This window comes from Phycodurus eques, chromosome 8 (genome assembly GCF_024500275.1).
Source record: "Phycodurus eques isolate BA_2022a chromosome 8, UOR_Pequ_1.1, whole genome shotgun sequence".
Lineage (NCBI taxonomy): Eukaryota > Metazoa > Chordata > Actinopteri > Syngnathiformes > Syngnathidae > Phycodurus > Phycodurus eques.
The window spans coordinates 3,423,716-3,533,154 of NC_084532.1; the positions used below are offsets into that span (position 1 = coordinate 3,423,716).

A 109,439-nucleotide genomic window follows, 5' to 3' on the forward strand; every position below is an offset into this window, starting at 1 on the left:
TTGAAAACTTGATAGCATACAATGAATTTATTTGTGCAGAAAAATCGCACCGATAAAATATAAATGGCGGACAATTTGCACCTTACCTGCCGTAATACGGTCTTCAATGCTGTAAATATGACGGTCACGATTACAGAACGTCAATGTCGACAGAGTACTACATTAACCCCCCCACCCCAAAGATTTACATAAATTATTTCTCTGCGAGGAAACTCTGCAGAATTCCGTGGATCCGCACTTTTCACAGTCCTGAATACTACTACTGTAGATAGTAGTGTATGAAAGCACTATGAAAATGATAGTAGCTGATGCATTGTAAAAACAAATTAGGACGCTCACCTTGGAGATTGAATCGTTACGGTGGACTATAGTCATAGAAAAACTTGCCAACTTGCACTCATTGGTGGGGACTTAATTTTACTGCTAACCGTTATTATTAATAATAATAACTTTATTTTTATAGCACCTTTAAAAACCCATGCAGACAGATTGGGAGGATGAAGCCTAGGGAAGAAGACAGTTGGCTCTGCCTCACTCACTAGTAGCAGCTTAACCATGAAGCCCTGTTGTCTCCAGTGAAAGTTTACAGAACTACAGTATCCGCACACTGAGAGGCCAAACCCGACTCAACTCTTGCGCAGTGTGCTGGACTCCGCAAATATGTTCATGAGTGGCCAATCATTCGACCACTGGTTTTACAGTAATTCAACACTTGAATCGCAGTTGCACGGCGTCGCAGTGTTGCAGATTGCAGCCAATCAAAATGCACGTTCACACACGCTAAAAATACATTTCCGGGTTTTAAGCGAGCTAGAAAAAAAAAGACGCTGCGCTGCCCCCAATCCATATACAGTACATTATAAAGTATACATTTGTTTTACAGCAATACAGTTATATTTATGATTTATAATGTACTTGTACCTGTGGATGAAAAAGTGAAGCTTTTGGCCAAAATGTATGGGGGCGGTACGTACCACATGGCTACATTCAAATGAATGGGAGCGAGCAAGACTCTTTCAAAATAGCCACAGTCTCACTTTTATTCTCCCGCACGTTCTCTTTCTGTACGGTCTGGTGACCTCAGTATTACGTCTCTGGTTTTTGCAGATGTTGTAGTTCTGTTGGCGTCATCAAGCCGTGACTTTCAGCTCTCACTGGAGCGGTTCAAGAGTGAAGCGGTGAAGTGAAAATCAACACCTTCAAATCCGACCCTGTGGTCCTCAGTCGGAAAAGGGAGGAGTGGCCTTTCCAGGTCGGGAATGAGATACTGCCCCTGCCTTTTCAAAACTGAGGGGAGAATAAAGCAGGAGATTGACAGGCAGATCAGTGCAACGTCAGCAGTGATGCGGACTCTGCATCGGTCAGTCTTGTTAAAGGAGCTGAACCAAAAGGCGAAGCTCTCGATTTACAGGTCGATCTACATTCCCACCCTCACCTATATGGTCATGACCAAATGAACAAGATCATACCAGTGGCCGAAATAAGTTCCCCCAGAATTGTGTACAAATTCTCCTTTAGAGATAGGGTGAGAAGCTCAGTCATCCGAGGGGCTCAGAGTAGAGCCGCTGCTGCTCCACATCAAGCGGAGCCAGATGAGGTGACTTGGGCATATGGTTAAGATGATACGTGCCTGATTTCAGGCACGTCCCACTGGGAGGAGTCCCAGGGGATGACCCAGGACACACCGGAGAGACCATGTCTCCCGGCTGGCATGGGAATCCCTCGGGGTCTCCCCGGAAGAGCTGGATGAAGTGGCTGGGGAGAGGGAAGTCTGCGCTTCCCTGCTTCAACTGGTGCTCCTTCGACCTGAGCTCTGATAAGAAGCAGTAAATGGATGCATGGAGAATAGGACACCTCAAGGGAGCATTGTTATTTTCTATTATGATTAATGATGTGCGGCACGGTGGCCGACTGGTTAGAACATCAGCCTCACAGTTCTGAGGACCCGGGTTCAATCCCCGGCCCCGCCTGTGTGGAGTTTGCATGTTCTCCCCGTGCCTGCGTAGGTTTTCTCCGGGCACTCCGGTTTCCTCCCACATAACAAAAACATGCATTAATTGGAGACTCTAAATTGCCCGTAGGCATGACTGTGAGTGCGAATGATTGTTTGTTTGTATGTGCCCTGCGATTGGCTGGCAACCAGTTCAGGGTGTACCCCGCCTACAAAAAATAATAATAATAATAATAAAATAAATCCAGGATTAAAGCATTAAGATTGTGTTCAGGGGCATTCAAAACAACAACAAGTGGAAATGGGAGAAATGCTGTTCAGAATGAGAAGGACACAGTCATCAGTCATATAGGGGTTAGGTTACAGGGTCATACTCACGATCATCCAACAAAGGACATCTTAAAGCCATGCTGGGAAAAGGAGAAAAATAAAATAAAAAGTTATGGGTGTACAACAACACACAGAAGAGTACAACTTAAAATAGATCAATTGGATGTCACACTAACAACAATACAGCCTTGGATAAGGGCTGATGCCAATGTACAACTCACACTCCTAGAAAAGAAAAATAAGAAAATAATACTTCAATTTGTTGATGTACAGGAATACATAGACGGTTATTACAGTTACAGTCTGTCAAAATATGCACAGATGCTTGAAAGAACATAAGTAACAAAGTAGGAGTGTCATTTATTATTCCAGAGTTTCAGATCAAAGCGGGGAAACAAATCAGCGAGGGGTTATCAGTACAGACAGGAGAAATGGTAGCCATTTTATTAGCAACACAGTGGGTAGAAGAGACAAGACCGTTGAGAACAGTAATTCATTCAGATTCCAGTGCTTACTAGTTTAAAACACAACCACTCAGACAACAGGCGAGATATTTACCATCCATCCATTTTTCGTACTGTTTATCCTCGTTAGGGTCGCGGGCGTGCTGGAGCCTAACCCAGCTGACTCTGGGCGAGAGGCGGGGTACACCCTGGACTGATAGAAACATAGAAACAAACAACCATTCGCACTCACAATCACGAGCAATTTACAGTTCTCAATTAACCTACCATGCATGTTTTTGGGAGATGGGAGGAAACTGGAGTATCTAGAGAAAACCCACGCAGGCATGGGGAAGAACATGCAAACTCCACACAGGCGAGGCCGGCTTTGGACCTCGGTCCTCAGAACTGTGAGGCAGATGCGTTAACCAGTTAAGCACTGTGCCTCCCTGCCAGTTATTTTAACGGAAATTAAACAAACATTGTACAGAATTCACATGATGGGAAATATAGTTTCATTTTCATGGGTATCTCTGCACATATGGGCATTGAGGAAATGAGCAGGCATACAAGGAGGCAAAGAAGGCTCCAAATTACATTAAAATTGACATGGGGGTACTGTATAGTGGAATGCAGGTGAAGGCAATGATGAAAATGTGATTAAAGAAAAGTGGGAGGAATGAGGAAAACGAGTGCAAATCGGAGATATGAACAAAATTACATCAATGTTATGATTGGGACATTCTAGGTTGAACAACACGTTCAGTTAAAATGGCTGAGCACAAAAGTGGTATATATGACTATTGTAAAGAAGAGGAAACGGTAGAGCATATTATTATGCATTGCCTGAGATATTAGAGAGAAAGCAGACAGTTCAGGGTGTACCCCGCTGCTCGCCCGAAGATAGCTGGGATAGGCTCCAAGACGTCCGCGACCCTTGTGAGGATAAGTCCTACAGAAAATGGATGGATGGATGGTACACACTCCTTACCAGTAGGTGGCGGAAACAACCATTTTGTTGTTTGCTATCCACCATTAATATGAAGAAGAAGCTGTACCCGGAAGTGAGTGGAAGTAGGCGTTTGACAGGCATGTAAGCGCTACAATTTTATGGCATTTTTAGTCATAAATGCGTCTCTAAGATAAATATTATACACACACATATATATATATATATATATATATATATATTGTTTTTTTTGTAGCCTTGACAAGAGTAGAGCAATCAAGAAGGTTTAAAGTGTAGGCGACGAAGCACCCCAGAAACGTCGCAAAACGTGCAAGAGCTTTGCAAATATTTTCATACCGTAATGCTAAATATAGCGCCAGTAAATGTGATTCAAAATGTACACACGCTGTCAGTGTGTGCACGTGGACGGTTTGGGTTCTCAACATAATCACCAGTGAGGTGTTTGGCTATTGATTTCGAGATTCACGTTTTGTCTCGTGTGTGACTGGTTTGGTCAAGTGAAATTATGGCTGACGATCCACAGAGAAACTTTCGCTCAACTTATTATGAGAAAGTTGGCTTTAGGGGGGTGGAGGAGAAAAAGTCCCTTGAAATACTGCTGAAGGATAATCCTCTGGGTAAGTGTCAATTTATGTCATGCAATTAAACACTGAGTGACTGACTGATCCACTAGAAGATTTAAAGACAGTTTTATGGCAGAATGATACAACTATTCCATGTCAAGTGAATCAGTCACAGTTTCGAGAATATCGGGATGTCTTTGTCTATGTTCTATCCCTACAGATTTATACAATCCAGTTAGTTTACTGAAACTTGTTTTTTTACTCTGGCAGATCTTGAAAAGCTGAGTACCTTCAGTCAACGGTTCCCCCTCCCATCTATGTATAGGGTTCATGTGTGGAAAGTGTTGCTAGGTAAGACATTGATTATTTGCTTTTCATTGAACAGATAAACGTATCAGGAGATCTGTATAATAGAAAGTAAAAAAAACATTTAAAAGAAAACATCAAACCATGTAATCGTTCAACAGGAGTACGAAGAAGTAAAAAAAACTTGTTTATATACACAAACACACACACACAAGCAGTGTTTGATGACCTTGTTCGATTTCATGAAACAAGTCCTTGATTGTTGTTGCTTTTATGTAGTTTATTTATTTTTTTTTATTTGTCACCGTGATTGGTGGTTGAAGTCCCGCATGGCTTTCAAAACTGTCCAAATACTGTATGTTTCATCCATTCCAAATAATGAAACAAACAATGTTTTAGTGTCTTCTTGGTCAAAAAACTGTATGTGCTCCCTCTGTCTACACACCTCTAAACTAATGCGCAGTCCTACTTAGCCATGTGAACAGATACCATGGTCACACCTAGTGGTCAACTTGTTGACTAACATGAAAAGAAATACTTAAAATGTGAATTTCATCATGTACAGTTTACATAATTATATTTATTTATGGAAATGAGTTCATACACAAATGTTGAGATAAAACATTTTGCAATTGGGATGAGGTTTTGGCAGTTGATTGCATTTGAGACAAATAGGTTTCATCATTGATGACTAGTGTTGATCAGGTAGGCATTCTGTTAACAATTCATTATAGTTTAGCCATGATTTCAAATACAAATTCACCTATATAAAATAATTGATATGTTGTCAGCCACTGCTTGTTGCAGACAAACTTCTTGTAAAATATTTTCGCAAGTATCATATCTCGAGTCACTGTCAATCTTTACTTCCTAAAACTATGGTATGCCAATAAAGACAAGTATTCATCAGCATGCATAGTCATGCTGAACCTCCCCAAAAAAGGGTGCAACCAAATCATGTGCTACCAGTGCAAAAGTTGGTGTATAGCCCTGATTATTAATCATAGTAGTAGTAGTCATCGTCGTCAGGGGCGTCACACCCATGGAAAATGTGGGTATCGTAACCCCCGCTTTTTCAACATCTATACATTTTACACTGTTGCCCCCATACCCCTTTTGCAGGCTGTGTCAAAGGCTAATTTTAGTATATGCCGCTGGCTGCTAAAAAATACACACTGGGCTGCAAATGGCCTCCAGGCTGTAGTTTGGACACCCCTATAACACGTATAATACAGTATATCAGTATATATATTTATATATCTATATACTATCACTATACACTTGAGACTATGTGAGTCCCAGGTTGCACGTCTGGAAACGATCTCTCTTGGAACAATGAGTCCCTGCAACATATGATCACCGAGTACAGATACAGTTAGGCATGTCACGATACTAGACTTATCGTTTGATAAATAAAATGGACACAATAGTTTTCGGCGGCACGGTGAACGACTGGTTAGAGCGTCAGCCTCACAGTTCTGAGGACCCGGTTTCAATCCCCGGCCCCGCCTGTGTGGAGTTTGCATTGCATGTTCTCCCCGTGCCTGCGTGGGTTTTCTCCGGGCACTCCGGTTTCCTCCCACATCCCAAAAACATGCATTAATTGAAGACTCTAAATTGCCCGTAGGTGTGACTGTGCGTGCGAATGGTTGTTTGTTTGTATGTGCCCTGCGATTGGCTGGCAACCAGTTCAGGGTGTACCCCACCTCCTGCACGATAGCTGGGATAGGCTCCAGCATGCCCGCGACCCTAGTGAGGAGAAGCGGCTCAGAAAATGGATGGATGGATGGACAATAGTTTTCCCGGAATCGATAAATTGTCAGTGCGACATGGCGCGCGACTGGTTAGGACATCTGCCTCACAGTTCGTAGGACCCAGGTTCATATCCGGCCATGCCTCTGTGGAGTTTGCATGTTCTCCCTGTGCGGGTTTTCTCCGGGTACTCCGGTTTTCTCCCACATACCAAAAACATGCATGGTAATTTAATTGAAAATACAATTGCCTGTCACTGTGAATGTGAGTGCGAATGGTTGTTTGTTTATGTGTGCCCTGTGATTGGTTGGCGACCAGTTCAGAGTGTTCCCTGCTTCTCACCCAGAGTTAGCTGGCGGGCCTACCCCAGCACGCCTGCGACCCTGGTGAGGGTAAGCAGTACGGAAAATGGATGGATAGATAAATTGTCATTATTGTGCTAAGCCAGCGTGCGAATCACAGTGAACTGACAGAGTTGGACAGGCTGTGTCATTAGCCGCTAGTGGGCTCATGGAACGGCGGTGGACCGGTACACTCTTGCTGGTGTTGGCTCCGTACAGCACTCCACACTCCACAGCCTTGCTGCAAATGCAGCAACGTAGATTCACACAACAGAGAGACTTAATGGAAAGTTAACTGTTTGTTGTCGCAAGCTAGCTCGCGAGCTAACAAGCTAGTCTGCAAGCTAGCTAACGAGCTAGCGAATTGAGCTACACAGAGAGAGGAAAAAAAAGTTGTGCTAAACAGATGTCGTTTAAAACAGAACTTCACTCGTTGTTGTGTGTGTTAGTCCCCAATTAACAAACACAGGAACGTTTATTAAGCATCACCTCAGTGGCACACGTTATTCAGCCATTAGTTGACGACTAGACTTTACACCGATTTTATCGGGCTGATCGGTATCGGACGATAATTAGCATTTTATGCTGATCGGCTTTAATGTCATAATTCGCCGAGCTCCGCAAAAGACATTTACTTCGCGTCGCCATCGTGCACAGTATATTTGAATCCAAAAGCTGGTTTATTTTTAGCCTTGTCGCGCGTCTTTTGACGTTGTATTGGAAATATCTGACGGCCAATAAAGTTATTAACAAATAAAAATTAAAAAAAACATGTTGGCGGTGTGGAACAGGCAACACGTCTGAGACAGACAACACGTAATGCCCGGATCAGACTACAAGACACATTTTGCTCTTTCTCAATTGCACTGTCAGACTACTGCAATAAAATCTTGTATTCCGATACCACCGCATCCCGTTTTTTACAATCGTTGGGCTTTATCTTGTCAACTCATATGTGACCGGTTACACGCGTTACAGTGGCGAGGAGAACACGAGTGGATCGCGCCGACTATATTATAAGAACAAAATGGGGAAAAACGTGTGTTGGTGGTCACCGGCGCTTGGGAGAGGACGTTCGTTTAAGGCTTGCTTGGGGTATGTTCCCGTACTTTGAATACGATACGGCTCGCAAGCAGGCAACAAAAACGCCTACTCTAGCAAGCAAGTTGTAGCATGAACGGTTGTACGTAAACATGGCGCCGTTCTGTCGAATCATGCTCTAAAGTTTTGGTGTGGGGAAAGTCATTTAATAAAAAATAAAGTAAGTTAATTACAGTAAGTTAGCACCCATTATTTCTGTCATATAATGTTGGTTTGACCTGACTGATTAGAATACACGATCTGACTGGAGCAGTGATTTACACCCTTTATGGAGCCAAGGAACATATTTTACAATTGAAAAATCTCACGGCACACCGACAAACAAAAGTCACAAAAAGTGGATACATTAATTACTGTATTCACTTCCTGCCATCTAATAGAAGACCATTCATTAGTTCTGTCTGTCACTATGCCTCACTGGCATAAATAGAGGAACAAAGATACATTATTTATTATAAATATATTTTTTTGAGCAATTGAGTACACAAGTAATTTCAGTAAATGAATAGGTCATTTAAATAGACCCATTCCTCCATCTTCTGATCGGTGATCGGTTATCGTTTTTTAAACTCGCTGATCAGCCCCAACAATCCTGATCGTGTAAAGCCTATTGACGACAGCGAATGTCAACATATATTTGATTGACAGGTGAAGGGCTCTCCTTCAGCGGACTGAGCACACATTAGCCAGGTTTACATGGAGACTTTTTTTGTCATTCCGATTGAAATAATTTCGAGTCAAGCTCTCTGGTCAACTGTTCACATGTGACGTGATACATTCTGATCGGGTGTATACATGTGTTGTATTTATCTTACCCAACATTATAATGAATAGACACAAAAGGAATGAAGACGCTGGTATCTTTTTCTCATGAGGAGGGCGCATGGGATATTGTTCAGGTTACAGCCTCTCAACACGCTCTAAACAATCTCCCCCGTCGCTCCGACATTTACTTGAAAATAGGAGGGTTTTACAAGACATAATGTTCTAAGCACTAAGACACAACATAAATCATGGGAAACTTACGGTCGAGGGTCCAAATGGGACACTCGTTATTGGTTCGCCGATTATCATGTTGTTTTGTTAGCCCCTTTCGCAACAGTATCGTTGGGATTTATCGTCTTGTGCCTTTTCGCACGGACACAACACAAAACATGGGACCAGACCAACACCTGTCACGTCCCCGACCACATCCGATCACGTCCTTGGTCAAGGCGCCCTTCCATCGGATGATGCTGAGTCATCTTCTTGAAGGCGAGACATCTTTCTTTCTAAACATTGTCCATAATACTAATGCAAGCTACAATGCAAAATACTAATGCAAGCTAAGCAAATAAATGATAACTTCTAAAATATATCTAACAACATGACATGCGCACTTTGTCGTGAACGTCACGTCATTTATCAAGATGGAGGTCCGTCATCTATTCAGCACGGTAGTTGGTTTGCTTTTAGATGTTTATTTAAAAAAAATGCTTGATAAAAACAACTTAGAAGTAGTTAAAAGCAAGATCTCCGTTGAGCTCCGTCGGGAGCTGCTATATTTATGCTGTGCGTAAACAGTGATGTCACCGCCCATTTACGTCGAGATGAAGCATGCCCAGAGCTTTTCCGGGCTTGAGTTGGGAATCAAGAACCGGGACTAATGTTCAGGTTTTCCCGGAATTGTTCAAATTAAAAAATTTCGGTTCCCAGTTTCGATGCCTATGATCCGCCCACCCTGAAGAAGTGGTGAAAACCAACAAAGAATTGGCGAAAACCAACGAAGAAGAACACACATGAAGACGTGCTTGGTATAAGATTATATTGTGCGAAGGAGGCTTTCACGACATGTAGCGTCTGACGCGCTCCAATCTTCAGCCGACACCGCGCGGCGGTTCAGTGAAGTCAACTCTCAGTCAACTGGGTGAGTGAGACGATAAAATACGTCTCACTCACGTACAATTGCAGCAAATATAGATATTTCATCATCTACGGTCCATAATATCATCAAAATCATCAGAGAATCTGGAGAAATCACTGCATGTAAGCGGCAAGGCTGAAAACCAACATTGAATGCCCGTGACCTTCGATCCCTCAGACGGCACTACATCAAAAACCGACATCACTGTGTAAAGGATATCACAACATGGGCTCAGGAACACTTCAGAAAACCAATGTCAGTAAATACAGTTCGGCGCTACATCCGTAAGTGCAACTTGAAACTCTACTATGCAAAGCAAAAGCCATTTATCAACAATACCCAGAAACGCTGCCGGCTTCTCTGGGCCCGAGCTCATCTAAGATGGACTGATGCAAAGTGGAAAAGTGTTCTGTGGTCTGATGAGTCCACATTTCAAATTGTTTTTGTAAATTGTGGACGTTGTGTCCTCCGGGTCAAAGAGGAAAAGAACCATCCGGACTGTTATGGATGCAAAGTTCAAAAGCCAGCATCTCTGATGGTATGGGGCTGTATTAGTACCAATGGCATGGGTAATTTACACATCTGTGAAGGTACCATTAATGCTGAAAGGTACATACAGGTTTTGGAGAAACATATGTATGTATATATACATATATATACATGCATATATACATGTATGTCGAGAGAGAGAGTAAAATGACTGATGCAACCCCCAGCAAATACTGTAAAACCTTACACTGTGTAAATAATGAAACAGCTTGTGATCAATCTTTATGTACATCACTATACTGACTGTTTTTATTCATGACACATCAGGATTCTTTCTAAAGCCTACTCATATGTTCTTCAGGCATCCTCCCACCCCACAGTGACTCTCATACTCTGGTTGGAAGCTACAGAAAGGATCAGTACCAAGACATCATGGAGGCTCTGGAGGTGATGAGATTCATCAACTCTTCCACACCCTCCACCCATGTGTACTTGCGTATGTTCCAGCTGGAGAGCCAGGTGCTACCGCGCTGCTCTGAAATCTCACCACCAGTAAGTAAATATAAGTAAATATTCACTCGATAAAAGTGACATCTTCACTTTAATCGAGTGAATATTTACTTATCATGTCGATTTCAAGAGCCATAAAGGATGTCAAGTACAGCAGCCACCCTGTATGAACTAAATATGTTTAATTGTCAACAATTAAATTTAATGTCATTAATAATCTTTCAGTATACACATATGCCCATATTCTCCCATGTGTGTAAGAAGGATTGCACTTTTCTGGCTTCGCAGATTCTCCTGGCCACCTAAGTGTCATTTATGTACCTTCTTGCCAGATATGCACTCTGGAGAATGAAGAGAAAACTAATCATCTACTAAACTCAAAGCACCTGCACAGGTTTCCCCAGGAGTCATTAAATTGCTTCAGTTTGGTTCAATTGTCTCAGTTGGGTTCTGATTCACAACTGGCCAGAAGACTGTCATTGATACCCTCCATAGGATGCGTAATCAGAATCAGAATCATCTTCATTTGCCAAGTATGTTCAAAAAACACACAAGGAATTTGTCTCCGGTCATAGGAGCCGCTCGAGTACGACAACAGACAGTCAATTGACAGAGAACACTTTTGAGGCATAAATACATTGACAAAGAAAACAGTCACTGAGCAATAAAGGTTTGCTTGTTATCTGTTAATGCCGGTACAATTTATTATTTTTTTTTTTGACAATTGTGCCAAAAGCTAGCACTTAGAGGAGTTCGAATGACTAATATTGCAATAGTCCAGTGGAATGACCATTAAAAACTGTGTTCTGGCAGAAAAATGATACAGATCCTCCATTCTACTTAGCCGAACAGGACCAAAAATTTTGGTGGAATGTGGGCATTCCATGTCAAATCTTGCCTTGCCTTAATTAACTTTCCTTGCCTTAATTAACATCAGTACTGGCATTAGATATTACATTGTAATATGAACCAGTGGGACTAAAATGTATTCATGTAATATTGATTGAAGGAGCGATGGGAGTCACTGAAGCTACCGCTAACATAGCACTAGTTATTGGCAAGTTAATACTAGTCTGATTTCCTTCTCTCTGATCCTCCGTGAGCTTCTAGTGTCGAAGCGAGGCGGTTTCAAAGTGGTCTATGAGGGTAACCACTCACCAGTGGCTTTCTTACAAAGCAATTGACTCTGAAGTGGCCGTCCTTCATCTGTCGCACTCCAACGCTAGCGCACTCCTCTCAACACTGCGGTCACGTGGGCAAGTCAGCCAATCAGTGTATTTCTTTAGACATCACACATGGTCACATGGGTTATGCGTCCAATCGGGTCTCATGTGGAAGTGAATTGCTGTATCAGCCTGGCTAAGTGACTTGGCTCTGTATAAATGTATTGACACGCCATCAACCAGATGTCCCCAGCGACCCCCAACCTCTGATAGTTCCGCTGGCGGTGGTGCGTTACTGCCAGCCGTGAGCTGTGCCACAGATTTCTCAGAATTTGAATGGCTGTTTGATATTTTACAAACTTTGCATGGAAGCTCTGTGTATATCGCCACACCAATGTTACCAGTGATTGTTTTTGCCAAATTTCAATGTCTACTGGTTAAATCTGTCAACTGAATATGCTTGTTCAACTCAGAACAAACACAGAAATGTTACACAAACAGTAAGTGTTATTAGCCAAAAAATAAGGTTGAAATACCATTGCATAGATTAAACAGGGTGTGTGCGTGACAATGCAAAGGTGTGAACCGATTTCTTTTTCTTAGATCCAACCATTAATCATTTATTTCCACTGGTTTAAAACCACAAATAATCCTAAAATGAAAAGCAATACAAAGAAGCGCTGTCTGCCCTCCGTTTGATCTCGTGGCTAGCCTCACTCTCCCCTGTGCATAAAAGGCTGAAGCCCCTTTGTTCTGGGATCGCTCCTGTTTTTCAACTTGCCGAGGAAACTGGCGGCCAGCCAGGGAGCCCAACCTCTCACCACGAGGTGGCGGAGATGCCACCAAACCTTCGCGCGGACCCCAGGAAGCACCAACTAGCTCTGCAAAAGTAAACTTTCGGGTGTGTGTGGGGCAGTTTATGGACAAAGATCCGTTGGGAAGGAATTGTGGTGCAAGTATTTCCCTGACCGCCTGGCGAACAACGCCACTGCACACGCACTGGCTACTCTGCACTTGAATTCCTTTTTTTTCTTTTCCTTTTTCTTCCAACCACCCTTTTCGGCGTCCTTGTCCAACCATCGGGAAGGTTTACCAGCCTGCCGAAATTGTGTTCTATGCAATGTGAGTTCGTGCTGTCTTACTAAGGTCAAATTGGTGCATATTTGAGTTTAAATTAACACTAACAGAAATTTGCAACTCTTGCATTGTCGCGGCGCATGCTCCTTCCACCCTCGCAACACGAGTTCAGTCATTCACCCTACAATTTGTTCTTTACGTAGGTTATGCTTTTAATCATTGTAGTCCAGTCCCTCTGGATTGTTTCCCTGTAGTTTTCCCTTTTCGATTTTAATTTTCTATAAAATCCCACTTCCTGTCCTGCTTTGTATACTTGAGTTTAAGAATAAAGCCGCTCAAATCGCGGACTCGTAGTTCATTCCTGTTTTTTGTCCCCTTTCTTAGATTTTACACATCTAAAAACAGACGTGGTTCCCCTTTACGAGACAGAAATAGTATGATTATAACGTTAAACGTAAAAATCGAGCTAAACCGGAAGCAATGCAGGCGTTGCTTCCAGCGTATTCTTTTCCTAAATTAATTACTTTTAATCCAAAACCAATATACACCACATATTGATGCTGCCCGTGTGAGGCCGATATCAAGTCACGTTAAACTCAAACATACAAAATTCACAATATCTTACAATAAATCTAGGCAGGGTGTCCGCCATCTTGGTGGGGGCCTGTCAAGGCGTAGTCTGTGTGAGTGGCATGTTCAAATTTAGTCTGTGTGTGAGCATCACTTTGTTACCGTGGCGACACAGAGTTCCGAGCACTTGTGAAGTTGAGAAACTAAGATTAGCCCTCATAGTAAAACTGAAGTGAGTTTGTTACATTGTTACATGTTATTTGGATATCCGTGTTTTGTGCGCTGCAGGCTTTGAACTGTGGGGAGATTTCCTCCATAAATCCTTTATTAAAAAGCCCTTCAAGGACCGCAAAAGGGGCTACAAATTTTGGGCGTAAATGTGATACCTTGTCCCCTCCCTGTATAGCTTCTGGAGTAGCTGACCAGACTTGTTATATAACTGATGTGGAGTTGGGGAATTTTATTTTGAGCTTCGCTGCGTATATAGGAGATTTGGGAAGTCACTGGTCGCAGGTAAATGCGCTCCATACCGGGAATTCCTATTGTTTGTAAGTTGAGCTCCGAGCTAAAGTGTGGCGTCCGTGTCTGTCGTCATTTTTGCTTTATGCGTTTGAAACCACGTGCCTCCTTTAAGGACACCGTTTTGTCGTTTCCTTCTTCGTGGCGTGGAAACATTGTGTATGCTTGGGATTGTCCTCGAGTCCCCCCTCATGGACATTCAGGCCATTATGCAGCTTGTTGGGGGAGATTCCACAAGACGTCATTGTGACATCGGCACTTTGGTTCCCTTCTTCGTGGCATTGAACCGTTGTATACGCTTTGGGTTGTCCTCAAGGGCACCCTTTGTGGACGTTCGTGCCATTACGCAACTTCCGGCAGACTGACTGACTGGAAGCTGCTAGCTGACTAGCCAGCTATTACCGAACGAGTGCGAAGACGTTGCGTTCATCCGTGGTCGTTGCTTTTCAAATACAACCCCAATTCCATTGAAGTTGGAACGTTGTGTTAAACATAAATAAAAACAGACTACAATGATTTGCAAATCATGTTCGACCTATATTTAATTGAATACACTACAAAGACAAGATATTTCATGTTCAAACTGATAAACTTTATTGTTTTTACCAAATAATCATTAACTTGGAGTTTTATGGCTGCAACACGTTCCAAAAACCTGGGACAGGGTCATGTTTACCACTGTGTAACATCACCTTTTCTTTTGACAACATTCAATAAACGTTTGGGAACTGAGGACACTAATTGTTGAAGCTTTGTAGGTGGAATTCTTGACCATTCTATCGTGATGTACAGCTTCAGCTCCTTCTTCAGCTTGACGGCATCCCTCACCGTTGGTGTCCACCAACGGGTGCGGGGATTGCCGCCACGACAGGCAATCCCCTTACGGCCACAGCTCCGGTCGCGCGCCTCGGCAATGGAGGCGCGGAACATGGTCCACTCGGACTCGATGTCCCCCGCTTCCCCCGGAACATGAGCAAAGTTCTATCGGAGGTGGGAGTTGAAACGCCTTCTGACAGAGGATTCTGGTAGACATTCCCAGCAGAGCCTCACAATACGTTTGGGCCTGGCACGTCGGACCGGCATCTTCCCCCACCATGGGAGCCAACTCACCACCAGGTGGTGATCATTTGACAGCTCCGCCCCTCTCTTCACCCGAGTGTCCAAGACATGCGGCCGCAAGTCCGATGACACGACCACAAAGTCGATCATCGAACTGCGACCTACGGTGTCCTGGTGCCAAGTGCACGTCTGGACACCCTTATGCTTGAACATGGTGTTCGTTACGGACAATCCGTGATGAGCACAGAAGTCCAATAACAGAACTCTGATCGGGGGGGCCGTTCCTCCCAATCACGCCCTTCCAGGTCTCACTGTCATTGCTCACGTGAGCATTGAAGTGCCCCAGCAGAACGATGGAGTCCCCAGCGGAGGACTCCAAAAAGGGTGGGTACTCTGAACTGCTGTTTGGTGCATAGGCACAAGCAACAGTCAGGGCCCACCCCCCCCACCCGAAAGCGGAGGGAGGCTACCCTCTCGTCCAAAGGGGTGAACCCCAACGTACAGGCGCCGAGCCGGGGAGCAATAAGTATACCCGCACCTGCTCGGCGCCTCTCACCGTGGACAACTTCAGAGTGGAAGAGAGTCCAACTCCTCTTGAGAGGACTGGTACCACAGCCCAAGCTGTGCGTGGAGGCGACTCCAACTATATCTAGTCGGAACTTCTGGACCTCACACACCAGCTTGGGCTCCTTCCCTGCCAGAGTGGTGACATTCCACGTCCCGAGAGCCAGCTTCTGTAGTCGGGGATAGGATCGCCAAGGTCCCCGCCTTCGGCCACCTCGCACTGCACCCGACCCCTATGGCCCCTCCCACAGGTGGTGAGCCCATGGGAAGAGGGACCCACATTACCCTTTCGGGCAGTGCCCGGCCGGGCCCCATGGGTGCAGGCCCGGCCACCAGGCGCTCGCCTTCGAGCCCCACCTCCAGGCCTGGCTCCAGAGGGGGGCCCCGGTGACCCGCGTCCGGGCAAGGGGACCCTGAGTCCATTTTATGTCATCATCATAAGGGGTCTTTGAGCCGTGGTTTGTCTGGTCCCTCACCTAGGACCTGTTTGCCATGGGGGACCCTGCCATGGGCGTGAAGCCCCAGACAACTTAGCTCCTAGGATCAATGGGACACACAAACCCCTCCGCCACGATATGGTGACGGCTCAAGGTTTTTTTTTTTGGAAATCTAATCAAAGCAAATATGGAAGAGGACAGAAATTTCAAAACACTCTTGAAAAGCTACATCCAAACACCAGCCAGCAGTTTGGTGTGGCAGCGTGCCCGTGCACAATGTCCAGTGCCCAACTGTGTGAACTAGCCGCCAAATGTTTTGCTAAACAAAAACACCCTCCCTCTAAAGCACAAGACTCAGGCGTCGTCTTCACAAATGAACCGCCGCAGATGGAATTAGAAGGAGCTACGTGCTATACGCGTACGACCGACACACAACGTTCTGGCAACCTGACAACCAAAAGAACTTGTTTAATCCAAACAAACAATTTCGGCTCACATTTATCAATGGTCCTCGTAACCAACAACACTAATCCAATGATAAATCGAAATCGTATAATAACCGTAACTTTAATTCATGCCAAAACCACACGTCAAAACAGGGTACACACAACCAGCCTAATTCTGACTCGTCTCAACGAGACCCTAAAATGACTAGTGAAACCGGGAAAAGGGCCCCAGAGTTAACAGCTCCCAAAGGGAACTTAGTGCCGTGGCAGAAGAATGCTCTGCAGCCTGTCCAAAGACAAAAAGCGGGACCCATCATTATACACTAGGCCTGACTGGTTTGGATGGATCCATAGAGGACCTCCGTTGTTCCCCTAACAACCTGTCCAATCCCTCTGTGACCCCACGATGACCTCACCTCGCCATAACCTTAGGGGACCACTTTGTGACGACCAATCCCTAGACCCCTCTCGTGCCGTCTTAATCAGTCGACTAGACCCAGGCGAGGCCCCTGACTCACGTAACATTACGCTACTGAATAACATTCTCCCATTCCGTCAGCTTTTGGGCCAACTAACCGCTAAAGGTACTTCCTGAAAGTTCTATTTAACCTTTACACTTGAGCACGAACTTGTCCGCGTGCTCTGATTGACCCCACGGCAGACATCACCATTATGTCCCATGCAGTGTTCAACCAGCTTCTAACATTGTAACTAGCTTGTGGACCTCCAGCTACAACGCTACACACTATCCACACATTCTCAGTGACTAACGCCTAACCAAACCCTTTAACTATGCTCCACCTGACAATTGGCCCCATGACGTTAGTCCATCCGGTCTATGTGTCTCCAATTTAATCCGTCCCCCTGCTCATCGGGCGGCAGAGCAGGTCAGAACAGGCTTTACCACCGCCAACTCATGAGTCTGCCTCAGACCGGTGACTGCGCCCTGTCGGACCACACTCCTTCCAGTGACAACACCCCAATTGACGGCATTGTCGACTCCCCTGTAGCGGCCTCAACCCCGCTGAACCGACTTAAGCAACTCGACACGTTCCTCTGCCATCTTGTCCATCCACCGCATGAAGAGCGCTACTGCCCTATTGTTGCTGGTGGGATTAATTTGCATGACTGCCCGACAGACGATGTCATCCTGGCCTTGTGGGCGGACAAATTGGCAATTTCGCAGGCACTGTTTGGCATCCTGCGACTGAAGCATCCTGACCTTCAATTAACGCCATAAACCTTTCGCTTTCCCCTTAATACCACGCTGCTGTCGACTGTCACTGCAGCGGGATTGTGTGCCCTGAAGCTACAGTGGATCCAATGCTCGTTAACTCACTGCTTCCTTGTGCTCCCCAATTTGCCGCATAAAACTTACTTTGGCGCAGATGTACTTGTCCGACTGGCGGTTCAGGTCGACACCGTTAACAATGTCCTGTGGTCGCGTGCTTACACAGGCCCCTCAAACTGTGTTTTGCAACCATTAAACAAAATTGGGACAGACCATTCCCGATGCGTGCGAAGTTTTGAGCGAAGACGAAGTCATAGCAAAAGCGTCGACTGTGAATGTTCCAATTCGACTGGTCGTGCGCGCGAACCGATAATTGACCTGTTGCTGCAGCCAGGGGCAACGTCATCTACGTTGTTGACATCATGATGAGAAGCCCCTCGCTGAATGCCCACCTGGTGGAAATTGTCCTATCCCAATTTGCTGCCGCCGCAGCCAAGATCTCCCTTCTAAAAGGACAATGGTGCCACAAAAAAGTCAATTATGTTGGTCTCCTGGTTGGCCCGATGGCATTGAACCCCAATCCAGCCGTATTCTGGGCCTCCAAACATAAGCAGTAATGTGTCCAAACTTTGCCGTTTTCTAGGCGTGTGAAATTATTCTTGGCAGTTCATTGAACACTTCACAGATATTGCGCACCCTCTTACCGAATTCCTGTAAAAGGACACTCCTTTCGTCTGGGGTGACGAGCAAGAAGCCGCGATTAAGTCCCGAAAAGAACGGTTATACTCCGACCCATGTCTTGCATACCTTGACAGTGAAAAATAAATCTTCCTCGAAGCAGGGTTTTCGGACCATTTTCTTTGTGCCGGTCTTTACCAAATATACGCCCAAGACAAGCACGTTGTCGCCTATGTGAGCAGAACTTTAAACGGTCCCGAATTTAAGTAATCTAAATGTGAAAAAGCCCTGCTGTCCATAGTCCGGCGCATCAAGCATTTCTCCAACTACATTGGAGGCCAAAAAGTGACCATCGACACGAACCACCCGGTTACCTTCCTAAACAACCAACGCATTATAATGGGAAGGGACCGTCACCAATGCTCGTATCGCGGCGTGGCTCATGGCGTTGCAAAGCTACAATGTTCAAGTCTGCTATGCTAAAAACGCCAGACTCCCCGTGGCATCAGGCTTGGCCACCTGCCCGAATTGTCTATCTACCGACCCGCCCACGGAACCTCCCACCCCTGCATTGTCGCTACCTGTTTTCACGCGTCGTTATTTCGATGAGAATGCATGGCGTGACATGATAACGGATTTTGGGGACGGTTGTTTCTTCCTCCACCAGGCGCAGCTGCGAGCTGGCATTGCCATTGCATGGGTTGGCGACATGCTGTGCGAACGACAACAATTCCAATTGGGCCCGCACTCCTCACAATATGCTGAAATTGCAGGCATCCTAATAACTTTAACCATAGCAGTGGAACACAAAATTACCATCTTGGTTATCTGCAATGACTCAAACTATGCACGTCTCTCCCTCACCTCACATTAACAACGTGGCAATGCAATGGGTTCCTTACATCGGGGCGAAAACTGGTCAAACACCGCCATCTAATCGCTACATGCGACCATCTAGTTAATTCAAACAACATGCATGTCTCGTGGAAGAAAGTCTGAGGTCACTCTCACGTTCCGGGACCCGATAAAGTGTTTAATGACTTAACTGACTCTTTGACAAAGCAAGATGTCCTTCATGGTAGTTTGACGCCTCATGGCTTCCCCTCCCACCCGACCCCTCGGTAACTGTAGTCACGCGCCGTCGGGCCACCGCCGTCGCACCTGCCGTCACTCGGTCGCGTAGTGATATTTCCGATGACTCTGCCGACCCAATACCTTGCACCCTTGCTTCTCATGACCAACAATCCAGGCACTCACCAAATTGTCCAACTGGCTCTCCAACTCTGACGCAAAACCAGTCTCTCCTGACGACCTGAATGCCAACCAAGACCTTGCGGACTTGTGGCTAAAAACGGACAAGCTGCATTTGATCAAAAGCCTACAAGTTGATGTCCTCGAGGACCACTCCCTACCTAGAGCAAAACGGGGATGATGCTGACATACGCCCACGACAAAACTTGTTCAGGACACCGCCGTTAAAGCAACAACTGCCGCCCTCCGCCAAGTAGTATACTGGCCACACATGTACAAAGATGTAGCAGCCTACATCAAAGGCTGCCTGGTATGCTGTCAATTTCAACCAACCAACCCCAACCACAGAGCACCGCTCCAACAAAGAGGAGTGGCATTCCCTTGGTCTGATCTCCAGGTTGACTGGGTGGGACCAATGGTTAAGTCGACACAAGGAAATAAATACTTCCTCACAGTCACATGCGCATTCACCAAATGGATAGAGTGCTTGCCTGTACCAAACGACACGGCACAAACTACCGCCTACTTGCTGATGAACCATGTGTTCTCCAGATATGGGTTACCCTCTCAGGTCAACTCAGATAGGGGAACCCACTTCACCAGTGAGGTGGTACAAGAGCTGTGGCGGCTCCTTGGGATCAATCCCAGTTGCACATCAGCCACCACCCGATGTCGTTAGGGCAGGTCGAGCGTGCTAACCGCACAGTGTTGGGTCTCTGGAAAAAAAAATGTGTGACCTCAAACCACAAAGACTGGGATATAAAACTCACATTGATACTGATGGCCATCGGAGCCACCCCACACGAGTCCACAGGAGTGTCTCCTTTCAAAATGACCGGAAGACACGTGACACTACCTCTGCACTTGTTGTGCCAACATAACCACCCCCTATACGACTCACCAATACATGACCTACACGCCCATTTAAAGGCTACCTTCGCCTTTGCCCAGCAACATTTGGGGAAAAGTGCGGAAGGCCAGGCGTATTATGACCAGAAAACCTCACAGGACGAATTCCAAATAGGGGACAAGGTCTTTGGCCCATCGCTTACCAAATTGAAATGAACCAAGTCTGTAAGGGCACACTTTTAAAGTGGGTTCATTGCAATCAAATAAAGAGCCATCCCATGGTCCCTGGTGAGGAACCACCAAGTACCTCACCAGAACCCTGACCGGAGGTCGATTCCAACGACAAGGGACCAGTCTATCCGGTCCCACAGGGATGCTAAATTGACATAACCTATGTTTGCAACACCAAATGTGATCACGACATGGACTCAGAATCTGACTTAAAACTGGTTGTCCTCAGAGGTCCAACCTCAAGTTTTGGAACCTTTGAATCGCGACACCAGACCGACCCAAGTCAGTAAAGTCACCTACCTGTTCTCCTTTCGTTGCCAGGAAATATGCTGCTGCTGAAGCTCGTGCTCTAACTGCTCCCCATGACTGCACAACCTGAAATTATTTGCCCGAGACCCACCTCCAGAATCGCCTTGAAAGACCAACCGGGGCTGCTTATCACCAACTGTTGAACCCACACCCAAAAAGTGTTCGTCCCCGCAAACCGTGAGACGTGTACTTGAAACACGTCGGGACGGCCACCAAAACCAGTTTCCCCGGAGCTACTTGGTCCCGCCACGCTATCAACCATGCTGCCTCCTCCACTACCACACATGCTCCAACAATTAGAGAAATTAGTCGTCGCTGAGTCCGACCTCAGCGGAATCCTCAGATGTTCAAAACCTTTTATAGGTGGCTTACTCATGTCTGCCACGTCCCTCGGCACATTGTTTAGCAAAGGAACTTCCACGGTTAATGCCATTAGCTTAAATACTGTTAAGAAACAAATTGGGGAGCTCCAAACCAAAATTTCTACCATCTGATGCAGCATAGATAGACAAACCACTAACCTCCAGTCCTGAGGCGAGACACTAAAGGGCACTATCCTGGTCCTCAACACTCAGTGTCATCCTGAACCAAACTAGACAGAGCATAAGTAAACTGCTGTTGGTGGTCCAAACAAATTACGCTCACACACAGATTGTTACCACACTGATGAATGACATGCTATGCGAAATTTCTTCATCCATAGACAATTTAACAATGGGTAAAATTCCTCCATACCTGAGCTTAGTCAAAAGTGTCCTTTCTAAAGCTCTAGCAAGCCCCATTACCCCTGTCCAAGCCCACTTTGCTTTTTTTCTCGGGAGTTCCACCACCTTGTATGTCAACCCTGAATTCCGAGAAATAGCCTTCCCTGTTACTCTCCCAATTATCGACTCTCGCAACATTGTTTAAAAGACGTAATTAACGTCGGCATCTGTCAAGGAGACCCGTCCAAATCACTACTCCCGCGGTAATCACCTATCATGATAGTAATCCTGATCTGTATCTGGTGCCAAATTTGTACATGTGCATCCTCACCAAAGATATACATTACTTATGTCCCAGTAAGCCGTGCATCTGAGATGTAGCGGATGGGATTTGTGGCCTGAAGCCCATGAAGGATGGGTCGCGGTGGAGAGCAGAATCTACACCTCGCTACCAGCTCACTACTACTCACGTGGAAATTGTTGGTACCAAATGGCTAGGCAACACACAAGCCGTAAGCACGACTGAGTTACAACCACCACGATACCACAAGGAGCCTCGCCCTGCCCAATCAAACCCTGTGGCTCAACGTCCCCAAAGATGGCATTTTGCATATTGAGGACGTCACCCTCTACCACCTGCCAGCCGACAATTATGAGAGCAAAATCGAGATTTCTAACTTTTTCGGACAAAACAAATTCGAGGCTGATCCTGAGACACAGTGATCTTTGGGTTCTTCTTTACCTCTCTCACCAAAGCACCCCCCCCATTCTGGTCGTCCCAAACGTCTTCCATTTAAGAATTATGGAGGCCACTGTGCTCTTAGGAACCTTAAGTGCAGCAAAATATTTACTGTAACCTTGGCCAGATCTGTGCATTGCCACAATCCTGTCTTTGAGCTCTTCAGGCAGTTCCTTTGACCTCATGATTCTCATTTAGCTGACATGCACTGTGAGGTGTAAGGTCTTATCAGAATCAGAATCATCTTTATTTGCCAAGTATGTCCAAAACACACAAGGAATTTGTCTCCGGTAGCTGGAGCCGCTCTAGTACAACAGACAGTCAGGTGTCATGTAGACAGGTGTGTGGTTTTCCTAATCAAGGGCAATCAGTATAATCAAACACAGCAAGACTCCATTGGTGTAGAACCATCTCAAGTATTATAAGAAGAAATGGACAGTCCCCGAGTTAAATATGAGTGCCACAGCAAAGGGTCTGAATAGTTATGGCTGTGTGATATTTCAGTTTTTCTTTTTCAATAAATCTGCAAAAATTTCCACAATTCCATTTTTTTCTGTCAATATGGGGTGCTGTTTGTAGTAGGCCTTACAAGATCAGGATTTTTGGGGCCGATCATTCATCAGCAAGTTTAAAAAAAACGATAACCTCTCACCGATCTGATCACAAGATTGAGCACTGCGTCTATTTAAATGATTTGTTCATTTACTGTATATACTTGTGCAATTAATTGCTCCAAAAAAAATATTTACAATAATGTATCTTTGTTCATCTATTTATGCCAGTGAGGCATAGTGACAGAGAGAACAAATGATCGGTCTTCTATTAGATATCAGGAAGTGCATACAGTAATAAATGTTTCCACTTTTTGTGACATTTTTGTTTGTTGGTGTGCCGTGGGATTTTTCAATTGTAAAATATGTGCCTTTGCTCCATAACTGTTGGAAATCACTGCTCTTGTAATGTTGGTTTGAACTTACTATTTAGAATACATGATCTGACAACATGACGGAAATAATGGGTGCTAACTTACTGTAATTAAACGACTTTATTGTAATTCAATTACTTCACACACACCAAAACTTTAGCGCATGATTCGGCAGAACGCCTGCATGTTCGCTTACAACCGCTTGCTCGGCTACATAATGTTTTGTTGGCTGCTTGCGAGCGGTATCGTATTAAAAGTATGTGAACATAGCTCACGCAAGCCTTAAATGAACGACCTCTCCCGAGCACCGATGACTACCAACACACGTTTTCCCCCATTTTGTTGTTCTAAACACACAGCGCGATCCTCTATTGTTGTCGTCGCCATGGTAACGAGTGTAAACAATCGCATTTGACTTGACAAGATGAAGCTCAGTGATCATAAAAAATGGGATGCAGTGGTATCGGAATACAAGATTGTATTGCAGTAGTCTGACATAGTGCTGTCGTGAAAGACCAAATTTCTCTTGTAGTCTGATCCGCCGGGCATTACGTGTCTGTCCCACACCGCCGACATGTTTGTTTTGAAAATAACTTTATTGGTGGTCAGATATTTACAGTACTATGTCAAAAGACATGTGACAAGACTAAACGTAAACTAGCTTTTTGACTCGAAACTGTTGTACACGACAGCGATGTGGAGTAAATGTCTTTTGCGGAGCCGATCAATGTCACTGATCAGGTCGGCAAATTATGACATTAAAGCCGATCAGTATATAATGCTAATTGCCGGCCGATACAGATCAGGCCGATCAGATCGGTGTAAAATGTAGTTTGTACATTAATGAGGAAAAAAAAATACGTTAAATTATTATAGCAAGGCGGCACGGTGGACGACTGGTTAGAGCGTCAGCCTCACAGTTCTGAGGACCCGGGTTCAATCCCCGGCCCCGCCTGTGTGGAGTTTGCATGTTCTCCCCGTGCCTGCGTGGGTTTTCTCCGGGCACTCCGGTTTCCTCCCACATCCCAAAAACATGCATTCATTGGAGACTCTAAATTGCCCGTAGGTGTGACTGTGAGTGCGAATGGTTGTTTGTTTGTATGTGCCCTGCGATTGGCTGGCAACCAGTTCAGGGTGTACCCCGCCTCCTGCCCGATGACAGCTGGGATAGGCTCCAGCATGCCCGCGACCCTAGTGAAGAAAAGCGGCTCAGAAAATGGATGGATGGATGATTATAGAAAATTGCTGCAATATAACGAAGAGTGAAATATTTAAAGGCGTCTGAATACTTTCTGAACCCACTGTACATATGTCTCTCCACACACATCTATACCTGCAATGACATCTATATTCACATATAGACACACCTTGAGTAACGAGTTGTCATAGACACAACTGTTATGGCTGAAAGGGGGGCATATTATGTGTCAATGTTGTACTTTGGTAACTGCATTGTTGTGTGTACCTGCCAACCCGTGCCACCTTCCGAGACGTTGCCTAGACCCAACATTGAGCTGTATCAAGCCAACGAAGGAGGGATATGTAACGGACATGCCATCAACCAGATGTTCCCAGCAACCCCCAACCTCTGATAGTTCTGCATTCTCGCCTTCTGCCCCACTGAGACAGACGGTCACAAGAAGCCTGGTTTATGTCACCCGGACCCTAAACTAATTAACAGCTCCCCTCGAAACCTGGGCTTCCAGTCATCAAAGACCCCCCGAGTGCCCACGAACAATATACCGACCAAAAATCCGCTGGTCAAAGCATCAAAGCTTGCATGCCAAAATAAAGTTTCAAAAAAACATTTGCGCCTTTGAAATGCATGCAAGACACTATGGGACAATTGATGGAACACAAGCGACACCCGCTGGCAGTGGAGAGTTACTGCCAGCCGCGAGCTGTGCCACAAATGTCTCAGAGTTTGAATGGCTGTTTGATATTTTACGAACTTTGCATGAAAGCTCTGTGTATATCACCACACCAATGTCACTAGTGATTGTTTTTTGCCAAGTTTAAATGTTTGCGGGTTAAATCTGTTTGTCAACTGAATATCCTTGTTTACCCCAGAACAAAGAGAAATGTTACACAAACTGACAGTAAGTGTTATTAGCCACAAAATAAGGTTGAAACACCATTGCATAGATTGAAAAGGGTGTGTGCGTGACAATGCAAAGCTGGGAACCAATTTCTTTATCTTAGATCCATAATTAATCTTTTATTTCCTTGTCCAACCATCGGGAAGATCGACCAGCCTGCCGAAATTGTGTTCTACGCAACATTAGTTCAATGTGCTGTCTTACTAAGTACAAATTGGTGAATATTTGCGTTTAAATTATGGGGCTCGCATTGTCACCGCGCATGCTCATTCCACCCTCACATCACAAGTTCAGTCATTCACCCTACAATTTGTTCTTTATGTACATTTGCTTGTAATCTTTGTTAGTCCAGTCCCTCTGGATTGTTTCCCTGTAGTTTTCTATTTTAGATTGAATAAAATTTTCTATAACATCCCACTTCCTATCATGCTTTGTGTGTGCTTGAGTTTAAGAGTAAAGCCGCTGAAATCAAGGACTCTTATTTCATTCCTGTAGCAACCTTCAGACTATGAGACTTTTCCTAAATTTTACACATAAAAAGAGATGTGGTATCTCTGTACGAGACAGAAATAGTTTGATTATAATGTTAAACGTAAAAAGTGAGCTAAACCGGAAGCAACACAGGCATCCCTTCCGGCATATTCTTTTCCTAAATTAAGTTTTTATCCAAAACCAATATACGCTACAGTATGAAACTATATTATGCGCACAATGGCTCATATGCCGAGACAAGGACACGACGATATTGAGGCACTTCTAATTTCACAATATCGTGAATATTGTGAAATATGACAATTTTGTATGTTTTCCTAGCTTGCCCGTGACTCTTTTTGAGTTGCCTCTGGCAATCGGGAACCGGTAAACCTTGCATTGTCAACAGATTAAAAGATGGACAAGAAAACGTACTGCTGGTTACGAAGGTTCCAGTGCTGGACATACACACTGTGTTTGTGGTTTTCAGGATGAAGAGAACGAGGACTTCCTGTCCATCAGTCAAGCAATGGAGGAGATAGTAGAGGATCCCGTTGACTGCTACTGGCTCATTAAAAGTTTTATCAGTCAGTTCCACACCAAGTTTGGAGATTCAATTCCTCATCTTGTAAGTGTTACGCCATTGACAAAGAGTGCATTTACACTGCTGGTCCAAGTACCCTATTCCAATTTATTTCCTTAATGCAATTCTAATTACATGAACAGTTGAAGTAACACACAAGTGTAGCTCAATTCATATCATAGTTTTATTTTTTATAATTTGATCATAGTTTATACCTTCCAAAATCCCTAAATTCGTCTCATGAAATGAGATAATATAAACAATCAAAATGATTTTTGATATGAATTAGGTAGAAATAGTCCTTCTGAAAAGTATTTGTGTTAAGAGAATGTATATACAAACGAGGGGCAGTGTGGTGCATACAATGAGATTTACAGTAACAAAGATCGTACAAGTTCGCTTGAATATTATTATAACTAGTTTTTCACTGAGTTTGAATAATATATGCCAGACAGTATTGTTATATTGCCTGTTTGTATGTATCCGATCCAATCCTTGTCTTTCTCCTGGCATCGGACAGATTTTTTTTTTCTTTCTCAAAAGTAAAACGAGCCTTTTTTGGGGGGGGAAGTCTCTTCCTGATTGGTCTGTCGTGAACACTGACCTTAACTGAGGCAAGGGAGGCCAGCAGTTCTTTTGAAGTTGTTGTGAGTTCCTTTGTGTCCTCCTGGATGTGTCATTGCTGTTTTCTTGGGGTCATCTTTGTAGGCCGGCCACTCCTGGGAAGGTTCACCACTGTTCCATGTTTTTTCCATGTGAGGAAAAAACATGGAACAGTGGTGAACCGGCTCTCCCTATGATTCGCTGGAATCCAATGGCTCTCCCTATGGTTCGCTGGAATCCTAAAGCTTTAAAAATGGCTTTTGTAACCCTTTCTAGACTGATAGATGTCAATTACTTTATATCTTGACTGGTCTGGAATTTCTTCGGATAGTGTCATTTTGTTGCAGCTTTTTTGTATCATTTGGTTGACTTGATTTTGTCAGGACAGATTCTATTTGTGATTTCTTCATTGAACAGGTCTGGAGATAATCAGGCCTGGGTGTGATCAGTGAAAATTAATCAATTGAAATAATCAATGTATTAGCCACAATTCATGATTTAACAAGGGCGATAATTACCTTTTCTTTCTTTTCTTTCAGGCCAGGTAACTGAATGTTTTTTTTCCGTTCATAAATGTAATCACAATTTAAAAACAGCCCTTTTAAGTTCACTTGGGTAACATCTTTCTGATCTTGACGTGTTTAATCTTAAAGTGGGGAAACTGTGCAAAAGTAAAGCAATTTGAGAAGGACGCCAATACTTTTTCATGGCACTGTACATACGTACTCGGAAATATTTTTACCGTATTTGTCTATTTACTGCGGGTGTTTTTAAATGTTTAGTTGTGTTGTTTGGGCAGAAGCGGGTCTGTATGGGTCGCCATTGGATGTATTTCGATGACGTCAAGCTCGCGTTGCTGGGATATATCTATCGATGCATTTATGCTACGTATGTATCAGTATCCAGTATGTATCAGTATCCAGTATGTACTGGAGTTTTAGCCACATTTCGAAGAAGCCTGCTTCCGAGCTAAGGGGATCCTATTTAATAGGTTGTTTTCGCTTTAAGCTTCCATGACTCCTATTGCCTCTTGACAGCATCCATCCATCCATCCATTTTCTACCGCTTATCCGGATCGGGTCGCGGGGGCAGTAGCTTTAGCATCCGAATCAGATGCCCCAGCCACCACATCTGGCTCCTCTCAATGCGGAGGAGCAGCGGTTCTACTCTGAGATCCTCCCGGATGACCGAGCTTCTCACCCTATCTCTAAGGGAGAGCTCGGACACCCTGCGGAGGAAACTCATTTCGGCCACTTGTATCCGGGATCTCGTTCTTTCGGTCACGACCCACAGCTCGTGACCATAGGTGAGGGTAGGAACGAAGATCGACCGGTAAATTGAGACCTTCGCCTTTCGGCTTAGCTCCTTCTTTACCACAACGGACCGATACAAAGTCCGCATCACTGCAGACGCTGCACCGATCCGTCTGTCAATCTCCCGTTCCATTCTTCCCTCACTCGTGAACAAGACCCCAAGATACTTGAACTCCTCCACTTGGGGCAGGATCTCATCCCCGACCTGGAGAGGGCATGCCACCCTTTTCCGACTGAGGACCATGGTCTCAGATTTGGAGGTGCTGATTCTCATCCCAGCCGCTTCACACTCGGCTGCGAACTGCTCCAGTGAGAGTTGGAGCTCACGGCTTGATGAAGCCAACAGAACCACATCATCAGCAAAAAGCAGAGATGCAATACTGAGACCACCAAACCGGACACCCTCTACACCTTGGCTGCGCCTAGAAATTCTGTCCATAAAGGTTATGAACAGAATCGGCGACAAAGGGCAGCCTTGGCGGAGTCCAACCCTCACCGGGAACGAGTCCGACTTACTGCCGGATATGCGGACCAAACTCTTGACTCCGGTCATACAGGGACCGAACAGCCCGTATCAGGGGGTTCGGTACCCCATACTCCTGAAGCACCCTCCACAGGACTCCCCGAGGGACACGGTCAAACGCCTTCTCCAAGTCCACAAAACACATGTAGACTGGTTGGGCGAACTCCCATGCACCCTCGAGGACCCTGCCGAGGGTGTAGAGCTGGTCCACTGTTCCACGGCCAGGACGAAAACCACACTGCTCCTCCTGAATCTGAGATTGGACTTCCCGACGGACCCTCCTCTCCAGCACCCCTGAATAGACCTTACCAGGGAGGCTGAGCAGTGTGATCCCCCTGTAGTTGGAACACACCCTCCGGTCCCCCTTCTTAAAAAGGGGGACCACCACCCCAGTCTGCCAATCCAGAGGCACTGTCCCTGATGTCCACGCTATGTTGCAGAGGCGTGTCAACCAGGACAGCCCCACAATATCCAGAGCCTTTAGGAACTTCGGGCGAATCTCATCCACCCCTGGGGCCCTGCCACCGAGGTGCTTTTTAACTACCGTGGTGACCTCAAACCCAGAGATAGGAGAGCCCGCCTCAGAGAACCCACACTCTGCTTCCTCATGGGAAGGCGTGTCGGTGGAATTGAGGAGGTCTTCGAAGTATTCTCCCCACCGACTCACAACGTCCCGAGTCGAGGTCAGCAGCGCCCCATCCCCACTATACACAGTGTTGGTGGTGCACAGCTTTCCTCTCCTGAGACGTCGGATGGTGGACCAGAATTTCCTCGAAGCCGTCCGGAAGTCTTTCTCCATGGCCTCACCGAACTCCTCCCATACCCAAGTTTTTGCCTCAGCGACCACCAGAGCTGCATTCCGCTTGGCCAGCCGGTACCTATCAGCTGCCTCAGTAGTCCCACAGGCCAAAAAGGCCCAATAGGACTCCTTCTTCAGCTTGACGGCATCCCTCACCGTTGGTGTCCACCAACGGGTTCGGGGATTGCCGCCACAACAGGCACCGACCACCTTATGGCCACAACTCCGGTCGGCCGCCTCAGCAATGGAGGCGTGGAACATGGTCCACTCGGACTCGATGTCCCCAGCCTCCCCCGGAACATGAGCAAAGTTCTGTCGGAGGTGGGAGTTGAAACTCCTTCTGACAGGGGGTTCTGCCAGACGTTCCCAGCAGACCATCACAATACGTTTGGGCCTGCCACGTAGGACCGGCATCTTCCCCCACCATCGGAGCCAACTCACCACCAGGTGGTGATCAGTTGACAGCTCCGCCCCTCTCTTCACCCGAGTGTCCAAGACATGTGGCCGCAAGTCCGATGACACGACCACAAAGTCGATCATCGAACTGCGACCTAGGGTGTCCTGGTGCCAAGTGTGCACGTGTGGACACCCTTATGCTTGAACATGGTGTTCGTTATGGACAATCCATGACGAGCACAGAAGTCCAATAACAGAACACCGCTCGGGTTCTGATCGGGGGGCCGTTCCTCCCAATCACGCCCTTCCAGGTCTCACTGTCATTGCCCAGGTGAGCATTGAATTCCCCCAACAAAACAAGAGAGTCCCCAGCGGGAGCGTTCTCCAGCACCCCCTCCAAGGACTCCAAAAAGGGTGGGTACTCTGTACTGCTGTTTGGCGCATAGGCACAAACAACAGTCAGGACCCGTCCCCCCACCCGAAGGCGGAGGGAGGCTACCCTCTCGTCCACCGGGGTGAACACCAACGTACAGGTGCCGAGCCGGGGGGCAATAAGTATACCCACACCTGCTCGGCGCCTCTCACCGTGGGCAACTCCAGAGTGGAAGAGAGTCTAGTCGGAACGTCTCGACCTCACACACCAGCTTGGGCTCCTTCCCTGCCAGAGAGGTGACATTCCACGTCCCTAGAGCCAGCTTCTGTAGCCGGGGATCGGATCGCCAAGGTCGCCGCCTTCGGCCACCGCCCAGCTCACACTGCACCCGACCCCTATGGCCCCTCCCACAGGTGGTGAACCCATAGGAAGGGGGACCTACGTTACCCTTTCGGGCTGTGCCCGGCCGTTACCCTTTCGGGCTCTGCCCGACCCATGGGGCCCGGCCACCAGGCGCTCGCCTTCGAGCCCCACCACCAGGCCTGGCTCCAGTGGGGGGCCCCGGTGACCCGCGTCCGGGCAAGGGAAAACGAAGTCCATTGTTTGTCGTCATCATTTGGGGTCTTTGAGCCGTGCTTTGTCTGGTCCCTCACCTAGGACCTGTTTGTCATGGGTGACCCTGCCAGGGGCATAAAGCCCCAGACAACTTAGCTCCTAGGATCACTGGGACACACAAACCCTTCCACCATGACAAGGTGACGGCTCAAGGAGGGGTCTTGACAGCATAAAGTCTGAATTGTGTCACATACACATGCAGTGTAAATCCAGCCTAAGTTCCGGTTTGTAGCTTTTTATGTCCACGCATGAATCAGGGAAGCAGAGTCTGTGGTGTGCCTGTGGATTGTCTTAATAATTGGCTGCCATTCTGTCCCATCTTTGCTGGTGTAGCCAAAGAGCCTCGAGCATTACTTGAGTCAGGAGGAGCCTGGGCTGCTGAGCCATTTGAAGAACAGCGGTGCGTTGGCACAACTTCCATACAGCCTCTGGTTCAGGCGCTGCTTTGCTGGCTGCCTGCCTGAATCGAGTTTGCAGAGGTGAGTACATGGTCCGATGCTTGATCTGCCCTTTCTGGCAGTGATTCATTTGTACATTCATCAATCAATCCATTTCCTACTGCTTGTTCAGGGATATGGGTGAGCAGTAGCATATCCCAGCTGACTTTGGGCCAAAGGTAGGATACGCCCTGGACTAGTCACTAATCAATTGTAGGGCTTCATTTGTACAATTAAGCACCAAACTGTTCATTACCTGTCAATGTTATGTAAATGTTTATACAGTGATTAGGTATCTTCTGGCTGGAAATGGCTCAAGAAAGCAACAAAAGACTTACGAATTGTCCTAAAGAATATTTTTAACTAGTCCTGGTTATGTTCTGCCTGTCACCTAAAGTCAGCTGGGATAGGCTCTCGCTGACCTACAACCCTAGTAAGGGCAAGCAGCATAGAAAATGGATGAATGGATATTCGCAATTTAAAATGTTTTTTTTTGTACAGTTTAAAAGTTATTCCTATCCCTGATAATTTTGAGGAAATTACCATTCTGAAGAATCCTGGTTTGTTTCACCATTATAAGGATATTCTAGAGCAGTGGTTCTTAACCTGGGTTCGGTGAGGCAGTCGCAGGGGTTCAACGGAGGACTCTACACACACCGTGTGTGCGTGCTTGCATGAATCCGTAAAAGCCTTTTTACAATGCATTTTGAATGCTGTGTTCATGCCGTTCAAAATGCAACGCTGCGTCAAGGTGGGCGTTTACCATTGCGGCGCTGCGCCTCGAGTTGAAATTCTTTGTTCTTTTTTAAACTATCTTTATTTAACAACATTTCAATGACACACTTGAGTTAATAGCATTGCTGTGGCGTCAGACAGCGTATCCAATAATAAAAAAAGCCCAAAAAATTTACTCTTACCTATGAACCCTTTTCCAGGATTGTAGAAATAACAAAGAAAAGGAACAGATTTTGTTGTGAATTTTCACTTACCAAGGGGAATGGCAACAGCAAACTTCACATTCACTTACCGTTAATTTTCATTGAACTTAATTATTATTATTTTTTTTTTTAATTGAAATTCAAGTTTTGTTGGTTTTGTTCTTTTAACACAATGATTTTGTGTGTAACTGATGTGTGGTTCATCTTGTGGATGACCTGGATGACTGAGAATCTACAATACAGACAATAAAATATATACCTGTGTATATATATACCACGGCTAAGAGACTCCTATGATGAAAAATATAAGTGGATCGAGGTTTCCCTTGCCCGGACGCGGGTCACTGGGGCCCCCCTCTGGAGCTAGGTCTGGAGGTGGGGCCCGAAGGCGAGTGCCTGGTGGCCGGGCCTGCACTCATGGGGCCCGGCCAGGCACAGCAACTTACGTGGGTCCCCCTTCCCATGGGCTCACCACCTGTGGGAGGGGCCATAGGGGTCGGGTGCAGTGCGAGCTGGGCGGTGGCCGAAGGCAGGGACCTTGGCGAGTCGACACACCTCTGCAACATCGCATGGACATCGGGGACAGTGCCTCTGGATTGGCAGACTGGGGAGGTGGTCCCCCTTTTTAAGAAGGGGGACTGGAGGGTATGTTCCAACTACAGGGGGATCACACTCCTTAGCCTCCCTGGTAAGGTCTATTCAGTGGTGCTGGAGAGGAGGGTCCGTCGGGAAGTCGAATATCAGATTCAGGAGGAGCAGTGTGGTTTTCGTCCTGGCCGTGGAACAGTGGACCAGCTCTACACCCTCGGCAGGGTCCTTGAGGGTGCATGGGAGTTCGCCCAACCAGTCTACGTGTGTTTTGTGGACTTGGAGAAGGCGTTCGACTGTGTCTCTCGGGAAGTCCTGTGGGTGGTGCTTTGGGTACCGAAACCCCTGATACTTTTATGGACAGAATTTCAAGGCGCAGCCGAGGCGTAGAGGAGTGATCTCCAACTCTCACTGGAGCAGTTTGCAGCCGAGTGTGAAGCAGCTGGGATGAGAATCAGCACCTCCAAATCTGAGACCATGGTCCTCAGTCAGAAAAGGGTGGCGTGCCCTCTCCAGGTCTGGGATGAGATTCTGCCCCAATTGGAGGAGTTCAAGTATCTTGGGGTCTTGTTCACGAGTGAGGGAAGAATGGAACGGGAGATCGACAGGCGGATCGGTGCAGTGTCTGCTGTGATGCAAACTTTGTATCAGTCCGTTGTGGTAAAGAAGGAGCTAAGCCGAAAGGCGAAGCTCTCAATTTACCGGTCGATCTATGTTCCTACACTCACCTATGGTCACGAGCTGTGGGACGCTGCTCCTCCACATCGAGAGGAGCCAGATCAGGTGGCTGGGGCATCTGATTCGGATACCTCCCGGACGCCTCCCTGGTGAGGTGTTCCGGCACGTCTGACCGGGAGGGGACCCCGGGGACGACCCAGGACACGCTGGAGAGACTAGGTCTTTCGGCTGACCTGGGAACGCTACGGGATCCCCCCGGAAATGCTGGATGAAATGGCTGGGGAGAGGGAAGTCTGCGCGTCCCTGCTAAAGCTATTGCCCCCGCGACCCGACCTCGGATAAGCGGAAGAAAATGGATGGATGGAGTTTGAAATAAACGATATTTTATTTTTCAGATTAGGAAAGGTTTCTTGAACTCCAGATGAAACTGTATCGCCAACAAGGTTGAAACCGTATCGCCAACAAGGTTAAGAACCACTGCTCTAGAGCATTTTAAACAATTATTAATAGTTTTCAAACTTTTCCCATTTAAACACTGTACAACTACCTAAGCTCTGGTTGAGTAACTCTGGCTTACTCTCCATTCCAAACACCAAACTGCAAAGGTTTGGTGTGGTTTCAGGAAACTTGACTTGTTTTACAATAATAAAAATGGTTAAGGGCACTTGCACTGATGATTTTCTTAATGAGGAAACTGCAGAGATGTGTTACAGTAAATAATTTTGTTAATTTTTAAAATTCTAAATATGTGTCAGCGTTTGTTTCTATACGAAGAGTTGTTTGTCCTCTTATTTGGGGTTTTCAAGACATTTCATAATGAAAGAGGCCCCATAATGACCAATGTATGAACCCATATCTAATTTGATTTCATTCCACGGCCAAAGTTGAACCAAGGCAATTGAACCATTCTTGATTTTTGAAGATAGTTCACGTTTCATCCAAAAGGCTTCTTCATTTAAAATTTTTGGGTGAGGAGATTCCTTATTTCTGCCTGTGTAGGTGTGTTCCTTGGGGGTGGTCAACAATAAAGTAGTGTTGTTGCCCAGTGTGAATAGTGAAAATGACCATCCTGCATACCAGTCAGTCGTTCACTCGTCTTGTGGCAAAACAACCCGTTACAGCCACTCTTCGCGTTGAATAAGGCGATCTTTGGGGGAAGAGATGTCAGGACATTGTTATATGCAAACGATAGGTGATGTCTCAAACCTCCTCCTCTGTTTTGAGAGGGCATTTGTAGTTTGACATAGATGGCTTCTTTTACACCTCTTTCAAACCAGCGGTCCTCTCGATCCAGAATGTGGACGTTGTTGTCTTCGGAGGAATCCCTTGTTTAGTGGTCAAGAACATGTCAGCGTTGTTAGTGTTCAGTAAAACACATTACAGTATAATTTCCACACTACGTTGACTAAACTTTTGTGTTGGGGACTCGGAGCTCTAATTTCATAGACAGGTCATCTGCAGCTTGGCGCAAATGCTGGTGAATCCTGATTTTTGTGCAAGCACAAGGCTCACTGTGCGTTTGCCAATTTTGCAGACCGATGTGTGATAAGCTGTGACTTCCAGTGCAACGAGGGTGTGTCCTTGGTGCTGCGATCGGCGAGGTGAGAATTTGGTGGCAGGAAGTCTGCGTAAACGTAAGCCTAGTCAGACAATGTCAAAATCTTGGCGTAGCTGGTTTAATGCAATTTTAGTGACTTTGATTAGTGCATAGGCAGACATATTTTCACGCAAAATCTCACGATACATGGCGCCATTCATTCTATCCTTTTACCGACTCAGACTTCCTGGTCCCTTTTCAGAAAAGCAGCCCCAAAGTATGATGTTTTCACCACCATGCTTCACAGTAGATATGGTGTTCTTTGGATGCAACTCAGCATCCTTTCTCCTCCAAACACAACAAGTTGAGTTTTTACCAAATGTTCTATTTTGGTTTCATCTGACCATATGACATTCTGCCAATCCTCTTCTGGATCATCCAAATGCTCTCTAGAAAACTTCAGACAGGCCTAGAAATGTACTGGCTTAAGCAGGGGGACACGTCTGGCACTGCAGGATTTGAGTCCCTGGCGGTGTAGTGTGTTACTGATGGTAGCCTTTGTTACTTTGGTCCCAGCTCTCTGCAGGTCTTTCACTAGGTCCCTCGTGTGGTTCTGGGATTTTTGCTCACCGTTCTTGTGATCATTTTGACCCCACGGGGTGAGATCTTGCGTGGAGCACCAGATCGAGGAAGATTATCAGTGGTCTTGTATGTCTTCCATTTTCTAATAATTGCTCCCACAGTTAGATTTCTTCACACCAAGCTGCTTACCTATTACAGATTCCTTTTTCCCAGCCTGGCGCAGGTCTACAATTTTGTTTCTGGTGTCATTTGACAGCTCTTTGTTCTTGGCCATAGTGGAGTTTGGAGTGTGAGTGTTTGAGGTTGTGGACAGGTGTCTTTTATACTGATAAGGAGTTCAAACGGGTGCCATTAATACTGGTAATGAGTTGAGGATAGAGGAGCCTCTTAAAGAAGAAGTTACAGGTCTGTGAGAGCCAGAAATCTTGCTTGTATTCTTGGTGACCAAATACTTACTTTCCACCATAATTTGCTAATAAATTCTTTAAAAACCAGACAGTGATTTTATGGATTTTCTTTTCTCTCATTTTGTCTCTCATTGGTGAGGTATACCTATGATGAACATTATAGGCCTCTCTCATCTTTTTAAGTGGGAGAACTTGAATTGGTGGCCGACTCAATACATTATTTTCAAATCATGCCAATGGTCTGCACAGCTATGGAGAGACATACAAAAGATTGGGGGGTGGAGCTAGCTACATAAGGCCCACGGACATTTAAATCGCCATCACCAGCTAATTCACATTGTCTGTTGCCACATCGGGCAAGAGCAGTGACAACGCACGTATTGCTGCAATTATGGATCATCCTCTTCTGCACAGATGTCTCCATGAGAGACTGTCATTGCGCCACATTTAAAGGGAATGAGAGGAGCTGCTTTAATTGGTGCCGAATTAAGTCTGCTATAGACATACCCATAATGGCACAGCCCGCCCACTCTCGGATCCCCCGGGTTGCGCTGGTCCTACGAAATTACTAACCTAACCTGCCCCTGGCGCAGAGTTGTGCTGTCCGCTGCACTGGATTTACACTGGTCACGAAAACCGGGCCCTTGGGACTTTGGTGTGGAATAGTTACATTTTCTTCCAGGTTCAGTTAAGTACTGTTGTAGGCTACTTTGTCCATTATGTATGTCCTCAGTCTGAATACCTGTTCTATATGTATACGCTACTAAAGTACAATATGGATTTAACTCAACGTTCACCGTTTTCTATTTTCTCATAAGCAACTGACATACTATATGTATGAATGTGTTTTAAAGAGTGTGGGACAAGGTGATCAGTGGCTCCTGTAAGATCCTGGTGTTTGTTGCCCTGGAGATCCTGCTCAGCTACAAGATTATGTTGCTGGGTATCAGCCGACCAGAGGGTGTAGTCAAGTTTCTTTGCAATGTGAGTGAACTATGCTGTGCGCCAAAATGAACATTTCACTCCCTAGCAAGCCCACGACTTTCTTGCCTCACCGTGTGTTTCCCTTGCAGATACCGCAGGAGAACACAGATGTCATCGTGACTAAAGCTATTGATCTATGGCACAAATATTGTGGCACCCCCATACATGCCATGTAAACTGTGAGGGAAATCTGTTTTATCCAGAGAGACTCCCAAACTGGACTGTAAATGACTTATCCATCATCAGTGTCTTGTTGCTGATAAAATGAGAAATAACTTCAAAGGACACTGTAAGCAGCTAGAGGAGCAGGTGAGAATATTAGCGTTTAAGAAAAGAAGCTGCCAAAATCCAATTTCTTTCTTTAAGAAACGCCATACATCATAGAAGACAATAAATACATGCAGTTGTTCTGCTTAACAAATAGTCACTTTCTTTGTTATTTACAAGTCTTATAATTCTGCACATGCAAACAAGTAGCTTGCATATGCACGCACCCACACACACACACACACACAAAATCACACAGATGCTCTTACATACAAACATACCGAGCAGTTGTCCAAGTGATCAAAAATTCAGATATCACTGCAAACAATATGCTCGACACAAATACAATTGCAACAGTTCTGTTTTTGCTCATATTTCCCACAAATTGAAGTAGAGGAAATAGTGTAAGATTTTATACTTGCAAACCAAAGGCTTATTTCTGTCAAATTTGATTCACAAATGACAAATTGTGTCTGTCCTTGTTAAAGTCTGTATTGGGAGACCTTTAAGTTTTCTAAAATTGGGGAGATGGTAAATGGCATATTGCACAGGTTGTCCTGACTGCTAACAATGAAAGACAACTCTGGTCTTTTTATTGTGATGATTTTTAGGCACTTTCCTGTGCAATAACCACATACATTACATCATTTTGAATTGTCTTACCTGCCAGTTATATGAAGTGCTCTTTAATAGGTATATTAAATGAATCCAAGAGCTATAGCATAAGCTTTTGTTTGGCATATACTGTAGTTAGACAAAACAAAGACAAAAGTGTTGCACGGATATTTTCAGTAAGTGTAAAATCATTGTAAGGTGTTCATATTGGCATGTTTAACGTTTTTTTTTTCCTGTGCATACAAATGCTGTATTAACTAAAATATGTATAAATAAGGTGTTGTAAACACAGCTGTAGGCACAGTGAATCAGAGGGTAACTGAACTGTCAACATGAGACATTGTGGGATGCATTCAAACTCGACTGCTCCAGTCAAGTTGCTTTGGTTAAAAGTAGGGAACTAGAATCCGGAAGGTGTACAAGCTTCTGAATGCATCCCATAAACAAATAAAGATGAATCTGAGAGTATTGAGCTGTTGATTGATGAATTTGAAGACGTTCGATTTTCAGAGTGTTGGGTGAAAGTTGAACTCAGCTGGAAGCTATGAAAATGTTCCCACAAATACAGATATAATAGATGTCTTCCCCCCCCAATTGTATACAGTATTAAAGGTCACCATAGTCCACTCTAGTCTGTGTGTAACACCCCTAGTCCATTGCACATAATCAATAGTTTCATTCTGCTTGAATATAGAACATGATCAATGTACCCTGTCACAATTCTCAACATAGTGCAATTTTAACATCAGAATAGAATTGTTGCTAGCTGCAAAGAGCCATGTGACCTGAAAAATATAAGACATTAATGGAGCTATACATAAATCTGTTATTCAATAGGAATAAAAAAAAAATGTCAGTCAAATAAGTCTGAGACTGAATTAGAATTTACAAATGCGTAATAGTTAGTTTTTAAGACCAGTCTTCCTCAAATACATCAAAATTGGCACATATTTGACTTGACAAACATGTCACGTTTGTTGATACAAAATTCATTTTTAAGTCTGAGTAAGTCTAAAAACTGTACTGTAACGAGATTCACAGAGAAAGAGTTGCCAGGTGTGTGGTCTGTGGGAAGTGATCACAAAAGAAGAGTTCTGCAGCAGAGAGCGTTCTGACCACTGGTCGTTTGTGCGGGACTATCAACCTGGCCAGCATTCCTTTATGGCCTATGAAACCTGCAGAAGAAATTCGATAGTTAAAGTACATTTACATGTGTTAAAATGGGGAAACAAGTCTTTTTCAACTGACACTTTCTCTTCCTAAGTGGCACAATTCAGATGCTGTAAATTAGCAAAAGAAGAAGAAGAAGGGAAAAAATGCAATCAGATATATCTAGGCCTACAAATCAGGCTTTGATAATACTGTTGAAACCACATATTTACATACAATATATAAAAAGACATCCACTTATTCTTCTCAGTGTCTGAGATGATTTCAGATTAAACTTTTCCTGTTTTAGGTCAATGAGGATTACCATTATTTCTATTTGCTAAATGTCAGAGATGTTTTTTTTTTTTTTTTTTTTATACAACTTTTCGCTTAAATGTAATTAGTATTTGGTTCCATTGGCTTTCAAATGTATCATTTTGGCATTTATGGTATGGTAGCATAGTCAGTACTCAATACATGTGGAAAATTCAGCGGGCCGAAATTACTTTTCCAAGAGTCAACAATACAAAAACAAAAGAAAAACATAAAACGACGACATTGACCCGCCATGGCCTTTGTTGTATGAAATGGTTATACAGACCTTTTCTTAAAAAAAAAAAAGAAAATAGAATATCATGTAAAGGTTTATTTTTATGATTCAAAAAGTTAAACTTTCATAGGTTATAGATTCAGGGCCCACAATTTAAACAATTTCAAGTATGTATTTGTTTATTTTTACATAATTTGGGCTTCCAGCTCATAAAACCCACAAAACCGGGAATTAAAAAAAATTAGAATACTGTGAAGAAATCACCATTTATGTCTCAGTTTTTGTAGAAAAGAGAAATAAATTAGGGTCACATTAAATCAATCAAAATATGGTACTTTCAAAACAATATGTTCATCTTGAATATCCCTTTGCTTTAATCACTGCCTCGATGCACCGTGGCGTTGAGGCGATCAGCATTGCCTGGGAGTTATGGAAGCCCAGATTTCCTTGATGCTTGCTGTCAGTTGTTCTTTGTTTTTGTGTTCGGTGCTCCTCATTTTCTTCTTGATAATACCCCATAGATTCTCAATGGAGTTTAGATCCGGCAAGTTGGCTGGCCAGTCAAGCCCTGTGATGGCATGGGCATCAAACCAGGTTTAGGTGCTTCTGGTGGTATGGTTAGGGGCCAGGTCCTGCTGGAAGATGAAATCTGCATCTCCTTACAGATCCTCAGCAGAAGGAATCATGACGTCCTCTAAAATATTTTGGTAGACTGTTGCACTTACTTAGATTTAAGAAAGCAGAGTTTACCAACACCTGCACTGGACATTACACCCCAAATCATGACTGACTGTGGATATTTCACACAGGACCTTAAGCAGCTTGGGTTCTGTTCTTCACCCATCTTCCTCCAAACCCCTGGACCTTGATTCCCGAATGAAAAGCACAATTTACATTCATCGGAAAAGAGGAACTCGGACCACTGGCCAACAGTCCAGTCCTTCTTCTCCTTGGCCCAGTTGAGACGCTTCCTATGTTGGCTCAAGCTCAGACGTGGCTTGACCCGAGGAACCCGACAGTTGTAACCGATCTCCCAGATGCGTCTGAATGTGGTGGTTTTTGAAGCTGTGACTCTCGCCTCATTCCAGTCTTTCTGGATCTCTGCTAGATTCTTGAATCTTCTCTGTTTGATAATCTGTTGAAGCCCACGGTAATCTCTTTTGCTGTTGCATCTTCTCCTGCCACATTTTGTCCTTCCACTAGACTTTCCATTGATATGCTTGGAAACCACTCTGTGACCCCCCCAGCCTCCTTAGTTATGAACGTTTGTGGCTTACCCATCCTATGGAGGGTATCAATGATGGTCTTCCTAATAAACTTTTCCTTGATATTCAAATTTTAATTTTTTTTTTGAAAGGGTCTGTAGATGAAAGCAAATAGAAATAATTTTGGTAATCCTAATTGACATCAAACAGGCAAGGTTTAGTCTGATTTCAATGTCAGACAGTGAGGATAAAAAATGCAAATGTCTTTATATAGTGTATGTAACATCTGGTTTCAACCCTGTGGATAAAAAGTGTGTAAGTGATTGAAGACAGCCCCCTTATTATATCAGGTGACTATCTGTTTCACGACACTGTGAGGAGCCACAGCAGTAACACATGAATAACAGCCTGTAGCAAAATAATTTAAATAAGTTCATTAAATGATTATTTTATTTTTTAGGAAAAAATTTAGCCTGGGGCCAAACTTCGTTGCAGACCCCTGCAATAGTCCATTAAATAGGAGAAACAAAGGCTGAGGGCGGCAAGTCGCCTGCCTTTTGAAACTGCCGTGTGGAGGAGTTAGTCCATGCCAACTAAATGTGTACAAGCTGTCTGTTATGTTTACTTTCATGTTGTCACTGCCTATTCTTTATTGGCATGTACAGACCCTTTCCAAAAACAGAGACGTAAATGGTGTTTTTTTTCCCACGGTATTCAAATTTTTGGAATTCCTGATATCGTGGGTTTTATGAGCGGGAAGCCCAAATTATGTAAAAATAAACAAATACTTGAAATGTTTTAAATTCTGGGCCCTGAATCTATATTCTATACAGGTTTAACATTTTGAATGGAATTATGGAAATAAATAAACTTTTCCATGATATTAACATTTTTTGGAAAGGGTCTGTAGTGCATCCATCCATTTTTACATACCGCTTATCCTCACTAGGGTCGCGGGCATGCTGGAGCCTATCCCAGCTGACTCTGGGCGAGAGGCGGTATATACCCTGAACTGGTCGCCAGCCAATCACAGTGGCATGTATTTGATTACCCAATTTTGGCCAAGTGCATGAGAAGTGCATGTCTTTGACCTTGAAGTCATTGCTCAAGTCAAGTACAAAACAGAATTATATTTACTTAAACGTCCAACAAGCCAAGGTCTTTGGGTGATACAAATGTGTCCTACTACACTAATACAACTAATACAACTAGTAATCTGGCGATAAATCTCTCTTGTCTTACTTCTGAATATTAAAACAAAAATATACTACTCTATATGGACAAGTTTTATTCCACACATGTTAATTTATTAACCCGACAGAGGCTGGACTAGACAAATTAATTATTTTTGGACACTTCTACTGTATGATTACATCTTTGTGGGAATGGGAAGCCCTTGGGAAAGGCTTCGATTTGTCCTACGCTGAGCAAACAGGGTTTGTGACCTAGGCACTCACCCAACATCAATGAACTAACTTTACAAAAAAGTAATGTCATCTTCTCTTCAATAGTCATGCACGCTTAATACTCATATTTTCTCCAGGTGCAAATGGATGTGGCAGACAAAATGTCAGTCGAATCCTTCAGATGTTTTCTCTAAAAAGGTGCCAACATTCCTACCAGTTCCGTGTCAGATTTGATAACAATTTCTAAAAATAAACCATCTGATGTTTTTAGTACCTCAATCTACAAAATAGTGCTGATAACCTCCTACCATTCACCTACTTGCATGTTTCATATTTGATGAGACTGTCGGCTAACTTCAGCCTTGTTTTTGTATGAAAAAGGCAAAGAGAGAGTGAGGTGGCCTTTTTTATTTTACCTGGTCAGGTGACGACTCGACTCGTGCACATCCATTTCTGTGCTTTTAAACTCATTCAGCTCTTTTCTTATTGCAGCCTGAACGACATTCAAAAGACAGATGAATAAACTGTAGTTATTGAGTGATTAATCCAGACTGAATTGGAGTAGTTTTAATTTTGCAGGAACCTTATCAGCAGCTGTTAGTCTTGTCCAGGGCTTATCTGCTCTCCTGTCATAGTCCTGAGCCTCGGCAACTTCCACGTAGTCACTAAAACGAATGAGGATCTTTGCTTCTCTCAGCTCTTCCACCGTGGGCCTCTGGCTGAGCTAGAGAAGGGAGGGAGGGCAAGTGTGAGCCACAAACAAACTAGCTCAACTGGATTTTTATTTTTAATTTTTTTAATTTTTTATTTTTTAAAAGAAGTCATTCAACAGTAGATGCAGTCGACCGTCCAAAGTTGAGCATCTTAGAAGTTACAGAATTTTGTGTTGATCCAAATTTTCTAGAAAAATACACCTCAAAAGTCAAAATAACTTTTAAATGATTTAAAGTCATCATGGGTTAAGCTTGGCATCTTGTTGAAATAATTTTTTTTTTCTTTTCATTTGTCGTCTTTGTGATTTTTATAATGCCGCCAAGAAGGGTAACAGACATTGCAAAGAGCAAAAGTGTGAAGATCCACATGGAAACAGAAATTTTACTTTCTGTGGCTACTAAAATAAATAATAAAATAAAAAGTTTAAAATCAAGGTATTTAAAAGTTTTACTTTATTTTAACGGCATGTAGTTTTTTTATACAGTGTTTAGTATCTTTTTACTTATATGGCGGTTGATAAAATTGTTCTAAAAACATGGCGTGTGCATTTTAGGTCTTATGATGGCAACATTTTAACCTGAAAGATATTAATTCACCTTACATTATTTCCTACGGTAAATTTGGTCAAATGTTTGGGGGAGCGGAGACATCTTTACAAGACAGAGGGTTCTGTCTCAATAAGCAAGTTATTGGCTGCCAACATTTTTTACTGTGTACGTCGTCCAGTGGCACAAAAAGAAAACACTGGTCTTGTTGAGATTGCTGGAGGACAAAAGGCGCAGGAGTCTCCAGCTCTACCTAAATAATCGGAGGAACAAGAGATAAGATGACACGAGGTGCTTATGGACTCACCAGCGTTACCCAAACAATCAGAGGAACGAATGAGGCAGGACTTGTAATCTCCCACACCCCTCCTTTCCCCATTGGAACAAATCCCAATGCAACAATCCCTATCATCTAGCCTAATTGCTTTATCAGATGTGACGGACAAAATGAAGGCCATTGTCGATGTTGGAATCCAATGCACCCCATTCCAATATCTTCCTCCCATCCCCCCCTCGCCTGAAACCGACATCGACTAAAATACGAAGGGCCCCTCCTCCCCCCATGAAGAATCTTATCTCCAAATCTGACTATGTGTGAGGTCACAGCTACAAATCAGATATAAACATTCTTCTCCAGAATAAGTGACACTCCTATGAAGATCAGGCATCTTTCATCAGTTGGTCAAAGAAATATGGCAGAAAGTAGAGCTGCAAGCATTGTGAGGATAAAATGTGAACCTAACGAACCGTTGTCTCCAGGGAAAGGTGTCAAGGGAAAGGTATCTCTAGGGAAAGGTGTCAATTCTGGTCTTGTTAGATCTCAGTGCTTTACGGTAGATCATAATATACTGCTGAACAGGTTGGAAATGTGGGTAGGACTAAATGGAACAGTCCTTAAATGGTTCAGGTCCTACATGGAGGAAAGGTTATTTTGTAACCATGGAAGTGTTCAATCTCATCGAATGGCAATGACCTATGGGGTCCCTCAAGTGTGAGTTCTTGGACCCCTCCTTTTCAGCCTGTATATGCTACCCTTGGGTCAAATTCTTCAGAACTTTAATTTTGACTATCATAGCTATGCAGATGACGCACAGTTATATCTAGCAGTGTCTCCAGATGACTACAATTCAATTGAGGTGTTGTGTCACTGTCTAAAACAGATATCTGGATGAGCCAAATTTTTCTTCAATTAAACCACAGCAAAACTGAGATAATTGTTTTTGGCAATAAAGAAAAGAGTTAGTTAGTAAATACCTGGAGTCACTCTCTCTAAAAACCAACGACCGAGTCCAAAACCTTGGTATTCTGATAGATTCCGACCTGACTTTCAACAGTCATATCAAATTAATTACTAAAACTGCCTTCTACCATCTGAAGAACATATCCAAAGTGAAGGCTTGCATGTGTCAAGCAGACCAGGAGAAGCTCATTCATGCTTTTATCTCAAGTAGACTTGACTATTTTAATGGTCTACTGACTGGACTCCCTAAAAAGATTCAGAATGTTGCAGCTCGGGTTCTGACCAGAAATTCTAAAGTCGTTACACTGCCTTCCAGTCAGCTTTAGAATACATTTTAAAGTTCTGCTACTGGTCTATAAATCACTAAACTGTTTAGGTCCTCAATTACATGAACAAAAAGCTAATGGCATATAAACCCAGTAGGGCTCTGAGATCGACAGAGTCAGGTCAAATAGTGGAGCACAGAGTCCAAAGCAAACATGGTGAAGCAGCATTTAGCTATTATGCTGCACACAAATTGAGTAAGTTGCCAACAGAAGTGTGCATGTTTTAAATTCCAGGTTAAAAACTCTTCTTTTTTTCCCATGCTTTTTCGAGCATTTCCACTTTTAAATTATATTTCTTGCACTGTACGCTGTTTTACTTGTATATTTTCCCCTCTTTGTTTTAAATGTTATAAGCTGTTTTTTCTTTTTTATTATTTTAATCATGTAAAGCACATTGAGTTAGTTACCTTGTGTATGAAATGCGCTATATAAATAAATTTGCTTTGCTCAAGAACTCTCTGCTATACTGGGCACATTTGACCTCTATCAACATATAGAGAGTCTAACCGACATTCAAGGTCACATCTTAGACCTGATCATCTCTAAGGATTTTGGAATTGTATCAGTTGACATTGATATTGGCTATTTCTGACCATTTTTGTGTGTTCTTTGAATTACAGATTTTCGGAAAAGTCCAGACAACCTTTATGTGTATTAAGGTACATAAATGAGAGCACCACCACTATGTTTATGAACAATACTCACACTCTGTTTACTGTGGTTGACAAACTCACTAATCCCCCTAATCAGATAGCGCCAAAACTCCTCACAGCCGATAAATGCAATGACTTGGCTTGTTATACAAAAATGTAAAAATGCAATCCATCAGGTTAAATATCAGCACAAATCAGCAAATGATAAAATGATACTACATCTGAAGCCACCCAGGAGAAACGCTATTAGCATATCAGAATTTGATACAGTTGACCAAAAAACTGTAGAGAAAACGGTGCAGCAGCTGAAACCATCAAGGAGCTGTCTTGACTCAACACTATCTGACTTTTTCAAAACTATTGCTAGCTGATTTGCAGCAAGTAATTTATTGCTCACTTCAGTTCAGCGAGTTTCCTAAAGCTCTTAAAGTAGCTGCCATTAAACCTATTCTAAAAAATCGAACACTGGACGCTTCCATGTGAGTAAGCTATAGACCCATCTCAAACCTCCCCTTCATAGCCGAGATTGTCGAGAAGTTATTTTTAATCAGCTCAGGAATTTCTTGAAGTGAAATGGACTTTTTGACAAATTTCAATCAGGTTTCCGAACTCTTATCAAAGTGCTAAATGGTATAAGGTTGAATACCTGATTTGGGAAAGCTGTCAATTCTGGTCTTGTTCAGCCTGTATATTCTACCCTTGGGTCAAACTTGTGAGTTTTTCGTTTGTTCCTATTGTATTGCTTCTGGAAAAAAAGTTATGATTAAAAAGTCCGTTCTATTTTGCAATAAACTTAATTATTTCCCATGTTTTAAATATTTAATAATAATAAAAATGAAACATCACAATAACACTTTCACGTCATGAACATTAGTTGATATTTAGCAAATTATGCATCTTTTAATTTTTTAAGAGTATCAGGTGATATTGCCTCCCCCCCGTTATTACTTGGTATCGGATTAATACCAAAATGTGCAGTAACGCACACCACAACTGCACACAAATGGAAGATGTTGTCAACAGAAGTGATGTCAGCCTCAAGTGTGCTCTTAAGTCCAGGATAAGTCCAGGTTTTTTTCTCATGCTTTTTAGAGTGTTTCCACTTTTAAATGGTCTTTCTTGCATTGTACGATGTTTTTATTTTATTTGTATTGTTCTCTTTATTCTAAATGTTTTTAAATGCTTTTAATCATGTGAAGCACATTGACTTACCTTGTGTATGAAATGCGCTGTATAAATAAATTACATTTGCTTTGCTCATAGGGTGATTTCCACACCTACTACCATGGTGAAGGAATTATACTTTTAAACTAAAAACTAAACTCATCCTCATTTGGTTTGTTTCATTCACTTGCTGTCATTAGTAAGACATTCATATTGACTTAAGCCAAAAGAGATCTCGATTTTGTATTTTTGTTCTGAGAAAATGGCTCAGTTACAATACCTCAAATCATAGCTTTACAAAGCAGTGCCATTTGAATAGTGATAGTACACATAAACATAGTGACTGTTTATCTTTCCGTTTGAATTAAAAGTACAGTGAGTTAAAAGTCAGTCTTACTTTTTTGGATAAATGTCTTTTGATCTCCCTCTTCTCCTCCTGCTCCTCCAGATCGTTTCGAGCTTAAGGACAAAAGAAAGACTGATTTCATAGGTGCGTTTTTTTGTCTTTTGTCTTCTATTTTTAGCATAAAAAAATAACTTACGTTTCAGGATATTCCTCTGTTCCAGTTCCTCAGCGGTTGGGCGTTGACTCAACCGTCTGGGGGGGAGAAAGGATTCATATACAGAGGGAAAAATAATGTTTATGGTCAGCAATACAGTATTCCAATATTGACGTTATTGACCACAATGCAGGTCACCTACACCAGTTTAGCTTAGTGTTTTAAAATAAATGTATATTTAAAAATTCTGCTGGGAACAATTTAATTACATAGTGTATGGGTTCAAATTACATAGTACTGCAATATGTAAACTAGATTACAAATGGGAGGTGCTCCTATACATTATGGTGCAAGTCTTAAGATGTCATTAATTGTATTTCTTTGCACCGCTTTCATGACCATAAACAATTAGTTTCTGTCAGATTGCTTCTCAGGCTACATTGTGCTGTACTGCATATATTTAGATATTTCCATTATCCAATTTATTTATAGAGGGTGTTGACTCCTGATAGTATCCCCACCGTGTGAGTTTGGTTGCTGTTTGCTGTCGGGACTCGAGTCTCTCCTGGTTGGACTGCAGTGGCAGAATGTTCTTCTCCTCCAGCTCCCTCTTCGATGGACGGTTACTGATTTTAATGGCTAAAGAGTCCTTCCGTAAAACCTTCATGGCGAGTGTGCCTATAATGACAATATAATTAATCAATTATCACATCAACGTTCATATATCACATGCTGACCTATCACAAGGTGTGTGACTAGTCTTTATACAGTGAGTGAAATAAGTATTTAACACGTCACCATTTTCCTCACTAAATATACTTCCAAAAGTGCTATTGACCTGAATATTTCACCAGACGTTGGGTACAACCCAAGTAATCCATACATACAAAGAAAGTAGAACAAATAACATCAGAAATTAAGTTGTGTGTAAAAATGTTAAATGACACAGGGAAAAAGTATTGAACACGGAAACTGGTATATATTTAATACTTTGTACAAAGGCCTTTGTTTGTAATGACAGCTTCAAGGCGCCTCCAGTATGAAGAAACTAGTCGCATGCAATTTTTCCATCTTTTTTTACATTGAAATTTATGGAATTCAATTTCTCAATTTATTCTAAAATAAAAGCACAGAACTATTCAAGTTACAAAAGAAATCACGGAATCAACTTACAAACAAAAATGCATTTTAAAACTTGGACTCATTTAAGTAGCCACTTGGGCGGCTATAACAGCTGAACACATTTGTGGCATTATCTTTAAAATGGAAATCAAATATTCGTCAGAAACTTCTTCCCAACTCTGTGGCTATTCATTGGACTTGAACTATTTGACTTTAAATGAAAAAAAAAAATGTTTTTAAATGTAAAAAAAAAAAAAAAAAAAACCAAGATGGGGTGTGCAGAATGGCTTGTTCTAAAACGTTTGACCGGTAGCACAACTGGTCAGAAGTTTTAAAACATGCTTTTTTTTTTTTTTTTTTTTCAACCTCTGGGCATACATCACTTATCTTAGTTTCTTTTCAAGCTACTCATTGGACTTCGACTACTTGACTCTGAATTGTTTAAAAAATAAAATAATTTTATTTATTTATTTATTTATTTATTTTTTAAAACAGCACATCCACATTGAGCAGTCGCCCACTAGGAGTAATTAACAGGAGAAAGACGTGGAACACCACGCTAATTGCTTGGCTATCTTGACATGAAGTTGCAAAACACCAAAATAAGTGATTGGGTGATACAGTACACTTGTCACATACTGCAGGTCTGGCTGGAACCGTGTTATACTGTAGCATAGTGTAACCAACTTTGAAGAGCAAAATATCAGGCAAACTAATAAGTGTCTAGAAAGAAAATAATGTAACACACCATAATGTTAGATAGCCACTCAAGGACCAGCACCAGAAATGAATTAGTACATCACTGGTAGTCCGCTACGTCACTTTAGAAAATGGGCCTATAAATTTAGAAGTGTATTAACAATAGCTATTTATAAGTTAACCTTTGATAGCCCCACATTGGGGAAATTAGCATTGTTTTCTTTAACAATAGAGGACACAGGAAATACAAAAAGAGCATGCAAGAGAAGACTTGGCTGCAAATGCGTCCACCATTAAAAGGTTAAAATAAATATTGAAGCCATAATTTTCTTAACGATTATGATAATAGAGTGTTGATTATGTTATGCAATTGAACAGTATGCGGAATTATATTTATCCTATTACATAATATACTGCAATAACTTCCCCGTGGTAATGTTCTTGACCTAATTTTAAAATATGGAAATTCAGACAAATTTTTCTTGATGTGAATTTCTATAGGCTGGCAGCTCTGCAGTCATAGCCATGAATAAAATTTTACTCATAATTGGCAGAGTAATTTGTTTTGGTTTTCGGCCTTGGGTCTTCATTTTCGGCTTCCTTTTTTGGTTGAGAATTTTCATTTTGGTGCGTTACTAGTGGACACCTAACAACCCATAGAAAAAACACCTACTTGTAAACAATTCTTCATCATCATCATCTTCCTCCTCCTCGTCCACTTCTTCCTCTTCCTCCACGAATTCCTCCTCGTCTTCATCTTCATTATCATCGCCATACATAACAGGTAGATCCTCGTAGTCAGCCTCGTTCGGGAGATTTTCTTTGTCGTCACATTCCATCATCACCGTGGGAACAGCGCGCATCATAGAACTAAAGTTGGTGGGAAGGGGCAAAAGTCAGGAGTGCTTTCTTATGGCTGCATTAAGTTGTGAGATAACAGTAAACCTTATGTAAGCATTTAATGCAGTGTTGGTTTTATGACTCATTGGTCTCAAAATGTCAATATAGTGATAAAAGATCACTATTATTGAGAAACAATTAATTTCCACATACATACATAAAAAAAAAAAAGAACTACCTTCATAAATTCTCAGGGCATTAAAGCGATCGCAATTGTTCTGGTTGTCTTAGAAGATGTTTCGCCTCTCATCTTGTTCGACAACCAGAACAGTTTAGATTGATTAAATGCCCTGAGAATGAAATGACCTGGATGAATGCGAATATTCACAGGCATCTACCTTCATCAACTGCAACAGATGCCGAGGTCTGAGAATGCTACAACCATCCTCAGACAGGCAACTGGAATCATATTGATGGATTTGAAGTTGCAAGATTGATGAGAGAGGGTGTAACGTGTTTAGTTCCATTAATAAGAGGCAAGGCTGGATTTGAACCCGGGTCCTCAGAGCAGTGAGACACTGCACCGCGAATTGCTGCCAGTGGGCCTGGCAATGCCTTGCATGGCATCAGCCGCCCATTGGTGTATTAATGTATGCTTGAATGGGTGAATGTGAGGCTTTGTAAAGCGCTTGGAGCGCCACTATATACTGTTAAGTGCAGTCCATTTACCAGTACCATTCAGAGATAAATGTGCTGCTCAGTGTCAGAAAGCCTGGTCTCAGTCACAGGTCATGAGCTTTTAAGAGCATAATAATGACCCAAAACACACAGCTAAAAATACCCAAGAATGGCTAAGAGCAAAACATTGGACGATTCTGAAGCTGCCTTCTATGAGCCCTGATCTAAATCCTATTGAACATCTGTGGAAGGAGCTGAAACATGCCATCTGGAGGAAGCACCTGTCAAGCCTAAGACAAGTGAAGCAGTTTTCTCATGAAGAGTGGCCCAAAATACCTGCTGAGAAATGCAGAAGTCTCATTGAAAGTTACGAAAATCATTTGATTGCAGTGATAGCCTCAAACGGTTGTGCAAAAAAATATCAAGGGTACCATCATTTTGTCCAGGCCGAGTTAATGGGTTTGTTTTTTAAAATAATTCTGTTGAAGCACAATTCAAAAGCAATGTCTGAGGTTCATTGGTTAATTTTAAAAAGAAATTTAATTGGAGATGGAATAGCAGAAACCCCTTCTCTTCTGATAGCTGTACCCCAATGGTTTCTCAGCCCTTTATCTTTTGGAAGCCTACAGTGGGTACGGAAAGTATTGAGAACCCCTTAAATTTTTCACTCTTTGTTATATTGCCCCCATTTGCTAAAATCATTTTAGTTAATTTTTCCCCCTCATTAATGTACACACAGCACCTCATATTGACAGAAAAAATGACTTAAATATACGAGTGTCCCAGCAAAGGGTCTGAATACTTATGGCTGTGTGATATTTCTGTTTTTCTTTTTCTTTTTTAATAAATCTGCAAACATTTCAACAATTCCGTTTTTTTTTTTCTTACAATATGGGGTGGTATGTGTACATTAATGAGGGGGAAAAAAATGAAAAAATATTTTAACAAATGGCTGCAATATAACAGAGTTAAAGTGAAAAATCTAAGGAGGGTCTGAATAATTTCCGTACCCACTGTGTATAGTATGAGAAACGTTAACTAAGCAACTGACAATTTTGCACTTTTATTATAGCAACAGCTTGATAAAAACAAGTTCCAAGCAGTTAAAAACATCTCTGTTGCTGACCAGCTCTAGTAGGAAGCCGCCGTGTTTTCAAGTGCGTAAATGATAACGTCAAGACAGGGCATGTGAGGACAGAGCGCAGCCCAACATAATTCCAATTCACGGTTTACATGACGAAAATGTACTTTTGATTGGTTTGGCAAAAGGAATATTCCACCCCTGTGAAACAGAATGAAATTCTGTTGCTTATTCCCATTGTGGTGTTTATACATTGGATAAATTTAAATTGTTCACTCTTTGTTATATTGCAGCCATTTGCTAAAATCATTTAAGTTCATTTTTCCTCAATGTACACACAGCAGCCCATATTGACAGAAAAAAACGGAATTGTTGAAGTTTTTGCGGATTTATTAAAGAAAAACTGAAATATCACACAGCCATAAGTATTCAGACCCTTTTCTGTGACACTCATCTATTTAACTCTGGTGCTGTCCAATTCTTCTGATCATCCTTTATTGGAGTCCAGCTGTGTTTGATTATACTGATTGGACTTGATTAGGAAAGCCACACACCTGTCTATATAAGACCTTGCAGCTAACAGTGCATGTCAGAGAAAATGAGAATCATGAGGTCAAAGGAAGTGCTTGAAGAGCTCAGAGACAGAATTGTGGCAAGGCACAGATCTGAGTACTAAAGGTTACTAAAAAAATGTCTGCTGCAGTTAAGGTTCCTAAGAGCAAAGTGGCCTCCATAATCCTTAAATGGAAGATGTTTGGGATGACCAGAATCCTTCCTCGACCTGGCCGTCCGGCCAAATTGAGTAATTGGGGAGAAGAGCCTTGGTGAGAGAGGTAAAGAAGAACCCAAAGATCACTGTGGCTGAGCTCCAGAGATGCAGTCGGGAGATGGGAGAAAGTTCTAGAAAGTCAACCATCACTGCAGCCCTCCACCAGTCGGGGCTTTATGGCAGAGTGGCCCGACGGAAGCCACTCCTCAGTGCAAGAAACATGAAAGCCTGCATGGAGTTTGCTAAAACACACCAGAAGGACTTTAATATGGTGAGAAATAAGATTCTCTGGTCTGATGAGACAGAATTTTTGGGCTTAATTCTAAGCGGTATGTGTGGAGAAAACCATGCTCTGCTCATCACCTGTCCAATACAGTCCCAACAGTGAAGCATGGTTGTGGCAGCATCATGCTGTGGGGGTGTTTTTCACCAGCAGGGACAGGATGGCTGGTTGCAATCGAAGGAAAGATGAATGTGGGAAAGTACAGGGATATTCTGGACCAAAAAGTTTTCCAGAGTGCTCAGAACCTCAGACTGGGCCCAAGGTTCAACAAGACAATGTACCTTAGCACACATCTAAAATAACAAAGGAGTGGCTTCAGAACCACTCCGTGACTGGTCTTGAATGGCCCAGCCAGAGCCCTGACTTAAACCCAATTGAGCATCTCTGGAGAGACCTGAAAATGGCTGTCTACCAACTTCACCATCCAACCTGACAGAACATGAGAGGATGGAGGAATGGCAGAGGATCCCCAAAATCCAGGTGTGTTGCATCATTCCCAAAAAGACTCATGGCTGTATTAGCTCAAAAGGGTGCTTCTACTAAATACTGAGGGTCTGAATACTTATTGCTGTGTGATATTTCAGGTTTCTTTTTTAATAAATCTGCAAAAAATTTCAACAATTCTGTTTTTTTCTGTCAATATGGGGTGCTGTGTGTCCATTAATGAGGAAAGAAATGAACTTAAATGATTTTAGCAAATGGCTGCAATATCACAAAGAGTGAAAATTTTAAAGTGGTCTGAATACTTGCCAAACCCACTTTATGGACCATCTTCATTCAGTTTGGGCTTCTAAACTGATTATAATCGGAATACAAGGTTCCATGTAAACCCAGCTCATAATAACTAAGCTGAATTGTCATCATGAATGAAAGCAGCATCTACAATCTCTTTGGATCCCCACCTCTCAAACCTTTGCATGGTCAGGGCGAGGGTCTTGTTGAGTTCCTCAATGATTCGGCTGGACGGGTGAAGAGGAACAGGAAGTGTTCCGTACTGCAGTGAGTGCCCGCCCACAGGAGCATGGCTGGGAGGTGCGGAGCACTTCTGGAAGGTGAGCAAAGGCGGAAAGGGTTCCATGCTCCCTGCAGGTACGGAGATCATGAGCTTCTTTGGAGGTAGAGGAGGCGATAACTTCACCGACATGCACGGCAACTTTACCGGGGTGCCGTCTGTAAATTGACAAAGGTAGTTACTAGCTTTTAAATGACTAAACTCAATTAGGAATATTATCACACGGACGAATGTACCTGTACTGTGATTTGGTATTCTGGTGAAGGGCTTGGGTGGTAGTGCAGGAGGTTGCTTGTGTAACGTAGGAGGTCTGTGCAGTGTAGATTCAGTATCATCCCCTGGATACACTGGAGGCTTTTTTGTGGGGGGAGTGTGGTTTAATTTTTGGGTGTGGTCCTGTTGACTTGTACTATCAGCAGCGATCTCAAACTCGAGTGAACCTGAGGATAAAGCAAGAGAATTAAAACGCTCTACTAGTTAGCACTGTTCCCTTTCAGTAACAGGGTCTTGGGTTTGAACTTGGACTCATAAGTACTTTTACCCCATTACTGTAAGTAGATTTATCTGTACTTGAATATTTGTTTTTCTGGCAACTTTTTACTTTCACTCCTTACTGTTTAAATACAGATTAATGTACTTTCTGCTCCTTACATTTTAAGAATGAGCTTGTTACTTTTAAAACGACACAAAAACTAGACAAAACTGAGTTTTGTTATTTAGCTTACGTACATTTATAAGATTACTGTTACCAGTATATTATTAAAGCGTGGGTATGCCACGTTAGCTTTTTTAGAAAGCTATCTTATTTAACCCTTTTAGCACCATAAATATAGATATATTTATTAGTTTCACAGCTTTCAGCGGCAGTTTGAATGATTAAAATTGCACGAAGTCACGAGGAGTTCCGGTAATTTGAAATACACATGCGCCGCGGTGTCACCGGTGATCCCCATCGTTTTACAAGGGTTAAATCTGGCTAGCTGGTAGTAAATTATGTCAAGTTTGAGAATTCAAATTAGTTGGTCCACACTATGCCCTGCCTCTCCCCGTAAGTCTGCTCCAGCTTCCGTGTAAAGGGCTATTGGTATAAAAAATAAATATATATAAATGGACGGGTGGACAGAGAGCACATGACGCCTCAATGCTACAGATGTTCTATTACCTACCTCCAGTTGCAGCCGCTCCTTCCATTGGCTCAGTACCTTCCGATTGTGACAAGCTGCATCTGTGCAATGGAGAACGGCCATTTTGCAGCTTCTCCTCCTCCCGTACAGATGAGGATGAACAGTCTGCACAAGCATGGCACAAGAGCATGACATGATGACTAAGTGAGACAGAGATTCAGATTAATACTAGAGACAGAAAAAGGTAAAATGCCTTACCGTATCTCATTAAGGGAATACTCGCTAATTAATGTGTTCTGATGTATATTCACTTGTTAGAAATAAAAGGTTATTAAAACTGATCATAAATCCTCTTTTAATTAAAGAAACTGCACATACAGTTAAACACCTCACTGCTTTTCAGATACTTGAATATGTAGTTTCTGCAACATATTCGAGTGTCAGACCTTGATGGACAGGTATGTTATTTTCTGTCTTTTCTTTATTTTATTTATTTTTTTTACTTCTGTGTCTTACTGTCTCGAGTGCTGGACGTTGATTGATGCAGGAGCCCACACTAAAGGGACCACCATATCAGAGTGTCCGACAATGGACAGCTATGTCATTTTTTTGTCAATTTCTCTCACATTGCTGCGACCTACTGTTACAAGTTTAATGCACTGCATTGTACCTCGCGGTGATTCGTTGGTCATTATCCTCATTGTGCGGTTAATAGTTGAACAGCTAAACAGTTGCAGGACTGCATGTTCTCTTTGTTCTGATCTCCCTATAACACTAACCTTTTTCTTCCCCCTCCCAGTAAGAGGTGCTTCTAGAGGTCTGGCTGGCTGCCTGCCTGCCTCTCTGTAGCTCTCTCACTGTCTGTCACTCTTCTTTTCGTCTAACCCAACCGGTTGAGGCAGACGTCCACTCCACTGTGAGTCTTTGGTCTGCTCGAGGTTTCTTCCCAAGAGGGAGTTCTTCCTCCTCCACTGCCTAGTGCTTACTCGTGTGAGTCTTTTAACAAGTGTGGAGTGTGGTTTTAGACCTGCTCCACGTGTTAATTGACCTGAGACAACTTCTGTTGTACTTTTGGACTCCTGTAACATTATGGGAAGCTAATATGTAATGAATCCATCCAAATAACTAAAATTATTATTAGATTACAGACATTAGTCAGTCTGGTCGTGTAGTGGTACATCCATCCATTTTCAACACCGCTCATCCTGGTTAGGGTCGCGGGGTGCTGGAGCCTATCCCAGCAAAAGGCGCACTACACCCTGAATTGGTCACCAGTCAATCGCAGGGCACATATAGAGACGGACAACCATTCGCACTCACATTCACACCGTCACTGAGTGGGAACTGAACCCACGCTGCGCGCACCAAAGTCAGGCAAGTGGTGTAGCGGTACAGTACATGTTTTATGTAGATATTGACTTGAACAGACGACAGGAGTTTAGCCCCAATATTGTCCCGAATGGTTGTCTGTTTTTGTCTGCCCTGCGATTGGCTGGCAACCAGTTCAGGGTGTACCCTGCCTCTCGCCCTAAGATTACTAGGATAGGCTCCAGCATGCCCGCGACCCTCGTGAGGATAAGCGGTACAGAAAATGGATGGATGGCTAGCTATTGTAGCCGATTTCCCAGCTCGGGCCCGACATAACAACAGACCGTCTTGTTGTGTGACATAATCCACGACCAACAATTTGTTCCCTACGATGCCAAATGAAAAGTCTCGTGCCTGGATCACACAACAAGACAAATTTGGTCTTTCCCGATTCCCGATGTCAGACTACTGCCGTAAAATCTTGCCATATCTCGGCCAGACAGTGGCAACACTACACGACATGTATTCTGATACCACTGTATCCCGTCTTTTACGATCACTGGGCTTTATCTTGTCAAATCAAACACTGTCGCAGAAGCAGTACCATGAACCAAATGTGTCACTGGTCAAGTCGACTGCCTACACTCGTTACCATGGCGAGGACAACAACGCGCCGCGCCAATGTATTGTGTTGGGGGGGGGACAAAACCTACAAAATGAGGAAAAATCTGTGGTGGTCGTCACCAGTGCTCGGGAGAGAACGCTTGAGGTATGTTCACGTATTTATAATACGATACAGCTCGCAAGCAGGCAACAAAAGGTTATGGAGCATAGAAAGTTAGTGCTAGCAATAACGGTCGTACGTAAACATGCCGGCGTTCTGTAGAATCATACTCTAAACCTTCGGTAAACATTGGTAAGTGTGCGTGAATAAATGTCGGTAAACACGGGGGCGAAGTGCCGGTCACAATACGCAGTCGCATTGGTCGACTGTCAAGGTGCGCTGTCGGAGAGTTGTCGTTGATATGTCACACTACATGGAAGATATCCCAAAAAATCAAACATACTGGACTTCATTTTGGCATCGTAGGGCCAAATCTTTGGTCGTGGATTATGTCACATTACAAGACGTTTTGTGGTTCCTGACAAAATATGTCTGACCCAATCTCGGAAATCGGCTGCCATAGTTAATCGTGTCAATATCGGCAGTAAAATCCTGTAGTCTGATCTAGGCATAATGTTAGATTTTTTTGGGATATCTATATAGTGTGATATAGTGTGACTTTATCAACGGCAACTCTCCGACAGCGCACCTTGACATTGACCAATGGGACCGCGTATTGTGACCGGCGCATCACCTCCCGTACTTGCTGTTGTCAACATACGTGCAAACCTTTGTCAACATTTATTCACGCGCACAAACAAATGTTTAGCGAAGCTTTAGAGCATGATTCGACAGAACGCCAGCCTCTTTACAATTAGTGCTAACACTAGCGTGCTAGGCTACATAACATTTTGTTGCCTGCTTGCGCTCTGTATCGTATTAAAATACGTGAACATATCTCAAGCAATCCTTGAATGAACGTCCTCTCCCGAGCACTTGGCACGGTGAATTGTTGTCGTCGTCACCTTGGTAACAAATTTATTCGGTCGCATTGAGCAGTGACATGTTTTCTGGTTCCACCTCTCCGGCAGTGTTTGATTTGACAAGATTTCTTGTAGTCTGATCTATGCATATCATGGGGTCAATTCCCAGCCGGTGCCCCATTAAATCGACAGCTGTGTCAGAAATGGAATCTGGCGTAAAAACTGCGGCAAAAAAAAAAAAATCATACGAGTGAATTGCTGTGGTGACCCCTGATGGGATGAGCCCAAAGTCAACTTCAATAACATTATAGTCCGATTTAATGAGTAATTGAATGCCTTGAAAGAAAACAAAGAATAAATGGATCAATCAATTACGCACCTTTTGGTTTAAATTAATAGATGTTAATCGATAAAGTAGCAGGTTATCACTTCTCCAGCAACAGAAAAGAATATACAATGATGCTCAAGAATGTTATGGTTTGTACAAGGATCATGATTAAGACTCACCTTTCTCATAAACTTCCTTCAGCACTCCTTTCTTGATAAGCTCCTCTCTGCTCTGTCGTGTAGACATTTTTCTCTCCAGCACTGAGAGATAAGGTTGCAGAAACAACACTGCTAACACATCATGTTGTGTGTTGGACATGTGACTTAAATGCGTCATTAGGTTAGCAATAATAACAATATTTCAGGCTGAAAAGACAGGACATAAAAAAATTTATGCAGTGAACCCCTGTTCATCATGGTGGATACATTCCAGACCCACCCTCACAAGGTGAAGCTCTGCGCCACAGATTTTAAAAAAGTTATCCTTTTACCACTTCAACATGGGTGGTATGGTGAACAACTGGTTAGCACATCTGCCTCACAGTTCTGAGGACCCGGGTTCAAATCTGGCCTTGCCTTCGTGGAGTTTGCATGTTCTCGTCGCGCCTGTGTGGGTTTTCTCTGGGTACTCTGGTTTCCTCCCGCATCCCAAAAACATGCATGGTAGTTTAATTGAAGACTCTAAATTGCCCGTAGGTGTGAATGTAAGTGCGAATGGTTGTTTGTTTATATGTGCCCTGCAATTGAGTGGCAAACAGTTCAGGGTGTACCCTGTCTCTCGCCCGACGATAGCTGGGATAGGCTCCAGCACGCCCGAGACCCTTGTGAGGATAAGCGGTGTCGAAAATGGATGAAAGGATGGCACTTCAACATGATGTTTAAGTTAAAACACATTTAAATTTATTAGAACATGGTTTTTGAACATATTGTAAACATATGTGTATAGAACACAAAATTGCAAGCATAACATATAGAAACTCCTGTACGTATTGGAGTGTCTGTGTTAGAGATCTCTTTGATGTCTTTAAGAGGCAGGGCGTGGTGGGGATGGCGTGTGTTGTGGTGAGCTGGAGGGGAAGTTGGCAGGTTGGATCAAACTATGGTGAGTCTGCGTGTTTGTATCTTGGTGTGAGGTGTGGCTGACAGCAGCTTCTGCATGAGTGTGCTCATTGTGTTGGTGTTTTACTGTACATACTGTATAAGTAAATAAAGGAAAATTACATGGGAGACTATGGCTCTCCCTTGCCACAGGTGAGGGCATTACAGTAAGTATACTGTAAAAACTCATAAAAATGATCCCTATAAACAGCAGATTTCCACAATATAGCTGGGATTTCCGCAATACACAAGTAGATACTTTGCACCCAGAAATCCGAGCTGTCGCGGGGCTGTGGTAGGTCGGTGAATCGCCATACAGTGTTCCCCCACGATATCGTAGTTCATCATTGACGCCTCTGTTATTTTGTGTTTTAATAAGTTTCAGTGTGTGAAGCATGTGGGAGGGTCAAAACTATATATATATATACATATATATATAAAAGGTTATATGGCTGGGAGAGGGAAGTCTGGGCGTCCCTGCTAAAGCTACTGCCCCCGCGACCCGACCTCGGATAAGCGGTAGAAAATGGATGGTTGGATGGATGGATGGAGGTTATATGGGATCTAATTATTGTGGATCTTCACCTCTTGCAGGTGAGTCTGGAACATATCCCCCATGATAAACGGGGATTCACTGTATAGCGGGGAAACAATGTATACGTGTTTGTTTTGGTATTATACATGTATTATAAAGCATTTAAGTATCTATTGTCCTGCTGTCTTGTTTATACTACTTGACACATTTAGTATTTGCTGTTAAAATGCATTCTGTACCTGTCCTGTAAAGGTTGTGTCTGTGTAAATTACAAACCCCAATTCCAATGTAGTTGGAATGTTGTTGAAAATGTAAATAAAAATAGAATACAATTATTTGTATATCCATTTCAATCTATATTTAGTTGAGTACCCAACAAAGACAAGATACTCAATGTGCAAAGTGAGAAACTTTTTGTTGTTGTTGTTGTTGTAAATATTCACTCATTTTGAATATCTGTAACATGTTCCAAAACAGCTTGGTCAGGAGCATGTTTACCACTGTGTTACATCACTTTTCATTTTAAGAGCACTCAATAAGCGTTTGTGAACTGAGGAGGCTAATTGTTGAAGCTTTTTTAGTCGAATTCTTTCTCATTCTTGCTTGATGTCCAAGTTAAGTTGTTCAACTGTCCGGGGTCTCCATTGTCGTATTTTGCGCTTCATAATGCACCACAAATTTCCAATGGAAGACATGTCTGTATTGCTGGCAGGCCAGTCTAATACTCGTATTCTTCTACTATGAAGCGACTCTGTTGTCACAAGTGCAGAATGTGGCTTGGCATTGTCTTGCTGGAATAAGCATGAATGTCCTTGAAAAAGAGGTTTCTTGGATAGCAGCATATCTTGCTCCAAAACCTGTATGTACCTTCCAGCATTAATAGTGCCTTCACATATGTGTTACCCATGCCACGGACACTAAGTCACCCCCATACAATCACAGATATTGGCATTTGAACTTTGCACTGATAATTATCCGGATGGTCCTTTTCCTCTTTGGCCTGGAGGACACGACGTCCATGAGTTCCAAAAACAATTTGAAATGTGGACTTGTCATACCACAGCCCACTTTTCCATTTTGCATCACTCCATCTCAGATGAGCAGAGGCCCAGAGAAGCTGGCGGAGTTTATGAGTGTAGCTGATTTATTGCTTATGGTTTGCATGGTAGAGTTTTAACTTGCATTTGCAGATGTAGCGAAAAACTTTAACTGTCAATGGTTTTCTGAAGTGTTCCTGAGCCCACGTGGCAATATTCTTCACACAACAATGCCGGTTTTAATGCAGAGTCGCCTGAGGGATCAAAGGTCATGGGCATTCAAGTTTGGTTTTCAGCCTTGCCATTTACATGCAGCGATTTCCCCAGATTCTCTGAATCTTTTAATGATACTATGGAGCATAGATCTTCTTCTTGTCCTTTTGGCTTGTCCCGTTAGGGGTCGCTACAGCGTGTCATCCTTTTCCATGGAAGCCTATCTCTTGCATCCTCCTTTCTAACACCAACTGCTCATTGGTCTTCCTCTAGCTCTCTTGCCTGGCAGCTCCATCCTCATCAGCCTTCTACCAATATACTCAATCTCTCTCCTCTGGACGTGTACAAACCATCGAAGTCTGCGCTCTTTAACTTTGTCTCCAAAACACCGAACCCTGGCTGTCCCTCTGATGAGCTAATTTCAAATTTTATCCAACCTGGTCAACATCTTCATTTCCGCCACCACGAGCTCTGCTTCCTGTTGTCTCTTCAGTGCCACTGTCTCTAATCCGTAAACCAGGGCCGGCCTCACCACTGTCTTGTAAACTTTGCCCTTCATCCAAGCAGAGACTCTTCTGTCACATAACACACCTGCCAGCCGTGGCCCGTGGTTAGGATCATCGCCTGCCACCGTGGGGGACCTAAGTTCAAGACCCCGACTGGACCATCTGCCAACATCCCCGGGACTCACGGCTGTGGTTTCCTTGAACAAGACACTGATACCCCGAAATGCTCCTCGGGCGCTTCAGCTGCCCCCTGCTCCAGTGTGTTCCACTAACGTGTATGTGTTCACTGTGATGGGTAAAATGCAGAGAACAAATTTCGTGTGCATGCATGTATGTTCATGACAATAAAAGGTGATTCTTCTTCTTCTTTTTCTGGCACCTTCCTCCACCCGTTCCAACCTACTTGGACACGTTACTTCACTTCCTGACCACACTCACCATTGCTCTGGACTGTTGACTCCAAGTATTTGAAGTCCTCCAACCTCGCCATCTATTCTCCCTGTATCCTCACTCTTCTCCCTCCACCCCTCTCATTCATGCACATGTACTGTCTTACTTTGGCTAATCTTCATTCCTCTGCTTTCCAGTGCATGCCTCCATCTTTCTAACTGTTGCTCCACCTCCTCCCTACTTTCACTGCAGATCACAATGTCATCTGCAAACATCATGGTCCACGGGGATTCCAGTCTAATGTCATCTGTCAGTCTATCCATCACCACAGGAAGCGCCTCAGGGCTGATCCCTGATACAGTCCCACCTTCACATGTACATGTCCTGTATTATTCTAACATACTTCTCTGCCACTCCAGACTTCCGCATGCAGTACAACAGTTCCTCTCTGGGTAATCTGTCCTTGGCTTTCTCTAGATCCACAAAGACACAATGAAGCTCCTTCTGACCTTCTCTGTACTTTTGCATCATCATCATCAAGGCAAAAAATGCATCTGTGGCACTCTTTCTAGGCATGAAACCATACTATTGCTCACAAATACTCACTTCTGTCCTGAGTCTAGCCTCCACTACTCTTTCCCATAACTTCATTGTGTGCCTAATCAACTTTATTCCTCTATAGTTCCCCCATCTCTGCACATCACCCTTGTTCTTAAAAATGGGCACCAGCACACTTTTCCTCCATTCTTCAGGCATCTTCTCACCCGTTAGAATTCTATTGAACAAGCTGGTCAAAAACTCCATAGCCACCTCTCCTAGATGCTTCCAAACTTCCACAGGAATGTCATCAGGACCAACTGTCTTTCCATTTTTCATCCTCTTTAATGCCTTTCTAACTTCCCCCTTACTAATCATTGCCACTTCCTGGTCCACCATACTTATGCTATTCCTTCTCTCTCACTTTCCCCATTCATTAGCTCCTCAAAGTATTTTTTCCATCTATCTAGCACACTACTGGCACCAGTCAACATATTTCCTTCTCTATCCTTAATCACCCTCACCTGCTGCACATCCTTCCCATCTCTATCCCTCTGTCTGGCCAACCTGTAGAGATCTTTTTCTCCTTCTTTAGTGTCCAACCTGGCATACATGTCGTCATATGCCTCTTGTTTGGCCTTTGCCACCTCTACCTTGGCCCTATGTTGCATCTCAATGTGTTCCTTTCGCCTCTCCTTGGTCCTCTCAGTGTCCCACTTCTTCTTAGCTAACCTTTTTCCTTGTATGATTTCCTCTACTGTGAGGTTCCACCACCAAGTGTCCTCCTCTCATTTCCTGCACGAAGATACACCAAGTACTCTCCTGCCTGTCTCTTTGATCACCTTGGCTCTAGTGGTCCAGTCTTCTGGAAGCTGCTCCTGTCCACCGAGAGCCTGTCTCACCTCTTCCTGAAAAGCTGCGCAACACATTCTCAGCTTCCACCACATGGTTCTCTGCTCTGCCTTTGTTTTCCTAATCTTCCTCCCCACCACCAGAGTCATCTTACACACCACCATCCTATGCTGTCTAGCCACACTCTCCCTACCACTACCTTAGAGTCAGTAACCTCCTTCAGATTACAGGAGGTCTGCACAAGATGTAATCTACCTGCGTGCTTCTACCTCTGCTCTTGTAGGTCACCCTATGTTCCTGCCTCTACAGTCTGACTGTATTGGTAGGAGACCCCATTATAGAAGAAGAAGAAGAATCCTCCTTTATTGTCATGAACATGCATGCATGCGCACAAAATTTGTTCTCTGCATTTAACCCATCACAGTGAACACACTGGATACAATATCAGCCAGGAATCCTGAGATTAATCGGTTGAAGGGCTGTAGACGGGATATCCACAGGCTTCTACCGCCGCTCTTGTAGGTCACCCTATGTTCCTGCCTGTTCTGGAAGAACTTGTTCACTACAGCCATTTCCATCCTTGTTGCAAAGTCTACCACCATCTGTCCCTCCAAGTTCATTTCCTGGATGCCGTACTTACCCATCACTTCTTCATCACTCCTATTTCCTTCACCAACATGTCCATTACAATCTGCATCAATCATGACTCTCTCTCTCTGTCTGCGATGCTCAGAACTACTTCATCTAGCTCCTTCCAGAATTTCTCTTTTGCCTCTAGGTCACGTCCTACCTGTGGGGCATAGCCGCTAACCACATTATACATAACACCCTCAAGTTCAAATTTCAGTCTAATCACTCGATCCGATACTCTTTTCACCTCCAAGACATTATTAGCTAACTCTTCCTTAAAAATAACTCATACTCCATTTCTCTTCCCATCTACACCATGGTCAAATAATTTAAACCCAGCCCCTAAACTTCTAGCCTTACTGCCTTTCCACCTGGTCTCCTGGACACAAAATATATCAACCTTTCTCCTAATCATCACGTCAACCAACTCCCAAGATTTCATAGTCACTGTCATAGTCCCAACATTCAAAGTCCCCACACTCAATTATAGGCTCTGTGCTTTCCTGCCTTCCCACTGGCGCCCTGCAGGTTGACGGCGCTGGTGGAGGACGTTGTTACCCGGTCCACGCCCGGTCCGGTTTGGAATTCTTTGGATGAACGCTCATATTTGTTTTAAATTTTAAGCTGGATGACCTTTCTGACGCAACCCTCTGACATTTATCCGGGCTTGGGACCGGCGTACAGTTTGCACTGGCTTGTGCCCCCCATAGGGGTGCATTATGGACCGTAGATGTTGAAATCCCTAGATTATTTGCAATTTTATGTTGAGAAACGTTGTTCTTAAACTATTACACTATTTTCTCACGCAGTTCATAAAGTGGGTGACCTTTCCCCAGCCTTGCTTTTGAACAACTGAGCCTTTTGGGGATGCTCCCTTGATAGCCAATGATGACACTCGTCTGTTTCCTATTAAACTGTTTACCTTTGGAATTTTCCAAACAGGTGTTTTTTTATAGCATTCTTTAATTTTCCCAGTCATTTGTCGCACCTATCCCATCTTGTTTGGAGTGTGCTGCAGGCATCAAATTCAAAATAAGAGAATATTTGTAAAAAAAAAAAAAAAAAATCAATTGGAACATTAAAATCTTTGGAGTGTATTTAATTGTAAACTAATTGTAAATGTATTTAAAAGCATTTGCAAATTATTGTATTCTGTTTTCATTTACGTTTTACACAACACCCCAACTTAATTTGAATTGGGGTTTGTAATACATTGTACTAATCTATGAGCTTTGATAGGCAAGTGATGATAACCACAGCGATATAGAGAAAAATAAAGTGAAAAAGTGTTTTAGTCCTCACCAGCAGAGGTCTGCTTAAACTTTTCACTCTTCTTCTTTCTCCATTTCCAGGGTTTAAAGAGACGCCCCAGGGTGGCAAATTTACTTCGTCGCCTAATTGGAGGTGTGTGTGTGCCAGGTACCAGTGAATCAGAGCGCATTGCTGCCAGCCTTTCAACTTCTTCAGCTGCAACACAAAATGATAACTTTATGGTATTCAACGAGAAAACGACCTTCACAAAAATGTTTTCCACTTAAGCAACGTTTATTTTCCAATGCAGAAAGAACACATTGTGGTTTGTCAAGTGCCGTGGCAGCCCTAGGTGGGGGCCAGGGGGTGGCCCCTAACACTGTGCTTGTCCCCTCCCCTTCCCCACAAAGGGAGACAACTAATCTGGTGTAGAGATGTTGTCTTATACATTGTCCTTTAAGGTCAGTTCCAGCACTATGGTGGGAAGTGTGAAGTTCTGGCAAGTGCTGCAAGTCAACCCTCCCGGAAAACCACAAAATTGCATAATCAGACAAATGTGAACAAACATGCTGAGACTCAATGTGTCAAGTAGCAGCTGATTTTTGCTTGTATATCATTGGTCTGTCAGTCACCCCACAAAAGTTATTTTAATGGTATACTCACCGTGCAACCTGCCCACTCAGGAGCTTAGGTCCATTTTTGATACAATGGGCTAAATTTGTATCAAAAGCACAACTGCGGTGAAGCGCAAAAACTGGCCTATCTTGACTTTCGTGCAAGCGCAAGGCTCGCTGCGCCTTTGCCAATTTGGCAGACCAATAAGTGCCAAGATGGGGATACCACCGCACCGACGGTGTGGGCTTTGATATACGCCCGGCACTTGTGACAATTTAGTGGTTAAACTGATGCCTGCTCAGACCACGTCTAAGTCCGGTTTAGTAGGTAGACTGCTGGTCTCATGTAATTTTGGTGAATTTGATGGGGGCATAGGCAGACAGATACGCGAGCTCCGCAAACGTGTGGTGGATGACAGACATTTCATTCCTAAATATGTGAACAGCGGGCATCGCCCCATCTGAATAATTGTAGAAATCTCAGAATTGAATGCATTATTATTATCGCCGGCCAAGAGCGGTGACAATGCTCCAGTCATGCACAGATCGCTGCGTCCTCTTCTGCACAGAAAAGTCTCCATGCGAGACTGTCAGTGCATCGCATTTAAAAAGAATGAGCGGAGCCGCTTTGATTAGGAGCGAATAAAGTCGGTTGTGTTCACGCCCACAGTGGCGCAGATCGCCCATTTGTGCGGCTTGCACACATCTGCTAAATTACAAAAACCTGGTACCATCCGCCTCCACGCAGATTTATGCTGCCCGCCATGCTGGATTTATGCCGGTCATGAAAATAGAGCCCATTGTGGTTTATCCAGTAATGGAGTTGCAGTCGGTTGCATTCAAACTTGTTGAATTGAATCCTGACTTTAGAATTGACACCAATCTGTTCTCACCATTGTTGGAATACTGCATGCTAGCAGTTCCTTTTTATGGAAGGACGTAGGCTACTTGAATCCAAGAGTGCATAAACACTGCTAAAATCAAATTTACACTTTACCTTATTAATATGCATGGATTAGCATGACCAAACCTTACCATATATTCTTATTGAACAGATATAAGACGGTCTTCTAGTTAAACCAAAAGACACACACACTGAGCCACTTTCACACCGCATTCCCAATAAATTGACGGATCATAAGCATAACAGTACTGCCGGGATTTATTCGCCTGTGCCTTTCAGATAGATCTTACCGAAGCGGTACATTGCCATTCAAAGTGTGCATCTACACAACGGGTTGCTCAATTAACATAACATTTGATGGATGACGACATCAGTGCCACAGCAGCAATTGCTTTCAACACAAAGGGGTGTGGACATTGGGTCTTGGGTTTAAAATTGTGTGAAGCTGGCAAATTCGCAGGTCGACTTCAACCTGTCATCCAGCATTGCTTTCTAACTGGACTGATATCCAATGAGTATGACATGGAGTTATATTGTAATGATTATGTATTCCCTTTATCTTTTACCAGTATATCTTAGTCATATTGCTTTGTGATATGTGTTCAAAATGACTGTAATCTCTCAACATAAACAGCTGTGTTCAGTGGTGTCCATGCTGCCAGTGGTTAATGTAGAAAAATAGCTCTCGAAATTTTTACACCAAGTGCCACTTAGCTCTCCAAGTACCACCATCATGACATTAGAATACTGTAGCCCAGTAGGCCTAAAGATTCATCAAGACGTTGTAACATTATGCAGTTTGAACAATAACACTGTGCTAAAATATAAGAAAGTAAAACCCACTTAATGATTCAATTAAAAGGTATTGCACATAGGGTTTATGTCAACATATGTTTAAAGCAGTTCTTAAAGGTTACAAGCAAATGTAATGACTTAAACATTAAAGACCCTGTAAAGTGAATTCAGATTTTTGTTCTCTAAATAAACGATACATGTTTGAATTGTAATTGCTCAAAACATGCCAAGACAAACAACTATGTAGTACTGAATTGTGGAGATGTAGCATTAACCTGTTTTTCACCATTTTAATTTCTCCGGATTTTTGGGGCATAGCTAAAACAGCGTCCAGTGACGCACTTGGGCGACCGGCATATGTCGCCCCTACAACATTTTATAATTTGTCACTCCAGCATGCATTTAGCTAGCTAACTCTGCCTATACCCCAAAAATGCATCATCCCTAAATGCCACGATTTACAGGAACAGGTTGTTGTCATGATTTAAATAAAGTATTATGTAGTTTGTGTTATGCAAAGCATTGTGGGTATGGAACAAGCAGGAACTATGTGCTCAAAGTGTCTTTCATTTCATGTGAGCCACAGACTGAATGATGTGTACCCGTGTTACTAAACGATGACTTTCCATGGTGTCTTTATGTGGACCTACACAATGGTACAACATCAAGCAAAGAGGTGACAAAGTGGACTAGCCCGCCACCGGTCTGCAGCATCAACTCTGTGGAGCCAACAGTAGCCGGTTAACTTGTGAGCTAGCAGGCGGCTAGCACTTCTCGTTGGGATATATTACAGCCACCGGAGGCTTTAAGCAGATATATTTTTTTGCATCTCAAACCTGTAGGGATGTGTAGTTATAAGGATTTCACACAGAGTGGTATGTGATTGACAGCTGACGACATAACAGTGCACGGTTTTAGCACATCCAGCAGGAACACACAGCATTCCAGAGCTGAGAGAATGGTTTGAGTTTTCATGATTTAAGGGCCTTATTTTATGTAAACAATTTTTTTCATCATTCACATTTTACAGGGTTTTTACAGACATTTTTTTTGGTCTGTTTGGTTCGTAGTGTATATGAGGGTTAACTAAAAATGTAATTAATTTGGGAGAAAATAATGCATTACTTCCGGTTTAATGTAATGTTAAGTTTAATCGTTGAAATCAAACTAATATGTATCGTAAAGGGGCACCACGTCACTTTTTACATGGATAAAATTTAGGGAAAGTGACGAGAAACCTTTCTATCAGTCTCGTAATCTGAAGGTTGCTACACTTTATGAAATTTGGAGTTCTAGATGACAGTGGCTTACTTAAACTCAGAACACACACAAAATACAACCGAGAGTAGAATTTTATAGAATATTTAATGACATCTACAAGGGATCTAGCGGAAAACAAACAAAGGGGTCAAACTAAAGAAAGAAAATAACACTAATAATGGTAAAAAGAAGGAAAATAGGCGTACGAGAAGGGAAATAGAACATCGTGTGTTGGACTAAAGTGGAAAACACGAGCGTTTAACGCGTCCGTTCCGGACGAGAGAGAGAGCGAGAGAGAGGACAAAGTTGAGATTTTGTCTGAAGATAGTAATTTCCCCAAAATTATTAGGTACTAATATTGTAAGTCTGGCAATCACTTGCCGTGTCTACTCACAAATGTAAATGAACTGGCCTCTGGGAGTTGTCTCTCTCAGGGCGCGTCTCAGAAGCACAGAGACAGGGTTGGTTGCAGAAGAAAAAGATGCACGAAAATGAAACCAAACAAAAGAGGCAGAAGAAGAAAACATTTTGTTCGTCATGCCTTGTTGGGAGAGTATGACCGTTTCTCTTCCTGCCTTTTCAGGGGCTCGTGAGCACGTTCAGCGCGATCACGCTTGGCTGGAAGCGTACCTGGTACTTTAGTAGCAGTAGCCCTGATCGCCGAATAGGGTTGGAAGCTGAGTCTGTTCTCATCCCGGCCTTCGCGGTTACATAGCCGTGTTCCCGAACAAAGAAAGGGCAGGGGGGAGGGGTGGCCGAGGCCAGCCGGTGGCTGGCTAGATGCCACCAAGACAAGAGCTAAGAAGCCAGAGGAGAGAATAAACACAAGAAGCCTCCAGAAGGCGGGAGTTAAGAATTAAATGTGGGGTTGCAAGAGGGACGGAGAAGACCGGTCAGCAGGTAAACAATTATTGGTCCAGATGTGATGTGTTGGAAGTTGAGATGTGATGTGAAGCTGTTATGTCGACTGATATTACTAAGTGATGAAGTGATGCAAGCACTGAATTGAAAAGTGAACCTGTTGTTCATATACTGTAATTACCACAGAAACACCACATTTAACCTTTTATGTGATTGCTGAAAGAAAATGTGGAATTTGATTGACAGACAGAACAACTGCCATGATACATAGAATGAAAGATCCAATTCATACTGTTTATACAGCGGGTACGGAAAGTATTCAGACCCCCTTAAAGTTTTCACTCTGTTTTTTTTTTTTGCAGCCATTTGCTAAAATCATTGAAGTACATTTTTCCCTCATGAATGTACACACAGCACCCCATATTGAAAAAAAAAGAATTGTTGACATTTTTGCAGATTTATTTAAAAAAAGAAAAACTGAAATATCACACAGACATAAGTATTCGGGTGTTCTCAATTTCTTCTGATCATCCTTGAGATGGTTCAACACCTTCATTTGAGATGAGCTGTGTTTGATTATACTGATTGGACTTGATTAGGAAGCCACACACCTGTCCATATAAGACCTTACAGCTAACAGTGCATGTCAGAGCAAATGAGAATTACGAGGTCAAGGGAACTGCCTGAAGAGCCAGAGACAGAATTGTGGCAAGGCACATATCTGGCCAAGGTTACAAAACAATTTCTGCTGCACTTAAGGTTCCTAAGAGCACAGTGACCTCCATAATCCTGAAATGGAAGACGTTTGGGATGACCAGAACCCTTCCTTAGAGCTGGCTGTCTGGCCAAATTGAGCAATCGGGGAGAAGAGCCTTGGTGAGAGAGGTAAAGAAGAACCCAAAGATCACTTTGGCTGAGCTCCAGAGATGCAGTCGGGAGATGGGAGAAAGTTCTAGAAAGTCAACCATGATTGCAGCCCTCCACCAGTTGGCGCTTTATGGCAGAGTGGCTCGACAGAAGCCTCTCCTCGATGCAAGACACATGAAAGCCTGCATGGAGTTTACCAAAAAACACCCAAAGGACTCCTAAAATGGTGAGAAATAAGATTATCTGGTGTGATGAGACTTTTTGGCCTTAATTCTAAGTGGTGTATGTGGAGACAATCAGGCACTGCTCATCACCTGTCCAATACAGTCCCAACAGTGAAGCATGGTGGTGGCAGCATCATGCTGTGTGGCTGTTTTTCAGCTGCAGGGACAGGACGACTGGTTGCAAGCGAAGGAAAGATGAATGGAGCCAAGTACAGGGATATCCTGGATGAAAATCTTCTCCATAGTGCTCAGGACCTCAGACTGGGCCGAAGGTTTACCTTCCAACAAGACAATGACCCTAAGCACACTGCTAAAAAACAAAGGAGTGGCTTCAGAACAACTCCGTGACTGTTGAATGGCCCAACGTTCACCATCTAACCTGACAGAACTGGAGAGGAATGGACAGAACAAGGAGGAATGGCAAACGATCCCCAAATCCAGGTGTGAAAAACTTGCGTCATCATTCCCAAAAAGACTCATGCCTGTATTAGCTCAAAAGTGTTCTTCTACTAAATACTGAGCAAATGGTCTGAATACTTATGGCTGTGTGATATTTCAGTTTTCTTTTTGAATAAATCTGCAACAATTTCAACAGTTCAATTTTTTTTCTGTCAATATGGGGTGCTGTGTGTACATTAATGAGGAAAGAAATGAACTTAAATGAATTAAGCAAATGAGTACAACAAAGAGTGAAAGATTTCAGGGGTTCTGAATACCTTCCTTACCCACTGTATAGTACATCTAATTCAATAAATTCTAAAATCAGCTCTCTGCGACAACCATACTTTTTTACATCTACATTGAATTATTTTATGAATTGTTATTATTTTATGTATTATTATAATTGTTTTGTTCTCTATGTAACGTACTATATCTTCATATTTTCTGTGTACAAAATAACACAAATGAGAGTGATACAGAACCTTTCCAAAAAAAAATAATATCGTGGAAAATTTTATTTATTTCCATAATTCTCTTAAAAAAGTTAAACTTTCATAGATTAGAGCTTCAGGGCCCACAATTTAAACAATTTCAAGTCTTTCTTGTTTTTTTTTAATGTAATTTGGAATTCCCAAACCCCACAAAATCAGGAATACAAAAAAAATAGAATACTGTGAAGAAATCACAATTTACCTAGAACAAAAAGAAATAAATTGGGGTCACTTTAAATCAATCAAAATATGGTACTTTCAAAACGATATGTTAATCTACTTGGTTGGGAATCCCTTTGCTTGAATCACTGCCTCGATGCGCCGTGGCATTGAGGCAATCAGCCTTTGGCATTGCCCGGGGGTTATGGAAGCCCAGATTTCCTTGATGCTTGCTGTCAATTATTTTTTGTTTTTGGGTCTGGTGCACCTCATTTTCCTCTTGATAATACCCCATAGATTCTCAATAGGGTTTAGATCCAGCGAGTTGGCGAGCCAGTAAAGCACCAAACCATCAAACCAGGATTTGGTGCCTTTGGCGGTAACGGCAGGGGCCAGGTCCTGCTGGAAGATGAAATCTGCATCTGCATACAGATCCTCAACAGAAGGAAACATGAAGTCCTCTAAAACATTCTGGTAGGCTGTTGCACTGACCTTGGATTTAAGAAAGCAAAGTTTACCTGCACTGGACATTACACCCCAAATCATGACTGACTGTGGATATTTCACACTGGACCTCAAGTAGCTTGGGTTCTGTTCTTCACCCATCTTCCTCCAAACCCTTGGACCTTGATCCACGAATGAACGGCATGCTTTACTTTCATCAGAAAAGAGGACCATGGACCACTGGCCAACAGTCCAGTCATTCTTCTCCTTGACCCAGTTGAGACGCTTCCGATGTTGGCTCTGCATGTGGTGGTTTTTGAAGCTGTGACTCTGACTCCCGCATCATTTCACTCTTTCTGGATATCTGCTAGATTCTGGAATGTTCTCTGTTTGATAATCCGCTGATGCCCACGGTCATTTCGTTTGCTGGTGCATCGTCTCCTGCCACATGTCCTTCCATTGCTGTGCTTGGATACAGCACTCTGTGAACCTCTTTAGCTATGAAGTTTGTGGCTTTCCCATTCAATGGAGCATATCAATGATGTTCTTCTGGCCAGTTGTCAAGTCTGCAGTCTTCCACATATTGAGACAATTGAACAAAACTGAAGCAATTTAATGACACCTGGTAAACCTGTGCAGGTGCTTTGAGTTTAGTAGATTATTAGTGTGTGACACTCAGTTTCAAACATTTATGGCCTGCAAAATATGGGCTGATTTCTTCACAGTATTCCAATTTTTCGAATTCCTGCTTTTGTGCGTTTTATGAGCTGGAAGCCCAAATTATGTAAAAATACCAAATAAATACTTGTTTAAATAGTGGACCCTGAATCTATAATCTATGAAAGTTTAACTTTTTGAATGGAATTATTGAAATATAACTTTTCCATGATATTCTAATGTTTTGGAAAGGGTCTGGAGAACCGCCATTATCTCATGTAGAAATTGAATCTGGTTGCACCATTTGAAGTTCAAGCCATCATTATAATGGAGTGTGCTGGTCATCTTAAAACAGAATTGAAATTTAGAATTAATCAGATACTAATTCCATAAAAAAATTAATAACGAAGGAGATGAAAGACCCCAATGATGAAAACGATAAATGGATCTAGGTTTCCCTTGCCCGGACATGGGTCACCGGGGCCCCCCTCTGGAGCCAGGCCTGGAGGTGGGGCTCGACGGCAAGCGCCTGGTGGCCGGGCCTGCACTCAGGAGGCCTGGCCGGGCACAGCCCAAAAGGGTAACGTCGTACCCCCTTCCCATGGGAGGGGCCATAGGGGTCGGTTGCAGTGTGAGCTGGGCGGTGGCCGAAGGCAGGGACCTTGGCGATCCGATCCCCGGCTCCAGAAGCTGGCTCCAGGGACGTGGAATGTCATGATGATCGACTTTGTAGTCGTGTCATCTGACTCGCGGCCTCACATCTTGGACACTCCGGTGAAGAGAAAGGCGGAGCTGTTAACTGATCACCACCTGGTGGCGAGTTGGCTCCGATGGTGGGAGAAGATGCCGGTCTGACGTGGCAGGCCCAAACGTATTGTGAGGGTCTGATGGTAACGTCTGGCAGAATCCCCTGTCAGAAGGAGTTTCAACTCCGACCCCCAGCAGAACTTTGCTCATGTTCCGGGGGAGGCGGGGGACATCGAGTCCGAGTGGACCATGTTTTGCGCCTCCATTGCTGAGGCGGCCGACCGGAGCTGTGGCCGTAAGGTGGTCGGTGCCTGTCGAGGCGGCAATCCCCGAACCCGTTGGTGGAGACCAACGGTGAGGGATGCCTTCAAGCTGAAGAAGGAGTCCTATCGGCCCTTTTTGGCCTGTGGGACTCCTGAGGCAGCTGATGCGTACTGGCTGGCCAAGCGGAATGCAGCTTTGGTGGTCGCTGAAGCAAAAACTCGGGCATGGGAGGAGTTCGGTGAGGCCATGAAGAAAGACTTCCGGACGGCTTCGAGAAAATTCTGGTCCACCATCCGGCGTCTCAGGAGGGGAAAGCAGTGCACCATCAACAATGTGTATAGTGGGGATGGGGCGCTGCTGACCTCGACTCGGGACGTTGTGAGCCGGTGGGGAGAATACTTAGAAGACCTCCTCAACTCCACCGACACGCCTTCCCATGAGGAAGCAGAGTCTGGGTTCTCTGAGGCGGCCTCTCCTATCTCTGGGGTTGAGGTCACCGAGGATGTTAAAAAACTCCTCGGTGGCAAGGCCCAGGGGGTGGATGAGATTCGCCCGGAGTTCCTCAAGGCTCTGGATGTTGTAGGGCTGTCCTGGTTAACCCTCCTCTGCAACATCGCGTGGACATTGGGGACAGTGCCTCTGGATTGGCAGACTCGGGTGGTGGGAGGTGCTTCGGTTAAGAGAAAGTAGCTCTAATACCATTTTAAATGAGGCAACACCACCAAATTTTTATTTTATGAACAAGTGTCGAATAGGGGGAAAAGGCGGTGGTATTGTTGTTATTTTTAAGTCATTATTTCAGTGTAAAGAAATTATACTGGGTGATTTTAGCTCTTTAGAATATCTGTTTTTTAGTTAAAGGTGACCCAAAGGTTGTTGTTTTAATAATTTATAGGCCTCCAAGATACAATAGAAAATTTATGGAGGATTTTTCAGAACTGGGGTCACTGATGGTGTTGTGGTACACTCGCCTGACTTTGGTGCAGGCAGCGTGGGTTCAGTTCCCACTCAGTGACGTTGTGAATGTGAGTGCGAATGGTTGTCCGTGTCTATATGTACCCTGTGACTGACTGGCGACCAGTTCAGGGTGTAGTCTGCCTTTCGCCCGAAGACAGCTGGGACAGGCTCCACCGGCCCGCAACCCTATCCAGGATAAAATTATTGATTGATTGATTGATTTTTCAGGAAGTTTTCTCAAGAACTCTCTGCAATACTAGACACATTTGACCTCTCACAACATATTAAGAGTCCAACTCAATCTCAAGGTCACATCTTAGACCTGGTCATCTCGAAGGATGTTGAAATTCTATCAATTGACAATAAGGATATGGCTATTTCCGACCATTTTTGTGTATTCTTTGAATTACAAATGCTTTCAAAAGTTCAGACAACCTCTATGTCTATTAAGAAAAGGTACATAAATGAGAGTACCACCACTACGTTTATGGAGACCATTCCTGTGCCACAAACTGTGAATCCTGAGACAGTTGATGAACTTTTGAATAATTTCACCTGTGAAATCTCAAATGTCATGAATGCTGTCGCTCCTATGAAAACTAAGACATACTTGAGGTGACCTAGAACACCGTGGAGGAGCACAATGATGGTAAAGACCTCTAAATCAAAGTGTAGGAAAGCAGAACGTAAGTGAAGAAAAACTAAACTCCAAATTGACTATGACGTCTACAGACAGTCTTTGTAACTTTAACAAAGAGTTAGTCAGGGCGAGACAGCAACAATTTTCTGAAATCATCAATAAAAACTTCAACAATACACACCACATTCTGTTTGCTGTGGTTGACTTGTTCACAACCCCCCGAATCAGATAGCTACAGAACTCTTAACAGCAGATGAATGCAATGAATTTGCTTATTTTAGTGAAAAAATACAATCTATCATGTAAAATATTAGCACAAATCAGCAAAATGATAAAATTATACTACATCAGAAGCCACCCAGAAAAAACTCTATTACCATGTCAGAATTTGATACAGTTGACCAAAGAACTGTAGAGAAAATGCTTCAGCAGCTGAAACCATCAACGAACTGTCTTGACTCAATACTATCTGACTTTTTCAAAGCTATTGCGAAGTCTGTGCCAGCTGATTTGCAGCAAATAACCAATTGCTCACTTCAGTCAGGCGAGTTTCCTAAAGCTCTTAAAGTAGTTGCCATTAAGCCTCTGCTAAAAAATAGAACGCTGTATGCTTCCATGTTAGCAAGCTATAGATCCAGCTCAAATCTCCCTTTCGTAGCCAAGATTGTTGAGAAAGTTATTTTTAATCAACTCAGCAATTTCTTGAACTTAAATTGACTTTTTGACAAATTTCTATCAGGTTTCCAAACTGATCACAGTGCATAATCTGCTCTTATCAAAGTGCTAAATGATATAAGGTTGAATACTGACTAAGGAAAGGTGTCGATTCTGGTCTTGTTGGATCTCAGTGCGGCTTTTGATACGGTAGATCATAATATACTGCTGAACAGGTTGGAAACATGGGTAGAACTAAATGGAACAGTCCTTAAATGGTTCAGGTCCTACCTGGAGGAAAGGAGTTATTTTTTAACCATTGGAAGTGTTCAATCTCATCGAATGGGAATGACCTATGGGGTCCCTCAACGGTCAGTTCTTGGACCCCTCCTGTTCAGCATGTATATGCTACCCTTGGGTCAAATTCTTCAGAACTATCATAGCGATGCAGAAAACACACAGTTATATCTAGCAGTGTCTCCAGATGACTGCAATTCAATTGAAGTGTTGTGTCACTGTCTAAAACAGATAAATAACTGGATCAGCCAAAATCTTCTTCTATTAAACCACAACAAAACTGAGATAATTGTTTTTGGCAATAAAGAAAAGATGATTGCTGTTAGTAAATTCCTAGAGTCACTCTCTTGAAAAACCAAAGACCAAGTCCGAAACCTTTGGTGTTCCGATCGATTCCGACCTGTCAGTTATATCAAATCAATTACTATAACTGCCTTCTACCATTTGAAGAGCATATCCAGAGTGAAGGCTTGCATGTGTCAAGCATAGGAGGAGAAGCTCATCCATGCTTTTATCTCAAGTAGAGTTGACTATTGTAATGGTCTTCTGACTGGACTCCCCAAAAAGAGCATGAAGCAGCTGCAGCTCGGGTTCTGACCAGAACAAAGAGGTCAGAGCGTATTACTCCAATTCTAAAGTCGTTACACTGCCTTCCAGTCAGTTTTAGAATAGATTTTAAAGTTCCGCTACTGGTCTATAAATCACTAAACGGTTTAGGTCCTGAATACATGAAAGAAATGGTAATGGAATATAAACCCAGTAGGGCTCTGAGATCGACAGACTCTGGTCAAATAGTGGAGCACAGAGTCCAAAGCAAACATGGTGAAGCAGGATTTAGCTATTATGCTGCACACAAATGGAATAAGTTGCCAACAGAAGTGACGTCAGCCCCAAGTGTGCACTGTTTTTAAGTCCGGGTTGAAAACTCTTCTTTTTTCACATGCTTTTTAGAGGATTTCGACTTTAAAATTATATTTCTTGCACTGTACGCTGTTTTCATTGTATTTTTATTTTATTTCCTCTTTGTTTTATGTTTATAAGCTGTTTTTTTAAATTTGTTTTTAAATGCTTTAAATCGTGTAAAGCACATTGAGTTACCTTGTGTATGAAATGCGCTATATAACTAAATTTGCTTTGCTATTTTCTTGTGGGTCAACTTGGGTCCTACAGGCTTTACTTGGCTCAAGTTTTGTCCCTCAGCGCATTGGCTAACTTGTGAGCTGAATAGAAGAACACACATCCTAGCAGAGGACAACTGATGGTTGAATGTTTTTTTAAATCTGTCCAAGGCCTCTTTAATGTTTTTAATTGTCTGTAGAGAAACAGCAGTATTGATGTATGTAGATGTCAGATAGACTGTCACCATATTCTCGAGCCAAGTCTTTTCTCCCTTCATCACCCTGAACTTTGCACCCCCACCCCTTCTGCTTTTGGTCAGTCTTTTGTTTAGATCTCTGAGTAAGTCCTCTCTGCTTCAGTGAGAGTATGCCAATGCCTGTGTCTCTGGATTGATTTATGTGGCCTCTGTTCATAATTATGTATTCGGAAGGAGGTGTATTATCCAGGTTATGGTCTGGACCAAGTTTGAATAGCAATGCTTGTAATTATCATATCTCATAACATTATCTGTCGCCATATCATATTCAATAAGATGATGCTTTGCAATTAAATCCCAAAGTCAGGATCGGTAATAAATCTCTTCATGAACGGATGCACCCATTTCAGTTGTTAGACCTCACAGTGTGACCCAAAAAACCGACTCAATACAGGTATGGAAAAGTGAAGGTGTGAACGTTTCCTTGACATGCATCTTAATTTACTGGGAGGAAGTTAGAGCTAAGTCACTGATGGTGTAGTGTTACACTCACCTGACTTCGGTGCAGGCAGCGTGGGTTCTGTTCCCACTCAGTGACAGTGTGAATGTGAGTGCGAATGGTTGTCCGTGTCTATATGTGCCCTGCGACTGACTAGCGACCAGTTCAGGGTGTCGTCTGCCTTTCACCCAAAGTGAGCTGGGATAGGCTCCAGCGCCCCGCGACCCTAACCAGGATGTGCCAGGCGGTGTTGAAAATGGATGGATGGATGGATGGATGGATGAAGTTAGAGATTGTGCCACCAAATTGTACAGCATTGACTGAGGTCCAGTACCTTCTGCAGGATCCCACAAGTTCTTTAGTCATTCAACTGGGATTTTTGCTAAATTTGAGTAGCACCTCCAGGATCCCAGAAGCACTGCACTGCTTGGCCCCATCAACTGGCCAAAAAGTGAGCTGATTTTAGCCTTTCAAGGTGGATCACAGACAAATTATGGACCAGGCACAAATACTGTAACTGCTCACCAGAAATCACCTCTTATACTATACATGTGAATCTGCTCAAAGTATTCCCATCACTTGTCTTGACTGTGAATAGCTCTTTGCATTTGTGTTTTCCTCCCTGGTTGCTTCAAATCCGTATAATGTTATATTTTAATACAGTATGTGTCCCCAACTTGTAAAATATAATGTGATACAATACACGAGCTTTCAAATTTCTCCCTCTAGAAACATAATAATGCCAAATTAAGACTAACACAGCCAGTGAAATATTGATGTAACAAAATACTTATGATTATTGTTGATTGATGTGGTTTAGAACTGCACTGCATCATATTTGAGTGGTTTCTGATATTTTGCTGTGGAGTTGTGTAGTTCTATACCACTGCAAACTACAACCATAGTAATAAACGTAGTTCCATATATACCTTCCAAAAATGATATTATCTTTTGTAAAACCAACATACAGTAAAATTCTTGTCAGCATCCTCATTAGATTGTGCTGGCGTACGTAATGATGTGGCTAGCGATGTTGTGTTATTTGGGAGTCAATGACGAGACCTCAGAGACTGTTCACGTAACTTTACTTCCATGTGTCGGGCTTTGGACAAAGTACAGAGCCAAGCATGTATCCCTATGCTGCTCATGCATCTGGTAGGTTGCATATCACTTCGCCTAGTGCGGTAATATACGTAAGTTCTGCCTAACATATAACAACAACGGATGTAAAGTATTAAAGTGACAACACAACCCTTGAAAGAATGCTGGACAATATTAAATAATCTCAACGTGAATGGGGCATGACTGAGCCCAAAATAACCCATTTGGGGCAACATGGCTCAAGTGGTAGAATGGCTGTGACCATGTCGAAGTGCCCTTGAGCAAGATACTGAACCCTCAATTGCTCCTGAAGCTGCATTAACTGCGCTTTGAGTATCTTGAAGGTCGAAACGTGCTAGTAAAAGCCCATCAGGCCAAAGCTGTTTTGCCAAACTCTTGTTTACTAAACCTAAGGCTGACATCCACGTTTCCTCCCTCACACACTGGTTCACAAGACAAATTTGCATGCAGCCATATTAGTAAGCCCATGGCTATTTGGAATGCACAAAAACAATTGTACACATCCAATTTGTATCAAAACTGGGGTGGGTTTTTGCAAAACATAATTATCTACACTGAGATGGTAAATAGATGTGAACCCAGGGAGTAGGTGTGGAGATGGCTCGATTGGTGACAAAAACCAATTAGTTATCGGACCATCGCAATTTGAAAGAAGGGCCAAGGCAGATGAAAGGGAAATATGTCTTCGTCACATTTTTATAATGGCAAAATCATGCAGCTGCAGCATACCTGTGCTATGTTTCAGCTAACAGTCAGGGGCAGCGCTTTCAGCCTCCCCTCCGTCAACCATGTTTGAAACAAATTAAAATAAAGCATCACCTACTGGAAGGAGGTGGTACTGTGTTTAGTATTGACTGGTGAGGAAAATGGTTGAGGACTGTAAATCTACTAGATTACAGGTTGAAAATGATTAGCACATTACCCTTTTCCAATATTGTATTCTAAAGACAACAACAGTACACTATGTAAACCTATGGCGGATACATTGTTGCGTAAATGTTAACAGAAGAAAAGGTGGTGTCTAGTCAGTGTATTCTATACTCTATGCACGCCATGTGACTGAGATTGTCTCATTTAAAAATTTTTTTTAAAAAGAATTCTTTTTTTTGTTTTTTTCTGGGGAGAGCGTTCAGTGCAACTCGGATGCAGTGTGTCGTAAGTGGAAAAGAAAAGAAAAAGGAAACTATCATTATTATCACGAAAAGCGACCCAGAGTAGAAGCGTTTGGTATCATTCCTTTTCAGCACCAAGGGACAATAAACAGTTTTGCATTGACGCGTTAGTAAAGAAGCCGTCAACGACGACGATGATGATTGCGGCGTGGCTGAAGGGGAGGAAGAGCTCCTTTTCCCGTATGCATATAGAAAAGCAATGTTTGAGCAGTACCGCCTTTGTTTGAGTATCATCGTGAACATAGCAACAAAGGAAACGGCACTGCAAGAAGCGCAGCATGAAACGAGCAGCATTTGACATCTCCTCTTATGCACCTTTCTCCCACTGCCGAGATGAAAACGACATCAGTTCACATTGCATTTCACGACAATGAAGCGTCACTTTCTAGTCTGGTTGAACATGATTCGTCCGTTGTTGTTCTTTACATAATTACCCTAATGGCGATTTGCACTCCACGAATTGTCCATTTGAAATTAAAACCCCACATATTTGGGTAATTCTCCCTCGCTCGTCTCACAGTGCATGAGTCACTGTGAGGTTAGTATCCTCCAACGTGCAGCTGTGCATCATGGGTACCGCCAGACCTGCATCATGAAACCCCAGAGTCATGCTGATGTCTCGGGGCTGTCATTAACGATGAAGCGACGGGGACGCGCTTTACTGTATGGTGTCCCCAAGAGGCTGCAAGTGTAAAACCATATTAGACTTGGATGAGGAAGTGGGCAAATCATTGTCGATGCCCGGCTGCCTTACCTGTCTCCAGGTGCAAAGAGAGCCTCGCTTCATTGATGTAAGGTGTGTCACTCTTGGAACGGACCCTCCGGATCGGTCTGCGGTCCTCCTGCTCCGGGGCCGCCGCCATGGCCGGCCTGCCAGCCGGGCAACGTCCACAGGCGACCGGCGTGACGAGAATCGGCGCCGCAGCCTCTCGTGCACTCGCCCGGGCAGACAGTGCAGGAGTGGGCGGGCTATTGTAAGTAAGGGTGGTGGTTGCGTGGAGGAGGGGGGACAATAGTCAGTCGGAGGCTCTGCTATTTCCCTGCGAAGGGAGAGTGAGCTTCATCTTCAGTGGAAACGATATTATTTAATATTTATATTATAACTATATAATAAAAACATATTATTATAGAAGATGGAATTTTAAAGTTGAAGACACCAAATTTGAGGGGATGAAAATGCCTGAATTTTCTCAAATAAAGTACAATAATAAAGTCTCTTCTTTTCTGTCTATGGTAATGATCATATACAGTCGATCAGTGGTTGTCAAACGCTCGACACTGAGTACCACCTCAAAAAATACTTGCAAGTATCACCATAATGACCAACATTCAAATACAGGGTTTTTCAAGAGTCACTCATGGTTTTGTATTGTTTATTGACAATGTCATTGAAAGCCAACAACACTTTGATTTGGAATGTTCATCCATAAATCAGTGGTACACCTCACCGTGTGCATCGCCTTTTTCGTATTTATTAGGCCACCATTTCACGCATGCCTGGGCAACATCTAACAACATGAGTTTATGATGCGTTCTTCGTGTGTTGGGAGATCCCGAGGCCTCTTCCATAAACCTTAGACTTGATACAACCCCGCAAGAAAAAAAAAAAGAAAAAAATCTCATGGTGTGAGATCAGGTGGACGGGGAGCCCATTCCACAGGATCACGATGACCGATCCACCGATCCTGGAACTGTCATGAACGGAACAGAGGCTAGGACCCAAAAATGCAAGACTCCAAAACAAATGGACAGTTTCCAAAAAGAGAGGTTTAATAGACGGGCATAGGTCGGTACACGGGCAGGCAATCCAAGAAGGGCAACAGTATCCAAGAACATGAGGCAAAGAGGCAAGGTCGATAATCGGAACAGGGTCAAAGTCTTACTGTGAGTCTGTGACAAGGAATGCTGGAACGTGACGACAAGGTACAACGAACTGGCAACGAGTGGGAATGAGACACGAGGATTAAATACAATCGGTAATTAGGTATGAACGAGGCACAGGTGGTGAAGATGCTCACAGGAGCAGGTGTGTGAGAAACGAGAGAGAGGAAGACAAAACCTGGAACACACGCACACACACACACACACACACACACACACACACATGACAGGAACTGCTCATCCAGGAATGAGCTAACCTCATGCAAATAAGGTGCTGCGGTGCAATCTTGTTGGAAAATGACTTATCGCAGGTTAGGTACAGCTGACCTGGGACACAGAATACGACGTAAGCCTCGGGATCGAGACCACATAGGAAGACAAGAAAAGACTCTCCAAGAACTCATGGAATCTCTACAGTCCCCCACACAACAAGTATCCCTCCTTTCCGAGACGATACTATCCAAACTTCCACCTGTAAGTACGCCTTCCGAGCCGCAGCCTCAGATCCACCCTGCCTCCCGTACAAAGAACCTCATATCCCGCCGCCCGAGCCCTACTCCAGGTACCTGGGTGCATGTAGCCAGTTTTTACTCAATTGCTCCCTCGTTTTCAGCCTTCAACCATACATTTATCCCACCGAACAATCCAAAGTAGCTTATGTTACTAACCTCCTCCGTGGCAAAGCAGCAAAATGGTCCACTTCCTGATGCCAAAACTCCTCCCCGGTACTCCACTCATTCGATTCCTTTTCCAACGAACTCCGCAAAGTGTTCTATCACGCGGTTCAGGGCAAAGAACCCACATGTCGTCTCCTCACGCTCACGGAGGGCGCTAAATCAGCAGCGGAATATTCCATTGCGTTCCGGATATTGGCGGGTGAATGTGGGTGGCATGATGCGGCACTTAGGGGGATTTTTTCTCATGGACTTTCTGATCAGCTCAAGGATGAGCTAGCGGTCCGGGGCGAGCCCTCCTCTCTCTCGAGGATTTCATCGGCCTTTCCATCCGTCTGGATAACAGACTGCGAGAGCGAACACGAGAGAGGGGGGTTCCCTTGCGCAAAAACCCTCCCACACTGACCACCACGCCGTCAGCTTATCATCCACCTCCCGCACCGTCTTCCGCACTTCCGTCATTCCCCGTATCCACCGAAGAGCCAATGCAAATTGCCAAGACACGGTTAAATCCACAGGAGCTGATGCGTCGTGTCATCCAGCGGCTGTGTATCTACTGCGCTCAATCCGGTTACTTTATTTCCTCGTGCCCCCTCCGACCAGAAGACCAGGCTCACCGCGTCCGGAGAGCATCGTGGTGAGCCAAACCTCTATTCCCTCTAGCTTTCCCTCCCGCATGACCGTTCCCGCTTGCATTATAATTTCGGGTCATGACACACCCATCGCTGCACTTATCGATTCCGGTGCCGATGACATTTTCATTCATGAAGCCATAATTCACAAGCTCCACATCCCTCTCCAACCACTTCCTTCTCCCAAAAAAGTCAAAGCCCGGGCTGGCCGAGTCATATCCCCTGTCAACCACCAAACAGTGCCATTCACTCTGTTTCTCTCTGGAAATGACTGTGAGGACATTTCTCTTTTTGTTATTCCTTCTCCTGAGACCCCATTAGTCCTCGGTATTCCCTGGCTTAAACTTCATAACCCTGCCATAGACTGGACACATTTAGCTAGAACAGGATGGAGCCCTCACTGCCACTCATACTACCTGCATTCTGCAATACCACCATGTTTTTGTTGAAAAGAAAGACACCACTCTCTGTATCGACTACCGTGAATTTAATCAGAATCAGAATCATCTTTATTTGCCAAGTATGTCCGAAACACACAAGGAATTTGTCTCCGGTAGTTGGAGCCGCTCTAGTACAACAGACAGTCAATTTACAGAACACTTTGGGGACATAAAGACATTGACAAAAAACAATTGTGCAAAAAGATGCAGAGTCCTCTAGCACTTAGAGCAGTTCGAATGACTAATATTGCAATAGTCCGGTGCAATGACCATTGTGCAAAGGGCGCTGAGACTTCAAGGAGTGTATGCGGTTTAAAGTGACGAGTAGTGCGATCATCTGGGACAATGTTGGTTGTGCAAATGTTACAGATACTCCTCAATCAGTGTGCAAATGGAGCAGATGCTACTCTGGCATGAGTGGCCAGTATATGCAAATAGTGCAGCATGGCGAGACAACTACAGTGAGTGCACGAGTCATACATAATTGGTCCCACAGAAATGTGACAACGAACTCAAGTCAAAAAATTTCCAGCTTGTTGTAATGGAATTATAGGTTAGGTGTTTAAGAAGTTGATCGCAAGAGGGAAGAAGCTGTTGGAATGTCTACTAGTTCTAGTTTGCGTTGATCGGTAGCGCCTACCTGAGGGAAGGAGCTGGAAGACCTGGTGACCGGGGTGCAGACGGTCCGAGAGGATTTTGCACGCCCTTGTCTTAGTTCTGGCAGCGTGCAAGTCCTCAATGGTGGGTAGGGGGGTACCGACAATCCTTTCAGCAGTTTTGATTGTCCGTTGCAGTCGGAGTTTGTCCTTTTTTGTAGCAGCACCAAACCAGACTGTGATGGAAGAACACAGGACTGATTCGATGACCGCTGTGTAGAACTGTCTCAGCAGCTCCGGTGGCAGGCCGTGCTTTCTCAGAAGCTGCAGGAAGTACATCCTCTGCTGGGCCTTTTTGAGGACGGAGTTGATGTTGGTCGCCCACTTCAGGTCCTGAGAGATTGTAATTCCCAGGAACTTGAAGGTCTCGACGGTTGACACAAGGCAGCTGGACAACGTGAGGGGCAGCTGTGGCGAAGGATGCCTCCTGAAGTCCACGATCATCTCTACAGTCTTGAGCGTGTTCAGCTCCAGGTTGTGTCGGCCACACCACAGCTCCAGCCGCTCCGCTTCCTGTCGATATGCAGACTCGTCACCGTCCTTGATGAGGCCGATGACAGTGGTGTCATCTGCAAACTTCAGGAGCTTGACAGTCGGGTTCGCTGAGGTGCAGTCGTTCGTGTAGAGAGAGAAGAGCAGCGGAGAGAGGACACAACCTTGGGGCGCCCCAGTGCTGATGCTGCGTGTGGATGAGGTGGCCTCCCCCAGCCTGACCTGCTGTGTCCTGCCCGTCAGAAAGCTGTAAATCCACTGGCAGATGGCAGGAGAGACGCTGAGCTGGAGAAGCTTGGTTGAAAGGAGTTCAGGGATGATGGTGTTGAACGCTGAGCTGAAGTCCACGAACAGGATCCTCGCGTAGGTCCCTGCACTGTCGAGGTGTTCTAGGATGAAGTGCAGTCAAATAATGACATTAATGACATCACCATTAAAGACAAATCACCACTCAACTCAGTGACCCGTCATTTGAACTCCTCTGTGATGCCCTAATATTCACCAAGTTGGACCTACGAAACGCCGACAACCTCATCCGTATCCGAGAGGGGGATGAATAGAAGACTGCTTTCAATACCCCTCTCGGACACTTTGAGTACTTAGTCATGCCATTCGGATTAACCAACGCCCCTGCAGTCTTCCAAGCCTTCATTAATGACGTTCTCCGTGACATGTTAAACCGGTTCGTTTTTGTTTACCTGGATCACATCCTCATTTTTTCCCGCTCCCCAGATGAACATCCATATTCACGTATGCCAAGTCTGTACGTCAAACCGTAAACATGCAAATTCCACCTCTCCTTGGCTACATTATTGCCAAAGGTAAATTGCAACCAGACCCCACCACAATCCAAGCAATCATAGACTGGCTAATTCCCACACCCGGAAAGCGCTGCAAAGTTTCCCTGGATTCGTCAACTTCTACCACCGCTTCATCCGCAATTACAGCAAGGTCGCAATTTCCCTCAGCAGCCTCACATCCACCAAGTCTCCCTTTCAGTGGACCCCAGCAGCATCCCAATCTTTCGAGCAACTCAAACACCTTTTTACCAGTGCTCCCATCCTAAGTCACCCCGACCTTTCCCTCCAGTTTGTGGTCGAGATTGACGCCTCAGACACAGGGGCAGGGTCTGTCCTCTCGCAGAGGGACCCCACGACCCAGAAACTCCACCCCTGTGCCTTTTTTTCCCTGTCGCCTCTCCCCTCCCGAGAGGAACTAAAACACGTCGGCAACCAAGAGCTGCTGGCCATTGTTTGGGCCTTGGAAGAGTGGAGGCACTCGCTGGAGGGAACTGAACTTTCATTTATCATTTGGACTGACCACAAGAATCTCTCCTACCTCCATACCACCAAACGCCGCAACCCTCGACAAGCCTGCTGGGCCCTCTTCTTGAGAAGGATTTAATTTCAGCCTCTCCTTCCGTCCTGGATCCCAAAACAGCAAACCAGATGCCCTATCTCGAATAAATTTTTTTATTTTATATTCTCAATAAACTGTTCATCATTTTACATCTTTCTCCGCCTGCTGTTGGGTCCAGCTACTCCTCATACGTGACAAATGCATCAGAAACGCATGTACTTCAGTGACTCCCAAAGTGTTGTCAGATGTTAGTCGAGTATGCGTGAAACGGTGGCTTGATTGAAAAAGGTGGTGCACACGTCGAAGTGTACCACTGACTTATGGATAAATATTCCAAATCAAAGATGGCACCTCAGTTAATGTAGGTTTTACCCTGTGAATTTAATCCACTTTATGTTTTCAATTACGTTTTAAATTAACAATACAAAACCATGAGTGACATTTGAAACACCCTCTACCGTAGCATAGTAGGCGAAAGTGATCATGAAAAACAAGGCAGAGGTTTTATTCCCAAAACGACATTTTAATTAAAAATTAATAATAATTGTAAGCCACTAGACCAAAATAGACATGTTGAACATAAACCATCAGTTTTCCTCCGCTTATCTAAGGTCGGGTCGCGTGGGCAGCAGCATCAGCAGGGAAGTCCTCTCCCCCGCCACTTGCTCCACCTCTTCCGAGGGGATCCCAAGGCATTCCCAGGCCAGCCGGGAGACATAGTCTCTCCAGCGTGTCCTGGGCCATCCCCGGGGTCTCCTCCCGGTGGGACGTGCCTGGAACACCTCAGCAGGGAGGCATCAGGGAGGCATCCTTATCAGATGCCCAAGCCACCTCATCTGGCTCCTATCAATGCGGAGGAGCAGCGGCTCTACTCTGAGCCCCTTCCGGATGAACGAGCTTCTCACCCTATCTCTAAGGGAGAGCCCGGACACCCTGCGGAGGAAACTCATTTCGGCCGCTTGTATCCGGAATCTCGTTCTTTCGGTCACGACCAACAGCTCGTGACCATAGATGAGGGTAGGAATGTAGATCGACTGGTAAATCGAGAGCTTCGCTTTTCGGCTTAGCTCCTTCTTCACCACAACAGACCGATACAAAGTCTGCATCACTGCAGATGCTGCACCGAACTGCCTGCCGATCTCCCGTTACATTCTTCCCTCACTAGTGAACAACACCCCAAGATTTTTGAACTCCTCCACTTGGGGCAGGATCTCATCCCCGACCCGACGAGGGCAATCTTGGCTGACAACCGCTCCAGTGAGTTGGAGATCACGGCTTGATGAAGCCAACAGAACCACATCATCTGCAAAAAGCAGAGATGCAATACAGAGGCCACCAACCCGGACCCCCTCTACGCCTCGGCTGCACCTAGAAATTCTGTCCATAAAAGTTATGAACAGAATCGGTGACAGAGGGCAGCGTTGGCGGAGTCCAACCCTCACCGGAAACGAGTCCGACTTACTGACGGCAATGCAGACCAAACTCTGATACTGGTCGTACAGGGGCCGAACAGCCCGTATCAGGCAGTTCGACACCCCATACTCCTGAAACACCCCCCACAGAACTCCCCGAACGCCTTCTCCAAGTCCACAAAACACATGTAGACTGGTTGGGCGAAATCTCATGCACCCTCGAAGATCCTGCCGAAGGTGTAGAGCTGTTCCACTGTTCCACAGCCAGGACGAAAACCACATTGCTCCTCCTGAATCTGAGATTTGATTTCCCGACGGACCCTCCTCTCCAGCACCCCTGAATTGACCTTACCTTAGTTGGAACACACCGCCCGGTTCCCATTTTTAAAAAGGGGGAACACCACCCCAGTTTGCCAATCCAGCGGCAGCTATCCCCGATGTCCTACGTGATGTTGCAGAGGCGTGTCAACCAGGACAGCCCCACAATATCCAGAGCCTTGAGGAACAAATCTCAACCACTCCCGGGGCCTTGCCACCGAGGAGCTTTTTAACCACCTCGGCGACCTCAACCCCAGACTCTGCTTCCTCATGGGAAGGTGTGTCGGTGGAATTGAGGAGTTCTTCAAAGTATTCTCCCCACCAACTCACAACGTCACAAAACGAAGTCAGCATGCCCCATACCCACTATACACAGTGTTGATGGTGCAATGGTTCCCAGAGGTCGAAGCCGTTCGGAAATCGTTCTCCATGGCCTCACCGAACTCCTCCCACGTCCGAGTTTTTGCCTCAGCAACCACCAAAGCTGCATTCCGCTTGGCCAGCCGGTATCCATCAGCTGACTCAGACGTCCCACAGGCCAAAAAGGGCCGATAGGACTCCTTCTTCAACTGGACGGCATCCCTCACCACTGGTGTCCACCAACGGGTTTGGGGATTGCCGCCACGACAGGCACCGACTACCTTACGGCCACAGTCTATTCCAGCTGACTTTGGGAAAGTCAGCAGGAATAGGCTCCAGCTCAGTAGCAATGCTGATTTGAATGGTGCGCTGTCAACATCAACTCCGTCCTCAAAAAGGCCCAGCAGAGGATGTACTTCCTGCGGCTTCTGAGAAAGCATGGCCTGCCACAGGAGTTGCTGTGGCAGTTCTACACAGCGGTCATCGAACCAGTCCTGTGTTCTTCCATCACAGTCTGGTTTAGTGCTGCTACAAAAAAGGACAAACTCCGACTGTAACGGACAATCAAAACTGCTGAAAGGATTGCCGGTACCACCCTACCCACACTTGCATGCTGCCAGAACTAAGACAAGAGCGTGGAAAATCTTCTCGGACCCTCCACATCCCGGTCACCAGCTCTTTCCAGCTCCTTCCCTCAGGTAGACGCTACCGATCAATGCAAACTAGAACTAGCAGACATTCCAACAGCTTATATATACCCTCTTGCAATCAACTTCTTAAACACCTAACCTACAATTCCATTGCAACATGCTGGCAATTTTTGTCTTTTTGTCTTGAGTTTGTTGTCACATTTCTGTCGGGCCAATTATATATTACTCGTGCACTCACTGTCGTAGTCTTGCCACCCTGCACTACTTGCATATCTGTTGTTGACCAATACTGGCCACTTGTGCTTGAGAAGTATCTGCACCATTTGCACACTTTACATTGTCCCAGATTATCGTGCTACTCGTCACTTTAAACTGCCTACACTCCTTGAAGTCTCGGCGTCCTTTACACAATGGTCATTGCACCGGACTATTGTAATATTAGTCATTCAAACTGCTCTAAGTGCTAGAGGACTCTGCATCTTTTTGCACAATTGTCCAAAAAAATAATAATGTACCGGCATTACCAGATAACTAGCAAGCCCTTTATTGCTCAGTGACTGTTTTTCTCAATGTCTTTATGTCTCAAAAGTGTTCTCTGTCTATTTACTGTCTGTTGTCATACTAGAGCGGCTCCAACTACCAGAGACAAATTCCTTGTGTGTTTTTTGGACATACTTGGCAAATAAAGATGATTCTGTTTCTGTACGACTCCCAAAGATGCCCCCCCACCCCTGGTCTATCATCAACATTAATTTCACAATGCTGCCCAATGTCCCCCATATCAAAAATCACCCCTGCTCCAGCTCACCTGGGACTCCAATGAGGATAATGGTGTTGAATGTGATGTTATTGTGGTGGTTGATTCATAGTGTTTTTCTTGTCCAACGATTGGAATTAAGTGATGAGTGTAATTTCATTTTCTCCACAAAATGACTGGCTCAGTAATCACATACCGTGTAAAAAACAACAACAAAAACAACAACATTGTTAATGTTGTGTTAAACATAAATATAAATCAGAATACAATGATTTGCAAATCATGTTCAACCTATAATTAATTGAATGCACTACAAAGACAAGATATTTAATGTTCAAACTGATAAACTTTATTGTTTTTAGGAAATAATCATTAACTTTGAATTTTATGGCTGCAACACGTTCCTAAAAAGCTGGGACAGGGTCATGTTTACCACTGTGTTTCATCACCTTTTCTTTGAACAACATTCAATAAACGTTTGGGAACTGAGGACACTAATTGTTGAAGTAACTCGTGTATAATGTAGTTTGGCATTGTCTTGCTGAAATAAGCAGGGGCGTCCATGAAAAAGACGTCGCTTAGATGGCAGCATATGTTTCTCCAAAACCTGTATGTACCTTTCAGCATTAATGGTACCTTCACAGATGTGTAAGTTACCCATGCCATTGGCACTAACACAGCCCTGGTTTTATTTATGTTTAACACAACGTACCAACTTCATTGGAATTGGGGTTGTGTATATATATATATATATATATATATATATACGCATCTACGTCTCAGTTCTAAGGACCTGGGTTCAAATTCCGGCCCCGCCTGTGTGGAGTTTGCATGTTCTCCCCGTACCTGTGTGGGCTTTCTCCGGGTACTCCGGTTTCCTCCCACATCCCCAAAACATGCATGGTAGGTTAATTGAAGACTCTAAATTGCCCATAGGTGTGAATGTGAGTGCGAATGGTTGTTTGTTTATATGTGCCCTGCGATTGGCTGGTGACCAGTTCAGGGTATACCCCGCCTCTCGCCCGAAGATAGCTGGGATAGGTTCCCTCGTGAGGATAAGCGGTACAGAAAATGGATCATGCATTCACAGGGCAAACTGGTCTTATCCTACAGATCCAGAGAAGATTCCTTCTTTGGTCTGACGTCTGAAACCATTTGCCTGCAGTGCAGGTTGCCATAGTGATCTTTGCAGTATACTGGAAATTATTCAATACAACACATACCTTTTTAATGCTACCTGATATAAACCAATAACAATTGTTTAATCTCCCTTAGAAGACATCAATTAACTTTATATTAATGCACTTTGGAAAGAATATCCTCACCTTCAGCTCTGAAACATAGCAGTTTGCAATTAAAGAAACTTAAATGTCATTTGAATACGAGCTTAATTTTAGTGTTAGTCTATTTGCAGCAACCCGGTTACAAATAACAGGGTTGTAAATTAATGTTAATGTTATGCTATGGTACAATACTTTACCTGCAGTCAAAGATGCCCTGTTTGCCGGAAAAATAGTGCTCAGTGGGATTTTAGCCTTTTTCTTCTCCGAATTGAAGTCTCACTAAGTTTTCTCACGGCTTCATACGGTATCAGTGAAAGACCCAGGGGGGGGAAGGTCTGCTGAGTTCCGGAGGCTCAACAGCACGCCACCGGTTTGGCTCCCGTTCTACCACGGATGCCAGTACATTACCGCTGGGCCTGTCACATTCTGATGGGATCCCTCTTGTTTCTCATGTTCTGATCAAGGTCTGACAGTTTCAAAGCCAAGGCTTTGTTTCTACGGGTGAAAAGTGCCTGCCAGGCAGCTTTGGAGCACGTTTGTGACGATGACAGACTCAAATGAAGCTCCCCCGCCGTTCCCGGCTTGATACACTTTCCCACACTGTGTGTGCTGTGTTATACCGTAGAAGAAGAAAATCTGCCATATCGCACTTGGCCTGCTAACCTTTACACACTGGCTTTCATCCATTCTCGCTTGCCGTGAGAATTGTGACAAAACAGGACAAACCGTGAACCAAACACGTCAGAATTTCCAAAGTCCAATTGTTCTTGGACTTTGTTAAATGCAGTTTTTTGTTCCATCCAATCTCTCCCACCTCTCCCCGACTGGGTTCTGAGCATGCTGTCTGCACAGAGCAAAATGCCACCTTCCAGTGATATAGAGCCATGGTATAAGTACCTGGCTTAAACCAGGACGTGTTAAACATTTCTTAATTTCTACCAATTTCTATTAATTAAAACTACACTACCCGTTTGACACTGGTGTTACCAAGGAAAATGGAGTAAACTAAAAGCCATTGGTCCGACACTACAATATGCTCAGACAGTGCCCTGCCAGCACTGGGCTTGGCCCAAAATCCCCCACCCTCCCAAAATGGAATGGAACATAATAAAAAATGTGAGGTAAACTTTACCTCATTTTATGTAAGTATTTCATAGCAATTAAAGTCCTTACTGAAAATATGTGATTTAAATTAACTCTATTGAAGTTGCTGCAAAATATGACACATTTATTTGTATTTATTTTTATTTTTTTACATCGTATTAAGACACATAGATGAAGGATATATATATATATATATATATATATATATATATATATATATATATATATATATATATATATATTAGCGAGGGAGAGAGAGAGAGAGAGAGGTAATAATATGATGTACAGTAGGTGGTATAAGTGCGCCCTCTACTGGTCATTTTTTTAACGTGTTTCTCATTACCAAGACCCATTTTGATTTCCACTGTTATCGTTGACAGTATATAACATGCAGTGTTTCTCTCTCTTTTATACTGCATTTTGATAGTTACTGTAAGGTTCAACTCCAAATATAGAAAATGTACAGCCGGAGATCAGGAAGCGGAAGTGTCGAGGCTCCATTGTCACAGTTTGACAGGTAGCGGACGACTTTATAATCGGGTTTGCGAACAAATTTGGAATTGTATCAACGTGTGCATACACGTTGTTGCAGTTTCATACCGCTGTACAATCACAGCTACTGCGAGAAACAGCGTTGTTTTGCTTGCTAACAGTCCGTAAACAAACGGCTACAAGCTTAGCTACGAGGAATAGCATAGTCACTGCGCACCAATCTGCATGAACATATGTGAGGCTTGGAGAAATATCTAATCTCCAACCTGTGCTCACGTAAAATGTTATCGTTAATTACAAGCTTAAGACAGTTCAGCCGGATCTAAAACTCGACTCGAAGACTTTATTAACGATCTGGAATTAACACTTATTTAAATGACACGATCGGATGGTATTGTTTTAACAGTATTGTTGTTGACGTAGTTGGTAGGGATGTAGAACTTGAAAGGTAATAAAATGTATATCTCTAAATGTGTCAGTCATAAAAGAATAAATGTTCATTGTAAATGCAGAAATGTTCAATTTAATAAATATTAAATGTCATAAGATCAAGCATATATACCGAATGAACTGTCTGGGAAGAGTATTACAAGGCAGACATTAGGTATGAATCTGTCAAAGACACAAAGCCGAGTTATTATTGTATGACATTAAAATGTATTGACTACAAGTTATTACTGATGCAAAAAAAAACAACAACAAAAACAACAACATTGAAGTTGTGATGACAAAGATAACAATGCTACTTTGTCCCTAGTCATTGAAACCTGATGATTGTACGCCAGCTGACCTCAAGGGGCCTGATAAACCTTTATGGTCCCCTGAGGAAAGGTTGGGACAGCCAAAGTATGACCAGACCCAGTTCAGGTAAGCGGGCCGATCACACATTCTCATTGTCTTCATACAGAGAACAGATACGTAATAATGGGAATTGTCGGGAATGGACTTGCACAGACTTGGCAGCATTTAGGGAGATCTTCTCTAAGGCCTCCAATATAGTCATCCTCACTGGAGCAGGGGTGAGTGCAGAGAGTGGAGTCCCTACCTTCAGAGGGGTGGGGGGCTACTGGAGGAAATGGCAAGCTCAGGTATGCATTCACATCTTTTCTTTTTGATGATGATGAGTATTGATAAAGCTATTTCAATGTACATCATATATATATATATATATATATATATATACAGTGGGTACAGAAAGTATTCAGAGCCCCTACATTTTTCACTAATTTTTCAAGTAATGTTTTTCTCATTAATGTACACACAGCACCCCATATTGACGGAAAAAAAAACAAAATTGTTGACATTTTTGCAGATTTATTAAAAAAGAAAAACTGGAATATCACACAGCCATAAGTATTCAGACCCTTTGCTCAGTATTTAGTAGAAGCACCCTTTTAAGATAATACAGCCATGTGTCTTTTTGGGAATGATGCAACACATTTTTCACACCTGGATTTGGGGATCATCTGCCATTCCTCCTTGCAGATCCTCTCCAGTTCTGTCAGGTTGAATGGTGAATGTTGGTGGCCAGCCATTTTCAGGCCTCTCCAGAGATGCTCAATTGGGTTTAAGTCAGGGCTCTGGCTGGGCCATTCAAGAACAGTCACGGAGTTGTTCTGAAGCCACTCCTTCGTTATTATAGCAGTGTGCTTAGGGTCATTGTCTTGTTGGAAGGTGAACCTTCGGCCCAGTCTGAGGTCCTAAGCACTCTGGAGAAGGTTTTCGTCCAGGATATTCCTGTACTTGGCCGCATTCATCTTTCCTTCGATTGCAACCAGTCGTCTTGTCCCTGCAGCTGAAAAAACACCCCCACAGCATGATGCTGCCACCACCATGCTTCACTCTTGGGACTGTATTGGACAGGTGATGAGCAGTGCCTGGTTTTCTCCACACATGCCGCTTAGAATTAAGGCCAAAAAGTTCTATTTGCTGGTCATCAGACCAGAGAATCTTATTTCTCACCATCTTGGAGTCCATCAGGTGTTTTCTTTAGCAAACTCCATGCGGGCTTTCATGTGTCTTGCAGTGATGAGAGGCTTCTGTCGGGCCACTCTTCCATACGCCCCAACTGGTGGAGGGCTGCAGTGATCGTTGACTTTGTAGAACTTTCTCCCATCTCCGGACTGCATCTCTGGTCTCTGGAACTCAGCCACAGTGATCTTTGAGTTCTTCTTTACCTCTCTCACCAAGGCTCTTCTCCCTCAATTGCTCAGTTTGGCCAGATGGCCAGCTCTAGGAAGGTCCAATCAGTATAATCAATCACAGCTGGAGTCTAATGAAGATGTAGAACCATCTCAGGGATGATCAGAAGAAATGGACAGCATCCATCCATCCATCCATTTTTTGAGCCGCTTCTCCTCACTAGGGTCGCGGGCGTGCTGGAGCCTATCCCAGCTATCAACGGGCAGGAAGCGGGGTACACCCTGAACTGGTTGCCAGCCATTCGCAGGGCACATATAAACAAACAACCATTCGCACTCACATTCACACCTACGAACAATTTAGAGTTGTCAATCAACCTCGCATGCATGTTTTGGGGATGTGGAAGGAAACCGGAGTGCCCGGAGAAAACCAAGCAGGCACGGGGAGATCATGCAAACTCCACACAGGCGGGGCTGGGGATTGGTCCTCAGAACTGTGAGGCTGACGCTCTAACCAGTCGGCCACTGTGCCGCTGAAATGGACAGCACCCGAGTTAAATATATGTCACAGCAAAGGGTCTGAATACGAGATGACCAGATAATGCACTTAATTATATTGCAAAATCGATCAAGAAGGTGGCGGCGTAGGTGGTATGTGCGGCCACGAAATGAAAGTCGGGATGGCGCTATTGAGGAACCAAGGGGATAGCTGAGTACGTCATCACAGCATATTAATAAAACGGACCAATCACGTGAGATGATCTCAGCTGCATTCTGCACGCGGCGACAGTTTGTGCCATGTGCGCGTCAAGTGTCGCATAGGGGCCACGCAGCCCAATGCGTCGGTCACGTGATGCAATCCGGGCACGGGAGAATAAAGAGGCCTTAACCAGCTATCTTCAGGTTCGGTACCCCTGAACTGGTTGCCAGCCAATCGCAGGGCACATAGAAACAGACAACCATTCACACTCACATTCAAACCTACGGCCAATTTAGGCTCTTCAATTAACCGACCATGCATGTTTTTGGGATGAGGGAGGAAACCGGAGTGCCCAGAGAAAACCTTCACAAGCACAGGGAGAACATGTAAACTCCACACAGGCGAGGCCGCATTTGAACCCAGGTCCTCAAAACTATGAGGCAGATGTGCTAACCAGTCGATCACCGTACCGCTTTTTATATCATAATAATAAAAAAAATATCCATCCAGCCATCCATTTTCTACCGCTTATCCGAGGTCGGGTCGCGGGGGCAGTAGCTTTAGCAGGGACGCATAGACTTCCCTCACCCCAGCCACGACATCCAGCTCTTCCGGGGGGATCCCGAGGCGTTCCCAGGCCAGCCGAAAGACGTAGTCTCTCCAGCGTGTCCTAGGTCGTCCCCGGGGTCTCCTCCTGGTAGTACGTGCCTGGAACACCTCACCGGGTAGGCATTTGAAAAGATGCCCCAGCCACCTCATCTGGCTCCTCTCGATGTGGAGGACCGATGTGGAGGACTCTCTCTACTCTGAGATCCTGCTGGATGACTGAGCTTCTCACCCTATCTCTAAGGGAGAGCCCGGACACCCTGCGGAGGAAACACATTTCGGCCGCTTGTATCCGGGATCTTGTTATTTCGGTCACGACCCACAGCTCATGACCATAGGTGAGGGTAGGAACGTAGATCGACCGGTAAATTGAGACCTTTGCCTTTTGGCTTAGCTCCTTCTTTACCACAACGGACCGATGCAAAGTCTGCATCACTGCAGACGCTGCACCGATCTGCCTGTCGATCTCCCGTTACATTCTCCCCTCACTCGTGAACAAGACCCCAAAATACTTGAACTCCTCCACTTGGGGCAGGATCTCATCCCCGACCTGGAGAGGGCACGACACCCTTTTCCGACTGAGGACCATGGTCTCAGATTTGGAGGTGCTGATTCTCATCCCAGCCGCTTCACACTCGGCTGCGAACTCCTCCAGTGAGAGTTGGAGGTCACGGCTTGATGAAGCCAACAGAACCACATCATCTCCAAAAAGCAGAGATGCAATACTGAGGCCACCAAACTGGGTCCCCTCTACGCCTCGGCTGCGCCTTGAAATTCTATCCATAGAAGTTATGAAGAGAATCGGTGACAAAGGGCAGCCTTGGTGGAGTCCAACCCTCACTGGGAACGAGTCCGACTTACTGCGGGATATGCGGACCAAACTCAGACTCCGGTCGTACAGGGACCGAACAGCCAGTGTCAGGGGGTTTGGCACCTCATACTCCCGAAGCACCCCCCACAGGACTCCCCGAGGGACACGATCGAACGCCTTCTCCAAGTCCACAAAACACATGTAGACTGGTTGGGCGAAATCCCATGCACCCTCGAGGACCCTGCAGAGGGTGTAGAGCTGGTCCACTGTTCCTCGGCCAGAACAAAACGTGAGCAAAGGAACGTGAGCAAAGTTCTGTCGGAGGTGGGAGTTGAAACTCCTTCTGACACGGGATTATGCCAGACGTTCCCAGCAGACCCTCACAATACGTTTGGGCCTGCCAGGTCGGACCGGCATCTTCCCCCACCATCGGAGCCAACTCACCACGAGGTGGTGATCAGTTGACAACTCCGCCCCTCTCTTCACCCGAGTGTCCAAGACATGCGGCCGCAAGTCCGATGACACGACCACAAAGTCGATCATCGTACTGCGACCTAGGGTGTCCTCGTGCAAGTGCACGTGGGGACACCCTTATGCTTGAACATAGTGTTCGTTATGGACAATCTGTGATGAGCACAGAAGTCCAATAACAGAACACCGCTCGGGTTCTGATCGGGGTGGACTGTTCCTCCCAATCACGCCCTTCCAGGTCTCACTGTCATTGCCCACGTGAGCATTGAAGTCCCCCAGCAAAACGATGGAGTCCCCAGCGGGCGCGCTCTCCAGCACCCCCTCCAAGGACTCCAAAAAGGGTGGGTACTCTGAACTGCCGTTTGGTGCATAGGTACAAACAACATTCGGGACCCGTCCCTCCACCCGAAGGCGGAGGGAGGCTACTCTCTCGTCCACCGGCGTGAACCCCAACGTACAGGCGCCAAGCCGGGGGTCAATAAGTATACCCACACCTGCTCGGCGCCTCTCATCGTGGGCAACTCCAGAGTGGAAGAGAGTCCAACCCCTCTCAAGAGAGAGGAGCCCAAGCTGTGCGTGGAGGCGAGTTCGACTATATCTAGTCGGAACTTTTCGACCTCACACACCAGTACTAGAGAGGTGACATTCCACGTCCCTATACGTTACCCTTTCGGGCTGTGCCCGGCCGGGCCCCATGGGTGTATGCCCGGCCACCAGGCGCTGGTCTTCGAGCCCCACCTCCAGGCCTGGCTCCAGAGGGGGGCCCGATGACCCGCGTCCGGGCAAGGGAAAACTGAGTCCATTGTTTGTCGTCATCATAAGGGGTCTTTGAGCCGTGCTTTATCTGGTCCCTCACCGTAGGACCTGTTTGCCATGGGTGACCCTGCCAGGGGCATAAAGACCCAGACAACTTAGCTCCTCGGATCATTGGGACACACAAACCCCTCCACCACAATAAGGTAACGGCTCAAGGAGAGGATAAAAAAATATACATATAATATTACAGGAAAAAATATTTCAGACACATTGTCTGATGTGGTCGCTGTTTCCATAGTGGTCAAAATCGAAAAATGAAAGATGATAAGCTATTTAAGGAAAACTCAATCTCGGGACACGTCTTTTAATATATCATTAATTAATCTATCTGGGATTGGAAGGTCCAAGAGAAATCTGTATACTTTTGTCAAACAGCACATTTTGAATTTTAATTATCTGCCGATCAATTGCTTCATCTTCAATCAGTGACCTCTGTCCTCAAAAATGTTCTTGTTGGCAATTTGGGAAAGGTTCCCACAGGTATGCTCCAAAATCTTGTACCCAGTCTCCCCAAAAGAGTGGAAGTGTTTTGGAAAGCTATGTATTTTTTCCTCCCCATTTTCAGTGCCTGTACATATAGGAAGCCTGAAAGACGAATGCACCAAATGTCGAGCAATTTGAAGTTAAGACATTTCTTTCGACCACATTTTTCTGGAAAATAATGCCTCATATGCAGAAGCAAAATTTGAAGTTGCATCTATTGTCACGCGTGACATTCCAGGAGATTCAGCAAATTTCATGAAACTTCATCTCTGTGAGCATCTAAATGATAGTATTAATTCCACATTGTATTTTGCTTTTACCTTGTCATTCATTCATTTTTTTTTTTTTTGGGTGATGCCACACAAAGAGGAAAAGCGTCGTAGTGTATATTGGTTTGGATAAAAACGTAATTAATTTAGGAGAAAAGAATAAGCCGGAAGCGACGCCTGCGTCACTTCTAGTTTAGCGTGATTTTAAGTTTCAGCGTAAAAAATCGAATTATTTTATCTGGTAAAGAGGCACTACATGTCTTTTTAGATGTGTAAGGACAAAGTTTGTCACTACCTCTATGTCTCGTAATCTGAAGGTTGCTACAGGAATTAGATAAGAGTTCTCAATAACCAGAACTCTTTTGTTGAACCCAAACACACACAAAGGATACAGGTAGTGAATTTTTATCGAAAATTTTATGAGCTCTACCAGGCGGAATCTACAGGGGAACAAGGCAGGAAAAAGCAAAACAAAGGACAGACAAACATTGGTATGAGGAGGCTGGACATGTGATGTGAGGGTGGAATGAGCGTGTAGTGACAATGCATATAGCTGGATGTTCCTCTTCTCGTTAATTTAAACCCAAATATGCACTAATCTGTACTTTTGGTCGACCGCAAATTGGATTTACGTGTGGAACTCAATTTCGGCAGGCTGATTGATCTTGCGAATCTTGGCCAGTCCGGTCCGCATGGGAAACAGGTGGATTTGGCGGAAAAGAAGGGAGAAAAAAAAAGAAGTGCAGGAAAAAGAGTTCCACGGCAGGATGGCCAGAGCCTGGGTGTCGCCGTTCGCAAGACGCTTAGAGCAGACGTGCGCCGCCTGCTTCCTTCCCAACGGAGCTTGCCCGTGAGCTGCCCAAGGCACCAAAAGGCGTAGCTCGGGAGCGCGCTGACAGGATGCCCTGCGGCGGGGAAGGGCCCGATGTGTCCTCGCCACCTCGTGGTGAGAGGTGGGGCTTCCTGGCTGAGCCGGTCTTCGGCAATTTGGTCGAACGAGCGCCCATGACAAAGGGGGCTCCAGCCTTTATGCCCAGCTGCAAAGGGGGTGGACCCCCCCCCCCCCCCCCCCTCCCTCCAGGGCCAAAAGGGGAGATAGACCACCTCTTAATGTTACTTTTGCATTTTAGGATTATTTTGTGGTTTAAAACCAGTGGGATAAAATATTAATTATTGGATCTAAGCTGACGAAACCAGTTTCCAGCCTTGCATTGTCTCTCACACATCCTCTTAAATCCCTGTAATGAATGTTTCAATTCTATGTGGTTGTTGAGAACACTAATATTTGCAATGTGGCATTTGTGTTGTGTTGTGTGGGGTGAAGCAAAACAAATTTGCAGAAATACAATCACTAGTGGCGCTGTTGTGATGGTAACACTGGGAACGTTCATGCAAAGTTCTTAAAATATCATACATCATTCAAATTCGATGCCGATTGTGATTAGGTCCCCCGGATTTGCGGTAGATTTCCACCGCCTGTGGGTGTCACTGTGGCTTCATGGGGAGCCACCGAACAGCGGGTTTCTCATCTTCTTGGTCATCAAGCCACTGTCCCAAAAAAATAAGTCTGTTGGTGAGACTCTTCAGACTGGCTGGAGGTGAAAGTTAATTAACTTAGCATCCGAGTGAGAACCCAGGTGTCCGTGTCTCAACTTTGATGATCTCCTTCCGACTGTCTGCTAATTAATTTAGCATCCGTGTGCAAAGTGAAGTCTTCTCCTTTGATAAGTGGACCAGGCTTTCCTTAGATGTCTTGTGTACGCAGACTGGCTCTGAACTGGTTGCCAGCCAATCGCAGGACACATACAAACAAACAACTATTCACACTCACATTCACACCTACGAACAATTTAGAGTTGTCAATTAACCTACCATGCATGTTTTTGGGATGTGGGTGGAAACCGGAGTGCCCGGAGAAAACCCACGTAGGCACGGGGAAAACACGCAAACTCCACACAGGCGGGACCGGGGTTCAGAACTGTGAGGCAGACGCTCTAACCAGTCGGGCCACCGTGCCGCCAGTTTATTTATTATTTATTATTATTATTTCATCGTGCCATACTCCAAACGAGGTGCGCAGCCCTACATGCTTACAGGACAGAAATACAAAACAAATAAGAGCAACCAAGCAGTAATGAAAGCAACTCATCACAGTACGTATCAGACAGACAGATGAAATTAATCTTGCTCATTGGCTGATTGACCTTACACTCTTCATTAAACAGCAACTTTACTCAAATATATAGTGTCCTCTTCCGCTGAAAGTTGAAACACTTTGTGCATAAACAAAAATCGGAGTCTTTATACATGTAAAAATTCAGACCGTCTGCAGGCATTTGACAGAAAGGCTGACATCTTAGATTATGATATAGAGGACAATAGAATACAAAGTGTGTTTAATTTTCAGCAAACCCAAATCACACACACATACTTTCGTTCCTCTAGTGCAGCGTGCAAGTGACCTGTTCAATATTAATTACATATGGTATGCTTTTATTGTCGAACCTCAATATGTGTGGAACAAACCGAAAGCTGAAATTTCTTTCTCACGGCTTAAACAAACAAACAAAAAATAAAACAAGTCTGCCTTCACCAGTGGATCATACTCTAGATGTCACGATCACAAGCCTGCATGACGTCACACATGTTGCTAGAAGCTAAGTTTAAAGTAAACAAGCAACTGTAGCGCGTGTTGGCGAGTAACACACATTATGTTAACCAAGCAGATGCACACTAGGGTGAGTACTTTTATCTATTGGTATTTGTATTGGTACTTCCATCCATCAATTTTCTTTACCGCTTCCTCTTTTCAGGTTTTGCAGGAGAGCTGAAGCCCAGTTGACTTTGAGCAAGAGTAAATCTGTGTTATATATTAATTTTGCTACTCTGCCTTTTTAGGATCTTGCCACTCCTGAGGCCTTCTCAAGAAACCCCTCACGTGTCTGGGAATTTTACCACTACCGTCGTGAAGTAATGCTTACAAAAACTCCAAATGACGCTCACCTGGCCATTGCAGAGTGTGAAGAGCGTCTGGCTAAACAGGGCCGTGGAGTCACTGTCATCACTCAGAACATTGATGAACTTCACCGGCGTGCTGGAACTAAAAATATCATCGAAATTCATGGTAAATACTGAACCATACCAATTGATTGGATTTTGCCTTTAAAGATTAAATATGTGGGCAGCACGGTGAAAGACTGGTTAGCACGTCTGCCTCACAGTTCTGAGGATGCGGGTTCAAATCCGGCCTCCCAGTGTGGAGTTTGCATGTTCCTCCCATGCCTGTTTGGGTTTTCTCCAGGCAATCTAGTTTCCTCCCACTTTCCAAAAACATGCATGGTAGGTTAATTGCGGACTCTAAATTGTCCGAAGGTGTAAATGTGAGTGTGAATGGTTGGTTGTTTAAATGTGCTCAGCGATTGGCTGGCGACCAGTTCAGGGTGTACAACCACCTCTTGCCCAGTGTCAGCTGGGATAGGCTCCAGCACGCCCGCGACCCTAGTGAGGATAAGCGGTACGGAAAATAGATGGATGGGATTAAATATGTAAATGGAACCACAAGCAGTCCATTAGCTAATTTTAGTATAAAGACTGTCCTAAGGAATTGTAACCAGTTCGGCTACAGATTCATCTGCAAGCATGTCTGAATTAGTGATATCGTTTTAATAAATTCTAGCTACAATATTTGAAATCGCTGCATGAATGATGATCTTTTTCAAATGTTTAATCAGGTCAAATTGTTAGTTTTTCGATCGTCTGCATTTGAGGGATTGATTTTACAAGCCAAAGCAAAAACCCTTGTGCTTTTGAATTACAGCGGCTGAAATAAATATTTATTTTAACGTCACCATTTCCCTCATTAAATATATTTCCAAAGGCGCTAATGACATGAAAATTTTACCAGATGTAATGTATGTATGATGTCAATAATCCATACATACAAAGAAAGTAGAACAAAAACAGAAATTAAGTTGTGTGTAATAATGTGAAATGACAAAACTATCCATCCATCCATTTTCAACACCGCTTATCCTGGTTAGGGTCGCGGGACGCTGGAGCCTATCTCAGCTGACTTCGGGCGAAAGGCAGACTACACCCTGAACTGGTCGCCAGTCAGTCGCAGGGCACATATAGACATGGACAACCATTCGCACCCACATTCACACCGTCACTGAGTGGGAACTGAACCCACGCTGCCTGCACCAAAGTCAGGCGACTGTACCACTACACCATCAGTGACTAATAATGTGAAATGACACAGGAAAAAGGTTTTGAACACTTTGTTTGCAATGACAGCTTCAAGACGCCGCCTGTATGAAGAAACTAGTCACATGCATTGCTCCGGTGTGATTTTGGCCCGTTCCTCCACACAAGCAGTCTTCAAATCTTTAAAGTTCCGTGGACTTCTTTTATGGACCTTGAGTTTCAGTTATTTGCATAGATTTTCGATTGGATTCAAGTCGGGTGGTTGGCTGGGCCATTATAGCAGCTTTATTATTTTTTTTCTTTGAAACCAATTGCGAGTTTCCTTGGTTGTATGTTTTGGACCATTATCCTGCCGAAATGTCCACTCTCATTTCATTTTCATCATCCTCGTATAGATGACAGCAGATTTTTGTGTTAAATACTTATTTCAGCCGCTGTATATCCTATCCATTACGGTGATAGTTTCGAACTTAAGAGTAGAAAGTTTTCATCGAACATTCTGCATGAATTACAAATTGTTCAACGTTTGTGGTTCCACTGTGCTTTCAATGTAAGCGTGTTGATAAATAAACTGTTTTTTTTTTTTTCCACGCTTACCATTTTTTTTCTCTCTTCTGTAAATCCAGGAAGTCTTTTTAAAACACGTTGTGTAAGTTGTGGACATGAAACAGCCAATTACAACAGCCCCATTTGTGTTGCTCTGGAGGGCAAAGGGTAAGTGAGATGTTGTTAAGTTTGGTAATTGTTATTACTGTACCAACTTTTACATTAAGATGTCTGTATTTTTAGCACAGCATTAGAAAAAGCAGGCTGATTAAGGCATCTCACTTGAAATTGAAAACTGCATTGTTTATGTCATTTGAAATTATACAACTTTGTGGTCGTGTCATCGGACTTGCGGCCGCTTGTCTTGGACACACGGGTGAAGAGAGGGGTGGAGCTATCAACTGATCACCACCTGGTGGTGAGTTGGCTCCGATTGTAGGGGAAGATGCCGGTCCGAGCTGGCAGGCCCAAACGTATTGTGAGGGTCTACTGGGAACGTCTGGCAGAATCCCCTGTCAAAAGGAGTTTCAACTCCCACCTGCTACAGAACTTTGCTCACGTTCCGGGGGAGGCGGTGGACATCGAGTCCGAGTGGACCATGTTCCGCGCCTCCATTGCTGAGGCGCCCGACCGGAGCTGTGGCCGTAAGGTGGTCGGTGCCTGTCGTGGCGGCAATCCCCGAACCCATTGGTGGACACCAACGGTGATGAATGCCGTCAAACTGAAGAAAGAGTCCTACTGGGCCTTTTTGGCCTGTGGGAATCCTGAGGCAGCTGATGGGTACTGGCTGGCCAATGCAGCTTTGGTGGTCGCTGAAGCAAAAACTCGGGCATGGGAGGAGTTCGGTGAGGCCATGAAAAAAGACTTCGAGGAAATTCTGGTCCAATCATCTCGCGTCTCAGGAGGGGGAAGCAGTGCACCATCAACACCTCGACTCGGTACGTTTTGTGTCGGTGGGGAGAATACTTCGAAGACCTCCTCAATGCCACCGACACGCCTTCCCATGAGCAAGCAGAGTCTGGGGTCTCTGAGGCGGCTCTCCTATTTCTGGGATTGAGGTCACAGAGGTGGTTAAAAAGCTCGGTGGCAAGCCCCCAGGGGTGAATGAGATTGGCCCGGAGTTCCTCAAGGCTCTGGATGTTGTGGTGCTGTCCTGGTTGACATGACTCTGCAACATCGCGTGGACATCGGGAACAGTGCGTCTGGATTGGCAGTCTGGGGTCGTGGTACCCCTTTTTAAGAAAGGGGACCGGAGGGTGTGTTCCAACTACAGGGGATCACACTCCTCAGCCTCCCTGGTAAGGTTTATTCAGGAGTGCTGGAGAAGAGAGTCCGTCGGGAAGTCGAATCTCAGATTCAGGAGGAGCAGTGTGGTTTTCGTCCTGGCCAAGGAACAGTGGACCAGCTCTCCACCCTTGGCATGGTCCTCGAGGGTGCATGGGAGTTCGCCCAACCAGTCTACGTGTGTTTTGTGGACTTGGAGAAGGCGTTCGACCGTGTCCCTCGGGGAGTCCTGCGGGGGGTGCTTCGGGAGTATGGGGAACCGAACCCCATGATACGTGCTGTTCGGTCCCTGTACGACCGGTGTCAGAGTTTGGTCCGCATTGGCGAGAGTAAGTCGGACTCGTTTCCGGTGAGGGTTGGACTCCGCCAAGGCTGCCCTTTGTCACCGATTCTGTTAATAACTTTATGGACAGAATTTCTTGCCCCAGCCGAGGCTTATAGGGGGTCCGGTTTGGTGGCCTAAGTATTGCATCTCTGCTTTTTGCTGATGATGTGGTTCTGTTGGCTTCATCAAGCCGTGATCTCCGACTTTCACTGGAGCGGTTCGCAGCCGAGTGTGAAGCAGCTGGGATGAGAATCAGCACCTCCAAATCTGAGACCATGGTCCTCAGTCGGTAAAGGGTGGCGTGACCTCTCCAGGTCGGGGATGAGATCCTGCCCCAAGTGGAGGAGTTCAAGTATCTTGGGGTCTTGTTCACGAGTGAGGAAAGAATGGAACATGAGATCGACACGGGGATCGGTGCAGCGTCTGCAGTGATGCGGAATTTGTATTGGTCCGTTGTGGTAAAGAAGGAGCTAAGCCAAAAGGCGAAGCTCTCAATTGACTGGTCGATCTACGTTCCTACACTCACCTATGGTCACCAGCTGTGCGTCGGCCGAAATGAGTTTCCTCCGCAGGGTGTCCGGGCTCTCCTTTAGAGATTGGGTGAGAAGCTCGGTCATCCGGGAGGATCTCAGAGTAGAACCTCTGCTCCTCCACATTGAGAAGAGCCAGATGAGGTGGCTGGGGCATCTGATTCGGATTTTTCCTGGACGTCTTCCTGGTGAGGTGTTCCGGGCATGTCCCACTGGGAGGAGACACCGGGGACGACCCAGGACACGCTGGAGAGACTACGTCTCTCGGCTGGCCGATGAACGCCTCGGGATCCCCCCCGGGAAGAGCTGGATGAAGTGGCTGGGGACAAGGAAGTCTGGGCATCCCTGCTAAAGCTACTGCCCCCGCGACCTGACCTCGGATAAGCGGTAGAAAATGGATGGATGAATAGATGGACGGATGAAATTATAATACTATTATCCAGTAGAAGGAAACAATTTTACTAAAGTCTCTCCATTGAGTGAGAGATGGGGTACACCATTGCAAGTCAAGTTTTAGGGGACATAGCGACAAACAACCATTCATACTAAAATTTACACCTATAGGGAATTTAACAAACTTACACATCTTAATTTGTACTCATGTATATCGTAGTTGTGTAATTGCATTTTCTTTCTAATATATGGAAAACATTGGTCAATCTCAGTGCTTCCATTTGCAAATATGCTTTGGGGTTTTGAAAGGACTTTTTGCAAAATGCCGTGAAAATGTTTGGACTGACATAAGTTCTTAACCGCTCCTATGAAATTGCTTCCTCAGAGCTCCAGACCCAGAAACACATGATGCTCAGATCCCTGTCCAGGACCTTCCCAGGTAGGAAGACTTGTCATGTATTTTATGCTCCCTTCAAATGAACCCCAATCTGTGTTTGTGTGCGTGTGCGTGTGTTTTCAGGTGTGAACAAGCAGAGTGTTCTGGTCTTTTGAGACCAGCTGTGATTTGGTTTGGAGAGGCTCTTGATTCAGACACCGTAATTCAAGCAGAGAAAGTACTGGATAACTGTGACCTGTGCTTAGTGGTGAGTGTGTGTTCAAGAATGCTTAAAGGATTCCACATATTGATTTTTTTTTTTTTTTCTCCCACAATTGTAATGAGTTTCGCAGTACCTCATATGTCTGACATTCTTTTGTCAAAATACACTGAAGTTCAAGAATTATAGTACAGCTTTAATGCTCTGAAATTAGCCCATTGCAATTTATTTTTTTGGGGGGGTGACCATGTAGATTGGCACTTCGTCTGTGGTGTATCCAGCAGCCATGTTTGCTCCTCAAGTGGCTTCAAGAGGCATACCTGTGGCTGAGTTCAACATGGAAAACACACCAGCCACAATGCGTTTCAAGTGGGTTGCATTCTTCTTTTTAGTATTTTGAGATTTTAATTCATTTTCTTGACAGTATTGATAACCTTTTGGTGTGATGTGTGTTTTAGGTTTCACTTTCATGGCCCCTGTGGGACAACTTTGCCCCCTGCCTTAAGTCCCCATGAATCTGAAATACAATGAAAACTATACACAGAAATGACTTTATTGCTGGATGATTATTGGGGAAAACATCTAGAATAGTTAATAACTAATTATTTATTCCTAACGTGACGCATGATAAGGTAAGCGCAGTTTAACAAAAAATTGAAGCCGCCACCATGTTTGAAAACTCTCTAATGCAGGTTCCTTAAATTTATGTTTGAAGAAAAAAGTATGTTTTTCTCTCGGTAGTCTAATTAGGTTACCGATTTAGTCACATGGGAAATGCAAAATATTAAAAACAACTTAATACAATTTAGTGTAATTCTCGACCACTGCAAACAACTACCAATATTTGTAAATTAAAAAAAAAAAAAAAACCTGTCTGACCTCTCTGCTCAAACCTGAAAATTATTATCTTGTTTACAGCAGATTTTTGCTTTGGGTCGTGTTTGTACAGATTTTCCGATCATAATATCGTGTGTCTCTTGCAATAAACAGGTATTGAATGTGTGGCAGTAGGGGGCAATGTTAACCCGCTGATTTATGAATCCCACGATTAGACTCTATTCTATTTGTGCATGTATTAGTCTATTATGTTTGCACTGCACTGATGAAGACTACTTTTTAATAAATGTTATTATCAATGGAAGACTTGTCTGCGTGGCACACTCTATAGGATATGATCGGCTTTAGTCGAAGATAAGATTGTGCATGACATTTCCCTGTCTGGCTTCATACCCTAACTTTCTTCATCACCGTAAACACGTTTACACGCTTAACAGCACAGACTGAGGACAGAATTGTGTCCATGATTATTTGTGGGAGCATGTCAGTACAGCTTATTAGCATCAGGCAGATATGAGTTCTCATCTCGGTCTGAGCTAGTCGGCTTATCTTTGCTCTTTCTCTGGTATACCGCTTGCGTCACGGCTTCTCTTCACTCCCATCTGTAAAACGGGCTTGTTGTTGAGACACCATGTTATTGCCTCCCTCCTTTGCATTGCCTCCGTCACCTGCTCATTAGAGAGAGGATGATGGTCCGACGGTCCCTTGTGACTCTGCTCCAAAAATAACAGCCAATTTCTCGCCTGTTCAGCAATGATTTCATGCCAATCTGAGTTGTATTTCCCTGATTGCTAGAGCTGTCAAAAGTGAGACCAGAATGGCAGAACACAACAGAAAAGCAATTCCAGGGCAGGTGCAAGGTTAGGTCAGAGCATGTGTCAGAAGATGCTAGTGACCTACATCTTCTATGAGCAGGTTGCTAGTGTATTTCCTTGCTTCAGTTAGAATTTGAGCTGATATGGAGTTATATTGTTATTTTAA

The 109,439-nt window shown here is 44.1% G+C and overlaps 3 protein-coding genes across 7 annotated transcripts; 2 read left to right on the forward strand and 1 right to left on the reverse strand.

The window, feature by feature from the left end:
• Positions 1 to 3,771: 3,771 nt before the first annotated feature.
• Positions 3,772 to 38,916, forward strand: tbc1d7 (TBC1 domain family, member 7). Of its 4 annotated transcripts, XM_061683311.1 has the most exons (8): positions 3,789 to 3,817; positions 4,218 to 4,311; positions 4,528 to 4,608; positions 10,511 to 10,701; positions 26,472 to 26,609; positions 31,520 to 31,665; positions 37,208 to 37,337; positions 37,427 to 38,916. In XM_061683311.1, exons 3-8 carry the CDS (start codon positions 4,575 to 4,577, stop codon positions 37,511 to 37,513), a joined length of 726 nt encoding a protein of 241 aa, XP_061539295.1. In that variant the 5' UTR covers positions 3,789 to 3,817; positions 4,218 to 4,311; positions 4,528 to 4,574; the 3' UTR covers positions 37,514 to 38,916. The 4 variants fall into 4 exon arrangements, with proteins under 4 accessions (XP_061539296.1, XP_061539293.1, XP_061539294.1 ...); XM_061683312.1 differs by lacking the exon at positions 4,218 to 4,311 and having other exon boundaries at positions 3,772 to 3,817; XM_061683309.1 differs by having other exon boundaries at positions 3,782 to 4,311.
• On the reverse strand, positions 37,641 to 81,863 carry phactr1 (phosphatase and actin regulator 1). 2 transcript variants are annotated; one of them, XM_061683308.1, is made up of 13 exons: positions 81,689 to 81,863; positions 65,602 to 65,766; positions 58,682 to 58,762; positions 55,322 to 55,444; positions 54,392 to 54,595; positions 54,046 to 54,313; positions 50,166 to 50,362; positions 48,193 to 48,349; positions 47,714 to 47,769; positions 47,569 to 47,630; positions 43,113 to 43,253; positions 42,946 to 43,022; positions 37,641 to 39,394 (listed from the first exon to the last, which is right to left on the reverse strand). In XM_061683308.1, exons 1-13 carry the CDS (start codon positions 81,795 to 81,797, stop codon positions 39,379 to 39,381), a joined length of 1,656 nt encoding a protein of 551 aa, XP_061539292.1. In that variant the 5' UTR covers positions 81,798 to 81,863; the 3' UTR covers positions 37,641 to 39,378. The 2 variants fall into 2 exon arrangements, with proteins under 2 accessions (XP_061539292.1, XP_061539291.1); XM_061683307.1 differs by having other exon boundaries at positions 54,046 to 54,595.
• An 11,432-nt stretch (positions 81,864 to 93,295) lies between these two features.
• On the forward strand, positions 93,296 to 108,762 carry sirt5 (sirtuin 5). The gene is made up of 9 exons (XM_061684041.1): positions 93,296 to 93,469; positions 94,202 to 94,311; positions 94,399 to 94,532; positions 102,640 to 102,865; positions 104,574 to 104,661; positions 107,411 to 107,464; positions 107,546 to 107,669; positions 107,875 to 107,990; positions 108,080 to 108,762. The coding sequence occupies exons 2-9, from the start codon at positions 94,215 to 94,217 to the stop codon at positions 108,150 to 108,152; spliced, it is 912 nt and encodes a 303-aa protein (XP_061540025.1). The 5' UTR covers positions 93,296 to 93,469; positions 94,202 to 94,214; the 3' UTR covers positions 108,153 to 108,762.
• Positions 108,763 to 109,439: the final 677 nt, after the last annotated feature.

Bases quoted from the DNA above. Each gene is read 5' to 3' on its own strand.
- tbc1d7 (XM_061683309.1), top strand. From the start codon at position 4,200: ATGGCTGACGATCCACAGAGAAACTTTCGCTCAACTTATTATGAGAAA. The intron at 4,609-10,510 runs GTAAGACATTGA...TATGTTCTTCAG, and splicing joins TGTGTGGAAAGTGTTGCTAG to GCATCCTCCCACCCCACAGT. The intron at 37,338-37,426 runs GTGAGTGAACTA...TTTCCCTTGCAG, and splicing joins TAGTCAAGTTTCTTTGCAAT to ATACCGCAGGAGAACACAGA.
- phactr1 (XM_061683307.1), bottom strand. From the start codon at position 81,797: ATGGCGGCGGCCCCGGAGCAGGAGGACCGCAGACCGATCCGGAGGGTC. The intron at 55,445-58,681 runs GTGAGTCTTAAT...ATGCTTGTGCAG, and splicing joins GAAGGAAGTTTATGAGAAAG to ACTGTTCATCCTCATCTGTA. The intron at 50,363-54,045 runs GTGGGGATCCAA...CACCAACTTTAG, and splicing joins ACCATGCAAAGGTTTGAGAG to TTCTATGATGCGCGCTGTTC.
- sirt5 (XM_061684041.1), top strand. From the start codon at position 94,215: ATGATTGTACGCCAGCTGACCTCAAGGGGCCTGATAAACCTTTATGGT. The intron at 94,533-102,639 runs GTATGCATTCAC...CTGCCTTTTTAG, and splicing joins GGAGGAAATGGCAAGCTCAG to GATCTTGCCACTCCTGAGGC. The intron at 107,991-108,079 runs GTGGGTTGCATT...TGTGTGTTTTAG, and splicing joins CCAGCCACAATGCGTTTCAA to GTTTCACTTTCATGGCCCCT.